The sequence below is a fragment of the Ostrea edulis genome, chromosome 1, assembly GCF_947568905.1.
Source record: "Ostrea edulis chromosome 1, xbOstEdul1.1, whole genome shotgun sequence".
NCBI lineage: Eukaryota > Metazoa > Mollusca > Bivalvia > Ostreida > Ostreidae > Ostrea > Ostrea edulis.
In genome coordinates, this window is record NC_079164.1 from 27,694,850 (window position 1) to 27,839,028 (window position 144,179).

At 36.0% G+C, this 144,179-nt stretch overlaps 4 protein-coding genes and 4 pseudogenes across 5 annotated transcripts in view; 6 read left to right on the forward strand and 2 right to left on the reverse strand.

The window, feature by feature from the left end:
* Positions 1–5,422, forward strand: part of LOC125663873 (uncharacterized) — a 23,712-nt pseudogene extending 18,290 nt beyond the window's left edge.
* A 47,369-nt stretch (positions 5,423–52,791) lies between these two features.
* LOC125663875 (uncharacterized) lies at positions 52,792–60,126 on the forward strand. The gene is made up of 7 exons (XM_048896291.2): positions 52,792–52,900; positions 56,156–56,331; positions 56,613–56,720; positions 56,900–56,939; positions 57,667–57,803; positions 57,940–57,984; positions 58,098–60,126. Exons 2-7 carry the CDS (start codon positions 56,163–56,165, stop codon positions 59,348–59,350), a joined length of 1,752 nt encoding a protein of 583 aa, XP_048752248.2. The 5' UTR covers positions 52,792–52,900; positions 56,156–56,162; the 3' UTR covers positions 59,351–60,126.
* A 1,285-nt stretch (positions 60,127–61,411) lies between these two features.
* Positions 61,412–63,472, forward strand: LOC125663877 (uncharacterized). The gene is made up of 2 exons (XM_048896299.2): positions 61,412–62,371; positions 63,040–63,472. The coding sequence occupies exons 1-2, from the start codon at positions 61,559–61,561 to the stop codon at positions 63,373–63,375; spliced, it is 1,149 nt and encodes a 382-aa protein (XP_048752256.1). The 5' UTR covers positions 61,412–61,558; the 3' UTR covers positions 63,376–63,472.
* A 16,510-nt stretch (positions 63,473–79,982) lies between these two features.
* Positions 79,983–87,878, forward strand: LOC130047514 (ATP-dependent DNA helicase RecQ-like; annotated as a pseudogene).
* LOC130047515 (uncharacterized) lies at positions 87,639–90,885 on the reverse strand (annotated as a pseudogene).
* LOC130047516 (uncharacterized) lies at positions 90,281–94,251 on the reverse strand (annotated as a pseudogene).
* Positions 94,252–96,349: 2,098 nt separating this feature from the next.
* Positions 96,350–118,615, forward strand: LOC130046343 (uncharacterized). The gene is made up of 7 exons (XM_048896293.2): positions 96,350–96,417; positions 112,187–112,362; positions 112,705–112,812; positions 112,999–113,038; positions 114,873–114,979; positions 115,129–115,179; positions 115,285–118,615. The coding sequence occupies exons 1-7, from the start codon at positions 96,350–96,352 to the stop codon at positions 116,457–116,459; spliced, it is 1,725 nt and encodes a 574-aa protein (XP_048752250.2). The 3' UTR covers positions 116,460–118,615.
* A 17,418-nt stretch (positions 118,616–136,033) lies between these two features.
* LOC125663878 (uncharacterized) overlaps positions 136,034–144,179 on the forward strand; it is a 25,362-nt gene continuing 17,216 nt past the window's right edge. Inside the window, exons 1-5 of one of the 2 annotated variants that reach the window (XM_048896300.2) lie at positions 136,034–136,389; positions 136,728–136,805; positions 139,083–139,258; positions 140,816–140,926; positions 141,026–141,065. In XM_048896300.2, the coding sequence (XP_048752257.2) occupies positions 136,729–136,805; positions 139,083–139,258; positions 140,816–140,926; positions 141,026–141,065 (404 nt within the window). In that variant the 5' untranslated portion in view covers positions 136,034–136,389; position 136,728. The remainder of the gene's footprint in view (positions 136,390–136,727; positions 136,806–139,082; positions 139,259–140,815; positions 140,927–141,025; positions 141,066–144,179) is intronic. The other variant, XM_048896301.2, reaches the window with a different exon arrangement.

A 144,179-nucleotide genomic window follows, 5' to 3' on the forward strand; every position in this document is an offset into this window, starting at 1 on the left:
AATAACTATGAAGTTTTAGAGCTAAATATACATGTGTTTTAAATGAAAGTTTGCGTAGTTTTCGAGTTTGAAAGCGATGAAATTCAAACTTTGCGATATGCATATTTTCTTCGATATTTTACGCACAAGGCAGAACTTTGGGTCGCAGTTTCTACTAAATGCTAGTCATAAAAAAAATTTTAAAGATAAAAAGATAATAGAACATCCAATTCTAAATAATAAAATACGATATTTTCCAATTTTGAATTGAATTATAATGCTTTCATTTTGTTTACTGAACACGTATACGTAACAATAGCACGCCGCGCTCTCACTTCCGAAGTAACAACTTGTAGATTAAAAAAATAATGATTAATAAAATTATTGAAGAGAATAATGAAAACGTATTGTGATTTTCACTATAAATTTGATCTTTTTTTTTTCGAAATGCACCCTAATTGTCAATGATGCGTAATCGTATCATAATTTAGGCCTATCTATCTTATGCAAAAATAAATTTAATAATAATTGCACTGTTTATTTTAGAAAAGCATCAACGCTAATTACAGTTGTTTAAATAAATGGCATTATTAAAGTGTTTAGTCAGCGATCCGATGTGAACATTGTTTACTCGCAAATACAGATTTCATACTCACTTTCGTCGCTACATTCGGGTCGCTATTTATATACACTGGTGGCTAAAAGATATAAGACTCGGGGAAATTGGTCAACATCAAAATAAACGTTATCCATGGTAAATAAATTAGGCTCCTAAAACCCGAGTTTTTAAAAACATCTAACACTACTTTTACAACAAGTTGATCGACGAAGGTCGTATATGACGTCACTGTACCACGTGACTACCTATCTAATTAACTAGGCTTTTTGAAATCGGGGCTTAGATTTAAGTCCGTATTGTGGCTAATTATCGCAATACTTCAGCGAACGAACTATTGCAATTAATTTATATAACCATAAGGAAGACAAAATGCATATAATTTTGTATACTTTGAAAACACGAGGTGTTTCCTTTAAGCATGGGTTAAAAACAGAATTTGCTATGTTGCTATTGTTGAGGAAGGGAGCAATGGGGATGTCGAAATTCCGAAAATGGCTGTAACATAAGCATCAAACGGTAAACAGTCAAATCAAAAGTATCAAAACTACTGCAATTTTCAAAAATTGACTCTGAAACGCGTCATTTTTTTCCCAATATTGTCTGATCTCAATCTAATTTGGTACCTGTTGGTAGTTAAGAATGGTGAACTACAAACGCTGAAACTCCGCCGTCATTATCAAAGGGCCGACAAAATTGCTTCACATTTCTTAAAACTTTAATGTATCATAAAACCCCATCCCATTTTTTTTTTCATTCCATGGGTGTTTTGAAAATATATTAAAGATAGTTCCAGATTTTACATACTGTAGAGGAGAAAATAGTGAACTTGAAATTCTGACAATGGCCGTCATTTTGAAAATGACCCCCAAATATGCGTCATATTTGTAACGTTTACTGATTTCAAAGATTTTCTTTTTCAGAGGAGGTTGTTGGCCATAGTGCATTGAATAGTTAACACGAAATTATGAAGTATGGCTAAAATTTTGAATAGGGCGCCATATAAGTGTCAAATTTTCATTTTCCTATGTCATAGAAATATGGTAAACAGAGGTTGTTGAGGATAACAGATAATCAGGTAGGAATTATCAACAATGGCAAAACAGTTTCAGAATGTCCCCTGAAAACGCGTCAGTTTTTCACTGTTGTCTGATCTCCATAACATTTCGTATACACTGGTACATGTAGTTGAGGATGATTAAGATTTGGAAATATATGGACGATATTAGGTACAGTTAGATAATTTAGGCTATGGTTGCATATTATCATCAACTTTTCAATTTCGTATGGCGAACAACGTAGCCCATATTGCCGATATTTTGTAAAAAGATCAGCAAAATTTTCATTAGAAGCTACTCCATTGTCGAAACCTGTTTCAACACAATGACCTACCCGAACTAGTTCGTTCTACACAAAAGACGATGCCACGTGATTTGGTTGTATTATCCGCTATTTAAGGAACTTAAATCGTGCGTTCGATACATACGGTATACATGTATATGTAATTTATTTACTAAATTTTGATAAATTGTATTAAGTTATATACACGTGTAGATATTATCATCAGAAATAAGTTGACGTTTCTGAATCTAATTTTCTGAACCAATAATTATATATTTTCTTTCTTTACATTATTTACAAATAATTATATATTTTCTTTGTTTACATTATATACAGATAATTATATATTTTCTTTCTTTACATTATATACACGTGTCGATATTATCATCAGAAATAAGTTAACGTTTCTGAATGCAAGATGAAGATAACAAACAGTGAATCTATTTTTCTGAACAAATAATTCTATATTTTCTTTCTTTACATTATATACAAAGGGCAATGTACTAGTATGATTTTACATTCTTTATTAAAATTTTACACATTACAGGTAGATCTTTTGGTTTATTACTCTACCTGTAATATAATTAACCGAACCATAAAGACTTACGCGTGTACTACATATACATGTACTTTCACAACACGTGCTTTTTAAATATAAAAATAGATAATCAATGTATTTTCATAAATAACCATACGGGCCGAGATATTTATAATCTATTTTGCTTCAAGGCAAATTCGATCAAGAGCCCTAACCCTAACCCTAACCCTAACCCAGAAAAGGAGAGTAGGTGTCTTTGTTTCTTTATTTACTCGTCTAGTTTTTAGTAATTGTGACATATATTTAGTACATTACAATATAATATAGGGTTTGACCGAAACGTATGTTTACGGTTAACAGTTCTAATATAATTTCCTTATTTACTGTAGAATCATTTGAATTCATGGGTGCCAATTTTCGTGGATTGTTGAATTTTTACGGGTTCGTGGGGACGTAATTTCGTGGATTTATATATTTGTAAGAAAGATAACTCTGGAATGTATAGTTGTCTTTATTCGTTGAGGATGTAAATTCGTGGGTGAGGGGTACCCACGAATTTCACGAAAATTGAGCCACCACGAATTGTAATGATTCCACAGTAGTTGAAGGTATTTGAATTACAATAAGATTTGTACTGATTTCTTATTCCGTTGTATTTACAATAAGATTTGTACTGATTTCTTATTCCGTTGTTTTTTTACAATAAGATTTGTATTGATTTCTTATTCCGTTGTATTTACAATAAGATTTGTACTGATTTCTTATTCCGTTGTATTTACAATAAGATTTGTACTGATTTCTTATTCAGTTGTATTTACAATAAGATTTGTACTGATTTCTTATTCCGTTGTTTTTTACAATAAGATTTGTACTGATTTCTTATTCCGTTGTTTTTTACAATAAGATTTGTACTGATTCTTTATTTCGTTGTTTTTTACAATAAGATTTGTACTGATTTCTTATTTCGTTGGTTTTTTTTTTCAGCGGCGGTATCTATGACCGAATGTGTGCTTTTGATGTGTTTAGGTACACAGTATTACCAATATCATCACCACGAATAAATAGCATGTATTACAAATACCGATCACATATGTAGCATATATGTATTTAGTGAAAATCATGCATAGTTTCTCTTTAAGAGAAAAGAATATCAAAAGATTCTAACACATTTCAATAATGTCACGTGATTTGTAAACGGGGAAAGCACGAAATATATTCATATGCCTTAAGTGAATGTTGTCATTTGTGTTAGGACCCGCCCACTTTGTGTATAATTATTCATGAAGAAGGACTATGACGAACACTGTTTGTTATATAAAAATCAATTGATATTTCGACAATCCTCGTGACAAAAAACATGGGGAACTATTAAAAGCATTTAGAAACCATCGACTGTGGCCTCAATGTATCTAATCTTAACTTTTCTACAGTAGAACTGTTTCTATTAACCACGGAAAAGGGGGTCAACTCTAATTGCTCTTTCGTCTCATCCTTTCTGAAATAAAAGTTTTATGCAAATGAAAATCTCTGCCTATTTTTCCAGTGGTCTAGGAAAAGTAGGCATTCCTTACTGACCGGCCACACATGCCGTGAGCCCTATATCTCGATCATCCATTAATCCATGCTTATAATTTTATTTCAAAGACATACTTCCGGTACCCAATATAGTCTTTTCTAAGCCCTTTTTTAAACACTTGTACCTAACTTATTTCACTAGGAACAATCAAAAGCAGTTCGATTTCTTTTTTAATCCATTTGACAGTGAATTCTTTTATATTTGTTTCTAGTACCTCTCCTCGAAAATTGGTCACTCCTACTGTACACCAGCTGTAGATAAACTACAAATTTAGACTTATGTGTGGTGTTCCGTGCCATTGCAGTGATGTGTTTTTTTTAATTGTCAATGTTCACCCTGTCGAGACACGGAATTTCCGTTTGTAAGGTCATATCCGAAAGACTTTGTCAAAGGAGCAATCACTGCCAATGTTTACGTCTTAAGTTTGAACACTAGCGGAACTCGGACCCACGACCTTCCGGTTAAGAAGCGAATGCTGTACCACTGCCCTACCGCGCTTGATGATGGTGAAGTCGGATTTAAATAAATTGAGATGAAAACTAAAACAAGACATAATCATTACTAATAATTAATTATCTTTTCTCTTTCATTCAGGTGGAAAAATACAAATAAGTTCTACAACTTTTGAAATCATCAGTCAGTACGGTTCTTTCCAATGCACACCGAGGGGAAAAATGGAAATCAAGGTGATAGAATCAGCTAAACTATGAAAGTTTGACTACGATATACCTTCTATATTTCAGCTTAATGTAGGTGTGACAGATACCTGAATATTTCTGATAATAGGGTTAACCTGGTGGGTTAATCCTGCGAATATGCGATATGCTTTTTAAAGTGTTGTTGATATGTTGTTAGACCGTTTACGACGGGTGTGACAGGTTGACAGCGGATGCTTACTCCTCCTTGGCACCTGATCCCTACTCTGGTATGTCCAGGGGTTCGTGTATGCCCAATTCTCCCTTTCGCATTGCTTTTAAGGGTTATGAATTTGATCATTGTCCGTTATTTTCACAAGAGTTATCCAATATTAGATCCTATATCTAAAAACCTTAGTCACAATAGTGACGATTTCACTTTTCAAAATGATTTTAATTTTATTATGTTGCATTTCAGGGTAAAGGAGAAATGATGACTTACTGGTTGGATTCGTCGAATCAGAAGCCGGTTGCTACACTCGTTTGTTGAAAACATCCGTCACATGTGTAAAATATGTGATATACGAGAGCGAAACCCCGAAACCCTCACCAAGGCTTAGCTCTATACTCACTGTCTTACAGCGACCCTCAAACATTACCCACTGTCGACATCGAATCGGTTGAACACTCTTTGGATATCACTCGTTGGTTGATACTTAGGTTTATATCAGATTACACTTTTATTAAATATTTCAGATTCAGCTTTTAATTTTATATTTTGGAAAAGCTCAATCCAAATACGGTACAAGAGCCAAATAAACACTAGGTGCGCAATTGTGGAATAAACTGACATTAGAACCTCGAGAGCTTGAAACGCATGGAGGATTCCCCAAGAACTCAAACACTCTTATTCAAGCGTGAATATGCCCTGTGAGTGTAAAATTCCGTGCAATATCAAGGATTCCACGTGCAATCTCTTGCAAACTGAATTTTGATCCAGTATACGAATAACTGTGTGCCAATTATATCCTGTCTAGTCAAAGTCAACCACTTTGTAATTTTACTACCATGTTTTATTTCAATTCTTTCTATTGTTTTATCATTTTCTTTATAGCTCTTGCGGGTCTTTTATTGGTATATTATCATTGATTATTAGTAAACATTGTACAGCGCATAAAAACTATATGTAATTTTGCGCTTTATAAATGAATCAAATAATAAGAATAAGACGTGTGAACTGAACCTAATTAGACATGTACTCGTGCTGTTGTTGAAGCACGTGTATCTTAGTAACTCCAGCTCTTTAATTTTAGTTCCTACTTGCCTGTGACAGTATAAAGTACTTTGGAAATCCAGAGCAAAATTCGCTCTGATTAAGGGTTTGCATCGAGGAATATCATTTCTAACTTTCCATTGCTTTTAATGATAGAATACGGTAAGATATTGATTGTTTACTTGGATTACGCATTACAATCTTAATATACAATTGTATATTTTGGTGGTTTGATAATTTCACCTTTCAGTATAGCTGGGTTATCGTTAGACAGTATTGGTTTGCACAGGTACTTGACGTTTGTACCTACACTCCCTTTCATGCCCCTTTTAACATGAAAAATGTATTGTTTTTGAAAATTAATATTGGTTGTTTAAGTCTAATGAATAACACACCAATCACGCCAAATCCCCTTCATTTGCTGTTGACCGGAAGGCTCATTTATATAGTGTTTTAACGATTCTACGTAAACATTAACATTATTCTATGTAAGTTTGAAAGCGATGAAATTCAAATATTGCGATATGCATATCTACCAAGGTCAACGTTGAAATGAGCTTTTACACATTTTCAAAGTGTTTGGGCTCTTCTCAAATACAGTAGATGCTTTGTGACTTTATATACAACTTTGAAATTTTGCCAACTCCAGTTAACATCCCTTATAATTAATTTTATAATGTTTTGACTTAAATATCCTTAATTATCCTTGATATTATGAAAGTTACTCAGTTAAGGTTTCTTAATTCTATTTCTAACTCTTTCGACCTTGAATTTAGAGTCAAAAGTCAAGGTCATACATACATTGTCTTATGTTTGCATTTTTATCAGATAGAAATCAATCTAATGGCACTAAACCTAAATATATGTAGTAATAACAGAATTATTGAAGTTTGAAAGCAACAACTTTTAATTTATTGTCCAGATATTATAATGAACAAAATGGTCACTGAGAACGCCCCATCCTTTCTAAATAACATTGACACAGTATAATGTTCATGACGGTGAATACGGATCTAGAAATGCCTATCTTATAAAACTTAATAAACGAGGAAGGATGAAACGCGCACTGAAAACTCTTGATAGTGTTGTATCAAAACATGTTATTGCTTTGTAACTTAATCTAAACAGTGTTCTGTCAAAACGTGTTCGTGCTTTGTAATATAATCTAAATAGTGTTGTATCGAAACGCATGGGTGCTTTGTAATATAACAATACTAGCACTTTTTGTAAATGATAGAGTTATTTAGTAACATGGTCGTAGGATTTTGCTATTGATATTGTCAGAGATTGACAATTTGCTACACATCGTGTACACATATCAAAGGTGAATAAAACGAACAGTAATCAATCTCATAAATCCTATAAAGAATACAAAATGAGGAAAAGTGCAAAGATGGACCCCTGGACACACCAGATGTGGGATCAAGTGTCTAGCTAGGATTAAGCATCCCCTGCCGACCGGTCACATCCGCCATGATACTAATATGTTGATCATGTAAACGGCGTAATCCATCGACAAAATCAGTATGTAAAGAACGGTCTAACGATTGCTACAAAATATGTCAGATAGCATTCGACCCAGTAATTGCTAATTAGATGATTAGCTGAATACATTGCAATATTATAAAATTATTGCTGTTTTTGAGTTCAATACGATGATTTAGACACCTGAGGAGTACAATATTCACCGAGCCCGAAGGGCGAGGTGAATATTGTACTTCGAAGGTGGCTAAATCATCGTATTGACCTCAAAAACAGCAATAATTGTTTTATCATATGATTAAAAAACCTTTCAAGATTGTTCTTTGCTTTAATTGTAAGTTTCAACGACCTATTTTTGGTCCTATGTGGAAAAAATAATTTCTTTTATTATACTTTCTTGTAAAATACTCGAACCTGATTGGTCGAGAAGCATTTGAAAAAACATATTGTTACCCTCTGAGAACAGAAAACACGCGACCCAGGGTGATAGTATCTAGCAACGGGTAACAGTACTTGACAACGGGTGATATTATAAAAAATTATCACATGCGTCAAATTTATGCGCGGACGGTTCACCGTAGATTGCTAGACGACGTCGTTTGAGCGTTTGTAATAAACGCGAGTACCTGCATCGAAATACGAAATATCGCACGACAGTGATTGATCAAATGTCAACAGACGTAAGTTTTTCTGCTTTCCAGTTTACATAACATTCGGTATAATAAAACAAATATTGCATGTATTTGAGGGTAACATTGAAATTCTCCCCCCCCCCCTCGAGAAACCATTGTCAACCTCGGCTACGCCTCGGCTGACAATGGTTTTCTCGGGGTGAAAATTTTCAATGTTACCCTCAAATACATGCAATATTTATATAGTGTTCACCTGGAAGGTCTATATTTTTGGTCCTATGTCGAAAAAATAATTCCTTATGTTCACCTGGAAGGTCACGTGCTGGTAAACATAACGTAGTATGATTTCTACATTGTTGGATCTCAGCCAATTAGAGAGCTAGGAATTATTCAATCATACAATAATATACATTTATTGCATGATAGTGAGGGAGATTTGAAGATTTATTCACCCAAGAAAAATCATATTTCCCGAGGGTAAATAAATCTTCATATCTCCCGAACATTTATGCAATAAATTGTTTATTATACCGAAACAACGCAAGACTCAAACGTGCATTTGAAATTTGAGTCCGCTCATCTATACATTGTATGTAACTGAGATCGTCCCAACGGTAACACTGGTCCGTCAACGTGTTACGGTAGAAGATACAAACAACGAAATACAGTGATATGATAACCAGTTTTTGTATTTCCATTCTCCTTGAATGCTGATTTACTTGCTTGTATTTGTATGAACCAAAACCATGCGATTCAACTGTTTATTATATACCCATCAATGTATCGTTTGTTGATACTGTGGATTTCCGGATCACCACACTGTGGTTTTCTGATTCCGTATCAGTATCCTCTGAAACTGATGCCGTCACAATGTATCAACGCAACGTTATTTGTGGAAAATATTGACCGCGTCACAAACGAAACTGCGTACACAAAACATAATTTCATGGTATGTCTGTGTTTTTGATCATTTGGATTACATTTATTATCTTATAAATGTGGATTTAAAATGCACAAGGGGGTATATAATGAATTTATCATTACTATAGTAACTTGATACGAAGAGTTGGATCACGTCTCGTTGACAGGCGCAGATCATCAGATCAAACTCGACGCTTCGCGTCTCCTGTGATCTGATGATCCGCGCCTGTCAACTCGACGTGATCCAACTCTTCGGATCAAGTTACTGTAGTAATGATATATATGTATCAGAGACCCGCATATTTTGTACCTTACGAACTATGAAAGTAGAATGACTCGGACTTATTGTGACGTCACAATACACTTCGTCTACATGGTCGTTAAAGACCCAATTTTAAGTTAACACCCCAAGGGAAAATGCACGCGGCTGCCCAAGGGGTATATATTTATAGGTTATAGACTTTGTATGGGAAAATATGACGACCGAGTTTTTTGGCGCGTAGACAGACCGAGCTTGCGAGGTCCGTTCGCGACAAAAAACGAGGTCGTCATATTTCCCATACAAAGTCTATAACCTTTTTATTATATGCTTTCAATTTCATTTAGAAACTAACAATAATTTTATTTTTTACAATAACTCTATCGGTTTAACTTAATAAAAGATGAAAAACACGAAAATTTTGAAAATTAACGGCGTAGAAATTTGATTGTGACGTAATGTTTGCGTTCCGGAATGTTTCCGGGCATATATCGTGTGATATATGCCCGCAAACTTTTAAAGAAAAAAGAAGAGATGAAATTGAAAGTATATAATAAGATGGGTAAATATGAAGTTTGAGAGGGAGACATGAACTTTTGTCATCCCTGGTATGTGACCGTCTAGACCCATCAGATTACGCGTTGCATAGAATTCTCATACTGAGGTATAATAATATTTGAAATTTTTATTTTCTCACACAAACTTCTTAAAAGCTTGTTAGATCTACTACAGTATGAAACTTATTAAATTTAATTTAAATGAAGACGTCACCAAGACCGGTGAAGGGCTTCAAATTAAGGCTTTTGCTCGGCGCTTATGGCCATTGAGCAGTGAGGGTTCTTTAGCATGCCACACCTACTGTGACACGGGACATCCGTTTTTTTTAGGTCATCCCCGAGGACCCGTGACATTCACACCTGATGCCGAGCGTTTGGCGATGGAACTATCACTACCTATTTTAACGACTTAGGTCTATCGCGGCCGGGATTCGAACCCCGGCCTTCCGCATGCGGGACGAACGTTTTAACCTCTCCGCCACCGCAGCGGTCCCTCTCCTAATGATATACCAAATTCACATTCATATTAATGAAAGGTGAAGATAACGAACAGTGATCAATCTCATAATTCCTATAAGCAATACAAAATAGAGAGTTGGGCAAACACGGACCCCTGGACACACCAGAGGTGGGATCAGGTGCCTAGGAGGAGTAACATCCTTCGTCGACCGATCACACCCGCCGTGAGCCCTGTATCCTGAACAGGTAAACGGAGTCATCCGCAGCCAAAATCAGTGTGCTAAGAACGGCCTAACAATCGGTATGAAACACGTCAGACAGCATTTGACCCAATGATAGGTTGTATTGACGAACTAGATCGTTATAACGACCATAGAATTTGCGAAATGCTGACTTCAATCGAGACTGTTCAAACCCCTGTACCATCAACTTGTTTGTCAGTAGCTTGCCTCGTTTGAAAAACTGACCATAAGCAGAACAAGCTTAAGCGTATCGAATCAGTTAAGAGATATAATAGTACGAATTCCGAATTAACAAATAGTGCAATACGAAAGAAATAGATAACACGTACATTGGTAGCTAATTGAATCTGCAAATTACATCTATAAATTTGTGAGTAGCAACAAAAATACAAACATTCATATTTGTCTTTGAAGACAATGCAACACCACCACATAACAACATATTTGTATCAATATTGAGCAAGCCAAACATTGACAAAATTAATTCTAGCTTCAGTATAATTTTTACAAGCGAAAAAGAAATTTATGATATTCATCGTGTTTTCCTCATAAAAAGGACTATTTATAATATTAGGCATAAGTAGATCAAAGTTCAGTAAACGGTTGTGTCTCAGCTTCGTGTAAATAATGTTGATATGACGTTTCCCAAAAGAAAAATATGGTGGTGGATTTGTGACTTTCATTTGTGACTTTTGCAGAAAGAAATCAATTCAGATGGCTTAACTAGCCTTTACATTTAATAGATTGAAATATTTTACGGTATCTAGTATGAATGAGTTTGGGTTTTTGGGTTTTTTTGTTTTTGTTTTTGTTTTGTTTGTTTTTTTGGTTGTTTCTTTTTCTTTTTTGAATAATCATAATCTGCATATTGGAACAAAAACCTGATCTTCATTTCGTGTGTTATACCTAGAAATTCAGCATTACACCCCCTTAGTAATTTGGAATGCTTGTTTTTATGGATTTTGATCATAGTAATCATTTGTTTTAAATACCACGTCTATTTTTCAAAATTTACCAACCTGTTTCAGAATAAAGATTATCTCTACATGCACAAATAGGAATATTGATAGCAATTTTAGCTGCAGATTATTGTCTTTTTAAAGTTTAGCATTATCATGAACAGAGCAGCCCGGACAAGTGAAGCATATTGAAGTGTAGGTCTAATAAATGCCGTGTACAATTTTACCAATTCTAAACTGAAGCTTTTTTTTTAAACGACCCCCTTTCAAAAAAAAAAAAAACAAAAAAAAAAAACAAAAAAAAACCAAACCCACCAACAACCAATGTTTACAATGCAATCAATGTATTCAAACCACCTGAGGTTGTGTGAAAATAACAAGCCCAAATGACGATGGACTGAAACACATTCTAACCTTGGAAAAATAATCAAGGTGAAATAGAGTTGTTTTTCTTAGTGAAATAAACAAGGTTTGTCTAATATGGATTGAATATTTGATTAAAATACTCCAGTTCGAGATAATAGCTATTCAGTGTAGAAACTACATTTAGTGGAACTCTGAATGCCTAATTGGGACAGTGGACCTACACTCAGTTACGAAGATGATAAAATGTATTAAAAGGGGTTTCTGTTTAAGGTAAGGTTTGCGACATTTTAACTACCCAAATCTACATCATTACTACATGTACATGTATAAATCGTCAAACATCAGTGTTAATGTGGTTTGGATAAAAATCGGTATAATAAGACATTTTCATCTTTGTAAATACTTGTTATTAGCAAATGTTCTGTACAATAAGAAATTAATATTGATAAAAATTAGTACTTGAGTTTCTAGATCGTTAGAGATCCTATAATCTTTTTGGGGTAATTAGTTGCACCGGTCAAAATGGGTGTGATAAGTGAAAGTGCAGACGGTTTTACAATTTTCAGTCACTTGAAGCTATTCCGGACTTCAGTCTATGGATTGGGGCAAGACGCTTAACTTAGAACTGACATATATAATGCTGTACATTCTATGTAATAGCTTGTTGCAATGCTCAAACATTCTGCTTAGTCGTATAGTTCCAGGGCCAAGCTAAAAGTTGACCAAAAAAGAATAATTTTTCCGAATTCATTTCTGCATATCTTGGGAAATATACTATTATACTATATAAAATGATTACCTACCGTGCTTTGTTTGATTAAAAGGAATTGTTTCAATTTTGCCCCAAAATGATAATATAGTTTTAGTTATTAGTCAAGTATTGTAGTATCACATCTTCTCTTGATTTAATAACAATTTTATAAACAAGTGATATGAAGCAAGCTGACGATCGATGAAGGTTAAATCTGAATTTTTGAAATGATATTAGATAATATTACCTTAGACTCAAAAACACATACGATAAATCAATACCTATGGATGTCTACCTTAAATCAATCAAGATGTGTGGGTTGTTTTAAATCCAATATCAAGGGGACAACAATGCAATATTTACATATGTATATATAATATTCCCGACGGCTGTTTCGTAATAGCACAGAAAATTTCACTTTATTTGGATACCCACTTCCGCCCCTACCCCGGGTTGAACTCACGACCCGTGCAACCAAATCTCCTAGCAGCATGTAGCCAGCGCGCTAGATCGCTCGACCATCTAGGCGTCAAAAAACCTTGCTTTCGATGACGGTGGAATTTTCACCACGCTGTCACACGCTACACAGTTTAAGAAGATCATACAAGATACACATTGCATTTGAAATATTTTATATAAAGCACAGACATAGCAATTAACTCTTAAATAAACATAACTGCCCTAAGTGAAGAAATATTTAATATCAAGCACAGAAAATTCACTTTATTTGGATACCCACTTCCGCCCCTACCTGGGGTTGAACTCACGACCTGCGGAGCCAAATCTCCTAGCGGCATTACATGTAACCAGCGCGTTAATCCATTCTCAATGACTGTGTAGCGTGTGACAGCGTGATGAGAATCCCATCGTCATCGAAAGCAAGTTTTTTTTTTTTTAGACTTGCCTAGATAGTCGAGTGGTCAAGCGCGCTGGTTACATGCTGCTAGGAGATAGTGTTTCGCAGGTCATGAGTTCAACCCCGGGTAGGAACGGAAGTGGGAATGCAAATAAAATGAGGTAAAATTTCCTGTGCTTTATATATAATACACATGTATCTAGTCCATTGAAATTCTGGAAAACTAGGAAAATGTAACACGAATACAGAACACGGAATTTCTTTCGGGATGTGCTGGAACGACTGATTAGACTTGAAGTTTATACACCGCAGTCACGTAATAGTAAGTAATTGTAGGGCAGATAATTTAATCAAAAGGCATTTCCTATAAATGGTTGTAGTGATTCCTTTCTTTGAAAGATCTCATTTTAATACAAGAATTTGATAGCAATTGAAGTATTCCATGCTTGTTTACTTAGTTGTTATTGTAATCCGGAAGTGACATGCCCTACAAAATACGATCAACGCGCGATAAAAGTCAGAGTGGATCCGTATCTCGAAAGTCCCGTTTTTACATGTACATTCCTTTTATTTAAACCATAGACCGGCACTGGAATTCTATATTCAGTTTTTAAATCGAGGTAAGCTACTGACAAACAATTTGATGGTACAGGGATTTCAACAGTCTCGATTGAAGTCAGCATTTCGCAAATTCTATGGTCGTTATAACAATCTAGTTCGTCAATACAACCTCGCATTGGGTCAAATGCTGTCTGACGTGTTTCATTCCGATTGTTAAGCCGTTCTTGGCAGACTGATTTTGACTGCGGATAACTCCGTTTACCTGATCAGGATATGGGGCTCACGGCGGGTGTGACCGGTCAACAGGGGATTCTTACTCCTCCTAGGCACCTGATCCCACCTCTGGTGTGTCCAGGGGTCCGTGTTTGCCCGACTCTCTATTTTGTACTGCTTGTAGGAGTTATGAGATTGATCACTGTTCGTTATCTTCACCTTGCATATTGACATTGAAGATGTTGTGTTTAATAAAGTAATTTATTCATGCTCTGATAATCCTTTTGAACATTTTTTTTTCAGTATCATGAGTGGCAGGATATCTTCCCAGATGGGTGAAACTCATGCAGTAAGTACACCTGCAGTTATCTTATATACATATGTACAAAATGTACTAGTAAAAATTACACTTAACAAATCTCTTTGTTTTTGTTTTTTTTTTTTTTTCAAAATCCATGCCGTTATGCAGTTGTTCCTTGGTTAGACAAAATTAAAAATATTCTAAAATATGCTAGAGAAGACCCCTGTTTTATTCCAACATGATCATACCAGTCGAGTAACATGGATGTCATAATATTTCTACATTTCAAAGGTCATGCAATAAATCACTTCTTCCGTAGAAGATGCCATAGCATTGAAATTTAAAGTAATCAGAGATATAAAGCATAGTCAGGTTTATTTGAAAAATGCTTGGGAATGTCATAAAATTCCTATCTTTGTTATTATTTGACCCGAAATATCGAGACCTTGACAAATTTAAGGATACCAACAAAACTTCTCTGCTAGGTATTAGAGGCAAGCCTCTTAAGATTCTTCGATCATTGTACAATAATATTAAGTCATGTGTTCTATTAAAGGGAAATTTATCAGATTTCTTTGTAAATAATATTGGCGTTTTACAAGGGGAGATAATTTCTCCCCTACCTTTCTCTTTGTACGTAAACGACTGTGAGAAGGAATGTTTGCTTAAGGGCAATGCTCCCATCGAGCTACAAGAATTATATTTATTTCTATTATGTATGCAGATGATATGGTTATATTAGCTGAATCGGCCTTTGACTTGCAACTTATGTTGAATTCATTGGAAATTTACACTGAAAAATGGTCTTTAACGGTTAATGTTGAAAAAAAAAGTATTAGTTTTTAGAAACGGGGGTATTTACGATCAGACGATAAATATATTTGTACGTACATGTATCTTGTAAAAAGACGGAAATAGGACATATCTTGCGACCGGAAGTAAATTTTGAAAAAATGAAAAAAACGTCTCGAGGTACCATCGTTCTCTATAATCTGTGAAAGTTTCAGGAAAATCCATCCAACGGTCTCGGAGACAAAAGGGGGAAAAATAATAATAACGAGCTATAACTGTGTTGGGATGCCAACACAAATGTCTCCGAACACCTCCCCATGTCAGAAATGGTTTTTGATTCCAGATCAGGATTCTCAAAAAACCCTAGAAACTAAATTTGGTTGAAATTCGACGGACTTGATTTTTTGGCCGCCATTTTCTTCAATGGCGACCATTTTCAAAAATCCGAAAATAGATTGGAAGAAAATACTGATGCTAGAAATGAATTATGGACCCTCCATTTACCCCAGAACCCAAATGTTGTACAGATTTTAACACTTTCAAATATTTCAGTATATGGCGGCCATTTTGAAAATAGCGGCTCCAAAAAATGTTTTGATGGTGGAAATGGACTCGGTGTCACTAAAATACTCTAGAAATAGAATTTGGTTGAAATCCGACAACCTTGAGTTTTTGACGTTTTTTGGCCGCCATTTTGAAACGGCGGCCATTTTGAAAATTTGACAAGTTGATTGCACCCTTCCTAATGACCCTCTATCAGCTCACAAAGTTTGAAGTGGATCAGTCGAAGCATGTTCATAAAATCGCGCGGACAAATTTCTCACTAAAGAAGAGGAAAAATAAGAAGAAAATAATAATACATGTAACGAGCTATAACTGTGTTGGGATGCCAACACAAATGTCTCCGAACACCTCCCCATGTCAGAAATGCTTTTTGATCCCAGATATGCACTCAGGATTCTCAAAAAACCCTAAAAACTGAATTAGGTTGAAATCCGACGGACTTGATTTTTGGCCGCCATTTTCTTCAATGGCGGCCATTTTGAAACATTTGAAAATTGATTGGAAGGAAATACTGACGCTAGAAATGAATTGTGGACCCTCCATTTATTCCAGAACCCAAATGTTGTAGAGATTTTAACACTTTCAAAGATTTCGGTATATGGCGGCCATTTTGAAAATAGCGGCTCAAAAAAAATTTTTGATGGTGGAAATGGACTAGGGGTCACTAAATTACCCGAGAAATAGAATTTGGTTGAAATCCGACAACCTTGAGTTTTTGACGTTTTTTGGCCGCCATTTTGAAACGGCGGCCATTTTGAAAAGTTGAATGCACCCCTCCTAGTGACCCCCTATCAGCTCACAAAGTTTGAAGTGGATCTGTCGAAGCACTTTCACAAAATCGGTCGGACAAATTTCTCACTAAAGAAGAGGAATAATAAGAATAATAATAAGAAAATAATAACGAGCTATAACTGTGTTGGGATGCCAACACAAATGTCTCCGAACACCTCCCCATGCCAGAAATGGTTTTTGATGCAAGAAATGGACTCAGAATCCTCCATCAAACCTAGAGAGTAAATTAGGTTGAAATCCGACGGACTTGAATTTTGGCCGCCATTTTCTTCAATGGCGGCCATTTTGAAACATTTGAAAATTGATTGAACGGAATACTGATGCTAGAAATGAACTGTTGACGCTCAATTGACCCCAGAACCCTAATGTTGTAGACATTTTAACACTTTCGAAAATTTCGGTATATGGCGGCTATTTTGAAAATGGCGGCTAAAAAAAAAAATTGATGGTGGAAATGGACTCGGGGTCACAATATTACTTTATAAATAAAATTTGGTTGAAATCCGACAACTTTGAGTTTTTGACGTTTGTTGGCCGCCATCTTGAAACAGCGGCCATTTTGAAAATTTGAAAAGTTGATTGCACCCCTCCTCATGACCCCCTATCAGTTGACTAAGTTTGAAGTGGATCTGTCAAAGCACTTTCATATAATCGAGCGGACAAACTTCTCAGGAAAGAAGAGGAATAATAATAATAATAACTAGACACGATCTCGTTGCGAGCAACGAGTAGGTCTTCCGTCCGATTTGTTGATGCACTCGGAGTTAAAAAAAAAAAAGACAAATGAGTCCCAATTTAGTTTCCGACTTTAAGACACTTTAGATATAATCAATTTTTCATATCATAAGCTTCTGAAGCAAAGTTGCGGTGAAATTCGTTTGAAATTCGACTCTCCAGGCGAGCCATAAGGCCCGCGGGCCTATTTCTTGATGTCATTTGTTAGCCCTCTATAGACTCAACAACTTTAGTTCTATATGTCTTTACAAAATATTTACCTGTAAAAAGTTATTGAGATCGACCGATATCGACAAAAAATCGACTCTACAGGCGAGCCATTAGGACCGTAGGCCTATTTCTTGATATCAATCGATAGATCTCGATAAACTGAACAACTTTTGTTCAATATGTCCTTACAAAATATTTACCAGTTACAAGTTTTTGAAATCGACTGATATCGACAAAAATCGACTCTACAGGCGAGCCATGAGGCCCACAGACCCATTTTTTGATATTGATCGATAGGTTATGACACATTGAACAACTTTTGTTCAATAATGCTTTTCAAAAAATATGTCGTTTTAAAGATATGAGGCGTCAAATATTTACGATTTTGGCCCTTAAAATCTCTAATTACGTAACATATGACCTACTTTTTGATTTGATAAGATCAAGCTGGTTGAGATGAACATTTCCGCTTCTACAACTTATTATAAAATATTAATAGTTTCTGAGATATTCTCAAAAACATTTGGACCCTTCTGAACCCCTAATTTAAAGGGCCAGCCCGTTTTGCTTGATATCGTAAGAAAGGCCTTGTCATTTTAAACATTTTTTGCTCAACAAGTATTTAGAAATTCTTTACCGTTCTCGAGTTATCTCTACAAGAAATATTTAGGGGCCAAACTGTAGCTCCCTAACGGGGCCACATAGGGAAAAAACGAAATGTACATATTGTTTAGATTATCATTCTGAACAACTTTTGTTCAATAATGCTTTTCAAAATATTTGTCGTTTTCAAGATATGAGGCGTCAATTATTTATGATTTTGGCCCTTAAAATCCCTTATTACGTAACATATGACCTACTTTTTGATTTGATAAGAACAAGCTCGTTTAGATAAACATTTCCGCTTCAATGACTTATTACAAAATATTAATAGTTTCTGAGATATTCTCATCAACCTTTGGACCCTTCTGGGCCCCTAATTTAAAGGGTCAGCCCCTTTTGCTTGATATCGTAAGAAAGGTCATGACATTTCAAACATGTTTTGTTCAACAAGTATTTAGAAATTCTTTACCGTTCTCGAGTTATTTCTAGAAGTAATTTTTAGGGGCCAAACTGTAGCTCCCTAACGGGGCCACATAGGGTAAAAACGAAATATGCATATTGTTCAGATCATCATTCTGAACAACTTTTGTTCTTTATTGCTTTTCAAAATATTTGTCGTTTTCGAGATACAAGGGGTAAAAAATTTATGGTTTTGGCCCTTAAAATCCCTTATTACGTAACATATGACCTCAATTTTTATATGAATAGATTTGGATTGTTGAGATGAACATTTTTTGTTCTTTGACTTATACCAAAATATTAACGATTTTTGAGATATTTGATCTAGACTTTGAGCCCTTCTAGATCCCTAATTTAAGGGGCTAGCCCCTAAATCTTGATATTTTCGAAAAGATCTCGTAAATGTGCACAACTTTTGTTCTACATGTCTTAACAAAATATTTGCAAGAAAAAAGATATTGGAGATCAAAGGTCAAAAATCGCCGAAATCGGCGAAACATTTTGGCATCCATTTTTTCAGGTCCAGGCGAGCGTTTAGGCAAATCGCCTCCGGTAAAATCGAATCCCCCACAAATCTTCTAAAATGTTTACTCTATCTTGTGTAGAAATTTCAAGACTCTAGCTTCAAAACTAACGGAGGAGATGCGTGGACAACAAGGCCCTTCAAAAAGTCACTAAAAGAGAGATAACTCCTGACCGGAAGTGACGTCAAGCACGAAATTTTGAAAGCAAAGTCTCGTCACCAAAAGACATCTTTCCTGAAAATTTCGTGAAAATCGATCGAGAAATGGCTGAGAAAAACGCGTGTACTACCAAGGAAAATAATAATAATAATAACTAGACACGATCTCGTTGCGAGCAACGAGTAGGTCTTCCGTCCGATTTGTTGATGCACTCGGAGTTAAAAAAAAAAAAAAAAAAAAAGACAAATGAGTCCCAATTTAGTTTCCGACTTTAAGACACTTTAGATATAATCAATTTTTCATATCATAAGCTTCTGAAGCAAAGTTGCGGTGAAATTCGTTTGAAATTCGACTCTCCAGGCGAGCCATAAGGCCCGCGGGCCTATTTCTTGATGTCATTTGTTAGCCCTCTATAGACTCAACAACTTTAGTTCTATATGTCTTTACAAAATATTTACCTGTAAAAAGTTATTGAGATCGACCGATATCGACAAAAAATCGACTCTACAGGCGAGCCATTAGGACCATAGGCCTATTTCTTGATATCAATCGATAGATCTCGATAAACTGAACAACTTTTGTTCAATATGTCCTTACAAAATATTTACCAGTTACAAGTTTTTGAAATCGACTGATATCGACAAAAATCGACTCTACAGGCGAGCCATGAGGCCCACAGACCCATTTTTTGATATTGATCGATAGGTTATGACACATTGAACAACTTTTGTTCAATAATGCTTTTCAAAAAATATGTCGTTTTAAAGATATGAGGCGTCAAATATTTACGATTTTGGCCCTTAAAATCTCTAATTACGTAACATATGACCTACTTTTTGATTTGATAAGATCAAGCTGGTTGAGATGAACATTTCCGCTTCTACAACTTATTATAAAATATTAATAGTTTCTGAGATATTCTCAAAAACATTTGGACCCTTCTGAACCCCTAATTTAAAGGGCCAGCCCGTTTTGCTTGATATCGTAAGAAAGGCCTTGTCATTTTAAACATTTTTTGCTCAACAAGTATTTAGAAATTCTTTACCGTTCTCGAGTTATCTCTACAAGAAATATTTAGGAGCCAAACTGTAGCTCCCTAACGGGGCCACATAGGGAAAAAACGAAATGTACATATTGTTTAGATTATCATTCTGAACAACTTTTGTTCAATAATGCTTTTCAAAATATTTGTCGTTTTCAAGATATGAGGCTGTCATTTTAAACATTTTTTCCTCAACAAGTATTTAGAAATTCTTTACCGTTCTCGAGTTATCTCTACAAGAAATATTTAGGGACCAAACTGTAGCTCCCTAACGGGGCCACATAGGGAAAAAACGAAATGTACATATTGTTTAGATTATCATTCTGAACAACTTTTGTTCAATAATGCTTTTCAAAATATTTGTCGTTTTCAAGATATGAGGCGTCAATTATTGATGATTTTGGCCCTTAAAATCCCTTATTACGTAACATATGACCTACTTTTTCATTTGATAAGAACAAGCTCGTTTAGATGAACATTTCCGCTTCAATGACTTATTACAAAATATTAATAGTTTCTGAGATATTCTCATAAACCTTTGGACCCTTCTGGGCCCCTAATTTAAAGGGTCAGCCCCTTTTGCTTGATATCGTAAGAAAGGTCATGACATTTCAAACATTTTTTGTTCAACAAGTATTTAGAAATTCTTTACCGTTCTCGAGTTATTTCTAGAAGTAATTTTTAGGGGCCAAACTGTAGCTCCCTAACGGGGCCACATAGGGTAAAAACGAAATATGCATATTGTTCAGATCATCATTCTGAACAACTTTTGTTCTTTATTGCTTTTCAAAATATTTGTCGTTTTCGAGATACAAGGGGTAAAAAATTTATGGTTTTGGCCCTTAAAATCCCTTATTACGTAACATATGACCTCAATTTTTATATGAATAGATTTGGATTGTTGAGATGAACATTTTTTGTTCTTTGACTTATACCAAAATATTAACGATTTTTGAGATATTTGATCTAGACTTTGAGCCCTTCTAGATCCCTAATTTAAGGGGCTAGCCCCTAAATCTTGATATTTTCGAAAAGATCTCGTAAATGTGCACAACTTTTGTTCTACATGTCTTAACAAAATATTTGCAAGAAAAAAGATATTGGAGATCAAAGGTCAAAAATCGCCGAAATCGGCGAAACATTTTGGCATCCATTTTTTCAGGTCCAGGCGAGCGTTTAGGCAAATCGCCTCCGGTAAAATCGAATCCCCCACAAATCTTCTAAAATGTTTACTCTATCTTGTGTAGAAATTTCAAGACTCTAGCTTCAAAACTAACGGAGGAGATGCGTGGACAACAAGGCCCTTCAAAAAGTCACTAAAAGAGAGATAACTCCTGACCGGAAGTGACGTCAAGCACGAAATTTTGAAAGCAAAGTCTCGTCACCAAAAGACATCTTTCCTGAAAATTTCGTGAAAATCGATCGAGAAATGGCTGAGAAAAACGCGTGTACTACCAAGGAAAATAATAATAATAACTAGACACGATCTCGTTGCGAGCAACGAGTAGGTCTTCCGTCCGATTTGTTGATGCACTCGGAGTTAAAAAAACCCAAAAAAAAACCCCAAAAGAGTCCCAATTTAGTTTCCGACTTTAAGACACTTTAGATATAATCAATTTTTCATATCATAAGCTTCTGAAGCAAAGTTGCGGTGAAATTCGTTTGAAATTCGACTCTCCAGGCGAGCCATAAGGCCCGCGGGCCTATTTCTTGATGTCATTTGTTAGCCCTCTATAGACTCAACAACTTTAGTTCTATATGTCTTTACAAAATATTTACCTGTAAAAAGTTTTTGAAATCGACTGATATCGACAAAAATCGACTCTACAGGCGAGCCATGAGGCCCACAGACCCATTTTTTGATATTGATCGATAGGTTATGACACATTGAACAACTTTTGTTCTACATGTCTTAACAAAATATTTACCAATATAGAGTTATACCTTTCGAAAGATATCGAAAAAAAAATCGACTCTACAGGTAAGCCATCAGACCCGCAGTCCTATTTTCGGATATCAGTCGATAGGCCTTGATAAAGTGAACAACTTTTGTTCTATATGTCTTTACAAAATATTTACCAGTCAAAAGTTATTGATATCGACTGATATCGACTCTCCAGGCGCGCCATTAGGCCCGCGGGCCTATTTCTTGATATGAAGGGATTAGTCTTGATAAACTTAACAACTTTTGTTCAATATGTCTTAACAAAATATTTACCAGTAAAAAGTGACGGAGATTGACAAATATCGACAGAAATTCTACTCTACAGGTGAGCTAAAATGTCCGCGGGTCTATTTCTTGATATTGATCGATAGGTCTTGACAAATTAAACAACTTTTGTTCTACATGTCTTAACAAAATATTTACCAATAAAGAGTTATTGCTATCGAAAGATATCGACAAAACATCGACTCTACTGGTGAGCCATGAGGCCCGCAGGCGAAAGGGCCAGCCCGTTTTGCTTGATATCGTAAGAAAGGCCTTGTCATTTTAAACATTTTTTGCTCAACAAGTATTTAGAAATTCTTTACCGTTCTCGAGTTATCTCTACAAGAAATATTTAGGGGCCAAACTGTAGCTCCCTAACGGGGCCACATAGGGAAAAAACGAAATGTACATATTGTTTAGATTATCATTCTGAACAACTTTTGTTCAATAATGCTTTTCAAAATATTTGTCGTTTTCAAGATATGAGGCGTCAATTATTGATGATTTTGGCCCTTAAAATCCCTTATTACGTAACATATGACCTACTTTTTCATTTGATAAGAACAAGCTCGTTTAGATGAACATTTCCGCTTCAATGACTTATTACAAAATATTAATAGTTTCTGAGATATTCTCATAAACCTTTGGACCCTTCTGGGCCCCTAATTTAAAGGGTCAGCCCCTTTTGCTTGATATCGTAAGAAAGGTCATGACATTTCAAACATTTTTTGTTCAACAAGTATTTAGAAATTCTTTACCGTTCTCGAGTTATTTCTAGAAGTAATTTTTAGGGGCCAAACTGTAGCTCCCTAACGGGGCCACATAGGGTAAAAACGAAATATGCATATTGTTCAGATCATCATTCTGAACAACTTTTGTTCTTTATTGCTTTTCAAAATATTTGTCGTTTTCGAGATACAAGGGGTAAAAAATTTATGGTTTTGGCCCTTAAAATCCCTTATTACGTAACATATGACCTCAATTTTTATATGAATAGATTTGGATTGTTGAGATGAACATTTTTTGTTCTTTGACTTATACCAAAATATTAACGATTTTTGAGATATTTGATCTAGACTTTGAGCCCTTCTAGATCCCTAATTTAAGGGGCTAGCCCCTAAATCTTGATATTTTCGAAAAGATCTCGTAAATATGCACAACTTTTGTTCTACATGTCTTAACAAAATATTTGCAAGAAAAAAGATATTGGAGATCAAAGGTCAAAAATCGCCGAAATCGGCGAACAATTTTGGCATCCATTTTTTCAGGTCCAGGCGAGCGTTTAGGCAAATCGCCTCCGGTAAAATCGAATCCCCCACAAATCTTCTAAAATGTTTACTCTATCTTGTGTAGAAATTTCAAGACTCTAGCTTCAAAACTAACGGAGGAGATGCGTGGACAACAAGGCCCTTCAAAAAGTCACTAAAAGAAAGATAACTCCTGACCGGAAGTGACGTCAAGCACGAAATTTTGCAAACAAAGTCTCGTCACCAAAAGACATCTTTCCTGAAAATTTCGTGAAAATCGATCGAGAAATGGCTGAGAAAAACGCGTGTACTACCAAGGAAAATAATAATAATAATAATAATGAAGAAGAAGAACGCGAACAATAATAGTAAGGTCTTCCGCAGGAGACGGAAGACCTTAATAATAATGAAGAAGAAGAACGCGAACAATAATAGTAAGGTCTTCCGCAGGAGACGGAAGACCTTAATAGGAAAAGTGAAAAATCAACAATAGAATAATAGAAGGGTCTTCCGCTGAAGACGGAAGACCCTAATAAGAAACGGAGCAAAAACAATATGTCTCCGACACTTTGTGTTCGGAGACATAATAATAAGAAGAAGAAACGGAGCAAAAACAATATGTCTCCGACACTTTGTGTTCGGAGACATAATAAGAAACGGAGCAAAAACAATATATGTCCGACACTTTGTGTTCGGAGACATAATAAGAAACAGAGTAAAACCAATATGTTCCCAAACTTTGTTTGGGGAACATAATAAGAAACAGAGTAAAACCAATATGTTCCCAAACTTTGTTTGGGGAACATAATAAAATGATAAAAATCATATGGATACTGACAATTTTGAACAATTGAATGCATCAATTTGCTCTAAACTGCGCTTTGAAGATCATCCGGAATTCAAAGGTTTCTTCATGCTGACTCGGACTTTTGAATGGTTATTTACATCACGTGGTTTTGAATGACAGCGAAGGTGTTGTGTAAGAAATTATTTAAATTCCCCTTCAAGGCGGTCCACACTCACCTTTCAAATATAAGATTATTCCCTGCTCATTATAATAAGTAAATAATTATATAAATCATTATTTCAACAGAAACCCTCCCATGTTCCTATTCACCGATGTTTTCTACGACTAGTTAACACGTGTCGTGTTCAGATAAAAATAACACTTACTTTTAAAGCAGTGTCTTCGCGGCTAGTCCCAGTGGCAGATTTAGGAGGACCAGGACCCCTCTTCCTTTTTTCGCCACAAATTGTAAGTGAAACTCCAAATTTTGCACCCAGAATGGCCGATTACTTTGGTTGATGTTGGACTTTCACATCCCCCTTCGGAAATCCTAGATCCGCCTCTGAGTTACAATCGTTTCTCTTAGCTCTTTGTTTTCCAACGGTCATACTGATCCCAAGGTCAATGTAATTTCACGTATGAGTTTTCTCATTTTATTTTTACCTCTTTTCTCACAGAATCTTTCAAAATTCTGGATCTATCCACTACACTTTCTCTCACTGGACGACATGCTGCACTGTTTACTGTCTGTGCGCATGCGTCTGAAGACCGAAGGAGGAGACTCGATATTTTTTTTTTTTTGTATAGGCCATCAAAAAGTATTAATTTTTATGTTAAAACAAGAATTTTAACTTTAGATAAGTGTTATTTTCGCAAAGTTCATACATTCAACAATGCAACAAAAAATAAGAAAGCCCTGAGAAAATTGTCATTTCATGATTTTTGCGCAAAATGAGCTGTAGTGCAGTGTCTCTTTAAACAGGGTCCGCAGGACATTAACACTTTAACGATAGAACATTCTATCTGTCTCAGAATCAGAGGACAAGTATAGGTAAATTTATGGAGGAGATGACTGAGAATGCTTTATCGACTTCAGTTGTGGTCCTGGATTCTCGGTCACTGGTCGGTGGACTCCACCCCAATATGAATTTTAAAACCGAATGAATGCGGAAATCGGCTGTTTTCGATACGCAAAGTCAATATTTTGCATGTTATAGAACTGAAGCAAACTGTTCCATCATTTAACCTCATAACCTTTTACTTACTTTGCGATTTAATAAGCATGTCCAGTTAAACAATTAATGCTTTACCTACTTTGCCATAAAACTCTGCACATAATCCTGCCTATTGAGTCACCCACCGCATGATGAATGGGAATTATTCTACTTTCGTTTTTAAAGGTCATGGGAATATGTTTCAAAATAAAATTATTGAAGAATGAATTGAATAAAAAAATCAAATCAAATACAGGCATAGACCTCTAATAACTCGAATTTATTTTCTTCTTGCAAAAATCGGACCAAACTTCGTTCATTTTCGGCAAAAATGGGTACTGATACGTTATATCTCTAGAGTTAGATAGTTGAGATGTCTGTTACTTTTTTCGCTAAATTTTAAACTATCTTTAATACAAGTATATCAAGTATAATGCATAAAATTTATTGCTAATGATATTGACGTGTTTGTGCGGTTTTTTTTTTTTAAAAAGCAGTTTTCTTACATCAATTTTAACGTATGTAAATGATGCGTGTTGAAATTAAATATTACTACATTAGTAATTAGATATTGAGTCCAAAGGTTCTTAAAACGTTTTAAATTATTAATAAAATAACAGCAAATCATTATTTATGTCTTCAAGAGCGATGTGGTTTCTTTAAAACGTCCAGCACCTGTGATCATTCAATATATCCTTATTCGCATATGAAAATAACAGATCATGATCATAAGGAGGAGGGGGCAAGCGCTCATTCAATTCAATTCATAATTTTCAAGTTTACATATTTCTCATTTAAATCTAATATAAATAAGAGTAAGGGATCACCCAATATATCTGTATTCGCTTATGAAAATAACAGATATTGATCATTGACCAAATAACGTGGGACCGAACCCCCATTACGATTCTACGTGCCTGGAAAAAGCAGTTAAATATACCACATTGTCTATACACGTATTCAAACAACTTCCCAGAGTCCATTTGAAGAATAACTGATACCTGTTCCGGATATATACATACATATTTGATGTGTTTACATCAGTAAAACTAAGCAATGCTAGATTTAGACTAAATGTCGGTGCATGCAATGACATGCCCTCCGACTGATGTAATTTTCATTTATCAAAGATGAACACTATATGGAGAGAGAGAGAGAGAGAGAGAGAGAGAGAGAGAGAGAGAGAGAGAGAATACTCTTTGTTGACGATTTAGGGGAATGTAAAGATATAAACACGGGCAACAGATTGAAGCGTGGAAGCGTAAACAAGAGAGGGTTATTTAAGTTACAGCAAGGATATGGTTAATACTTGTGTTGTGTGGGGTTCACCGTTGTAACAACCGGTCAGTGAGTGGAGATGAAAACAGACGCTTTTATGACATTCCTAAAATTGTAAAACATCAAGGAAAGCAGACGGAAGAGTTATCAGTTGAGAGGAGAACACTTTGGCTGGCGCGGATCAACAGATCAGATTTCAACCCGAGAAACGTCATTTTAAAGTCTGTTCAGACTACTTCGTTTCAGGTAATAGTTTTTATTAGGTTATATATTTTGTTAATTTATAATAAATCAAAAATTGTTCGTCTGATTTTAATATGTTGATGGTGCTAGTACCGTCTGAGCGAGCGCAGCTTCATGCATGCACATATTTTGTAATGGTCATGCTTTGATCAGGCAGGGATCGAAATTAACTTTTTTCACTACTAGCAAATTTTAGCTAGTGGATTATTTTCCAACTAGCAAAATTGAGCTTTTACTAGCATTTTTCAATCGATTGCTGTTTTACAGGAATTTAAGAAAACAAGCATGTATTTATATCAAAATATAGGGAAAATCTTTTAAAATCTTCTGTAAAGTGCAATAATAAAAATAATATTGAGAATTCTTCATTTAAAATTTAATGAATATCAGACAACATACAAGTATCATCGGTGCATGGTGAGGGTCATAGGGTACACTTGTGCAGCGAACTCGCTGTCCAGAGATCTACCACCTATTTACAACTCTACCACCTATTTACAACATCATGTGGTTTGAAATCTTGAAGACTGTTTGCGCCAATTCACACTATATGTTCAAAACTTTTGGAAATTTCATCTAATAAATTCTAGTTGAAAAAAAAACCGCGAACTCGTAAGTGTTTGACTATAGACTACAGAAGGACACCGCGTGAAGCGGTGACACTAACACTTTCATGTGTTGTATCATGTAAACACGGACGAGATCAACATGCTTGCTACTTAAATCAGACGTCTCTGAGACGTTCGAAGTATGCATGAAGTAGGCCATCTTCGACATCACTGACTGAGATGACCTTGACCTTAGCTATTTATTCGATCCACGTTTACTTTTCAATACTTGTATATTCATTCTGTAAAGCGTTTCTACGCACAAGACAAAATTATTGTAAACTTCAAAGTACAGCCAATAAACCGAGGAAATCCGAAAAAAAAGATCCGGGTTTTTTCACTCGCAAAAAGTTGCAATCGCTTGTGATTTTTCACTCGCAATTTCAATTTTTAACTCGCATTTAACAAGTATTTCCCCTTAATTTCGTTGCCTGTCAGGTTCAATTTAAAGGCCGGGAGTAACCTATTATATTCTTAATGAAATATATGTATCATTTAAGTAGATTGATATAGCATTATATTGTAATTCATGTTTCAGGAACAAAGGCTGAACTCTATGACAAGACTATTTAAAACCTGACTGGGCACCCTCTCTTAAGTTAGGACCTGTGGAACAAGATCCATCGATAACTTTATCAACAAAGAAGAAGTACGAGAGAGCCCAAAGCCGTGATGCACGAAAATTGGAAAAGACACTGTCAAAACAGGCACTAGATTTCCAGGATGTTGAAAGACTTGAGGATTGTGATGTGAACTATGAACTGTGAACTGTGCAAGTTTAGTTACATTGGACCACTGGAAGCACTGGCACCTAGAGAGGAAGACAAAAGCAATAAGGAAGACCCAGACCTACTCCACAAGATGCGTTGTGAAGTGCAGAGGCAGTGAAACTGCAAAGAGTGACGAAGCAACCGATCCTCCATGATAATTGCACATTGGTATCGTGATAATGGACAGATATCTTCATTTGAGAACATGAACCTCAAACCCAGGCCTGGTCAAGTTGAAAAAATAGTATTGCATAATATTCTCATTGAAGGAAAATCACATGTCCATTGCCTTGCCAGTGAAATGGTTATGCAAAGTAAACGAAACAGTTTGAAATTATTTTGGTAAACCAGTTGAAGTTTGGAAGGCCAATATGTATGGATGTGAAGGACCTGCTAGTTTTATTCCCATTCAAAGAATAAAATCCAAATTTGTATATGCTTTTGAGAACTTTCAAGGAATTAACACAATCGTTGTTATACCACGTGAAAGATTCTTGTGACTTTGATATGCATGATATGAAGCCGGACACATATGTTGATCTGGATATATACAGACACAATTTGACTACCCAAGTCTGCTCATTACAAAAACTTGTGAAGTCGGGCACATGCAGCTGATGTGTGAAGCCGGACACATAGGTCTACATATACATGCATGTACATCCACTATTTGATTACATCAGTCTGCATATTACAAAAACTTGTGAAGTCGGACACATAGGTCTACACATACATGTATGTACATCTACTATTTGATTACATCAGTCTGCACATTACAAAAACTTGTGAAGTCGGGCACATGCAGCTGATGTGTGAAGCCGGACTCATAGGTCTACATATACATGTATGTACATCAACTATTTGATTACATCAGTCTGCACATTACAAAAACTGGTGAAGTCGGGCACATGCAGCTGATGTGTGAAGCCGGACACATAGGTCTACATATACATGTATGTACATCCACTATTTGATTACATCAGTCTGCACATTACAAAAACTGGTGAAGTCGGGCACATGCAGCTGATGTGTGAAGCCGGACACATAGGTCTACATATATATGTATGTATGTACACCACTATCTGATTGCATAAGTCTGCATATTACTTGTGAAACCGGACACATAGGTCTACATATATACATACATACACTCTATGATCATTTTAGTCTGCACATTACAGAAAAATGTTTGCATAGCAAATACTATTCAGGCAGGGTGATAATATTCTTGCAATGTATACGTTTTCAATCTAATTTGAAGTGTTTATTTTCCTGATCTTATAAGTATTTTTGTAGTTAATTATTTATTGACTGTGAAGTGTTACATTAAGATGGTATTTATTATGTACAGGAAGCAGTTTTTTTTATTTATTTTGTAATTAACAAGTATATTAATTTGAAGAAAAGTGTTGTACATCATGAAATGAATTTGAAAGTGCAAGGAACGAACAATTCATTCATTATATTTCAATTTACAATTGCAAATGGTTTTGCTGTGATAACCACGGAAAACAATCTTTGGATATACCCTAAGTATGGAAATTAGATCTTCCGATTAAAATATGAGGCCAAACCTGAATGGAGACAATATAATCGAAAACTATGTAAATAAGGAATGTGCTCCATAGGTGATATCCAACCTCGGAAGACAATATAATAATTTACACAAGTTCTAGAACAAAACCCTTTAAGCGATGAAAAGATTTGCAAGCTCCTATGTTGTGTTTATCTCGCCTCACTTCAAAATGTGTTTTTGTGGGGCATGGGAGAAAATCTGTTCATTGTTTTCTGATCTGATGTGTTCAAGTTAAATATATACAATATATATCTACATATAACATTTAAGATATCCAATCCATATACATTTTTGTTTGTACAAAAAGTCAATATCTGAAGCACTATGCCTTTTGTTAAAACTAATTTTAATGTGCTAACAATGGCAGATTAAGAGCCCCCCCCCCCCCCCCCCCCCTTTTCGCTACATTTTTTTTAATTTGTTAGAAGTAAAGGAACTTAAAGAATATATTTAATGCAAAGTAAATCGTAAAAGGTCATCTTTAGCCAAATGCTGAAAGTAAAGGAGTTTAAAGGTGATCTTTATAGGTTTAATTTCGCGTAAACTTACTTAAAGATTACCATTGCTTCTTTAATTAAAGTAAAGTTGACGCAAAGGTAACCTTGATTTTTGGTCAACCTTTAGGAGAATTTACTTCCGAAGTAAAGTTTTGTAAAGTTGTTTTTTCATGCAGTGAGATTTGTTTTAAATTGCTCCACCTTTCTAACCTCATACGAATCGAATGATTATGAAATCATGAACAACAAGGTTTATTTTAAAGAAAATGTTTCTGTAATTTTAGATAGTGCTCAATATAAAATTATTGATTCAAAGTTGTATATTTGTCACACGGATACTATTTATTCGAATGATAACGGTAAGCTAGATTTCATCTTGACGGTATTATTCTTTTCATTATCACTAATGTGCATATTACCCTCGATTGTTCTGCAAATTATGGTGAGGGGCATACAAACTTGCCCAGCGAAATGTTTTCTTTCTTATTCAATAACTTGGTTTACAGCTCAGTTTAGCTTTATCCTAGCTATATTCATGCCGTCACAAGTTTGCTCAGCCTTTGCTTTAACATTACACTATTTGTGGCTTTGCATATTTTCTTGGTCAAGTGTTCTAGCTTTCGACTTAGTCAACACATTGAACGCATGTACTAAAACTTTTAAGAGGGACTTTAAAAACAATAGCTTGTTTGTCAAGTATTCTATTGCCGGCTGGGGACTACCACTTCTCGTGGTAAGTAACGTAGTTGATTATGTCAGTCTGACGTCGTTTGATTTGCAATATGGTAATCAGAACATCTGCTGGATTGGTAATGTGGATGCTGTCCTCCTAACTTTCGTTTTACCGACTGGTACTTCGACATTCTTCAATGTGGTATGCTTAGGTGTATCTCTCCATTGTTTGGAAATTGCAAAACGAAATTCCAAATATTTGCAGAAAACCAAAAAGGATAAGCAGAGATGGTTGATGTTTCTACAGATGTTCATAATGTGTGGAGGATCATGGGTACTGGCATATGCTGCAAGTAATGTCCCCTTTGAGCTGCTAAAAGTAACAAATATTGTTTTGAATGGATGTCAGGGCATTTATATATTGATTATTACAACTAAGGACTCGAAAGTAAAACGATGGCTTGCAGTACAAATGAAACGACTCAGAACAAGGTCGACCACCAGTAGTGGTCCCCAGACCAATAGTACCGATAATGTGAACAATATCAAAAATACGAAATTGTGAATTACACATGATACATTTACAGTTGTACATACTTGTATATATTTTTATAGTTACGATTTTAATTGCGTTACTTGGGACGTTCTGTTGAATCTATGGAGAAATAACTTATTTTGTAAGTTACATAAAAAAATCTTTGTTTGACAAATATAAGACGCTTTCCGTTTAATAAATAGCCTGGTCTCTTTTTTAAGACAAGCGTTTAATTGTTGATGCGATTAATTCAGAATTGCTGCTCGACAATAAATATTTTATATGTAACCACTATAGTAGCATATTTTTACGATTGTAGTTCATTGCAATATCAACAATGCTGTTTTAAGAATTGTGTATATCATATACCTAGTAGTGTATCAGCCCTGATACACCTATCTTGGCTAGGGTGAGACAGCTGCAAGTAGGTAGGGCTGTCTCGCCCTAAGGGCCGAGATATCTCTGTCTCGGCCCGTTGTCAAGGGGCTGTCTCGCCCTCAAATTTCAAATGGCTATTTCTTCTTTAATCTTTTGAAATCTAACATAACTACATGAAAAAATGATGTTAGACACAATTTTTTTCAAATATAATACTTTCTTCCACGACAAAATTTAAATTTAAGCAGAAAAATTAAATAAAAACGTTTTCAAAAACAGCGCTAAATTGTAGCGAGTATCTAAGCAAAGGGGGGTAACCCAAGTAACAATTGTTTATTTAGAACAATAACACGTTTAACGTCATTTCAAAACAATCAACGTTCTAGACGACAGATAACAGTAGGAGGATTATGGAGGGTGATACTGAAGCATTTTCAGAAATCCCCGGTCCTAATGGAGATAAAATGTTAATTTACAGCAATTTTGATGTAGAAAACTGTTTTAAAACGATTTCTGAAATCTAAAATCCCGAGGAATTAATTGGCAATAAAACGAGAAAAGCAGAACCAATATCTTCCGACGTTTTTCAACGACTTATAGATGCTAAACAGATGGGAAACGGTAAAAAAAAAAAACTTACTTCAGTATAAGGTAACATTCCCTAAGCATATAAATAGCAGCATCAGATCTGTAAACATTCCCGTTCATACGATGAGGCCACGTAAACAAAGTTCTACAACTCTTACAAATTATATGAAATAATGAAAACGGGCGAGTTTGGTAAATCCGAAAAAAGAAATAAAAATAATTCACTTATTTCCAATTTTAGTATTCATTAGCAAGCCCCTAGGAGCTGCTTAATAGTATATACATGTACATGAACAGCACAGCGATAGATATGACGAGTTTCTCAGCCAAGCAGTTCAGTTAATTGAAACGTCCAGATTCTAGACCACATGAGGGGATGTCCATGATTAATCATCCGATTATTGTGACCAGCAATGGAATAAAGCTACAAAACCCAGACTTTAGCATGTTTCACAATGCCAATAGTACTGGAAACATAACCATTAAAGTAAACTCACTGAAGGAATGAAATAGCCAAATATCGTTGTACAGTATACCTTGTATTTATGTTTGGGTCAATACCCCCCCCCCCCTTCCATTAAAAAAAAATGTTTATCAACCCGTTGTGTTTTAGGTATATGATATAAACAATATCACACTCTAATGTTGATCTCGGACCTGGGATTGCCCCTCGAGTGATCTCGGCCCTCGCCCTACGGGCTCGGGCCGAGATCAACTCTCGGGGCCAATCCCAGGTCCGAGATCAACATTAGAGTGTGATATTCTATATATATACACTGTGCATGTTTTTTATATGCGAGAATGGCAAAAACCGTTTAAGGTTGCTTAAGATTTCACTATATATTGAAAATTATGCAGAGAGAGAGAGAGAGAGAGAGAGAGAGAGAGATAGCTTTCCATGTAAGAATCTTTTGCAAAAATAAAGAAAGAAATGTTTATTTTGACCAATAATACAATGAACTAGTATGTCGACCACGATCACTGGTGTATTACCAAGCATTGGTATATTAATATGAGATTGATAAGACATCAATCACATGTGTGTAAAAATATTATGTGATCGGTTCCATGATGTCAGCACCCATTGTATCAAATGACACAGCTTGTTTTTGACAGAATGGCTATCATATGGGAAAATAAAAAAAAACACCAAACAATGAAAAATAACTTTTGGAAGTTATCTTTCTAAGCTATCTATTTGTTTGGAGTGACCGAAGATATTGCATATTTATCTCATACATGTACGTGTGGTGTATATTGAAAGTGAGATAAAGCATTAGCTTTATCACACGCCTGTTTGATAAAGCACTTCCGGTCCGAACTACTTTTGACACTGTCCCCGCTTGGATGACATATTTCTGTGCTCATGCATATTGACGCATGAAATAAAGCGTATAACTTTTTATTCTGTATTTATTTAGAATTGCTTTTATAGCAAAATTAAAATGATGTTGCCCCCACTGTCATATATTAGAAGTTATCGGCCATAAAAATGCCAATTCGATCAGTAACTACTCAAAATTTTCGATCAGAAAACAAAAATATGTCCACACTATTATCATCGACAAAGAATCAACCGCCTACTGGACAAGCCTAATCGAAAGTACCTCTACATGCTGCGGTACCAAGTATTCAGAAGCACAGTCTCTTTGAATGTAGGCCTAATACATCTTAACAGCTTTACTTACTAGGCCCAAGGTGCCTGAGGATTTCTTCTCGTCCTCAGATCCAAAGAAACCACGTGAATAAAATCCAAATGCACACACTTCTACTTTTCATTGCAAACTGTTGAACATTCTCATAACGTGGCATTAAAATGTTGCGTTCATTGATCGTTGTTACACATGTTTGTTTAAAAAAGACGACGACATCAAACTTTCATCAGAAGGTCGGACCTATACGTCAAGAAAATAAATACTCGACCAATAGTTGTTACTTTGTTGGAATGGCAAAACCATTATTAACATTATAAACTATAACTCCTTCTAAAACAATTTTTATCCATGGTTTCTTTTATTTGAAAAAAAATCCCACTCTTTTGTACTGTATATGAATGGATTATAAGCGCACTATTTATTCCCGCGTAAGGAAGACTGATAAGCAAGACGTCTGAGCCACGGATTCAAAACAAATCCAATCAGCTGTTTCTACCATACTGGGAATCACCTCAAAATTAAGCGAAAAGAAGACGTATGAGATAAATAGAACATCTATAGTTGCTTATTTTGATATTTGGTTTATCCAACTCGTTGATATGGTGTATCTATTCGCTCGGCAAGCCTCGCGAATGAATACACCATATCAACTCGTTGGATAAACCAAATATCCAATCACGCAATATAGATATACTCGATATATCAGTGTCGCCATAATTATAGCCTTCAAAAAATCATTAGATAGTAAAACCCTTTGGGATCGTTCTGGGATTCGCCTGTTCTGCTTAAACTATTTAGGTTAATTAGAAAAAGGTTCCAATCACACATTTCAATCATGTATTAATTACAATTCCCCTGCTTCTGTGGAGCGCACGCGCCTTCCGGGGATTGAAGTGGGTTTGCTTCTTTATTACAACCAAAAAGTATATACATGATTAAATATATACCCCCAAGGTCTCGAAAGTCAAGTTCATGCATATACATGTAAAACTTCTTATAGCACTAGCAGAACCTTACTCGTTTGGCTCCTCGATCCTCTCTGCGTTAGCGTAACACACACCAACTACTTACCCAGTCTGACAGTCTCAGCTTTTATATTCTTCAGATACTGTAAACCAACTTTTATTTGCGTCCCAAAACTTTTTGCGAGGTTCGCGAAAACCTCTCCATCGCGAATATTTCCCGCCACGAACGAGACCTTTCATGTTTTGTGTACGTTTAACATGCAACATGTGACCTGCTGAAAATCGAAAGGACTAATGTACATATTACAAAATACTGATTCAGAATGGAAGATTTTATATTGAGAAAATAACTGAGGAAGTTCTATGTAATCGATCAAAAGAATAAGAAAACCGATTTCGATTCATCTGTCGTGTTTTAATGAAAAAGGGACGACAACAAACAGAGATCAATCTCTTAATCCTACAAACCAAACGAAAGAATCCCCTGTTAATCAGTTACACCAGCCCCGACTCATTTTTCTCGATCAGACGAACGGAGTGAATCCTAGTTAAAATCTTTAAAAGAACGGCCTATCAATCGAACACTTCCGACAATATTCGGCCCAACAACTGGCTTTATTTGCAAACGAGTTCATAATGAATAAGAATTTGCAAAATGTTGACTGTAACCGAGACTGTTGAAACTCATTTCTGATTCACCAATACAACCTGTCGTAAGGTCTGACGTCTTTCATACTAACTGTTCTTTACACACTGATTTTCACTACGCATTACTCCGTTTGCCTGATCAAGATATAAGACTGACGGCGGGTGTGACCGGTCGACAGGGGATAATTGCTCCTCCTAGTCTGGTGTTTGTGATCGTCCTACTCTTAATTCTACATTGAATTTTTTTTTAAAGAACTATGAGATTGAGCACTGTTCGTTATCTTCACGTTTTATGATTGATTGATGTTTTCCGCCACACTCAACAATTTTTCAATTATCTGGTGGCGCCCAGTTTTTATTTGTGGAAGAGAGAACCAAGATAAAATGTACCTGGGAAGAGACCACTGACCTTCCGAAAGAAAACTGGGAAACTTTGTCACTTGCCGGCGCGAGCGGGATTCGAACTCGCGCCGACAGAGGTGAGAAGCCGTGTGATTTTAAGCGCGATACTTTAACCACTCGGCCACGGAGTCCCTCTAGGAGAGAGAGACATTAATATTTAATACCATATGATGGCGATAATCGACTATATTGCTACAAAATATGGGTAGTTGACGATGGAGCGACAGAAGTCATCCCTTTATTATACAAATTGAAATTCTATATTCAGTAAAACTTAAAGATATGAAACAGATGTTGTTAACTTTGTAGCGTCTTTAATGTAGAGGATATATCCAATCGACAAATAAATGAAAGTGCATATTGTTAGCAGATAAAACATTGATGAAAGGTGAAGATAACGAACACGCAACTAAGTTAAACGCTTCCAGAGTAAAATGCACAATAATCATACGGTGAAATTGCACCTCAAATTCACAGGTATCATTACACTTGTTACGGTTAAACACCGAAACGATATTACTCATATGTTGACTGCGACTGAGCTACCGTAATTTCACTTCCCCTCATGATAATGAAAGGTGATGGTAACGAACAGTGATCAATCTCATAGCTCCTATTAGCATTACAAATAGATAGTTAGGCAAACACGGACCCCTGGACACACCAGAGGTGGGACCAAATGTCTAGGGGGAGTAAGCATCCCCATGTCGACCGGTTGCACCCGCCGTGAGCTCTATATCCTGATCAGGTAAACGGAGTTATCCGTAGTCAAAATCAGTGTGCCAAGAACGGCAATTTCACGTGACGTCAGTTGAAAATCACGTAACACTTTAGTTTTGGAAAATAGCAAGAGGCCCTACTTGTGAACAAAAGTTCAGGTTCAAGCGGCTAACCAGCTGAATTAATATTGATACCCTCAGAAAGAAATAAAAATTAACATGAAGTGTTGGGAGAAAATGCATACACAAACTAAACATGCTATAATTTAACAACATATTGACAGTCATCAGCGAATCACCGGGGTTGTCCACATTCCTATACATATCAAACAGTTAATATACAAGACAGAAATTGGTTCCTGCACTTTTCAAACGCATAAATATATCTAAAATATATTTCAGCAAAAAAAAATGGTTTTTTTTTTATAGCAGACGAACCTGAACTTTGCCACTGTTTCTGTAGTATGAGAATGTTTATGTACATAAGGGAATTTTTAAACGAATGTAATTAAGATTAGGGGCGATATCAAGGTCACAATATAATATGAATATCACCTTCGTGCATACTATATATCAAAAATTGAGAATGATTTGATATCATAAAGGAATAATATATATAATCATTTGACAAGAAATGTGTTCACGTATACAGCTTATCACTTGATAACAGTAGTAAATAATGACAAAATATTATGACACTTTCCCCGCGATACAACTATCAGAACATGTACGTTGTAACGTCCTTTTTCATTGTGACTTCATATGGTGCGAAGTGCACAGAGGTACATTTATAACAGCACTTTGATTTTTCTCGGATAGCCTTAAATGAGCTGCGTAATGATCAATCTCATAACTCCTATAAGCAATACAAAATAAAGAGTTTGGCAAACACGGACCCCTGGATATACCAGAAGTGGGATCAGGTGCCTAGGAGGAGTAAAGATCCCTTATCGACCGGTCACACCCGTCATGAGCCCTATATCTTTATCAGGTAAACGGAGTTATCCGTAGTCAAAATCAGTGTGCCAAGAACGGCCTAACAATCGGCATGAAACACGTCAGACAGCATTTGACCAATGATAGGTTGTATTAGCAAACTAGATAGTTCTAACGAACATAGATGTTGCGAAATGCTGATTTTAAATGAGACTGTTGAATCTCCTGCACCATCAACTTGTTTGTCAGTAGCCTGCTTCGATTCAAAAAGTGACCATTGGCAGAACAAGCTCTTGCGTATCGAATCAGTTGAGAGAAATAAATACCATATGCAGGTGATAATGGAATATTGCTACATAAATATGGGAATTTGACGATGGAAAAAATGAAATCCCGTTTGTCATAAAGTTGAGTTGTTAGTTTGCCGTTAATATATATTTTCAATAAAATATCTAAGTATGAAGCAGAAATAGATGACTCTGTGGTGTCTTTTTTATTTCGAGTTCACTTGGATATATTGAATCGACATATGGATGAAAAATATTATTGTTAATAGATACTTTGTTTTTTAATACATCGTCGATATATCTAAATGTCGAACTGAAGGCCATAGCAAGAGATTTTTTCTTCTCACGTAGAGGTTTATGAATAAATTCTGCTTCATAGGAATATAAAAACAGGTCAGCTAACAAAAGAGCACAATTCGTGCCCATGGGGATTCCAACAGACTGTTGGGAGACCTGATCACCAAAGACCACGATGATATTGTCAATGAGGAACTCCAACATGTTTTTTATTTCAACTTAATACTTGTGCGTGGAATCAAAGTCATTTTTGGATGACTGAACACTATATAGGAATATTTGTGTTTTCCATTTTTGTTGAAGAAGTTACTGTCCATGATGTCAAAATGTCTAGTCTTTAATTTGTTGTGAGGAATGGTCGTGTAAAGAGTTGAAAAGTCATACGTTTTGATGTTGTTGATTTGAGAAAAGTTTTGTGATTTCAAGTTTACTAGAAGTTCCTTAGAATTTGTTAGAATCCACATTTAATTTACACCACTTCTGTTATATGTAGTCTCACAGTACGTTTGAAGTTATTCCTTCAGCTATTAATATTTTCGTGAGGAGCAAAGATAGGGACTTGGTAGAACATGTACTGGATCCAGCAAAGTATCTTTGTTTGTAGGGATATTTATGAAGTTTAGGAATCCAGTGTAGGTACGGTAACTGATATTTATCCGACACATTGACTGAGTTATTTAATATGTCTAAAACTGAAGCATGGTTTTGAAGAATTTCGTCTTTTGAAAGGGCAGTTGGAATATAGGTACGAATACCAAAAGTGGAAAAAATGCCAAGATCGTTTAAAATGTAGTTTTAATAATGATCCTTGCAAACAAAGACAATGTTGTTACAAGCTTTGTCAGCTAAAACCAAAACATATTCCTCGTATAACCTATCTAATTCTTTTATCACTTCTGGTACTTTAGTTTTCATACGTGTAATACAGGATTTTGATATTCCTCTTATACTTTTAACCCATTCTGACAATGTATCAAGTTCTTTTTCATATTTAGTCCATCGTCTGGCATAATTCTCGACAGAATTCATAATAGAAATTAAGTTCTGTCGCCAATTGAAAGACCGAGGTTCTCTGTATTTAGGACCTTTTAGAATAAGTGATCTGAGGTCATCATTTTCAACTATATCAACATTAACCGTAGTAACATGTCGAGCTGGACTATAGTTGAAAGAAGATAAAGAACACGTAGGTGGACTAAGTATAGGAGGAACTGTAAAGTTTGTTCATAATTGAAAAGTTTGGATGCAATAGTAGAAGCATATTTGTAGGAAATACTGGGTATCGACTTGAACTTAAAATATGTTGGAATACACGCGACTGAGCTTTTTTTTTTTTTTTTGACCAAGAATGTTGTTTATGTTGACGGTATCTATTCCTTTGTTTGTAAATTTGAGCTTAAGAAACTGGCGGCATTGATGTATCTAAATATCGAGATAAAGGCCACCCAAGATTATGTTTCCTCACATAAAAGTTTTTCAATAAATCCTGCTTCATAAACATACAAAAATAGGTCAGCTAATGAAGTATCACGATTTGTGCCCATGGGGATTCCAAGAGAATCTGAAAAACCTGGCCTCGAAAGACTACATAGATATTGTCAATGAGGAACTCCAGCGTCTTTTTAATATCAGCTTCAAAGTACCGTACTTGACGTGCGGAGAATCAGAATGATTTTTAACCAAGTATTTTTTATGACATCATTATTTCCGCGTTCAGTGTTATTACTGAAGCTGCTATCTATAATGTCAAAAAGCATGCTCGTTAATTTCTCATGAGAAATGCTGTACGAAAATGCTGTGGGAATTTTGAGAATCCACTTGAGATTTAAATCACTTTACGAATATGGTGTTACACAGGGTGTCTGAAGTCTTTCCTTCATGGTAGTTGATACTGTTGAGAAGTAAAGATTATGGCTTGGTAAAAAAAAAAGTTACTGGGTCCAGCATATATCATTGTAAGGATGTGTGTGAAGTTTTGGAATCCAGTATACGTACTCTAATTCAAATTCATGCGAATTCAATCGTCTCATTGACTAAGATATTAAATGTGCTAAAACAGAAACGTTATTTTGAACATTATTTTTTCCTTTAAAAGGGAACTGCGAATGTAAGTTAGATTATCATTAAATGTAGAATCGAAACCAAGTTCTCCTAAAACTATACTCATGAACCTTGAATACAAAGAACATGTAGTTACAACCTTGTTCGGTCAGAACCAGTACATATTCCTCATTTAACCTGTCTAATATTTTCATCACTTCTGGTTTACTAAACAGAGAAGGGTGACTGATACGCATGTGTCTGTTACGAATTTCGATAAACTCGTACCTCTGATACGCTTTGTCCATTCTGACAAGGTGTCAAAGTCATCATCCTTATAATTACTGTATTGCATGACATAATCTTCCATAAAACCCATGATAAATATGAAGTTTTATTGCCATTTAAAAGATCAAGACTCCCTATATTTTAGACTATTTAAAATGAGTGATTTCAGGTCATCGTGTTCAACTATATTTATATCCCCAGTACTGACGTATCTAGCTGGACTATATTTGAAAGAAGAACAGCAATAATATGTCAAAGAGTTTCATTTAAAAAGATATATATTAACGGTTGTCCAATCTGGATAAATTTGGTTATTTCATGCAGGGTTTTATGAAAGTACGTAGGTGTTTTATTTTGGAGTTCATACTTTTACTGCCCTCACCTGTGGAGGACATCTAAAAATTTTTATCGTTTTGTCATTTGTTGAAAACAGACATACAAAACAAAAAAGTTTTTTGTACAAATCTTCTGTCCGAAACAATAAATATGCTTTTGTGTCTCGCACTAAGGAAGTCCAAGTCTGAGAGTCCGTATCACAGGACAGGAGCATCTAACTCAGTGGCCAAATCAAGAGACAAGCGACGGGTAACGTCACGTGCAGCGACTCGTGCAAGGCATATTGATGATGCGAACCTGCTGGGCCAAAATTGGTTCACGGTACGAAAGCCGCATCGCATAATCCAGAATAGTGCACCAGCCGGGATCCAGCAACACCATCAAATGATGCAGACTACGGCACCGATCTTGACTGTATATAGCGGCCCAGTCTTCAGAGGCACCAGCTATTGCGGCTTCCTTGTTCAACAACTAGGTCGGCATGATAGGCGTACAGTGTAGATTCGAATCCAGATTGGGTAAACTATGAATCTTTACATAATTTATCTAACCCTTTCATAAGTGCTACATTACCACTGGTTGCCCATTTAAAACAAAGTACAAAACAAATTAATAAGAAGTTTGTAAACTTTGCAACTTCTTGTTTCATGACCACACTGCAACCCAGCAAAATCAAATTATCTTTGGGGAGGAAGGTTTTCAGGTGAAGCTCATTAAAATATAGGGACCTGATGATTTAAACTTTTCTTCAATGGCTTGATGATTTGACTTTTTTTTTTTTTTTTAAATCGGTTTACTTAGTTAGACATCCATCCCAAGCCTTAGTGTTTCTGATTAAGACGAGGCTGAATTCTTTAAGTTCTTGCATGGATTGCGATATTCAGTTTCGACATTAATAAACTAGGACTTCGTTGTCTTTGGTGTCAATTGATGCAGAATTGTAGATCCTGTACATTCAATCACCTTTATCAAATATTGAATCTAGCGTGCAGTAAGGTCAACACCCCGAAAAGTATGCTTACAATCACTAGGTTGTTTGCAACAAACCTAATTGCAATTATTAAAAGGAATGCTTTACATCGATTACTCAAATGTTTCAAAAACATTCCTAGTTTGATTGCTGCTACACCTGCATCTCAGTCTAGTGTCCATAATCATTCATATCTTAATTCCAGGAAGTAACAGTGGAAAAGCCTGTGGGTGGGTCAAGAAACTATCCGGTTTCATATCATATTGTCCAAGTTTGTAGGAATTCGGTTATTCCCATTTAATTTTGTTAATTTGACTATGCAAGATGCTAATTATTTATCTTTCGGCTTTAAGGTTTGTTTTTCGTTATTGTACATGTACAAGGGTCTCAGGAGGAAAACGGAGTTTTACATGGAAAATTATGACTTTGGCGGATCAATTCAGTTTATCATTAGAATAGATTGACAAGGAAGTTAAGTTAGGCAAAATTTTGGGGCCATTTTTACAACTCCTAATCTCAAAATTTTGGTACAGAGACATAGGTTTAATGCCAAGGATACAGGACTGCTGGTGGATGATTACTAATCTGTCATACCTTCCAGGTCATAATATAAATGATTTTATAGATCCCGAGATTTCTTCGGTCAATTATTCTAACTTTGATGTTACATTAACATCATCGCGTTAAGTGCTTCCATGGGGCAGGGTGCACTATTAGCAGACGCGGATATTTTGAGCGCATTTCGCCTTTTACCAGTTTGCCCTTGGGAGTTTTATTTATTGGGTTTTAAACACTCTGGCGCATATCATATCGACAAGTGTTTACCATTGGGTTGTTCTCCATCAAGTGCATTATTTGAGAAATTTTCTCCATTGGGAATAAACCTGTAGAGCTCATTTAATACATTCTATTATTTACAATTTGAATGATTTTATGTTTATAGGCAGTGGTATTTCATCTGAATGCCGGGATGTGAGGGTCTGTGTTTAAAGTTAAGCATTCTATTGACTTTAGAAAAGCAGGAGGACCTACAACTTGTTTGAAATTTTTAAGGTCTAAGAACTCAAATTTGAGGAGCTTTTATCAAAACTTCAATCAGTACAGTAGTCTAAAAGCCTTGCATCTACATTGAAAGAGATGCCATCATTAGCGGGAGCACTGGCGTTTGTAACCAGAGTATTACCAGCTGGTAGGGTTTATTTTCTATGATTTACGATTCCTTTGCGGGTGTTAAAAATCCATTTCATTATGTAAGGTTAGTTGGTTGTATACAGTGCTCCCTCGATACATTGAACACATCCCCATTTTAACGACACCCCGCTTATTGCCTGAAAATCTCGAAGAACAGATTTTTCCTCATCCTAACACCCCCATTATGCCAACCCCGTATAATGCCATATGCCATTGATTTTCACATTTTATAGGATTTACTCTTGATAATAATGCCAATTACCTAACATCCATCAGTAATCACACATGTACTTTGAGAGCGGTGCGGTGAAGTGTGACAGTCTGGGCAAGGTATTCAGGAGGTCAGGTTAATGATAAATAATTGCTGAATTCAACTCAAGATTATTTACATGTTTATACAAAATGGAGCCCAAATGAATATACAGAATTGAATTTCTTTTGTCTGCTCAATGAATTGTCTGTAGTGGTGATTTCGTTATAGCCACCCCTGCTTTATTGCCCAAATTAGTCTTGAACAAAAATTGGTAATATATCGAGGGAGCATTGTATTGTTTAACATCCCGCTCGAGAATTTTTCACTCATATGGAGACGTCACCATTGTCGTTGAAGGGCTGCAAAAGTTGGCCTATGCTCGGCGCTTTTGGCTTTTGAACTGTCTCTTGTGACACGGCGCTCGGGTTTTGCGGTCTCATCCAAAATACCGCTTTATTTAGTCGCCGCGTACGACAAGCATGGCTGGATGGGGTACCTATTCTAACCCGGATCCCCACGGGAATCATTATATAAGGATCACAATAGAGCTTAGGTTGAACGTGTTAATATGGGTTCAATTTCTCAACACGTTTTATGGTAGTATCCCATTTCCTAGCCTTAATTGGTAAGAAGATACGATTAATTTCTACTCGGACAGTTTGAACAGATTCTCGTGGGTATGGTGTTATTGGTAGGCATCGGTGTTGTCTCCAATGTCCTGTCTGTTGGAAAGACGACATATATTGGGATGTTTCTTTATTTGAACTCATTCCCATACTATTCGGGGTTGTTATTTGGGTATTGTATTTGAGGGATAAAAAAACTCCTTGTTCAAACTGGTGATTTAGCTCTGGTTTACATTATTAATGCAAATCTTTCACAAAACAAGAGAGTCATGGCTCTGGATGGGGTGTTGATTCTGCAGACGCTAAAGTTCAATATTCAAATAAATGCTCTCAACATTTCAAGTAAAATAAATGAAATTGCAGATGAAATTTCTCGGTTTCAGTGGTCCTGAGTTCATCAATTGACTCTTTGGGGGAGATTCATATCTCTAAATACAACCTATACATTTAATTTTTTTTACTAAACTATTCAACAACTATAGATAGTCTTTTCCAATCCAGTGTCTCTCAAACCTTTGCTAGTGCATATCATCAAGGACTCCACTGCTGTCACAAATTCAAACAGGGATAATCTCTTCAGCACGTTTGATGTTTCCATAGATCATGTTATAAATTGTATAACTATTCTTTCGAAAACTGGTCCGGTATTTTTTTTCCCAGTCAAATGCTATTCATCAATAATTGATTGATGGCATATTGTTTAACGTTCAGCTAGAAAATTTTACACTCATATCGAGACGTCACCATTGTTGGCGAAGAGCTGCAAAAGTTTGACCTAGGCTCGCCGCTTACGGCCTTTGAGCAGGGAGGGGTCTTTGCTGTGCCACAGCTGCTGTAACACGGGCCTCGGTTTTTGCAGTCTCATCCGAAGGACCGCCCCATTTCGTTCCTCTTACGACAAGCAAGGGGTACTGAGGATCTATTCTAACCCGGATCCCCACGGGACGTTTTCAATAATTAGTTTTTGTAGTTAATTTACATGATTGACAGAAACAAGTTGATTCGTTTATTGTAAAGATATTAACGGTTGAATGCAAGAATATTTATTGTATCTCAGGATACTGGAAAGCCTATTACACTGTGTTTGTTGTCAAGCATTGTCAATGTGTTACCCTATCTCTGTTGTTTGAGGCAGTTTTATTTCAGTCTGACATTGCTTTAGTATTTTTTGTATTATTTACGGGTGAGCGAAGTGGCGATATTCGATGTTGAACACCGTACTGATTCTAGTGAGACCATTTCTGTTTTTATAAAAACGTTCAAAACTGACCAATCTGGTTTTGGAGGACCGAAATCTAAAGATACGATAGATAGATACTCGTACTGTATTTTTGTTACTTGCATTGTAGATTTATTCTGCGTCAGTGTCGCATATTCAAATGGTGTCATTTTTCTCGCATCTCACTGCTAAGCCCTTAACCCAATATCAGTTTTCATACAAGTTTAACAAAGCATTGTATTTCTCGGATATTCCCCACTCATTTCGGATGGAGGTTATCTACTTCGTTATCAAAAGATCATTCAAAGGAACACATCAAATACGAGTAAATAGGAAGGTAACAATCAACAGTTTACAAATCTTATATAAATCGAAACAGGCTATTGGCAAATAAGTTGATGTTATAAAGGTTTCAACAGTCTCATTTCGAAAATTCTATTGTCGTTATAACAAACCAATTTACAAATACAACTTGCCTTTGCGGCACATACTGTCTGACGTGTTTCCTACGGATTGTAAGGCCGTTCTTTATATTCTAATTTTTACTACGGATTACTCCGTTTATCTGATTAAGAAACAGGGATCACGGCAGATGTGACCGATCGACAGGGGGTGCTTACTTCACCTAGACATTTGATCCCACCTCTGGTGATTCCAGGGGTCCGTGTTTGCCCAACTCTTAATTTTGTATTCTTTATAGGAATTATGAGATTGATCACTGTTTGTTATCTTAACCTTTTTATAAAGCCATTTCCCTATACTAACTAGGTAACGATACATATTGTAGAAAGCTGAACTTCATGTACTGCAGTTTCATGTTTATATTATATTTATATTTCACTTCGATCATAGGTTTCTCCATAATTCATTGTGCTCATATCTATATTCAAAATACAAATGTCCTTTGGAAACATGCACCATTGTGTTGCATGGCGTCCGGGGTACGGGTTGGGAACAGTTATATTCAACAAATCATTTTTGTTATCCAACAAAAAAGATTCAAATGTAATTGTTATTCCCTGTGTATGGAACAATATATGTATTTGGGGATCTCACAATTCAGCCGGAGGCGGCCTCCAATTTGTTTTAAATCTATTCTGGCAGACACTGGAATCTACTTCCCGATATGGCTTTGATTTAGTCTATTAATTTACATAGAATTAGTTGTGTTCTCTTTCAATTAGAGAGGATGAAAACTGCAGCCGTAAATTCAATAGTGCTTATTAAAGTTTTGTAATCAGTAGGTTTCATGAGCAGAGGTCACTTATTAGTTACCCAGACATTAAGCCACAGCAAAGGCCATTACATAACAAGGAAGGGGTTCTTCATCAATACATTGAGCAATAGTTTATATCGTTTTATCAAGTCAAATTTCTCTTCACCAACATGCCCTTAATTCCCAGTGACGTTTGGCAGTATAGCAAGTGAGTGGGGGCTTCATTAAGTACACAATTTCATTTGCTTCATATGTCATTCGTGCTTGTTATGTGCCGATTGTGCAATGCATTTGCTCACTGATATATATTTGCAAAACTAAATATCTTGACAGTGTTTCCAATTGTCATCTGCATTTAAATGTATATTTTCTGGTACTATCTACATTAAACTTCTATTCAATGGTTTAAAACACCATCTGTGCTCCTATATAGTTTTGTTTGAAGTACCACCTGTGGTTACCATGAGTTTAAATATAGTTTAATTTTAAGCACCACCTATGACTGTGTTTCCATAGATTTTGTATTTGAAGCTCCACCTGTGTTTCAACGTGTAATTACATTGCCGCTCCAATTTTACATTGTGACGGATGGATCATAGGACATTGGTCAGTTTTGAGTTGGCAACCAGGATTTCTTCTTGAAATACAGTTTTTTTTCAAAACTTCTTGGGTCATGATGACACTACTATTGCTTAACTTAATACTGCCATATATTTTCGTATCGGCCTATAGAGAGTTCATTGACCGGGACATAGCTAAAACACAACACTTGCTCAATAAACTTCTACTTCAATTTATCAAATGGCTATGAAAGGGGATGATTAAGAACAATGATCAATCGCATAACTCCTATAAGCAATACAAAATAGAGTTGGGCAAACACGGACCCCTGAATATACCAGAGGTGGGATTAGGTGTCTAGGAGGAGTAAGCATCTCCGTCGACCGGCCACACTCGTCGTGATCCCTATGTCTTGTACGGAGCTATCCGTAGTCAAAATCAGTTTGTTAAGAACGACATAACAATCGGTAGGAAAAATGTCAGACAGCATTTGACCCAATGATAGGTTGTATTGGCAAACTAGATCGTTATAACGACCATAGAATTTGCGAAATGCTGACTTTAAACGAGATGTTGAAACCTCTACACCATCAACTTGTTTTTTCAGTAGACTGCCTCGATTTAAAAACTGATCATAAGCAGAAAAACCTCTTTCATATAGAATCAGTTAAGATATATACACACCATATGCAGATGAAAATGGAATATTGCTATATAAATATGGGAAGTTGACGATGGAGAAGTTATATCATAAAGTTGAGTTGTTAGTTTGCCGTTAATATTTATTTCTGTCTGAAGAAGAAGTGGCTAATTTTGTGGTATCTATTAATTTGAGTTCATATATATATATATATATATATATATATATATATGTATGTATGTATGTATGTATGTATGTGTGTGTGTGTGTGTGTGTGTGTGTGTGTGTGTGTGTGTGTGTAAAGGCGACTCCCTCAAACCGTGGTACAATGACTCAATCCATGAAGCCAGACAACGGAGAAGACAGTTGGAGCGTAAAGCCCTGAGCTCAGGCCTGGTTGTGCATAGACAGATGCTTGCGGAGCAGACCCGAGATGTGGTGCATATGATCCACTCCTCCAAGTCAAGCTATTATCAGGAAAAGCTCATCACAGCGGACAGTAAAGAGACCTTCAGAGTTATTAGCAGTCTGGTGAATTATAATACAGGGACTCCCTTACCACCGGCTACCAGTGACCAGACCCTTGCCGACGATTTTGTGCAGTTTTTCTACAGCAAAGTTGAAAAGATCAGACAGGGTCTCGATGACTCAGATCTCCATGACAATACAGCTTCTCCAGACCTGGACAGAACAGTACCTCATCTTGGTTCCTGCAAGATCCAGACGCAGGAAGAAGTGGACACGGTCATCAGGAGCTGTGCTAATAAGACCTGCTCACTGGATGTCATCCCCACTGCGCTCTTGAAAAACAGCGTTGTTCTCTCTTTGGTGCTACCGACCATTACTGAGCTGGTGAATATATCACTTTCAACCGAGGTCTTTCCAAATGAGCTGAAACGTGCACTTATTACACCACGTCTGAAAAAGCCTGGACTTGATATGAGAACTTTTAGTAACTATAGGCCAGTATCAAATATCCCATTCATCAGGAAGGTCATCGAACGTGTTGTTGCACAGAAGATTAATATCATCTCACCAGGAATGGTCTACATGATGATCTGCAGTCAGCTTATAAGACCGGTACCAACACTGAGACAGCCATCCTACGAATAAAAGCAGACGTAGAAGCAGTACTGGATGAAGGTGACTCTATGCTCCTGGTCCTTCTTGACCTAAGTGCGGCATTTGATACCATCGATCATACCCTCTTGCTGGAGAGACTACGCGTGGAGGCTGAATTGACGGACACAGCACTTCGTTGGGTACAGTCTTACTCGAATGGGCGCATCCAAGCGGTGAAGATCAACACCAGTGTGTCCTCAGATATACCACTGTCCACCGGAGTGCCCCAAGGGTCTGTTGTCGGCCCACTTCTCTTCCTGGTGTACCTTCTCCCAGAAGGAGAGTTATTAACCAATATGCCATAAACCGTCATGGGTTCGCAGATGACACTCAACTTTACAGCCGTTTGAGTGTAAAAAACACTACCAAGCGGACCTATCAAGTCAACATTATGGAGGAATGCATTGCAAGTGTCCGAACCTGGATGACCGTGAACAAACTTAAACTAAATGATGGAAAAACTGAGATTATGGTGGTTGCTAGTGCCCACAACCAGTGCCTTGTGCAGGATATCCGTCTGAAGATTGGTGAGGCAATATTGACACCTAAGTCTACTGTTAAAAACTTCGGTGCTGCCCTGGACGCCACCTTATTAATGGAAATACAAGTCAACTCCGTGGTAAGGAAGATGTACTTCAACATCAGGAGAATATCCAAGGTGAAACACCATCTCACCCAGGAAGCGTGTACGAAGGTCATCAATGCAACAGTCATATCCCACCTTGACTATCACAATGCCTTCCTGCTTGGCATGACCGATCGTCCCATGCACCGACTACAAGTGGCTCAGAACAATGTTGCACGTTGTCTCACAAGAACATGCTACAGACAACATATTTCGCAGGTACTTCAACAACTACACTGGCTGCCGGTAAATCAACGTGTTGTGTTTGAAGTGCTAACAACCATACATAAATCACTACACTCTTTCTCAGCACCAGCATACATGAGAGAGCTATGTCCTGTTTACCAGCGACATAGGTCCTTGAGATCATCATCCGACCAATGGAAACTGGTAGTGAATAAGTCATCAAACAAATACGGTACAAGAGCCATAAAAACACTAGGTGCACAATTGTGGAATAAACTGCCACTGGAACTTCGAGAGCTTGAAGCACATGGAACATTCCGCAAGAACCTAAAACACTCTTGTTCAAGCGTGAATATGCCCTGTGAATGTAAAATTCAGTGTAATATCAAGGATTCCATGTGCAAACCCTTGCAAACTGAATTTTGATCCAGCATACCAATACCTGTATGCCAATTGTATCTTGTCAACTCAAAGTCAACCACTTCGTCATTTTACTACCATGTTTTATTTTAATTCTTTCTATTGTTTTATCATTTTTTTAAAGCTCTTGCAGGTCTTTTATTGGTATATTGTCATTAATTATTAGCACAAACATTGTACAGCGCATAGAAACTATAGGTAATTTTGCGCTTTATAAATGAATATAATAATAATATATCGAATCGACATATGAGTGAAAATGATTATTGTTAATAAATAAAACATCGTCAATATATCTAAATGTCGAATTGAAGGCCACATCAAGAGATTGACCCGCTAAACAATATAATTTTATATCACTTTGTATATTACAAACACCTTATTACCTTGTTCAAGTGGTATGTCTGATCATTGTTCTTTGTCGTCGATCAAAAGGCGTCCTGACGTAAATGTAAAGGGCTACATTTGAAGAAAAGTTGTTGAATTTACTATCTTTTCCCAAAATATTGTATAAAGACACACTCACAGGAAAATTTAACGATGTCATCATCCAAGTTAATCTATTGTAATAAATAAAACGAAGAAAAAGTTAAAGTTGTAATATTTAGGAATTATATGTTGTACTTGATTGATACTCTTTACCCCCTCTTTCTAATATCAAAGACAGTAGTTGAGGCTAGATATTTTGACTGACCCCACGGATTTCGGTTTCTGATTTCACTTAGATTGCCCACCCCGCCCCCTTTGTAACTCTTTGATCTTAACAAATGTAATTAAACATTGAATACATCGCCATATTTAATAACTTTCGGCATTACCCTTAGTCACCAGTTGTTAGAGTTGATGCATGATGCACGCATGGAAAAGAACATGTATAGAACATCGTACTGCGTTTACTTACCATTACTTTGTATGCTAGGTTCCTCATGCTGGCCTGAACTGTTCCCGTAATCACCCGATTTTCCTCATCATAAAGAAATCTGAGAACATGGTTACTATTCACAGAGTTCTATGACCGTCGTTGCAGCTTTGCACGCCCTTCTGTATATGAAGCCCAATAGCGCAAGGAGATCGCCATATAAACCTGTTCCCGGAAGTACCCGTTAAGTGAAATCTCAAGACGCACGAGAATGACTTACACGGTCTATTTATATGGTTCAACCCAATCAAAGGCCTAAATGAATCTTGTATAGTGCTAAAATGCCTTAGATTGTGTTGGTGACGTCATACGCAGGAACCAATAGCTGTTCAAGTACGATGTTTCAGCTCGCTCCTGTAGAAAACAGTTTCCTTAATTCATTCGAAAATAATTGCAAAGTTTCATTTTCGGACGCCCGAAAGTTTATTCAATGCGTCCCAAGCGCGAGTTTCGTCTTATGTTGTAATATTTAGTTAGAGCAGTAGTAGCTCATTACTCCCCAACTCTGGTTTTAATTCAGTTAGAATTCGATCCTTGTTATCGACATTATATGTGAAATGATCTAGTGATAATAATGATATGGTGATCGAACACCCCAATACGCCAGTTTTCTTTGGGTTCCTATACCAATAACCTCTCCTGCAATTATCTGTGTACATGTAAAACAGATAAAGATCACAATGGAAATAAACTCTCTAGCTTTCAACAATTAGTGACAAGTATCATCTAAGGCAAACTTATAACTTTCTTAAATACATGAAATGTAAATGAAAGGTGAAAATAACGAACGGTGTTATCCGTAGTCAAAATCAGTGTGTCATGAATGGTCTAACAATTGATATGAAACACGTCAGACAGAATTTGACCCAATGATAGGTTGTATTGACGAACTAGATCGCTATAACGACCATAGAATTTGCGAAATGCTGACTTCAATCGAGAATGTTGAAACCCCTGTACCATCTACTTGTTTGTCAGTAGCTTGCCTCGATTTAAAAACTGACTATACGCAGAACAAGCTCTTGAGTATCGAATCATTTGAGAGATATAAACACCATATGCAGGTGATAATGAAATATTGCTACATAAATATGGGAAGTTGACGATGGACAAGCAGAAATCATCCCATTTGTCATACAGTTGAGTTGTCAGTTTGCCGTTAATGTCTACTTTCAATAAAATATCTAAGTATATCTTATAATAAGGTGTAAAACTTTAAAGTAGTACAGTAGCATTTTTATCTCCACTTGACGCAGGTTTTTAAATGATACCAAAACGGCCCTTCGTAGATCTATATTTATTTAAGGTAATTTGATCCATTGGGTTTTCCTGTCATAATCAATGCACTCTTGAATTCATTAAGTCTACAGGAGAAGATTTGTAAGTATGGTCAAAATTTTAGTTTTATTGTAAGTTATTGTTTTAGTATTTCACATTGAAGGTAATTTTATGATATGTAGTACAAGAATCAAGATGTTTAACGAACTTTCGGTTTCAATTTTTACCTTTAAGAGATTAATATTGATCAACTACGTGTATTATATCTCAAGTATTCTTGCCATGATGTGTTTTGCGGCAAAAAGCACTGAAAATTACAAAAACTAATCAAAGGTAATCAAAGGTAAGGTAATACGGTGAGTCATTGTACATTGCCAATGGTGCATAATGGAATCCAGTGTACCGTACATGATTGTATTTTCTCTCTCGAATATTTCTTCAATTTCATGGTAACTGTGTATGTTTTAACTAGAAAATTTGAGATTTGTCGCTTCCGGTAACAAATCTACCCTGATGATTCACCTCACAAATGAAAGGCTTTGTAAACTCAACACATGTACATTATTCTTCTCTCCATATGGGTGAAATATTCTCGAGAGTATATATTCAATCAATCTATTCTTAAAATCCTAGTGGCATCGTGTACGTCAAAGAAATCACAAATCTAGAAAATTCCAGTTATAAATAGCCTGGGTCCTCTAATTACTGGCACATTGGTCAGAATGGCATGCAATATTTTTTTCAACAATCCATGGATCTGATAAAGAAACCACTTAGTTTGTGATCGATTGATATTAAATTGTCATTTATTCAATCAAAAGAAAGTCTTACTGGTAAGAAAATAATCCATGTTTACTTGCTGTTTCAAGAACTGCTACACAGTTCAGACCCCCCGCCCCCCAAAAAATGAAAAAAAAGATGTACATGTAATAGTTTAAGAAAATACTACTGTCACAAACAAAACCAAAAAAAAAAATATATAGGAAAAATATTGGCATGCACTGACCACAAGCTTATTCTGGCTAAACTCCTTTGTCTTGCAGTAGTAGCTAAAAACTGTGACACAAATGTCACATTGTTTAATTTTTATTGGGGTTTATCTGAACAAATAGAAGTATAAACTGTAACGAGAGATAAGCATATAATGTAAAACTTATACGGTACCAATTTTGATGCACCAGATGCGCATTTCGAGAAATAATGTCTCTTAAATATACAATGCCATGTATAATACGACAGTTTCGGGATAAGAGCTCTTCTGTGTAGCAGGTGCATTTAGTGGAACTTTGAATGCTTAAGTGGGACAGATTGGACATATATGTATAGTCAGTGAAGAAGACGATCGGATATCTAAAATGTATTAAAAGTGTCTTCTCTTAAAATATGTAAATGTAGGAAATACAAAATACAAAAGACATTAAAACATTGTCATATTTACTAGTAATATCTTGAGTATGATACATAGGAGCAACGAAATAGCGTGATATAATAAAAATTCCATGTGCTTAGTTATTCCCTGAATACTTATGATAATAAATAATAATAATACCATATTTATATAGCACCCTTTTCATACACCATGTACGCTCATAGGTGCTTTACGATGCATATATACCTTACTACAGAATGGTATACACACAATACATAGAAAATAAATAAAACATTAAAAAGCAATGTTATAAAAGGCGTTATCACATGTAAACAGTCCCTAGCTGTACCTATCCTGATTGTACATATAAAACATGAAAACACAAGATACCATAAATATGCTAGATAAGAATAAACATCAGTTTCAGGGCGTATTAAAATAATAATAATGATAATGAAATACACACACGCTCACACCGCATATAATGTCTCAGTTATAATACATTAAAACAGAATTTAAAAACAAAAATTCTCGAGAACTAAAACACACAGTTAAAACAGACAAGATAATCTTAATGCACTGAAACAGCAAACATGAATGACTGAAATGATAGAAACTAGTCCTGGGAAACTTGATGGAAAAAAATGCGTTTTCAGTGACTTCTTGAACGCTCAGTGTTCTACAGTCCCTTACATGTTCTGGAAGGGCATTTCACAGTTTTGGAGCTATTGTTCTGAAACACCGATCCCCGTACGTTACGGTTCGACTTTTTGGAACAACTAGAGTGACCGATTGTTTTATAAACCTAAGATTTCGGGCAGGCTTATATACAACCTATCATTGGGTCAAATGCTGTCTGACGTGTTTCATACCGATTGTTAAGCCGTTCTTGGCACACTGATTTTGACTGCGGATAGCTCCGTTTACCTGGTCAGGATATAGGGCTCACGGCGGATGTGACTGGTCAACAGGGGATGCTTGCTCCTCCTAGGCACCTGATCCCACCTCTGGTGTGTCCAGGGGTCCGTGTTTGCCCAACTATCTATTTTGTATTGTTTATAGGAGTTATGAGATTGATCACTGTTCGTTATCTTCACCTTGCATACCTCTAGTAATCGTTTGATATAAATTGGGCACTCATCGTGTAAGGCTTTGTGAGTATAAGTAAATATCTTGTATTGTGTCATATACTGCACAGGTAACTAGTGAAGTTCTCTTAGTATTGGAGTGATATGGTTGTAACGAGAGGTCCTAGATATGAGACGTGCGGCAGTGTTCTGAATATGTTGGAGCTTTCTCAGGACTGTCTTTGAAATACCAACCAGGAGAGAGTTACAGTAATCTAACATTGATGCAACTCGGAAATTCAAAAGAGATTTAGTTGCTTCTGTTGTTAAATATTTCTGATGTGGCCTATTTGCCGCAACTATGCATAACAAGATCAGCTGACAGAGTTCACTTGTTTCTCCATATCCATCTTGGAGTCAAACATGACACCAATATTTCGAACGCAGGTTGAAGGATTAATTTATGAGTCACCTACTGCCACTGAAATGTTTCTAATGAGGTTTGCATTACGACCAGATGCAAACATAATGACCTCGGTCTTATCCGTGTTGAGTTTCAAGATATACTTATCACTTACTTAGATTGTGTTTCAGTCGAATTCGGATGATGAAACTGCGTATGAGAAACTTACTGAACACTTATGCAGTGATGGATATTTGTCCCACTCCCGCATGTAAACAAGTTGTTTCACGCCTTGCTATGTAATATACTTCTCCAAAGGGAAATATCTTGAAAGTATGTCGAAACCGACATACATGTATTTGTACTTACGACGAGAGAGAGAGAGAGAGAGAGAGAGAGAGAGAGAGAGAGAGAGAGAGAGAGAGAGAGAGAGTTACCACAGGTATACATTCCAAATAAAGCAGGTGCTGATATAACAACATAAATACATATAATAAAGTCGTTACTTTTGAATACAGAATTAAAATGGACATGGTAGGAAACGTAGACTTCTGTCCTGTAACCACGGATACCTGGGAGGCACGTGCAATGCTAAAGCAATCAGACTGTGGAGGACAGAGCGTGTACCATTGCCTGTCCGACAACAAGGGACGGAAGTGGGAGAAGTGTGTAGAAAAGACACAGCTGATTGGAGGTTGGCGACTCTTTCTCTTCTACGTCATACATATGTATATGAAGATAAAGAACAGTATTCAATATCCTAGTTCCTCTAGTCAGGTCAAGTTTACGTATAATAAATGATCCTTCGGATTTCAAAAACGGAAAGATTTAGATTAACAATAGCATATCTTGAAATATTTGGAACGATTTTATTTGAAATACATTGTAAATTGGAAAATAGAGCAATGTTTAACTAATAACTCTTGTCAACTGTTTTGCTACTAAAAGGCATGGATATTCTAAAACATTTTTCAGGGCATTGTCCGATATTCACTGATGATGGTTACATTGACTGGAAGCAGTGCAATACCTCTATGTCCACCTGTCCAAATAGCACCTATATCTCGGATGAAGTTTACAAATGTAAGTGGACTGGTACAGTGGTAAAAATATAATATGTTTTTGCACCTGGAAAATATCGGATCGCTTTAAAAACGAAGTGGAACCTGTGGATTCTTCCCAGGTATTTACGTGCTTAGGAAATAGACTTTAATCTGTATTATTGCTGTCACTGATTAGTAATATTTTTCATTGTTATTCAGATCCAGCATGCTTTGGTAACAACACTCCAAGTACACACGTGTAAGTTTTGCATCTTTTACAGTTAATAGGCATACCCAATCATCAATATATTATGTATAAGAAATGCAAATATATGAGCTGATGTTATGGGTGTTTTAACCTTTCAGTCCAGCATACACCGAAGTGCTTACAGTCACTGTATCTTTATGTCCGTTCAATTTCAGCCTTCCAACTTTATTTATGCAGTACATACATGTATACTGCTACTGCACGCATTATATTTACTTATGATCAACTGATATTCACTGTCAATATCAGTCTATATTTAGGACCTGAAACTAGTCTGATCAATATTTGATACGTAACCCATCCTTTAAAAAAAACAAAAACAACAACAATGGATATAGAGAGAGTATTATGTCTTTCGGTTGAACCCGATGTCTTTATTTACTTGTCAAAGTCATTACGACATCAGGAACAGTGACAGTGGTCCTAAGACATGTATGTAGTTAAAGGAGAATGGTTTATCTGCCCCTTGAACTCGTTATACTGATACAACCACTCTGTTCCTGCTATTGGTCGTGTTGGAACCTTGACTTATTTAAATATCCATCATTCCAACCTGTGCTTGAGGGATTCCAATTTAGACAGTATGTAAAGGGGGGATCAGTACGTTTTATTTATCTCTTTTTGAATCAACAGTTCCTTCACCAAACAATTAGGTCTGTAATACTTATAAAGTACTTAACATCTGCATGATTTTAACGTACATATTTACTTTCTTCAGAGTTGGGGATTCCAATGTACCTGGAGCTAGTAGTCCCTCAGTCGCTTTGATCATTGGCATCGCCGTTCTAGTTTTGATCATAGTTTCCATGGCTCTTGCAGCAATGATTATCGTTTATCGCCGAAGGAAAAGTAAATGTTAGTACTAGTTTTAATATCCTTTTATTTCGATGCAACTACAATGCACATAAGTTTGAAGTTTTTAAGTTCACAAGCGCAATGTATTCCATTGAATTTAACAAATCATTATATTTATTATTGCTATTATTATCAGCAAATTGTTCAGAGAACACCGACGAATTGCAGGCACTGATTCAAGGTACTTATAATATATGAAAATTAAAATCATTCCTTTAAAATGTCATCTGTAAACGCATTTAAATCTACAACAAAAGGTCACTGTGACAACTTATTATGCTTTTCTACATGCAGAAGGAATTAACATGCCAGTAGTTAAAATGCGGTATGTCCTGAATGGGATGGCTGCTCTTTCGAGAGAAGGTGAGAAATCCATAGTCGTACTTGGTAGATTCGGAAATGCTGTCTCCAGTACATCTCGTCGTATATTAGAAAGTTTTGCAAAGCAAAAGGAGTGGACCCCCATGGAATTCCGATATACAGACATACCATGCACTGTGGAGGAAAACACAATCATGTTTGTGTACGGCTGGTTTGGGTTTTGGAATGATGACCCATGCTCCATCGAGAAAGTGAGAAAGGCGTGTCGAGAATTAACACAGCTTGTATACGGAAAGCCCAATGTTAAAGTAATAATTGGAATGAGATCGGATCACCATAAGAAATATCATGTACAGATAGATGAAGCAATCAAAGACTTGTTTCATAACGAAATAAATCTTGATTCTGAGGATATGCATAAAGATGCCGAGCATTCGAAATATTTTGATGAAAATATTAAAAAGGCATGTGTGAAAAGTGAATCCGCGTGCAAAGATTTGAAATTCCATACATTAAGAAAAGGTTGTGATAAAGCGATAGGCATTCCTCTAAAACTGAATGTCCTCGCAAAGTATCATGATCTGATCCACGATTATGTTGCCAATCGCGATCTCTTAAAAGCGATGACAGATCACTTCACGGCCCTCGAGAATGACACAGAAAAGAAGCATGTTTATGGATGGATTATGTACATTTGTTTGAAAGGAAAGTATGCAAGGTCTGAGAATGTCGATGACGCACTGATTCAAAATATGAAGTTCGGTATAACAGCGAGATCTTTTGAAGAAAACTATGACGAACTGAATAGATACGTTAGAATGAGGAATTCTGATCGTCTAAGCAACATACCGCCCCAGGATGCACAGTATGTCTTTTGGCACCAATTTATATACATATGCGCTTTCCATTATATGTACAAGAAAGATCCTGATGCCGTCATGTCCTACTGTAATATTGACGCAATTGTTCAACTCGTCCGCCCAGAGGGGGTAAAGAAGACGTATCTGGAGGTCAGCGCCGACAGTCCTAGAGTTGCCAGGTTCAATGAAAGAATGCAACAAAATGGTCTGGTAGATGAGTATAAAAATCATCCATTGATTAAAACAACAGCAGAAGATGCTCATATGGGCTTTAAACAGAAAGATGAGATAAGCATATCAATGGAGGGTTTGCATATGATAGCTAATCTTCAAATACTAAAAATGTCTTCGCCGAATGATAAGTAACTGTGTATTGTATGAATTGACCTGTGTATAAACTTTGCTGCAATCTGATTTTGACTTGCGTATATACTCTACTGCATCTTATGTATAACGAATTTCTAAATCGAACCAGGCTACTGACAAATAAGTTGATGTTACCGGAGTTTCAACAGTCACATTCATTGGTACCATTTCGCTAATTCTATGGTCGTTATAATGATCTTATTTGCAAATACAACCTGTCGTTGGGTTGAATGTTGTCCGACATTTTATGCCGTCCTTTGCATATTGATTTCGACTACGAATTACTCCGTTTACGTGAAGAAGATATAGGGTTCACGGTCAGTGTGACTGGTCAACAAGAAAAGATTACTTTTCCATGTCACCTGATCTCTGGTGTGTCCAGGGGTCTGTGTTTGCCCTACGCTTCATTTTGTATTCTTTGTGGAATATATTAGATTGGTCATTGTTCGTCATCTTCATTTTTTCATTATGAATTGTTGTATCATTTAGATAGATGAATATGTGGCACTTGAACTTTCTGCACGTGACGATAACCTGAATGTAAATGTACATAGTGTTATTCGTGTATGAATGTTGTACATTGTATGAGTCTCTTGCTTAATTATGTCACGTAATTATTAAAATGTACAACAAGTGTATGATATACATTGTACATATAATATATTTTTTCAAAATACACTTTGTAATTAGATGAATTTTATTTTTCTCTTTTCATATTCAAAATTTGTTCATAGTGATTGTAATTAGAATTGGCAGATAAAGGCAACTGAATCTAATTACATTGGCACTTATGATACCAAACGATTGTGATGGCCTACAGGTCACGGGAAGTCCCGGGTTCGCGTCAGACCCGAGACGTTTAAACACAAGTAGTACATGTTCCTTCACCACACACCCAACATTATAAGTAAAAGCCGAGATTGTTTTGGGTGTGACTTTAACAACAAACACTGTAGGCGTTGTATGTTTGATATTGGTAGGATTGGTTAACTATATATTGTTAACCGAATGGTGACTGTATTATCAGCCATAATACTATCCATCTCATTGCGATCCAGCCTCACCCTCAAACACCTCCAAATGCAACCAACATGTGAAGTTGAAATGTGTTGTACACAGGGATGCTTACTCCTCCTAGGCACCTGATCCCACATCTGGTGTGTCCAGGGGTCCGTGTTTGCCCAATTATCTATTTTGTATTGCTTGTAGGAGTTATGAGATTGATCACTGTTCGTTATCTTCACCTTGCATATAGTAACATACATATGCTCCGTATGGGACGAATGGGTTGTCTCATGGTTTAAGGTAGGTAAATATTATTAGAAATTTCTGTCAATCAAACTGTTATTCATTTAAATAACTTTAACAACTCATAAACTAACTAAAACCCATATTAGACATACCTTTGCGGATTTATTTTTACACTATGTGCTACAGAGCACATATACCCCCCAAATGCAAAAGCCAAATTTTAACACAAGGATGCATGATCTCATGTTTTATTAATTTATGTACCAAAGCACATCATATTAGCTACAATATATAAAAATCAATATATATTCATTTACTGAGAGAATTTTCAAAGATATTTAATCGAAAACATACACAATTGCCATTAAATATGCTCACATCCCTCAAAAAAAAAAAAATCACAGAATATCGAAATTTGGAAAAATTCTCAAAATCTAAAATGTTTACATGCCTGTTATATACGGAAGCTCATTGACGCCAGTTCAACAGAAAAATAAATTTCTTTTGCGTTTAAACGCAATAATTATTGCATTTTGATGCAATCTTTAGCGTTTAATTGCAATGGGTTTGCGTTTAAATGCAAAAGATTGCGTTTAAACGCAATAACTATTGCGTTTAAACGCAAAGAGGATTGCGTTTAAACGCAAGGGTTTTGCGTTTAAACACAACAGTTTTGCGTTTAAACGCAATCTTCTTTGCATTTAATCGCAAAAAGTATTGCGTTTAAACGCAATAATTTTTGCGATTAAATGCAATAATTTTGTGTTTAAATGCAATCAATTTGCGTTTAAACGCAAATATTATTGTGTTTAAACGCAATATTTTTTGCGATTAAATGCAAAGAAGATTGCGTTTAAACACAATAAATTTGTAATTTGACGCATTGATGTTTGCAATTCATCGCTATGTTATTTGTTTATTTACATTTTTTATAAGTGACGAGCTCTTGATTTGGTGATGGCAATGGACACGGACACGCTTATCCATTTCTATTTCTTAATTGGATTAACTTATAATGAAATAGTAAGTTGCCTAGCTTTACAGCATCAGGTACTTCTTAGCGAACGTACACTGAAAAGAAGGCTTGCTGCTATGAACTTATACAGGAGAAAGAATAAGCCTTCCTTAATAAGGGTTTCTGCATTCCTTTCCAAATTAATTCTTAAAGATGACATGCAAAGCGGGTATCGATGGATGCACCAGCGATGTTTGCTAGCCGGATACATGTTATCTAGAGAAACAGTAGCAGGTCTCCTTTCTATTCCTGATCCAGAGGGGGTTGAATTGAGAAAACGGAAAAGACTCTTTCGCAGGGAATATTATGCAAAGGGACCTAATTATTTGTGGCATGTCGACTCGTATGACAAATTAAAGAATTATGGGATTTGTATGAACGGTTGCATTGATGGCTACTCCAGGAAAATTATATGGTGTGAAGTTACCCATTCGAGTAGCGATCCTCGCATTGTTGCTGGACATTTAATTTTATCGGTTGAAAAAATTTCAGCATGTCCAAGAAAAGTAAGAGGGGACCGTGGTACAGAAAATAAGGATATTGCAGAAATGCAGAGTATTTTAACAACCAATGGTACATTTATTTATGGCTCGAGTACAGGTAACCAAAGGATAGAAGCATTTTGGCGACTCTTGCGGATGGAATGCTGTCAGTTTTGGATTGAGTTCTTCGGGCACTTGAGAGACCTCGGTGAATTTTCCGGAGACATCATATATAAGAATCTTGTTCAGCTTGTGTTCATGAATTTTGTGCAGGTATGTGTGATGGTTTATGTCTGTCTTTAACGTTTCTTTTGGGACATCCTTTATATTATGGTACTTTAAACCCCCATATCAATGAGTCAAACCTTACTTCAGTTATCAACATTTAAATACATAAATATTATTTAACTTATGAATGTGTCATTTGGGGGTGGGGGTTGGACTATCTTATTTGTGTTGAGAATTAATTCAGACACAGTGAATTTGTGGGTCACAGCTAAATGTAAAACTCATCGGGGTTAGCAGATGATCGTTTTCATTTTGGGAAGTTAAGTGAAATTCATTTCTACTATTTACTTTTATGAAAGTCATATCATTTAAAATTAGGAATATGATTGTGTTTTTCATTGTGCGTAATAATACTTAAGCCCGAGCGTTGATCATTGTGACGTCATATATATGATTTTTTGACTAGTTGAAATCATGCAAAAATGTAGGTTTTTGCTCTCGGAAGGTACAGTTCATATAAGAAAGATAATTCTGAATGATTTTATCGGTTAATCTCTGTTGTTGCGAAATCTCCTCCCCCCCACCACCAATTATCTTGCAATTGCAAGCTAATTTCTCTAAACTGAAGAAAAAAGAGACCCCGAAAATTCAAGATATTTTAGAACTTAAAAATGACTAGATTCAATTTTCATTTTCTTTTATTCACATTTTAGAATGACATAGATGAAGCAGAATCTGTCTGGAATACGCATCGAATTCGCCCTACTAAAAATGGAAACGTCCCAGCAGGCAAACCTTGTATTCTATATTGTATACCCGAATTAGAAGGGACTAAAAATTATTCACTACAAGTGGATCAACATGTTCTTCAGATTTGTAGAAACGAGTGCTTATTTCACAAGAACACCCCAAATGACTCCGACATGCATGAGTTTATCAAACTTCTGATGGAAGAGAACACCCTTACATCGCCCGAGACTGTGGAAGAAGCCTATGATTTATATGTTACCCTACATCATATGGCCAACCGCGAAATACATATTTTCTAGACGTCTCTAAGTATACTAGCTTGTATATAATGTCACTTTTCCATTAGTTTTAATGTTCAATTTAATGGAAATAAACTGAATTTGTTTTCCTCCTTTCGATTGTGCTGTTCATTCTAATTGAATAATAATCATTGACAGAGATGATGTTAATGCAAAGATTAAATTACATTAAATTGTGCCATTTTTTTAATATTTCGTATGTATTTCAAGTACAATATGCCTCCTTGTTATTGAATTTTCCGTTATACGTCACTTGCGTTCGAAGATATCAGTTTCTAAGATATTGAATTTCAGCATATCGCACGCTCTGAAAATATAATTCGCCGCCTTTCCTCTATTAGGGTTGTTACTGAAATTGTACGTAAATATTTCTGGTTGTTTATTTTAATATATAAAAATCAATATATGCACCTAGGGGTGCATGAGCCGAGTTGCATGGTATACATTGTAAAGTCAGGAATGATGTGGCATATTTATAATTGTGAAGAACTAATTTCAGTTTTAAACTTTTCGAGTTACTGTCCAGAAACCATATTTGTCTGAAGTTTTCAATCTATTTTCGGTCACTATGACCTTGACCTTTGACCTTTTTTCTCAAAATCAATTGGGGCCTTGCTTTGCTGGTATCCAACAATATATCCAAGTTTCATTTGATTCAAATAAAAAATTTCGAGTTATCTTCTGGAAACCAAAAATGTTTGGAATTTTAAATTTATTTTCGGTCACTGTAACCTTGACCTTTTTTCTCCAAAATCAATAGGGGTCTTATTTACCTGGTACCCGACAATATATCAAAGTTTCATTTGATTAGATTGTAAACTTTTCGAGTTATCATCCGGAAACCAATTGTTGACGCCCGCCCGCCCGCAACACCAAACCAATAGCCTAGTTCAACTTCGTTGCAACTCGGCTAAAAAGTCAACAGAAGGAGAAAAAAGTCTATAGTTCTATGAACTTATTGACAGTTATCACGTAACGTCTTTTTCCAATGACATTGCGTCAAAATGTATGAATTGTTAGTATGATACGTAGTATAACTTTTTTGTTTTAGTATTATGATAAGGTTTATAACAGAATTCAAAACATGACCGGCTGACGATAATGGACTAATCTATATGCTGTGAAAAAAAATAGAACTAGTACTATATTATTATAGGTACATGTACTTGAATTATGAGGCGTCGTTTTGGTGTTTATATTTTTTTTATTTGAATACATGTAAGTGATATCGCCTATTCGAATAGATGAATCAGATTTTACCAATTCAAACTGAAAGAGTGATATTACCTATTAGAATAAGCAATACCCCCTATTCAAATAGGTGATATCACTAAATTAAAAGCTGAATAGATGATATCACATATTCGAATAGTTGATATCACCTATTCGAATAGATGATATCACTTTGGTGATATCACTTTAATGTAATAAATGCCGAAAGTTCTCTCCTATTAAAAAGAATGTGTCTTGATTTTTATATCATAATGATTATAGAAAATATCAAACAAATAAAAACATCTTGTGATGAATAATTATTGTTGTCAACAAATCGCTCCGTGTCCTTTACTTCGAAATCTATTAAATCTTCCTGTCATTTGCGCCAGCTGATCAAGACGTCGACGTGATCATTTGGCGTCATACTTGGTTATTGGAATTGAACGACTACTGTAAAATGAAATTTATATTACGTCCCTTTCATCGGCTGTAATGACGTGGAAATCGGCATAAGTCGACTCGTGCCGATTTCCACATCATTAGTGCCAATAAATAACGGAAAATGGTCTGATATAACAACGAAGGTCTCAGGAAAAGGACGTACTATAAATTTTGATTCTACACTAGGGGAATTTTGTTTATTGTCATGTTGTAAATTTCGGATATAACGGGTGGCAGTAAATAAAAAAGGTACAACATGACAACTATATATTTTTTAAAAATTTATTGCCACCCGTTAAATTCAAAATTTACAACATGACATTACATTGCACAGGGCGGAAAAGTTTTCGATAAGTATATATCATACAACTATAGTCATTTGATAAGGTCATTACATGTTATATAGACCTGATGAGAGTATATCGACCGAGGACGAAGTCCGATGCTCATATATTCTCACCATGTCTATAGGAATATGTATTGACGGATATCAAAAGTCTATAATTGCTTATCATAATAAAGATATAACTAATACTCTTAAAACTCATAACTGTAAAATATTTGGTTCATGATGTGTAGGCATTGAGGTCGCTATTGTCGCACATGCCAAAACCCATATTTTGTCATGAAAATCTATTTTAGCATACTAAGGTGTGTCCAATTTTAGTATGCTGTAGCAAGACCTTATAATTTTTTTAGCACGATCATATAACAACAATCGACCAATCATATGCTTGGGGGAAATGAGATAAGTATGAAATACAATTAGAAATAGAGGACAAAGCACGACGAGAAAAGTGCAGAACTTCTCACATTACGTAAGATAGATTGACGGACAAAGAAGAAAATTTACACTATTTTTCATAAAACTAAATTTCACAATTCATTTATTCGTGGTAACGAATGCTACATAGATTACACAGATGAACCTGAAAACAATCAAAACAATACCTTTTATTTGTGGCATAAAGCAAGAATGTCGTAACAAAATGAACCGAAAGCAAAATTCCCCATGTACATGAATTTTTAAAAAACAAAACAATTTTTTCTCATCAAGAATTTTCAAAAGCTAGTTGCCTCTAGCTCACTTTGCAAGTACCGTTAGATCCTGATATTTCGTACTATAATCATTGTTAAATCAAAATTGATCAGTATTGCGGTGGTAGCCAGTTCACTGAAATAATCAAAATCGTTTACATTTGTTTTTCGGATATAGTATAGCAAATTTGCACAATATCCATTCTCAATACTTTAGTGTCAAGGACATTCTCCAAGTGCTCCCTCAATAATAGGAAGTTGCCGTAGCTTCTGGACAGCTCCAACACGCAGCCACATGTATGAGCCACTGAACAGTGTGAAAAATCAGACATGGGGGGAGTGATTCGTACAGTGATTTTCTTTCCGATGATGATGTCAGATCCAGTGCAGAAACGCAAAAGCATGACCAATTTCTCAGTCGAACACGTCTTCACATATCGCTTCAGCAGTTGCCTTCTCTGCTTTCGACATGTCTTCTGGGAAAACGAGCAAATTCAGAATTTTCCTGTTGGTGACTTTGCTTTGTTCATATGTGTCTTCGAGTTTACCTATCAGAGGCTTCAAATGACAACTTAATATAGGAAACCAGCAGAGAGTGACAAAAGACGGCTTTTTGGATACGTTCATGGTGTGACAACTCAATCACAAGCTTTCTAAAGTTGTCTTTGGAGGGATACACTCTCAGATTAAAATTCGAAAAAGCGTAGAGAAGTTAATTTTCATCTTCACCATCAAAATTGTCCAGAGCATCTTTAATCAGACCCCTATTCATATCGGGTAAAATCCCAAAAATAACTCAAGAAGCTCTTCATTCGACGGTGCTGTATCAAAAATACACTTTTCGAGAAACATCCTTGAAAGCTGCACTGGAAGGTATTTCTCTTGCTTAAAGCACAAAACTGGGGTTTTTGTCACTGCTTCCCATTCCTCTTGTTTCATAATGTGAACTGTTGTGGGAATCTTTACATCTGCTCCTTCCGTATGTTTTAAATAAAAAGTTCCTCAAAATTCATACATGGCATCCCGGAAAACGCCCCCAGAATCCTCTCCTCTTTCTCTGTTAAGATACGTAGTTCCAATATGTCAGTTCTCAGGTTAAATTCCTCCTTTAGGAAAAATTTCATGACATCGGTGAATACACTACCCCTTCTGATAACAAGATTTTTCACACAGGCACTTGCAGGTAATGTTTCGTCTTGGTTGCCAAGATCTGGGTCATACATATAGTTTTGGATATCGAGTAAAATACTACCGGTAGGTACATCAGAAATAGTGACAAACTCCTCAGAGGTTACGTTTTCAAGTGAGAGAGTTGACACCAGTGTTGCAGCTGCTGAATTATCTTCAGTAGTATGATCCGGCATGCAGTCAAAGGAGATACTTAATGGATCTTCAGAGCTGTCTGTTGCGATTTCAGATGCCACTTCAACATGGACATTTGTAAGCTGTGGATCGGGAAGTTCCTCTCCTCCTGAAGAATTTGGGTCATCTATTGCAGATTCGCCCCCATCTCTCTGTTTCTTTGAGGTCATAAGGTATAATCGAAGGGTAGTCATCTTTGATTCTACGTACAAGTCGTTTATAGACTTATCAGCAATGTCTCTTTGTGAGAAGTCAGCCACTGAGAAGTCAAAATCTTCGAATTGTCTCATTGGCGATTTTCCTTCTGGGAAAAAAGGGGTTTAACTTCTTCCAGAATTTCGTTCTTCTTGTACAATTTTGGTAGATTCAGTTTTCTTGTACCACCACCTCTAGGTGTTCTAATTTGCTTACCCGCATGAATCCAGCCAACTTCCACCTTACGCATATTTTTGTTTGCACTCTTATTTCCAAATCTAGACATATGCGTTCTCTGTTTCTTTGCCTTTGAGGTAGAGGGCCCTTCGTCACTGGAACTGTTACTCTGAATTTCTTTTCCTTGTATACCCATTTTTTGACACAGTGCTCTAAGAAGAGACGATTTTGGTTTTCTTTTTCTGTCCTTTGTTTCTTCTAGATATATTTTCAAACTGACCCGATCTCCAATTCTAGGTAAGAAATCTGCAAGATCCTTATTGTTCATCCTTCCAAGGACGGCCAGCGTTATCTACAAAACAATGTCATTGACGTTTGATTAAAAAAGAATTGATACATTACATGTCTTATTCATTATTTTCAACTGTCCCAAAAATTCATAGATATTTACGTTTAATGTTTGATTACAGCATGCTTTATCTTTTGGTTCGACAATATATGGGTTTGAATTATCGAAAGAGTTTTGCATTAATGACGGAATTACCAAAGCACGGACCACACCTATATCTATCTTAAGAAACTCCCGACTCGAAGAAAACGATGTAAACAACGGTATTCCTTTTGTAATTACGCATAACCCACGCAACCACAATATTTTTGGAACAGCTAGAAGATTTTTTCCAATATTAGAACAATCCCAAAATCTCAAAAACCTGATAAAAGAATCTCAAATAAAAAACAGCAGAAGACAGGCTCCTAATCTGAAGAGAATTCTAACGCGCGCCCGATTTACTACGGAAAATTCCAAATCCGTGCAAAAATGTGGTGATTCACGTTGCGGTACTTGTAATCATCTAGAGGAAGGCAGAGAAAAAATTCTTATGTGGCAAAAAATTAACACCAAATTCTAACATGACATGCAAATCCGAAAACGTAATATATTGTATGACCTGCCCTACCTGTAATGAAAACTATATCGGATAGACCAACAAACTGAACGCCCGTGTGCGCGTCCACAAGCAGCAAATTCGCGATACAAGTATCAGAAATTCGCCATGTTCCGAACATTTTGCCAATTGTGGTCATCATATTTCCATTTTATAAAATGTATAATGACTGCGAAATTTCCAGAGTTACAAAGGAGGAATATTTTATAAAATTGTTTAATCCCAAACTTAATAGAAAATAACTGTGTAAAATTGAAACTACATTGAACTGAACTCTGCAATTGATTTCCAAGTATTGTCTAATATTGTGTGTATTATACCGCTACCAGTGTAATTTATTATGACGTCACAAAGGACAATTACTTACGTCGTGATATATTGACGTTACTTAGCAATATTATTTCATTTTATAACTGTCTGAAGAGGCATTAAAGCCGAAAGCGCTAACAGTGAAATGTTATTCGAATTTTGTGTTTCTTGACTTTTTTTATTGGATGTATTTACTGTATGAAATACCGAATTCTTTTTTATAAACTATTTTTTAATTTGATACACGACCAAGATGTCACAAACTCGTTCAAAATCGGTAGCAGATTCTAACGGAATGGAAAGGATATTGGAAGATATTTCAGGAAAAATTTCGATTCTTTGCAATATGTACGATTTGTTAACTACTGCTTTTCAGGATATGGAAGCTCAAACCAAATGTTACAGGGAAAAGGTTGAACTTTTACTATCCAAAAATAATGATGTTAATATGTGATGTTGGAGGGATCTAACAACCAGGAATACAGAACCAACGCTCAGGAAATTGTTAGAGAATGGAGCGAGATTAACCTCGAAAAGGAAGCATTCAAGAAAAGAAGCCAGATGAAAGGTTTGTGGTTTAAACTTTTAAACGAAAGAAAGAAAGCTTACTGGAACGCTCTTAAGAATGAAAACTTAGCCGACACATATGAAAAATGGAAAAACTGAGAAAATGTCATCTTCCCAAGGAAATTCAGGGTAAAGAATATTGAATCGGAACCAAGTGAGGAGACCAAAATCAGAATTAATTTGGCATTACAAAACTTTGAGACCGAAATCACACTTCTTCGTCTACGAGTACCAAAGTTTAAAAGCATGTGTGAAAAGTGTGATCTACAAATTAGAGAACTGATCAACAGAGACTGGAATGGAAGAATCCGGGAGAAACTTCTTGATCTCTGGAAATAAGATACAACAAGGGAAGAGGAAAAATCGCATAACCTACTTCAATCAAAGATCACTTGGTTATTAAACTATGAGTCTACCTACGGTACAGAACAAACCAAACCCAAGAGAATCGAGAATAACTTAACTAGAAACAATCAAAATCAAAACCAACCATGTAGAAGCAATTCCAGACACAGACCTAAAAGTACGCATAGAAAACCAAGCCTCTCATATGCAGATATGGTGAAGAGAGGAACTCAACATAAGAACTACAACAGACCCACAAGACACCAACTAGAAAGATGCAGATTCCACCACACGAATGCGAGAGGTTTTATACAAAGACGGGAACCAAATGGTAATTCAATGAGGAATACTGAGCTAAATCACAATCATCAACCCAACCACTATCAACAAGACAACAATCGGGATCATTTTTTAGGACAAGGATGGACGCAGAAAAACGCAAAAAGGAAAGATGTCCAACCGGAACTGGAACGCGATGAATCAAAACAACCAGGGCCGAAGATAATCAATTTGTCCAAGAGAGACTTAACCAATAAAGAGATCACTATTCTAGAACGGGGATTAAAATTCACACCAACTCCTAAAGCAGATAATGTTGATCTTAAGAAAGACACGGAAGAATTCTGTCTTAAGTTACGTCTCAGAGAATTTTTTTCAAAATGAAGATGAATCACTAGTGAAAAATAAAAAGGGATTCCGACCTCCTTTAAACAGAGATAAACATTTAGAGGAATACATTGCCTGTCTTAATAATTCAGCAGGTTCCAATTTGACAAGATCTAATGTGAAATCAAACATTTCAAGAGGAGAACAGGAAGCTTTAAAGAACCTGAGTGAGGATCCATCTATCATAATACAAGAAGCAGATAAAGGAGGTGCCATAATCATTATGGATAGAGACCATTATAAGGAAATGGTAATGGTCCAATTACAGGATTATCACTTTTATAAAAAAAAAAAAAAAAAAAAAAAAACTTAGTCAAAAGGAAGACCGAAAAACCATACTTAAAATACAAACACTAACAAAAGAATTTGCTGATAATTTCACAAAAAACGAAGTGGACTATCTCATTAACTTTGAAGTGAAAACCAGTAATTTCTACGGCCTACCAAACATTCATAAATCAAAGGAAATTCAGGAAAATCTACAAGGGAGCCAGAATTCTTACAAAAAAATTCCAAACCCTCGGATTTAAAACTCCGCCCAATAGTAGCAGGACCTTCCTCAAGCACTCAGAGATTAAGCAATCTACTCGACTTAATTCTTAAACCACTATGCAAAAAGGTACCCAGTTTTATCCGTGATGATTTGGATTTTCTCAATTACATTCCAGAAAAAGTACAGGAAGACACACTTTTGGTTAGTTTTCATGTTACCAGTCTGTACACCAACATACCACATGACTTGGGACTAGAAGCTGTGAAATTTTGGATTGAGAAATGTCCAACAGAAATTAACGAAAGATTTTTTAAAAGATTTTATACATAAAGCTCTTCAAGTAGTTTTAGAAATTAACCACTTTCAATTTGATGATCAATTCTATCTTCAAATTAAAGGCACGGCCATGGGGACAAAAATGGCTCCTACATATGCAACCTTAGTAATGGGTTACTTGGAAGAAAAACTACAGAATAAACTTCCTGAGATTTCTTATGCAAATTTTGCACAATATATTCGACAAAATTGAAAAAGATACCTCGATGATATTTTCATCTTTTGAAATAAAACTACAGATGATTTACAAAAATTACGTGCTGAAATCAATTAATTACATCAATCAATTCAATTTACTATGGACGTGAGTGATAAAGAACTGCCATTTTTGGATCTCCGAATCTTTGAGGATGATACCAATATAATCACGGATCTTTATTGCAAAGAAACAGATTCACATCAATATTTGGATTTCCATTCATGCCACCCTTCACATACTAAACGTAACATTCCATGCAACATGGCTAGACGGATATGTACAATAATTACGGATACTTCATTACGGTCAAAAAGACTGGGGGAATTGAAAGCATACCTTAGGCGAAAACATTATCCGGAAAACCTCATTAATGACGGAATTGCCAAAGCACGGACCACACCTATATCTATCTTAAGAAACTCCCGACACGAAGAAAATGATGTAAACAACGATATTCCTTTTGTAATTACGCATAACCCACGCAACCACAATATTTTTGGAACAGCTAGAAGATTTTTTCCAATATTAGAACAATCCCAAAATCTCAAAAACCTGATAAAAGAATCTCAAATAAAAAACAGCAGAAGACAGGCTCTTAATCTGAAGAAAATTCTAACGCGCACCCGATTTACTACGATTTACTACGGAAAATCCAAATCCGTGCAAAAATGTGGTGATTCACGTTGCGGTACATGTAATCATTTAGAGGAAGGCAGAGAAAAAATTCTTAAATGCGGCAAAAAATTAACACCAAATTCTAACATGACATGCAAATCCGAAAACGTAATATATTGTATGACCTGCCCTACCTGTAATGAAAACTATATCGGACAAACCAACAAACTGAACGCCCGTGTGCGCGTCCACAAGCAGCAAATTCGCGATCCAAGTATCAGAAATTCGCCATGTTCCGAACATTTTGCCAATTGTGGTCATGGAGAATTCAACATATTTCCATTTTATAAAATGTATAATGACTGCATGAAATACCGAATTCTTTTTTTACAAACTATATATATATATATATATATATATATATATATATATACACACACACACACACACATATATATATATATATATATATATATATATATATATGTGTGTGTGTGTGTGTGTGTGTGTGTGTAAAACATACTGAACATTTATCTTATCAGACAATTAGAACACAAGGAGTGGGGACACCCCCACCACCCCTTCCTTTTTTCTCACAATTGTGTGTGTGTGTTATTCCTTTTCTTTTGGCTATCAAATCATATCATACATAAAAAAATACATACATGGTATCTCATACTTATAGAAAAAATAAATATAATGTAACATACAATTCATGTAGAGCTCATGTACAAATAGTTTTGTTTCTTGGAAGTACTTATGAAGAAGAGTTCAAATATTCAACAACTTTGCTGATGATTTTCTGAGGCTTTGTAATTCTGGGTTTCTTTGAACCAAACACAAACTTACTAAAAAACAGTTTGAATTCCACTGTGAGGGTCACGCCTATGTATGGTTTTTAACTTATTCAGGCTTAGATTGCAAGCTATATATTGAGCCTTTTAGAGATCAGTGGAACTTTCTAGTCTGTGTTTAAAATTTAAAACCGGATACGTAAAAGCACGAACTTTCCTTAAAAATAAATAAATAAAAATAAATAAGGACCATCGTGTACCAACACGTCTGATGACTGTGGTACAGTCTTTTGATGGTCGGACACATACATGTGGTCATATTTCATAAATCATAATAAAATAAAGAAGTAACTTATACTTATTTAAGCTAATTAAAAAGTAAAATATTACTAATATAAATTATTTTTTATTTATCTAATAATTTTAATAGTAATTTTTATTTAATGTATTGAATAAGTAAATTAGAATTTAAAAAAAATATATTAATAAGTAAATTAAAATTAAATATTTTTTTTTTTTTTTTTATTGATTTGGAGTTTAATAGAAGGTAATAATTAGTAATATTAGTAACAGGTAATAGTAATAGGGATGTAGGTATATACATGTATATACATGTGAAATAACTGAAATATATACAGAAAAGAATTAGGGTAGGGTCGCCAAAGAAAATTTTGATATTAGAGTGCCACTAGTTATTAATTATGAACTATAAATTGTGCCAGACAAGAATGTTTAGGTTTTCGTCAGGTGCTACACCTCAGACCCTGTACCATGTTTCTGTAGCTAGATCCAGCTCGTAGTACGATATGGCTCCATAATTCTTATTCGATAGTATGTATTATTTGTATAAAACTGAAGATGCATAGTGTAATAAGTGGTTAGTACTTATGTTAAAATTGTATGACAGCTAATATATCAACCATCAGAAGTGATATACTTAATTACATAGTATATAGATTTAATTAAATGAAGATATAGAATAGATGCAAAATCACAAATCGCATACATCCATATAGGGCTCACGGCGGGTGTGACCGGTCAACAGGGGATGCTTACTCCTCCTAGGCACCTGATCCCACCTCTGGTGTGTCCAGGGGTCCGTGTTTGCCCAGCTATCTATTTTGTATTGCTTGTAGGAGTTATGAGATTGATCACTGTTCGTTATCTTCACCTTGCATCCAACAAGCTTACATAAATTAAATATAATAGTATGCAGCAGGCCTGCATCCATACAAACTGCGACATTGCATCTAAATGGTTGTCATAAAAAGAGAAGTTTACTGAAGAGACATTATTTGTCGAAATGCGCATCTGGTGCATCAAAATTGGTACCGTATAAGTTTTACATTACAAAATACACACGTATAATAACATACCTGAATTTTATGTATATTTGCATATACATGTACTTATAATATACCTGGATTTGATGTATAGCTACATCTATACTTTAACTACATGTTTATATAAACTAATAAGATAAAAACGCAAATCTTGTATTTATAATATTGATATGCTACTAGACTATCCTTCTATGTAAATGTTTACATGCTGATAAACATTAAGTTATACACGATAGAAAACCCGAATTATATGCTTAGTTGTTTATATAAGTATAACACATGTAGTTTTTTCTATATTAATAAACATAAAATTTAATATTAGAATAATGATGTTTAGTGGTTTCCATACCTATAAACACACGATTATTGTTTACATATTGTAAACATGCACGACAAAACCTTAGTTATACATATAAGTAAAACTTTTTACCCACCAACTGGAAGGAAACTTACGAATGCTATTGAAATCTACAAATCATGCAAACTAAAGATGGCGAATGAATAGATTAGTTATGTGGCAGCAGATGTGAAGACGCTCATACAACGTAATTTGTGACGTAATTTGTGATATTGTGACGTTTCATCCACTGAAACCACGATACGATGGCCTATTACAACAATAATAAGCAAAACAGAAGGTTAAGTTAATGAATGCATTGAATACTGAATAAGCATAAATGATTAATGGAATTATAAGGACATGTAAATGAACAAAATTTAAATAGTAAAATAATTTAACATAATGATATTTAGATTGTGAAATAAAAAAGCTTTATTTAATTTAATAATAATTTTAAGATGAAAATTATATATATATATATTACAGTACATGTAACTAAACTCGTTTAAAAGTACTGTCAAGAGTGTAGAGTAACTGTTGCTATTCTATGGATCACCTCAGAAGTAATGATTTGTTTGTTTGATATTGGTAGGATTGGTTAACTATATATTCTTAACCGAATGGTGATTGTATTATCAGCCATAATACTATTCATCTCATTGCGATCCAGCCTCACCCTCCAACATAGTGAAGTTGAAGTGTGTTGTAGTAATATACATATGCTCCGTATGAGACGTATGGGTTGTCCCATGGTTTAAAAATAAATAAATAAGGACCATTGTGTACCAACACGTCTGATGACTGTGGTACTGTCTTTTGATGGCCGGATGGAGTTTATGTTCAGGGAACAATTCAGGGGATAAAAGTAGAGTTCACAACAGACACAGGGGCTGCAAGAACTATAGTATCCGATAAAATGTTTTGGTGACTCCCCAGGAACAAAAGGCCGGAGTTAAATGAGTCTTTGGGTCTTGTAGCCGTGAATGGAGATCCACTTTAAGTCTTAGGAAAAGCAGTATTTGAAGTACAGATGCTAAATTAGTATTGCAAAGGGAGATAATTTTTGCGGTAATAGAGGACGAATGTCTCCTAGTATTGGATATTTTATTAGACAGTCAGTTTGGGGCTGCAGTTATCAATTTAAATGACAATGTAATTTCTATGAATGACATTGATATACCATGTACAAAAATGAGCCAAACGACTCATACCCGGAAAGTGTTGTTAATGGATCACTACCATATACCCGCAATGAGTGAAAGGATAGTTCAAGTCATGATTATTAGACCAGAAGATGAATTTGATCTTCAACAACAGATGTACCTCATAGAACCAAATTCCACTTTTGAAAACAAAAATAGCGTGGCTGTTGCAGCGACATTAGTGGATAATGAGAATAAAGTGGCAGTACCATTGAGAGTGTTAAATCCGTCCAGTAATGATATCTATCTTCAGCAAGATGAAGAAATAGGACCAACAGAGCTGTGTGGGGAAACTGCATTAGAAGACCCCATTCTTGAAGAAACCGGAGAGGGTCAAAACTTTGTCAGTATTAGGAAAATTAAGTCAGGGTTTGACCATGAAAACCTCGTGAAATTGGTAGATGTTAAAAAAAGCCTAAGGAGAACAATTTAATCAGAACATTACCGACAGTTCCTGCTCACTTACAAGACTTGTATAGTAAAGCAGTGGAAGGCAAAGAACATGATGTAAAGGTTGCAGTAGCAGAAACACTAGTACGTCACTCAGACGTTTTCTCGAAAGATGATGAAGACTTGAGAAAGACAAATGTGGTAGAACACACCATAAATACGGGAGGCAGTCGACCACTAAGGCAACCTCCTCGTAAATTTCCTTTCACATTCGAGAGTGAAGAAAAGAAAATCGTTGAAACAATGCAAAACCAAGGAGTCATACAAAAATCTACATCACCTTGGGCCAGCCCAATAGTGCTTGTCAAGAAGAAAAATGGCAAACTGAGACCCTGCATAGACTATCGGAGATTAAACGCTGTGACTACAGCAGATGCATTCCCATTACCCAGAGTCAAAGACTGCCTCAATGGTTCAGTATACTTTGCAACGTTTGACATCACGTCTGGATACCAGGTTTGATTCAGAAAAGAAGGAATGCATAAAACTGCGTTTATAACCAAATATGGGCTGTATGAATTCCGGACTATGCCAATGGGACTTAGTACCGCTAGCATCCTTTCCAACGTTTAATGGAGTTGGTCTTACAAGGACTCAAGTGGAGAACATGCATCATTTACTTGGATGACATCGTGTTGTATGGTAATAATTTAGACCAGCATCTCCACAGAGTTAATGAAGTCCTTGGAACAATAAAGAAATCGGGATTAAAGTTTAAGTCTGGAAAGTGTAATTTACTACAAGAAAGTGTTAACTTTTTGGGCCATGTGGTATCAAGAGATGGAGTTCTAGTAAGTGCAGATGTTGCCAAGATTCTTTAATGGCCTTGTTCTGAAAATGTAACTGGAGTCAGACAGTTCCTTGTAATGACGATTTACTTTAGGTGATTCATCAAAGATTTATCTTCAATAGCAAGTCCGTTAGTGAAACTCACAAAGAAGGATAGGAATTTTGTCTGGGACACAGAATGTGAAAACTCCTGAAAAACCTAAAACGGATTTTAGCTGGTCCAATGGCTTACCCCAGAGACAATGAAGAATTTATATTAGACGCAGATGCCAGTGGAGAAGCCATAGGAGCTGTTCTCAGTAAAATCCAAGATGGGAGGGAAAGGGTGGGGGGCATCAGCTATGACAGTCGTACCCTCACAAAATCTAAAAGAAATTACTGCATTATGGATAAAGAGTTGCTGGCAGTTCGCCTCTTTGTAGAATACTATAAACGATGTCTATTAGGCCGTAAGTTTCTAGTGCGAACAGACCACCGGGCACTCGTTTGGCTGTTAAAATTGAAAGGACCTAAGGACCGACAGCAAAATGGCTAGGGATATTATCAGTCTATAACTTCGAAATCCAACACCGATCTGGTCAGAAGCATGGGAATGCCGATGCTCTGAGCAGATGCACAAACCCCTCAGATTACCAGTGTGAATACATAGACAACATGAAAATTTGAAGTGCGGACCATGTAAAAAATGTCTTAGCAGAATGAGAGGGATGGGTCAGGAAACAGGGAGCCAACTGCCCACTAGATCAGTGCGAACACGTGTTGTAGACAATAAGGAAGAAACTCAAACACATGGATATTCAGAATGGAAACCATGTTTTACACATGAAGATATCAGGAAGGAACAATTAAATGATCCCGATTTGAAAATAGTTTATGAATGGGTGCAAAATGAACGGAGACGAGATATCAAGGAAATATGTTTAATGACCCAAGCCGCGATACATTGCTGGTATATCTACCATCAAATACAAATATCGAATGGAATTCTCTCAAGAAAGGGAAATAAATGTGACTCAGTCCAAATGTTCCAACAGATACTGGCACCTAAAATACTGCGAAAGGAGGTTATGCACCAATCACATGATGCACCTATGGGGGACACGTTGGCAGAAAGAAAACACAGGACAAAATAATGCTGAACTTTTATTGGCACGAGATGAAAGGCATAAGTGCATATGTTGCTAGCTGCCGGATTTGTCAAAAGAATAAAAAGCTTACAAAAATCCTAGGAGTAAACTTGGCTCAATGTGAGTGGGAGCATCCAAGGACAGGATTTCAGTAGACATACTTGGGCCCCTCCCAGAGACCAGATACATACTCATCATTACAGATCATTTTACCAACTGGGCAGAAGCTGTACCCATCCCAAACCAAACGGCCAATACAGTAGCCAAGGCGATATTTAAAGAAGTTATCAGCAGATTTGGATGTCCTGCAACACTACACTCAGACCAAGACACTAACTTCGAAAGTCAAGTATTACATGAAATGTGTCAACTTCTTCACACCAAAAAGACTTGGTCAAGCCCACGTCATCCACAAGGAAATGGGAAAACAGAACGTTTCAATAGAACACTTATATCAATGATAAAATGGTATATAAAAGACAACAAAACAAATTGGGACCAAAATTTGAATTGCATAACAGTTGCATATAGAACCAGCACTCATGAAACAACAGGGATGGCACCAAACTTACTAATGTTAGGACGAGAGGTTCGAACATCTTTAGATATCATGGTTAGAAGGAAGAACACATCTTCTCTGAATGTTGGCGAACATGTGGTATCATTGCGAGAGAATCTCCAGAAGGCATATAGGATTGTATGAACTAAATTGACAAATGCAGTACAGGAAGACTATAATTAACACTGCAGACCTATGAATTTCAAACCAGGGGACAAGGTCTGGTACTTGCATGAGCGCAACGATGGGAAATTTGCTGAGCTACATCAAGAACATTGTGTCGTGTCAAAGAAACTTTCCGATCTAACCTTCCAGATAAATTTAAATTCAGAAGATAGGAAAAGAAAGTACAAAGTAGTTCATCATGACAAGCTTAAACCATATCCTACAAGATCATAATTAGAATGAAATATTTTGTACAAATGTGAAGCTCAACCTCTGACATCCCCCTTATATTCCCACGTTAGGTTGTATCGTTCAAACTGACAGTATATTACAACACTTAAAATTAACGTGTACTCTCATCTATTGCAGATCAGTGTATCATATTGACAGAATATGGAACAACAAAGAGACAAGCTGGATAAACGAGGCTTTGCGTACGAGTGTCTGGGGTGCCCCAACTACAGAGGAGAAAGAAGATATGTAGATGCCCATTACTACAAGTACCATATAGCGTTGGATGTTGTCCCCTTCTACTGTAGCATGTGCCACTTTATGGGGACAACGGAGCGGGATGTGGTTAAACATGCAAAGGGGTATCGCCCGCACAAGTTGGTAGAGGAGAACTTGGGGCCCAGGGAAAAGATATAGAGCCCATTACAACTTATATACACAAGAATGCAAATCCATTGCAGCTTGGAGAAAGTCACATGAGGAAGCTGAGTGGAGAGGAAAGTAAGAAGGTGTGGATAGGAAGGCAGAAAGAAGGAAAAACATGGAGAAGGATGAGGGGCAGAAGAAGGAAGAGGAAACGGTGGTCCCAGAGGTGGATTTCTTGAAAGAGATACCCGAGGCTCTCAGAGAAGAGGAAGCTTCCTTACCAAGCCTGCCCTCCCTGAGTTAGTGTTACCCCCACCCCAGTAGAGTGGTATGGAGATGGATATTCTCAATGAGTTGCTGGGAAATGAGAGTGACCCATTTCCCCTCGAAGCTAACGAAGAAGAGAAAATGACTGTGATGAAGGAAATTCTATCTACATTCAAGGAGTTATTGGAAGTATCCAAACAAAACAACCGGCTGCTGACGATGCTAAATTCAGGATTACGAAAGAACACCTTAGTGCTTCAGGATATGGTGGAACAGACCAGGAGACAGATTAGACAACGGAATTTTGGGATTGATTCTAGGCCAGCTGTGAGAAGACCAAAATCAGTGGTGAAAAGGATGGACAATAAAAAGTAGGGTAATTAACTTTAGAATAGAAATATAATTCAGTAGGTATTGATAGGGGGTCACCAATAATGTAACAGTGTAGGTATTTTAAAGTGAAAATTCATGGTAAATTAATTCCAAAAGTATATGTGTGAAAATCAGATTTCAAGAATAAGTTTGTTAAGCTTTACTTTTGTACATCATAAGTGATAATTTAAGCAGATTTCATATGTCAATGTAGATCAGACATAGACGTGAATCGTTGTATATATTTTTTAATGTCAACAATTGGTGAGGACACCAATTTTTTTACGTGGGGGAAAATGTGGCAAATTATCGGAGCTGTATCCGGTGTTAATGCTAAATGTTTACTGTTACACTTTTGCATTTGATTGTTAAATATTTACTGTTACATTTTTTTTTATTGTAAACATGAGTAAAGGGATAAGTGATGTCAAAATAATGTCAGGATATTTATCGTATTTTGGATACCTATTTTTGAATTGCGACGATCGTATTTGTAAGTGCACGAGTGAAAATCGAGTGCTTTTGACACTTACCCTACTTTTAACATGTGTAACTATATGAAGTTTGTGTGTTGTTTTCTCATACGAGATTAATTTTGACCTATGAACAATAATGTTTTTAAGTCAGCGTTGCTTTTATCAAGCGTTTGTTTTATCAGAATGTTGTTTTACATGTATAAGTGAAATAACTATCTTTCTACCCTTGTTAGCGCGTGGTTTTGTCGTCGGCGCCATCGCTGTATTGACCTACATTACTGTTGTATTACGAGCCCGATTCTCATTTTAACATGTTAATTTATTACGATATGTAAATCTAGAATTTGCCGTGGGAGCCGGTGTCCAACGGGGGGGGGGGGTGTCTAGTCGCGACACCGGCAGCCCTGCCGTTGATTTCCCACAAGACACGAACGTTGCCCGGGGGATGGTCAGAAGGGATATAAGGAAACGCAGCGGCTCTGCCGGGGACTCTCGATTTCTCTTTTACATGCAGGACGCATAATTGCGATAGGGATTAATTTCATTGGAATTTTCTTTATTAGAATTTTTTGGTACATTTATAGAATTTGGGTTATTCCCAAACTCTATAAATACTATAACTGAAAGTAATTATAAGTACGGTAGGCCTGGTAAGATCGGGTAATTCTTGATCTTACTTGGACTTTATGTTAAGAAATTACAATTGATTGAGGGTCATTCTCTTGGTCTTTTTGTAATATGAATAAGGTTTATTCAATAATTTATGATAATTGAAGGAAATTTCCTAGAATTTTATAGTAGCTGATCAGTAAATAATTGGGGGGGGGGGGGGGGGGGGGGTCTGCTAATTTCTTTATTTCGTTTATCAGAATAGTTTAGTTTTAAACTTTCTTGTAAGTTAGCAATACATTCTGGTGATTCTAGAGTGTTAACACTAGACGGATTATTTCTATCTAGTGTTAGTCAAGTGCCCCCCTTATTTAATACTGTCAAAGGTTAAGCTTTATGTATGAGTCTGGGTGATTCCCGTCTCATGTAGTTATTTATATTAATTAATTACGAGCTATCTGTTTGTAGTTGTGTAAATACACAGGAAACTTCTTTGTTTCCAAGTTAATAAAAACGTTAACTTTAACAAGTCTTATCATTTCAATCGAGAGAGAGTCGAACACAGGTAATTCTCGTGTGCATTTTGGAAACACTGTCAAATACATTCTGACAGCGCTACCGTTGGATCTTTTATTGTACAAAAGTGCAATTGCTACCTAGGCCCGTTACATTATGGAGTTATTATTGGTAGGCAACGGTGTTGTCTCCAATGTCCTGTGTGTTGGAAAGACGACATGTATTGAGATGTTTCTTTGTTTGAACTCATTTCCATACTATTCGGGATTGTTATTTGGGTAGTGTGTTTGAGGGATAAAAAACTCGTTCTTCAAATTGATGATTTAGCTCTGGTTTACATTACTAATGCAAATCTTTCACAAAACAAGAGAGTCATGGCTCTGGTTGTAGTGTTCATTCTGCAGACGCTGAAGTTCAATATTCAAATAAATGCTCTCAACATTCCAAGTAAAATAAATGAAATTGCAGATGATATTTCTCGGTTTCAGTGGTCCTGAATTCATCAATTGACTCTTTGGGGATTCACATCCCTAAATACTATCTATACATTTATTTTTTTACTAAACTATTCAACAACTATAGATATTCTTTTTCAATGCAGTGTCTCTCAAACCTTTGCTAGTGCATATCATCAAGGACTCCACTGCTGTCACAAATTCAAACAGGGATCATCACTTCAGCAAGTTTGATGCTTCCATAGATCATGTTATAAATTTTATAGCTATTCTTTCGAAAACTGGTCCGGTATTTTCTACAGTCAAATGCTATTTATCTATAATTGATTGCATATTGTTTAACGTTCCGCTCGAGAATTTTTCATTCATATCGAGACGTCACCATTGTCGACGAAGAACAGCAAAAGTTTGGTTAAGGCTCGGCACTTACGGCCTTTGAGCAGGGAGGGGTCTTTGCTGTGCCACAGCTGCTGTGACATGGGGACTCGGTTTTTGCGGCTTCATCCGAAGGACCTCCCCATTTTGTTGCCTCTTACGACAAGCAAGGGGTACTGAGAATCTATTCTAACCCGGATCCCCACGGAACTTTTTCAAGAATTATTTTTGTAGTTAAATTACATCATTGGCGGAAACAAGTTGATTCGTTTTTTGTAAAGATATTAATGGTTGAATGCAAGAACATTTATTGTATCTCGGGATATTGGAAAGCCTATTACACTGTGTTTGTTGTCAAGCATTGTCAATGTGTTACCCTATCTCTGTTGTTTGAGGCAGTTTTATTTCAGTCTGAGATTGCTTTAGTATTTTTTGTATTATTTACGGGTGAGCGAAGTGGCGATATTCGATGTTGAACACCGTACTGATTCTAGTGAGACCATTTCCGTTTTTATAAAAACGTTCAAAACTGACCAATCTAGCTGGTTTTGCAGGACCGAAATCTAAAGATACGATAGATAGATACTCGTACTGTATTTTTGTTACTTGCATTGCAGAGTTATTCTGCGTCGGTGTCGCATATTCAAATGGTGTCATTTTTCTCGCATCTCACTGCTAAGCCCTTAACCCAATATCAGTTTTCATACAAGTTTAACAAAGCATTGTATTTCTTGGAAATTCCCCACTCATTTCGGATGGAGGCTATCTACTTCGTTATCAAAAGATTATTCAAAGGAACACATCAAATACGAGTAAATAGGAAGGTGACAATCAACAGTTTACAAATCTTATATAAATCGAAACAGGCTATTGGCAAATAAGGTGATGTTATGAAGGTTTCAACAGTCTCGTTTAAACTAAGCATTTCGCAAATTCTATGGTCGTTATAACGATCCAATTCACAAATACAACCTGCCATTGAGGCATATAGATTCTACTGTCTGACGTGTTTTTCCTTTGGTCTAATAATTCACCTAGAATTAGTTGGGTTCTCTTGCAACCAGAAAGGATGAAAATGAAGACGTAAATTCAATAGTGCTAATGAAAGTTTTGTAATCAGTAGGTTTCATGAGCAGAGGGCATCAATTAGTTACCCACACATTAGGCCACAGCGAAGGACATTACCTAAGAAGGAAGGGGTTCTTCATCAATATATTGAACAATAGTTTACTTCGTTTCATCAAGTCAAATTTCTCTTCACCAACATGACGTTTTGGCAGTAGAGAAAGTGAGTGGGGGCTTAATTAAGTACACAATTTCATTTGCTTCATATGTCATTCGTGCTTGTTATGTGCCAATTGTGCAATGCATTTGCTCACTGATATATTTGCAAAACTAAATAACTTTACGGTGTTTTCAATTGTCATATGCATTTCCATGTATATTTTCTGGTTTAAACTGGTTTTAAACTTCTATCTGCAATTTGAATTACCACCCGTGTCTCTCTATAAAATGGGTGTTGGAAGCTTCAGCTATAGTTTTGATTGAAACACCACCTGTGCTTTCAGTGTATTTGAAGCACCACCTGTACTTCCACATATTTCATATTGAAGTAACACCTGATATTTCCTTGAGCTTGAAACATCAACCGTGTTTCCAATGTGTTTAAAACAAACTCCATCTATGTTTCCACATGTAACTACATTGTCGCTCCAATATTACATTGTGACGGATGGATCATAGGACATTGGTCAGGGGCCCATTTCCCTAGATCCATAATTTTGCGTACATTGATTTCTTCTTGGAGTACTGTTTTTTCCAAGCTCCTTCGGTCAAGACTACTATTGCTTAACTTTATACTGCCATATATTTAACTTTATATTTTCACATCGGTCAATACATCTGCTCAATAAAATTTACTTAAGTCTATCAAATGGCTATGAAAGTTAAAGATAACGAACAGTGATGAATCTCATAACTCCTATAAGCAATACAAAATAAAAAGTTTGCCAAACACGGACCCCTGGATATACCAGAGGTGGGAGAAGGTGTCCAGGAGGAGTAAGCATCCCCGTCGACCAGCCACACCCGTCATGAACCCTGTCTTGTACGGAGTTATGAGTAGTCAAAATCAGTTTGTTAAGAATGACTTAACAATCGGTATGGAACGCGTCATACAGCATTTGACCTAATGATTGTATTGGCAAACTAGATTGTTATAACAACCATAGAATTTGCGAAATGATTTTAAACGAGATTTTGAAACCTCTGTAGCATTAACGTGATTGTCAGTAGCCTGCCTCGATTTAAAACCTGATCATATGTAGAACAAGTTCTTGCTTCTCGAATCAGTTAAGATATATACTCACCAAATGCAGGTGATAATGGAATATTGGTACATAAATATGGGAATTTGACGATGGAGAAGCTGATGTCATAAAGTTGAGTTGTTAGTTTGCCGTTAATATCTATTTTTTATCGAAAGCAGAAGTGGATGACTTTGTGGTGTTTATCATTTCGAGTTCACAGGGATATATCGAATCGACATATGAATGAAAATGATTATTGTTAATAAATAAAACGTCGTCAATATATTTAAATGTCGAATTGAACGCCACAGTAAGAGATTGATCCGCCAAACAACATTATTTAATATCCATTTCTCTATTACAAACACCTTTTTACCTTGTCCAAGGGACATGTCTGATCATCGTTCTTTGTCGTCGTTCAAGAGGCGTCCTGAAATAACTCGCTACAGTTGAAGAAAAGTTTTTGAATTTACTATTACAGAGTTATCTTTCTTTTCCCAAAATATTGTATGCAGACACGTTCACAGGAAGAAGATTTAACGATATCATCATCAAATTCAATCTAATGTAATAAATAAAAAGAAGAAAATGTTAAAGTTGTAATATTTAGGAGTTATCTGTTGTACTTTATAAACATTCTTTATCCCCTCTTTTCTAATCTCAAAGACAGTAGTTGAGGCTAGATATTTTCACTGACCCCTCGGATTTCGGTTTCTGATTTTACTTAGATTGCTCAACCCACCCCATTTGTAACTATTTGATCTTAACAAATGTATTTAAATATTGAATACATCGCCATATTTCATAAATTTCGGCATTACCATTAGTCACCAGTTGTCAGGGTTAATGCATGATGCACACATGGACAAAACATGTATAGAACATCGTACTGCGTTTACTTACCATTACGTTGTATGCTAGGTTCCTCATGCTGGCCTGAACTATTCCCGTAATCACCCGATTTTCCTCATCATAGAGAAATCTGAGAACATGGTTACTATTCACATAGTTATCTGACCGTCGTTGCAGCTTTGCACGCCCTTCTGTATATGAAGCCCAATAGCGCAAGGAGATCGCCATATATACTTGTTCCCAGAAGTACCCGTTTAGTTGAAATCTCAAGACGCACGAAATTTACTTACACGGACTATTAATGTGGTTCAACCTAATCAAAAGCCTAAATGAATCTTATATAGTGCTAAGATGCCTTAGATTGTGTTTGTGACGTCATACGCGGGAACCAATAGCATTTCTAGTGCGGTGTTTCAGCTCGCTCCTGTAGAAAACAATTTATTTGTAAAGTTTCATTTTCGGACGCCCGAAAGTTTATTCAATGAGTCCCAAGCGCGAGTTTTAGTCTTATGCTGTAATGTCTAGTTATCTAGTTAGCGCAGTAGTAGCTCACTCGTCTCCCAACTCAAGTTAGAATTCGAACCTTGTTATCGACATTGTACGTGAAAGGATCTAGTGATCGAATGCTATGGTGATCGAACACCCCAATACGCCAGTTGTCTTTTGGCTTCCTATTTCAATAACCCTCTCCTACAAGTAAACACATAAAGATCACATTGGAGATAAACTCCCTAGCTTTCAACAATCAGTGACAAGTATCATCTCAGCCACACTAATAACTTTCTTGAATATATGAAATGTAAATGCCTTATAATAACGTGCAAAACTTTAAAGTAGTACGGTAACATTATTATCTTCACTTGACGTAGAAGGTTTTTAAATGATACCAAAACGGCCCTTCGTAGATCTATATTTAAAATAATTTGATCCATTTGGGCAATCTCTCACCAGAGGGCGTTACTTTTTTGAAAGTTTTTCAATTTCCAAACATTGTTGTACATATACCCCACCTTTCATCCACATCAAAATTCTCTGGTGTAGGTAGCATTCCTCCTGAAATGTTTTTCATCCATTTTTATAACATCAATCCTTTTGTCTTATTAGGGGTGAAGAATTCAGAACTGCTTTTAAAAAACTTGGAAACCTGAAAGTTTTTTCCCTGATATTCCTTTTGTTGCCTTGAGTGGAACTCTTACCAAAGACCAAAAACAATCTATTCCAAAGCAGCTGTGCCTACAAAATTTTATCACCATTGAAGCAACACCTGATAAACCAAACATTTTTCTCGAAAAAGAAGGCAAATATGGATGTTCTAAGTGAATATGAACATATAATTTACCAAGTGTGTGATGAACTTAACCAACAGAGAGAATTGTACCCTGTCACATTATTATTTATACCCATATTTTACATGAGTGAGGCACTGAGATATCTAAACAGCATTTTTGGAGTGCATAATATCTACAATTCAATCTACAGTGCCTTATGCACTGGACAGGACTGTGAAGTCATCAATGAAACCATTGCAGATTTAAAAAAGGACAATCCTAGAATTCGTTTAGTATTGACCACTTCAATTTCTGGCATGGGTTTTGACCCAAGCAATGTGACTCAAGTGATTCACACTTGTCCACCAAGAGACCTTTCCAATATTTTCAGGAGGTCGGAAGAGCTGGTCGCAGAGGACAACTTGCACGTGCTATTCTTTATTATAATAATCGTGACATTGCACGCAATTTGCCAGGCATAACAAATGATATAATTGAGTACTGTAAAAATGATTCCAATTGTTTAAGAAATCAGTTTTTAGCTGTTTTGGGGTTCACAAAAGAAAACAATATTACTGGTTGCAAATGCTGTTCTTTTTGCAAAACACAATGCAAATGTACAATGTGTTGTACACATGATGACAAATGTCCAAATGAAACTGAAGTAAAATTCATGCAATTTTTGTATATAAATGTCATTATAATATATTATAATTTTAACAGAAAACTGTGATGACTTTCAGTTTTTACAATACTATATAATCTTAATTTGTTTTAATAATATGTTGATTAAGCAAAAGTGGAGTACTCGTACATGAATAATCAATTACTCTGGACAATGAAAGATACATGTTACAAGTATATTTTAACAGTGATATACATAAAGTATAAAAAGTTGCTGTGAAATTTATCATTACAGTAGTCAATTACTTAAGACTGCATAAAAATTATGTAAACATTATCTTAGAATGATGTTCAATGGGCTTTTGCCAATTATTGTAATTGTGTTTGTGCCAATAAATATTTGTATTGTATTTAAACAGTACCAGGGTTTGATTAAAAAAATATCAATTACATTCGCCAACAAATATATGTTCGCTATTGCTACAAGCAAGTATCACTACAAATGTTTCTCCTAATAATAAATAACAATTGAGAGGTAATCATCTTCTTCTTCAAAATTATGCTCACACTCATCATTCTCTTCCACTGCAACAGTCTGACCACGTGTTAACCTCCTGATGATATGGTTAATCCAGTTCTTCATCATAGGAATATCCTCAGTGCTAACTGGGGTTGAATGGAGAGAAGAGAAGCCTTGGCACTTGCGTCCGGGAGAATATCTGAATGGTCGTATTTTCCTCAGTTCTCTGCTGATGATGGTCTGATCATTCACAGGGATGGTCTGAGAATGACGGCCACTTTTGGGTTTTATTTGCAAGGTACTGTCTACTTGGGAACATATTTCCGCAATGGCATCAGCTGATGTGGTAGCTCTAGATATAGATTTTTCAGTTTTATTGGCACCTAGGCTTTTGATCAGGCTTTTCTGGTTGCACACGGAGTGTTCCTGAACTAAATCACTCTCGACACATTTTCCTTTTCCTCCATGAGTGTTCACAAACGATCCCTCCAAAACGCGCAAACATTGTAGGGGAGACAACAGGTACTCTGTTTGAAGTACATAATTGATGTTTTCCACCAAGTACTTACTCAATTTGGAATGGGAATAAAAGAAGGGAAGAGCATATTTGCAGTTCAGTACTGCCCTGTGTACGTCCCCCTCTTTGGCTGTATCATGCATTTCTAGTGCGTGTAGATACCAGTGACAGAGAAGAATGCAGTAGTTGTACACCTCATCCTCTTCTCCGCAGCATGCTTTGTCTTCAAAGAATTGAATGTTCAACTCCTGTCCATTAACATTAATGGTGGTGTTTCTCTCTACTCTTTCTTGAAATATATTTACTCTAGGTATCAGATGTGGCATTTCCACCATTCCATAGCCATAAGTCTTCATGAATAACTGTATTACATTCAGCACATGAGATTTCTGTTCATCTTGGGGTAGTTGATTCAAATTGACAGGTCTTCCATGTTGAAAAACTCCAAGAACTGCTCTGTTATCATTCCCTCTCCTCCTGACATTAAAAGGTCGAAATGGGGTTGAAACTTTTCCTTCACTTTGCCTGTGACGTTTGAGCGATTTAAAAGGGTCTTGAAGTAAGACAATGTTGGAGCGGTGTTACCGGCTTTGTACAATGTCTTAAAGCATTTCTGAAAGGTCAATATGAAAAGAGTTACACTTACATGCATCTTATTGATCAGATATCCATAGACATTAACACAGAAAAGTTTATATTTACATTAAAGCTTCATGACATAGCGCAGATTCAATTTGTAAAAAAGCTTTACATGCGAATATCTAGGAAATATCTTTAAATATGAGCCAAGGTGAATCAGGTGATCGATGTGGCCCATGGGTCTCTTGTTATTATAGTGAGCATTATGAACTTTAAATTTATCCATGCTTAATTTACCTCCAGAAAATCTTGTTTGTTGTGCCACATTTCACATACAATGGGAGACAAATCATCCAGTCTTCTCTCTGGTGTTACAGACAGGCATCTGAGGTTTTTGGCCTCCTGTAATCTGACTCGTGTAAGCTGGTCACCACCAACTGGCACACCAAATTTCCTCAGGACATCTGTGTTTCCTAGTAGTCCAATTAATAAAGCATACATATTGATATTTCTACAGAAACAATCCTTAATATTCCAAAGGTAATTATTTAAATAATAATGTGGAATGCATTTTTATAATGATGTATTTACCAAAAGCATCTGTGTACATCTTTATCAACTGATCTTTGTAAACATCCATGATGGAGGCAATCTTCATGCTTTGATTCATTTTTGAATTGTATGGGAAGTGGAAACACCAAAGACTTCATCTCCATTTTCTTGGCATATTCATGGGGAATGTGCTCAGGTATAAGTTTCCTATACCCCTGAAAGGCAGGAATATTGCAAAGGATTCTTGCAAGTAAAATCCTATATGCATCTGAGAGTCTCTGTTGTTGAAAACCTTCTGAAGTCAACATGACATTATCTGCAGTTAGTTTGGTTTCATCAACATTTGGCCTTTCACATTGGACATGTCCACTGTGGCTATCCGACTAAATATGATGTTTGATGTAAACAAACGCAGATCTTGGTTTCTCTTCTCTGATGTAAGGAGTGATGTTTTCACATAAATGTCAAGGTTGTCCCCTACAACAGCAACACATATTTTAATAGCTTATTTTTAGATATTGAATATCAAGCAGGGTTGGCATAAAAGTGGTCAATATGAGTATTGACCGGCCGGTGGTCAATACTGGTTAAAACCGGTCAATACTAGTTAACTGGTCGATTGAAAATGATTTGGTCATTATAGTCTGTGTTATTTATTTCAAATGTTTAGGTGACCATTATGGTAAATTCTGTAATTCATAACATGCACTATCAGTTTATAATATACTTAAAAGTCATAATATTACATAGATAATGTACAAATAACTGTTGAATTGGGGAATATGTAAAAGTTTCTGTTCATATTCCTTAGTTTAACAAGAACTACCTATAAGTATTGTTTCATCAATCTTCATTTTAACTGTTGTATAAACATTTGAGGGGGTGGGTCGGTGATGTTTTCATAACAATAACAAGCATGATAGTTTTTTGAAATGGTACAAAATCCATTACCAGTTATTTTGATCAATGGATTGGATTTCAGGTTGTCTATTATCAGCTTTAAGGAACATTCATGCACACTCTCTTGGAACCTAATTCTGCTTGGAGTGGATAAAGTCAGTCCAAGATGATTAAGTCGTGTCATGGCCTAAAAGTAAAGGAAAACAATCATCACTATGTAACATTTGGACAATTCTTCTTTAATATTATTTTCACACATTTTACCAATGTTGTAGAAGGACTTATGATGAAATAAACTTTCTCGAATAATAATTCTCTTGAGAAAAAATTCAAATCTGATATAAAATTTTTACTTTGCTGTAACAGAAGTTTTAAAATTCAATTTTTGTTATACTTACATTGTTGACTGAACAAAGCAGAAGAACTCATGCTCTTTGTAAACTGTTTTCAAAAACAAAGCAACAGGGAACTGTAACAAGGTCAATAACAATACATGTTATCTTTATAAAATGCAAATATAAGGAAACTAAAATACCATATAAAAATCTCACTCTGGCATACATTTATATCTACATGTAGCTCAGAGAAAAAATTTTTGTGTGTATATCCCTCAATGTGGAAATTTAAATGCAAAACTGACATATATATTCCAAGAATACAACAACAATTTTTTTTTTTTTTTTTTACATAATTCTATGTTAACGATAATACTGTATATTTACTATTTTAATAACTGCATTGAAATTTTTAGATTTCCAGGTGGAGAGATGAACACTTGTGAACTTGTGAACACTAATTTCTAAATGCATTATCAATCATGGCATTTAACAATATATTAGTATCCAATACCAAAACATAACAATGCATATATAATTATCATGTAAAATAAATACCACTGTAAAATATTGGTATATATATCATATATATATATATTTTAACAATATACTAACCAATACCCATACAAATACATGCAGAAAGAAACAAAATTTAATATCTACTTCAGAGTAAAAATCTCACTAGCATGTATCTCTAGCTCAGAGAAATTTTTTTGTGTATATTTCTCAGTATAGAAATTAACTGTAAAGTTGTTGGATCCTAGACATTTTTACCAACTTGAATCTGCAGTAGGTCAGAAAGCTTTCAAGTAAATGTCAACTTATTTGGCCCAATGGTTCTTGAGAAGAAGATTTATAAAGATTTTCCCTATATATTTCTATGTAAAACTTGGATCCCCTATTGTGGCCCCAACCTACCTCCGGAGGCTATGATTTGAACAAACTTGAATCTGCACTATGTCAGGAAACTTTCATGTAAATGTCAGCTCCTCTGGCCCAGTGATTCCTAAGATTTTTAAATGACCCTACCCTAATTTTGCATTTTAGTGATTATCTCCCCTTTGAAGGGGGCATGGCCCTTCATTTGAACAAACTTGAAAGCTATTCACCCAAGGATGCTTTTTTGCCAAGTTTGGTTGAAATTGACCCTGTGGTTCTGGAGAATAAGATGAAAATGTGACAATTTTAAAACGACGACAGACAAATTTTGATCAGAAAAATTCACCTGAGCCAAACCTCAAGTGAGCTTTTCTGAAAATAGTTAGTTCTTTTATAAAAACTACTGTTGAATCATTTCAATTCGTGGGGTCAACGTTTGTGGAAAATTTCACTGGTTCATGGGACGTAATTTTGTGTTTAAATAGTTTGTTGCATTACACATGTAAGAAGATTCAGAACTGTAAAAATATGTTCGTGAGATTTAAATTCATGGTTTAGGGTGAATACACGAACATTGATCCCCAATGAACAATGATTCCACTGTAACTACATGTATAAGATTTTTTTTTCTTTCTTGTACATAACAAACTTTGCATATAGCAACATTAATACCCAGCATTAATACCCTATCATCCAATCCTCCTTTCATTCCAATAGCTGTGGTAAGTCTCTGATATGCTGATAGGTTATGAAATCTGTTTCATTATGATTCCATAGCAGGATGCTAAGATTGGAATCAAGGAAGGAGTAATTTTACCATTGGCTGGAATGGCAGCACAGCAGAGCACCTCAAGCAGTAATGGGACTCTAAAACAAACATTATGATAGTATGACAGTTTACTTCACTAATAATCTATTTACTAGTACTAAATATGAACTAAAGAAGTATAGCACACTTGCTATATGCAATTTCGCCTACATAAATACTTCTTGAATATCATTTTTTTTTTACAAATATTCTGCTATTATGTCAGTTTATATTTGTGTTAACCCAAATTACTCAATAAAGATATCTATATGTTGGTGTTATAAATGTGATACATATATTTTAACAAATATTAGTCATTTTCATCATAACTTCCAATATTTGCAAGTTACAACTTAAAGAGAAAAGGAATTTATGTAGTTTCTGTTTGTTTACACTAACCTGTCCCTGTGTGCACAGGATTTTCAAACCGAAATGTGGCTGACGAAAAGCTAAACAAAACTACAAGAAAAGGGGCACAAATGCACAGCATGTAATAAGTAAAAATAGGTCAAGGGAGGAAAAGAACTGTTATACAGTCGGAGTTTCGTCAGCAAAAGCGCTATACCTCTTCCTTTCCAATCCAAACAGATTATGAAAAATATAAATACACCATTTGAAAAGTTTGTTCTTGATTCCAATAAATGAAAACATAAAAGTAAAGTTAATTAGAGTAAATCAAAATTAATTAATTACATATGTAGCATGCAGTGTACCTTTTTCTCATCTCTAAAATGATGTCTTGTAGCAAGTGTTCAGCATTGTCAATAAGGTTTGATACTCCTCTATACTTCAGCAACACAGATGAAAACATGGTTGTTCTTGAAGTCAAACTCTGACACTCACTCCTTAAATTGGTCATGGCTTCATTACTGTTCTCTTTCATGTTATTGTATACATCCCTGAGGATCATCAAAACAGGGTCAGTTATATATCTGTGTTGATTTGTGGGTCATGTATACTCTTCGACACATAGCCATGTTCTATAATATGGGGTAAAACTGTTCCAGTAGCAACGGTGGGTAATGTTTCTGATAAAGCTGTTTCACTTTCAGTAGCAACGGTGGTTTCAACCCCCAGTTTCAACATTTTTCTTGATCTGCACACCGGGAGCGTTGGTAGGGCATTGCTAGAGGCCGAACGGGGCGTCAAAGGCGATAAAGCTTCCCGTTTATGAATAGAGCATTGAAGGAATGACTGCGCGGAATAGTGGCATTTTTGTATAAATTCGCTTACCCACAGTCGGTGCCTGGAATATGTGCAATACCCCCAAAAAAGTGCTATACCCAGAAAAAAGTACACTATACCCAATACTGCGAGAATATACTCAGGGAATCCTCTTAGATGGGTTGAGAAATGGGTATCTGGAAAAAATGGTACACTGAATCGGTACCGTTACCGTTATACAGCCAATTCATAGAAAAATCCAATACATCCGGCGCCATTGCTTGTGACGGGTGGGCGGTAAATCTAGTACTGCCGACTCCCGACTCCCGATGGTCCCGGATTGCGATGTTTTAAAGATAATATTAAAACCGGCCAACAGAATTACTTCATACTTCTCGGGAACAATTTTTATGTCCAAATTGATTCTCACAATTAAAAAAACCCCAATAATAATAAGTATAAATTCTTAAACTTGAAATGTCACCTACTCAAAAGCGGTAAATCTAGTACTGTGTTATAAATACAAAAACCGAAAACGGACACCGATACAGGTACGGTTAACAAACATAGCTCATAACACAATTAATATGATCCAAAGAAAATTACCATTATAACGGAAACAAATGACTTTTCAAAACACAGGTAACTTTAAACATATAGATAACCGTCAATCATACACTGTGATTTTACTTGGGTTCCCTTTGAACAAAATGATCTGAGAATTTTCCATATAATTTTGAAAAAGACAATATTCACTGTGCTGAAGATGTGTATCTTAGTGAGAAACTTTGCTTACGTTAAAAGAATTCTCGGTCCCCCTACGCCACAAGATTTTCACCCCCTTACGCCACACAGGGTTTTCAGTCAAATACTCGGCATATCATGATTTTGTGTTGGTTTTTTCAGTCGAATATTGAGTCCCATTCAAAGGTAATGTTTCTGGTCAAAAAAACTTGGGAGTTTAAGCAGTAGGAATGAAGATTTCTCATTAAATACACCGAAAAATATACCCGGCGCCTACCCTACTTGTATATTGTCGAAGTGTTTGGGTATTTCCAAAAAGTTCTAAACTCCCCAATTGCTAGTGTTAGCTTATCAATAACCATTGTCTTCCGTGCAATACTTTTGGCTATCTAGATTTATTTTGATTAAACACAATCAGTCTTTGAATACTTATTGACCTACTTTCTTCGCTTCGAATTCACATCCCCGTGCTACACCGATCACGGTCCCCGCATGTGGCATTGTACACGGTGAATATATGTATAATTTTTTTTATTTTTTAATGTAAGTTAATGCCCCATCACCTGTCATTTTGTCACCAAAATGAATTCAATGGATTTTTAATTTTTTTTTTAATCACTTAAATTACATACTCATGCCTGCTTTTGAGATTAAAAAGTGTTTGAAATAATTAAATACTGGTGTTAAATTCATGATATTTAATAAAAAAAAGAAAAGAAATTAAGACCGTCGAAAATATCAGATGAATATCGCATCTAAAAAAAAATGATGAAGAAATGCGGTCAGAAAAATTGTTTAAAAGTATATGGTTTTGTATTAAATATATAGTGAACATTTTCTTTGGGAACTTACTTATGACCTAGTACTGTATACTATGTTTACATATCAATGGATAAATATATGTTAATTTCCAGTTATGGCAACCATTTCTTTTAAAAATTCTCATTGAATTTCTAAATGGAATAGGTATGTACTAATAAAACAATTAAAAAAGAGAAAACAAATACTACGTTAAAGGAAAATGCATGTGCATATTTTTTTATACTTGCATACTGTACTTACTAAACTATAATTATACTGAAGTGTTAACTTTGCCAGTATCAGTACCTCTGAATGATTGTTATTTATTTTCATTGTTATAATTAATTGCTTGTTTAACCTGTGTTAATTGTTAGTTTTTAAATGAAATTGAAAGTATATAATAAAAAGGTTATAGACTCGCAAGCTCGGTCCGTGTACGCGCCAAAAAACTCGGTCGTCATATTTTCCCATACAAAGTCTATAACCTATAAATACGTCACAAGCAATGGCGCCGGATGTATTGGATTTTTCTATGAATTGGCTGTATAACGGTAACGGTACCAATTCAGTGTACCATTTTTTCCAGATACCCATTTCTCAACCCATCTAAGAGGATTCCCTGGGTATATTCTCGCAGTATTGGGTATAGTGTACTTTTTTCTGGGTATAGCACTTTTTGGGGGGTATTGCACATATTCCAGTAACCCGGTTAGCCGAACTATTTATCAGACGATAACAGAGGTGAAAGTGAAGCTTGCGTAGCGTGCCCTCTGGTGAGAGAATGCCATTTGGGTTTTCCTGTCATAATCAATGCAGTCTTGAATTCATAAAATCTACAGGAGAAGATTTGTAAGTATGGTCAAAATTTTAGTTTTATTGTAAGTTATTGTTTTAGTATTTCACATTTAAGGTAAGTTTATGATATGTAGTACAAGAATCACGATAATTAACGAACTTTCGGTTTGACATTTTACCTTTAAGAGAATAATATCGATCAACTACTTGTATTATATCTCAAGTATTCTTGCCATGATGTGTTTTGCAACAAAAAGCACTGAAAATTACGAGCACTAATAAAAAATACGACCATACTGTGAATCACTTCCTTGTACATTGCTGATGGTGTAGAATGGAATCGAGTGTACCGTACATGATTGTATTTTCTCTTTCGAATAAATCTTCAATTTCATGGTAACTGTGCATGTTTTAACTAGAAAATTTGAGATTTGTCGCTTCCGGTAAGAATCTACCCTGATGATTCACCTCATAAATGAAAGGCTTTGTAAACTCTGCACATGTACATTGTTCTTCTATTCTTAAAATCCTATTGAATACAATGTCATCGTGTACGTTAAAGAAATCATAGATCTAGAAAATTCCAGGGATAAGTAGCCTGGTCTCTGGGAATTACTGACACATTGGTCAGAATGGCATGTGATTATTTTTTCAACATTCCATGTAGCTAATAATGAAACCATTTAATTTGGGATCGATTGAGATTAATAGAATCCTTCATTAGTACGAGTGTGGGATAGGGAAATTCCACCGAGGGGACAAGATTCGCAGTATAGGACGAGGCTTTGCCGAGTCCTTGACAGCGATTCTTGTTCCAGAGTTGGAATTTCCCTATCCCACACGAGTAAATAATGAAGGATTATTTTCTCACATTTTAGTGTATAAATTTAGGAGCTTTGAGAAAATTCTAAATTATCAAAATCCTCATTTGAACTTCGATGCAAAAACTAATTAGATAGGCAGAAAGAGCATACCCGAAAATGGTTTACACTTTAACTGTAAACTAAAAACCCAAGGTTGTCCACCAGAAAGCTATATAAATTAAAATTCAAAGATAGCAATGCAAAATATTTTTACTTCACCATGTTACGTAAATCTTCACCGTGTAACGTTAATCATAGAAAATATATGACGTCACAATTAAATGACGTCGCAGCAATGTGAAACGTATAGGTTATAGGCCTTTCCGAAAACGTAAGTTATCTCTCTTTGTATTCTTACATTTAGGGTGAATATGACAACTTCCGGGTAGTAACACAGTCAGACTGCGCATATATTATATATATAGGCTAGTTATATTAGTATGGGCGCTGTTAAAAATCGAGAACAGTTGCAATCATTTGTACGAGAGAGTAAGAAAATGTTAATGGGAAAAAAAAGAAGAAGAATTTCTTGATCGAGTCGGGAGTGATTTTCGGGGGGAGGGGGGATTTTAAAAATGAAATTGGAAATCACCCAGACATTCATTTGTTTACATATGTCTCCAATAACGACTGACATAATTATTTTGTAGGCAATTTTTTTTAATTATAGATATTTAAAACGTCGAGTGCCTGTGGTGAGAAGATCTTGCATACATGTAAAATGCCCCCCTCCCCTCTTTTCAAAATAAAAAAAATCAATTAAATTAGGAAATCAACGCTTTCATTGTTTTATCAGGGCTAAATTTATTCCACCACCACCAATCGACTCTTTCAAAAATAAACCAGATTGCAATCATTGGGTAACTTTCTCCAAAGTACCTGGACGTGCAAATCATTTTGTACACTGCAGCATGAAGCTAGGATTGTTAATATCAACTGATATGTTTAAAATGCAGTAAAATAGGTAACTAAATAATATTTTTTATTAATTTTGTTGAATATTGCTAGACTGATATAAATTATTTTTCATAGACCTGTGTGATCCCGGGGGGGGGGGGGGGGGGGGGGCATATTCTCAAATGTACTCTCTGGGGGATAGGTAAGTTTACCCCCCCCCCCCCCCAATACAATGCTTTTGACGTCTCTGTATCTTCCCTCTTTTATTCGTTTTAGCCCCCTTGAAATCTACTTGATTATGTATAGGCACGTATCGTGTCATAAAAGAAATTGCAATGACAGATTTAGACACCCCCTTTCGCCACAAATTTACAAAATAATTTGAGTAAAACTCCAAATATTTTACTCAAAATGGCTGTATTTACAGGTACATACTCTTGCCGACTATAAATTCAGGGTGTTCAATTATACGTTATTTTATTTTCAAAGCATTGCATGTCTAAATGTCAGTTTAAAGATGGTTTGTGACGACGAATTTCTTTATGGTTATACTTGTATTTGAAACTGTATAAAATCTGTGGGAAGACAGCTGGAAATCTGTCAGTGGCCTCTGTTTCATTTACAAGTAGGCCTACAGGCTGGGTTAAATTTTACTCACCAATCGAAGGAGATGAACATTTTCAGAATCCAAATGTGTCAGTCCGACATACCTAGACGTACATCATGGCAGAACTTTCATCGCTGAATGTACATGTACTACCGGGTACATTGATATTGAACAAGTAACTTCTGATATTTTATTATAAATCTGACTGTATTAAAACACGGGCTAAAGATCCTGGGGAAATGTATGCAATATATGATATATACTAATTTCAGTTATAAAACACGTGAAATCCTGGAAAATGGGGGGGGGGGTGTTAGTTAGAATAATCTTACATCAGTTTAACGATAGAACATCCTATCGGAGAGGGGGGGGGGGGGGGCGAGAGGGGGCGGGGGTGTCCTCCTCTACTTACAACATTAATTTTCTATTATTTTTACAGGCAAAGTTGGTTATTTTCACGTGTATGAAGTAAACCTATGCATTGAGATCTTTTATTAAAGTTAACAGATTTGTTGGCGTGATTGCTGTAAAATTATACAGCAATACATATGCGGCCTTCTGCACTGTTGATAACGACGCTTCTCGAATATACTACCCGGAAGTCTTAACCTACTGTTACGCAAGCGTACTACGTTCCGGATCAAGGAAAGATAACTCATGTTTTCGGATTGGCCTTAGACTTTTTATGGGAAAATATGACGACCGAGTTTTTTGGCGCGTACACGGACCAAGCTTGCGAGGTCCGTTCGCGACAAAAAACGAGGTCGTCATATTTCCCATACAAAGTGTATAACCTTTTTATTATATACTTTCAATTTCATTTAGAAACTAACAATAATTTTATTTTTAACAATATTAACTTTATCGGTTTAACTGAGTAAAAGATGAAAAACACGAAAAATTTGAAAATTAACGGCGTAGAAATTTGATTGTGACGTAATGTTTGCGGGCCGGAATGTTTCCGGGCATATATCGTGTGATATATGCCCGCAAACTTTTAAAGAAAAAAGAAGAGATGAAATTGAAAGTATATAATAAATATAGAATATCACACTCTAATGTTGATCTCGGACCTGGGATTGGCCCCGAGAGTTGATTTCGGCCCGAGATCACTCGAAGGGCAATCCCAGGTCCGAGATCAACATTAGAGTGTGATATTGTTTATACCTAAAACACAACAAGTTGATAAACATTTTTTTTTAAATTGGGGGGGGGGGGGGGATTGACCCAAGCATAAATACATGATATACCGTACATCGATATTTGACTATTTCATTCCTTCGGTGAGTTTGCTTTAATGGTTACGTTTCCCGTACTATTGGTATTGTGAAACATACTAAAGTCTGGGTTTTGTAGCTTTATCCCATTGCTGGTCACGATAATTGGATGATTAATTATGGGTCCACATCCCCTCATGTGGTCTAGAAACTCGTCATATCTATCGTTGTGTTGTTCATGTACATGTATATTCTATTAAGCAGCTCCTAGGGGCTTGCTAATTGATACTAAAATTGGAAATAAGGGAATTATTTTTATTTATTTTTTCGGATTTACCAAACTCGCCCGTTTTCAATATTTCATATAATTTGTAAGAGTTGTAGAACTTTGTTTACGTGGCGTCATCGTATGAACGGGAATGTTTACAGATCTGATGCTGCTATTTCTTTGCTTAAGGAATACTACCTTTATACTGAAGTAAGTTTTTTTTTTTTACCGTTTCCCATCTGTTTAGCATCTATAAGTCGTTGAAATACGTCGGAAGATAATGGTTCTACTTTTCTCGTTTTATTGCCAATTAACGTAGTTTCACACTCCTGTGACGTCATAGGATTTAGCAAAGTCAATGATTTAATGACAGGAACATAAATTTTGTTGGAATCTTTTTCAATAGTTATTGTAAAATATCTTGTTAGCCATAAAGTATTTTTAAAGTCTTAGTTATATTTGAATAGTCGATATGTTTCAAAATATTGAATCCAAGGACAATAACTCTGTTTTCATTAGATTATTTATCAAGTCCATAATGCGATAGATTTTCTTTTATTTTTGACAAACATTTTACCAAGGTGATAAGGAATCATTATCTGTGTCTTTTCATGAAATTACATAAAATTTTATTCTCGAGTGATTTTAAATAGCTCAGCTGTATGGTGCCAGACTTCAGATTTTTATGGGGGTATACATAATATGGAAGCTATAGATTTGAAATTATTAAGGAAAGGTATGGATTTTTTCCCATAAATAACTATAACAGATGTAACTCTACTAATATAAACAGAAAAAGTGATATGTAAACCATGCTATAAGGAAAATGCGTCCACATTTGTTTGTTTTTTAACATTTTGGAGAATAACGCTAATTCAATAATTTTGCACATATTATTCTAAAACTTGATGAACATATTGAAAATGACATGTGTTTTAGTTATTGACATGTTTCCCGATAAATAAATGCAATTCAAAAAATATTTTGTTGTTTTTATATTAAAATTACAACAAATAACTGTTTCCAATGAATTTCATAAAAATCTACATCGGGGTACATGACTTTAGTGGTGTATGTAATGAAAATTAGTATGGAAATCCTTAAATGTTTTGCCTTTTTTCATTACTCTGAATGTTAATTTATTGGTTCCAAACAAAAAATTGCTACCTAAACCCCAAAACTCCAGGACTAAGGACCCACCTTAAGTCCTCGTTTTCAAATTCTACATCAAAATTGCTGTAAATTAACATTTTATCTGAAAATGCTTCAGTATCACCCTCCATAATCCTCCTACTGTTTTCTGTCGCCTAGAACGTTGATTGTTTTGAAATGAAGTTAAACGTGTTATTGTTCTAAATAAACAATTGTTACTAGGGTTACCCCCCTTTGCTTAGATACTCGCTACAATTTAGCGCTGTCTTTGAAGAATTCAACTTTCGGCAGCTCCCTGCTTTAGAGTTGCGCATGCGCATTGTAACTTTTTCTTTCGCTTTGATTCCTGAACGGTAAACAAATTCAGTCATGATTGCGCTAGCTATTTTCTTTGTGGTATGTTCCTTTTTAATGTGATGTTAAAATGTTGTGGAAGTTAGATTTTATCCTTATTTTTTTAATACACCGTGCCTTTGATCCCTCCTTTGGAAAACAAATAAAAATTCCTTTAGTACCAGGGTATTTTAAGTTGTTTACCATTGACACAGTCACACTAAATCTTTTTCTCTAATTTTGTCACTCAGCTTTTCCAGTTCAGCCATATACAATTCTAGAGACAACATCTTAAAGTGTTATTATTTTAACTGTACACTCTATTCAAGTTAAAACTTTAAAAAATATGAAATAGACACAACACACAGGAGACCACCACTTAAATGAATGTACACACATGGTTACTCAGGCCAGCAACATATTATCCAAGTCAATAAAAAAATTTATATCCTCCAAATTAAGTTTGGGGATATATTGAACTCACTTTGTCCATCTGTCTCTCTGTCAATCTGTAGATTTTTTTGGTCTGGAGATGATCTTTGAAACTATTAATCATATTTTTTTTTAGAGCTTAGTAAATTTTATGTACATACCATTTTAATTTTTGAACCTCGTATTTCCATTTTGATAATTTGCCAAAATTTAACACAATTAACACATAACTTCTTTGACAAGATTTGATGAGTAAAATTCTTGTCATGGCTTAGGCTAAACATAATTATGGTACCAAGAAACTTCTTGGAAAGCAGGTCTTTCAAAATCTGTCAGTACCTGGTACTTTTACCTGGGTGAAATCATGATTGTACCAGCCAAAATATTTGTGGGAGAAAAAATTTATAATATATATATATCTTTATTTAAGAAATAAGGTATCATTTTAAAAATAGCCCATATGGCTTTATGGTAGATTTTATCACATACCGACCCATATTTACATCCCTATATATATGTTTGATAATGATACCTTATTTCTTATAATTGTGACTGATTTATAACAAATCTTTGCGAACTATAGTTTTAAAATCATGAAGGGAATTATTTTTTTAAAAACTCAACAGTATGAATTGAATATGTTGAACAGGTCGATATCTTATGACGTCAGTGTGAAATTACGTTGATCATTTATGACTAAACAATGAATTTATTGTCACGTGACGAACCCTTTTATACACAGAATTAAACACACAATTGTTCAAATAGTGTTATGTAAGAGAAAACATTTGTAAATGTCAATAATATAAATTAAATCGCTTCCACAAGGAACCTCCTATCAGAAATATGCCTTGAGCCAGTAAGAAGGTCATTTTTGACAAGGTCACAGGGTACTAAGTAACATATTAAAATATGGTTTTAGCCATATACTTTGAAATGAAAGAAATTGAAAGCTTATACTTGAGATAAAGAGTACTTTAGACTTAAAGGTATGCCCTGACCCTAACCCAGAGTAATTCAGATAAGGTCAAGATCACCAGTTTTATAAGTATAAAATTCATGCTATATCCATAACTTTGTTGTGGAAAAAAAAATTCAGAAGATTATACAAGACATGAATGATACTTGTGATTTTGAGAGGTGTAACAACCCTGCACTATGATTGTTTTAACAAGTTCAGAAACAAATGTCATTAATACAAAGGTCAAGGTCTCAGAGTTCAGAGATACATCTTAGAAATTTAAAATTTGAAAGGACAAAACCTTGAATTGGAAGAGGAACATAAAGTCACGGTCATAGAACTGAGAATTTAAATGTTTTTGGTCCATGACAATTTGATGCTTGGACTGTTGATGGATTTCATACACACTGCAATTATTGCTCTCAACAAGAAGTGTAACAGCATTCATTCCTTATAACATTTCTATAAGACTTAGGGCCTGGGAATTTGGACAAGATAGCTGAGTTGTTTAAGCTATTTTAAAGTGAACCTTTTCCGTTTACCTTGCAGGGTAATCAGTCCATAATCCTTGAGACAGCTCTATAGTTAGTCTTATTTTGGCATTTTATGATTGCAGCAATTTAATTGCAAGATATTGAACTATTGTTACATTTTTGTGACAGATGATGAACAAGCTAATTAAAATCCGACCCAAAGATACGCTCACAATCGCTTACGAAGAGTATACGGTGTGGATTTAAAAAAGTCTGATTTTGACTAGATTGATGATTGAAATACCGATTTTAGGTGAAGATGTTTTAATTTATTTCAGGCTTATGAGGAAGGGGACATGGGTTTAATTCTCAGAATAGCAATTTATATATACATTAACATGCCTTAGATAAATATAATTTAGTTTGCTTTGCATATATTCTTATTTTTTATGCACATTTTCCTTTATATTTCTCATGATATATTTAAAATATTATATATTGATGGTGATGGCTGGGGATGAGTTATATAAAATTTAGTATGAAAACAACCTAATTTTTCACAATTTCTTTATAACACAATTGAAGCTCTTTCTCTCTGCTTGCTGAAATCTTTACTACTTTCTAACACTTTTTAACACTTCTACTGCACCAATCTAACACCATTATAGGTAGTGTACGGACAGTCTAAGACATGGGTTCAATTCCCATCACTACCAGAGTTGAATAAATTTTTGTATGACTTAAATACCGGTAGCTTAATTACAGTAATAAATTATAGCACACTGCATGGCTTAATTTTTGCACAAAGAGAAAGAATGTGTTTAACCTCACTGTTACATTGTTGTTTTTCTCTATTAAAAGAATTTATTTTATAGTTTTAGTAATGAAGTAATGATGACTTATTTTATAGTACCGTTGTAACCGTATTTACTTTCTTGAATTTAATGAAAACAAAAAGAATATAAGAATATTTCTATTTTAAGCATAATCATTGCAGTATTTTTATAATATAGATTTTGTATATTGTTTGAAAAGATCTTTTTCGTGCTGCATTCAATTCTTCATATAAAGGACCAGTTCCTTTCCAAGGGGGGATAATCAAGAAAAGGCAAAAAATAAAGTGGGGTCATTTAAAATTTTCTTTTAAAGAACCATCGTGGCAGAAAAGGTGAAACTTTTGTGAAGCTTCCTGATATAATGTTGATTCTAAATGATCGAAAGCATCACCCCAGGAGTAGGGTAGGGCTACAATAGGGAATCAAAGTTTTACATTGGAATATATTGCAACAAATCTTAAACAATCTCCTTCCCAAAAGCAACTGGACCAAAAAAAGGTAAATCTTATGTGAAAGCTTCTTGACATAATGCATACTCTGAATTGTTCAAATAATGACCCCCTGGTAGGGTTGGGACACAATAGGGGATCATGCAATGTCTTGACCTTGGAGTTTGACCTACTTTTTGAAAACTTTAACCTTGCTAATAACTTTTGAACAGTAAGAGATAGAGCTTTGATATTTCACATGATTATTCCTTGTTACAAGGTCTTTCCGTTGGTATTGAACCTTTTGACCTTGACATTTGACCTACTTTTAATTTTTTTTTTACATTGGTCATAACTTCTAAATGGTAAATATTAGAGCTTTCATATTGTACATGAGCATTTCTTTTGACAAGATCTTTCTACTGGTACCAAGATATTTGCCCTTGTGACCTTGGCCATTTTCGGAATTGGCCATTATCGGGGGCATTTGTGTTTCACAAACACATCTTGTTAGAATTTCTTTTATTTTTATTTTCTTGTTGTTAACTTTTTGTTTGAAGTTATTTATTGTTCTTATTATTTGTTATATTTATTGTTCCTTAACCAAAAACTCAAGTTAGCTTTCTGATTATAAATTATTTGTCATAATAAATGTGTATTTATGCAAGCCTGTAGAGTAAAGGGGTATGGGGCCCGGCCCCCTTCTTTTTGCAAATTTTCATATGGAAGCTGCTCCCCCCCCCCCCCCCCCCCCATTTTTTGTTGATGTATGGTGTAACACTGGGAAAATTCCAGCATTTAAAAAAAATTGTGTGAGAAAGGTCCACCTTAACATTTCCTTAGGATGGTGTTAAACCACATAATTAAGTGCTTAAGATATTGTACAAAGAAAACCAGTACGTGTTTGAGACTTTTATTCAGTGGTAAGGTTGAGTTTAAATACCAAAAAAAACACATTCTAATGCAACTGTTTTGTAAAATGCATTTCGATTGGCTAATGCACTGTAGTTTGTGGCAGTAAAACGATCATTTACGAGACGGAATGTATTTGATTGATTATTTATTTAATAGAATCTACAAAATAGGATCTACAAAAACAACCTCAATAGTCAACCAAAGTTTGGTGCTACACGAAGAATTATCTACCCTTGAAAGAGGTCTTGATAGATACATTCCATAGAGGGTTGAGAAGAGAAAACTAATACTAAATAGCTATAATAAATATTGTGTTTTAATTTCTTGCCTCAAAAAATTTAATGTGTCAATTTACTGCTTAAATTTTCCTGGAGACCCTCTTGGAAAATTCACATTTCTGGTATATACCCATGTTAAATCAGGCCATGTGTTGAACAAAACATTTGGATTACTTAATAATAAACTGCTTGACCAGTACCTGTTAGGAGTTAATGTATCAATATGATACACAGTTACTTACATGTACTTGAACATGTTCAATATTGATCGATAAATTTTGATGTCATAAGTTGATTCAGCCTAAATGCTAACACAGGATCCACATGATAATATTAAAAGATTTAAGTTACATTTTTATTTCAATTAATTTATAGGCATTAGGTTTATTAACACATACCATAGTTTGGTCAAATTGATATGCAAATAATTCTTAATTTTGTTATTTATTGCATGCTTTCTTACCTGAAACCTTTGATTAGCCCTTTTCTTTTTTCTTTGACAGGTTTTTTTTTCAAAGGTTTCAGTATAATAATTTTTTTTTAAATGTTAACACTACTTATTAATGTGTTGGGATTTTTACATGAAAACTTCTCTTGTTTGATGTATTGAATGTATTGTACTTTTAACTTGATATTGTGTATATTTTACTTGATAATCTTCCAAACCATAGACTTTTTCTGATGATAAAATTATGAAAACACTGTTCCCATTTTTATTTATGAGGGCTGAAACCTTCTTGGTGCCTTGCCTTTAAACTTCATTTTATAGACTTGCTTTATTTTAAAAAAATGCTTTTTTAAAGAAAAGTTAACCATATATTTTAAATTATTTTTGCACCAGGAAGGTCTCGGGAATAAATATCTGTTCTCTTACCTGACTGATGAGGCCCAAAGAGAGCATTTAAATATCATTATTTTCAAAAGTATATTTTCTATTTCAAAACAAGCATTAAGAAGCCAAAGAGTTATGTATGGAGTGCCAAATTAACATAAACTCAAATAATTGAAGATATCTTCAATTATTTTAAGATGTCATCAATTCATTTGATGCCCGCATTAATTGAATTGATGATAGCATTAATTCTTCAGCTAAATTGATGCGCGCTTTAATCGAATTAATGATCTCTTTATTAAATGAATTAATGATATCAACAATTGAATTGATGCGCGCTACAATTCAATTGAAGAGAGCAATAATTGATATAATGCACACATTAAATCAATTGAGGAGAGCAATAATGGAATTGATGTGCACATTAATTCATTTGATGAGATCAATAGTTGATTTAATGCGCTCATTAATTCAATTATTGCTCTCTTCAATTGAATTAATGATATCTTTAATTCATTTTAAGAGAGCAATAATTCTTTTATAGAGAGCAACTATATAATTAAAGATATCTTCAATTCAACATATCCACAATTGAATTAATGATATGTTTAATTGAATTGTTGCTCTCTTTAAAAGAATTGATGCGCGCATTATTTCCTTAAACAAAAGCATTGTAAATGATTTAAAGATATTTTCAATTGAATTAAAGAGATCATCAAAGGGTTTTGACATATAGTCATACCATAAGACATGGATGTATCACCATGAGACTATGTGTCATTTACATTCATGACCTCTTTATGACCTTGACCTTTGATCTCAAGGTCAAAATTATATGTTTATACCATGAATTTGTGTTCGGACTATATCTTCCTCCATTTTCTTCTACAAAGGCATACCATATTTTTACACTCAGGAAAGGGATAATTTATACCTATTAACAACACCCTTTGGGAGATTGGGGTAAGGGGGGGGGGGGGGGGGGTATTCTTAGGGAGCATTGCTCACAGTACCTCTTGTTATGCATTGATAGATGTGATGGCTAACTCTCTGTTCATCATGCAGTGCAATTGTCTTTGTTTTCCTTTGTCATGTGCTTCTGTGATTTTGGACTTTGTCAATGTACATCATTATGCTCCTTTGGGAGCACAAATTGGTTGAATAAATATTCTAATTCTATGTGGTCATTATTGTGTTTTTACATGTATGTCTTAATTTACCAAAATATCACAGGCACTTGACATATTTTTCTTATCTAAATTTCGGTGTACTCTGCAACGTAAAGCTGGCCTTGGGGGGGGGGGGGGGGTGTTAAATCCCACAGGGGGGGGGGGGGGGGGGGGGTGTTAAATCCCACAGTGCTCGATCGGTCTATGTATCTTTAACCACTTATACTTTGGGTTAGCATTCCAAGCAAGTTAATATCTTTGTTACCTTGAGTAACACATTAAATATCATAACATTTAATTAAAAAGCAAAAGAGACTACTGAGACGGGGATTTGACCGTTTTCTTGCTAGAATTTAGGCCTACTTTCACTTTGTGTGTGACGTCACAATTATGGTCACATGGTGTGCAGGGAGCTGCCTTTAGACTCGTTCGTTTTTGAAAACTTTTTAATTTAATTTTTCTACTTAAATTAAATTTTGTCGTGGAAGAAAGTATTATATTTGAAAAAAATTGTGTCTAACATTATTTTTTTCATGTAGTTATGATAGATTTCAAAAAATTAAAGAAGAAATAGCCATTTGAAATTTGAGGGCGAGACAGCCCCTTGATAACGGGCCGAGACAGAGATATCTCGGCCCTCAGGGCGAGACAGCCCTACCTACTTGCAGCTGTCTCACCCTAGCCAAGATAGGTGTATCAGAGCTGATACACTACTAGGTATATGATCAATCTGATTAAAATAAGATCTTTGATCCGCTCCGTTATTGTTATGTCGAGCGGATCAAAGATCTTATTTTAATCAGATTGGGTATATGATATAAAAAAAATCTCACATAACTGTCTCACATGGGTATAAAGTCGATCTCACACTGGTGATAATGTAAGAATAAATTGTCATTTATTCAAAATCCATGTTTACTTTCTGTTTCAAGAACTGCTACACAGTTCAGACAAAAAAATGAAAAAAAAATATGTACATGGAAAAGTTTAACAAAATACTACTGTCACAAAAAAAGATACAGAAAACATATTGGCATGCACTGACCACAAGCTTATTCTGGCTAAACTCTTTTGTCTTGCAGTAGTAATTAAAAACTATGACGCAAATATTTGAATTTGGTCATTTGAAATTATTTCACTTTTATTGAACTTTTTTGTAAACATTGCATGCAATGGCATCTTCATCAAAAATAAAATACTTAAATACTTTACCGGGATATTTGATATATGGAAAAAAAGTAATGAACACTATTTAATGGATATTTGATATATGGGAAAAAAGTAATGAAAACTATTAAATATGCACTAAGAGTTCACACCCAAATATTAGGCGGCAATGTCTTACGTTAATCTAGGAGTTTTGTGCTATTGTGGAGATTTTGTATTGTCACATTGTTTGATTTTTGCTGGAGTTTATCTGAACAAACAGAAGTATAAACTGTAATGAGAGATAAGTATATAATATACAATGTCATGTACAATACGCCAGTTTCGGGATAAGAGCTCTTTTATCTAGGAGGTGCATTTAGTGGAACCTTGACTGATAAAATGAGACAGAGTGGACATATAGTCAGCGAGGAAGACGATGAAATGTATTAAAAGTGTCTGTAAATGTAGTAAATACAAAGGCATTAACCTGTTATTCGCTCCGCGGAGCTAATAATATTTGACGTTGTTGACGTTACGCCAAAACCGTCAATGGAGGAAAAATAGCAACTGAAACAAAAAGCAAACCTTGAGTACCATCCATTTTGAGAAGAAGGTCAAGTGTTAAATATAGGTGAAGGTGCTACTAAATAGCGATAATATACCTTCGTAATAAACATGAAAATCTGAAGTTTTCTTTTTATTTGTATCGTTTGTATTCGTATTGTATTTTAAAGATAAGATTTATTCAGAAATATATGAATGATATTTTGAAAGATCGTCCTTATATATATACTCCTGTTATTCGCACCGGTGCGAATAACAGGAGAATATATATACAGACGAAGTTTCCATTTCAAGCTAAAACGCTCTAAAAAGGGAAGAATTCCCGGGGAAAGGGTTTCTTTGGGGGAGAGTATATAAAAAATGGGGCTTGGAATTTTTGGGGGTGAATTTCAATGAATACGACATTTAATGAGTGAATATATAGTGCTAAAATTATTCGCACCGGTGCGAATAACAGGAGTATATACAGACGAAGTTTCCATTTCAAGCTAAAACGCTCTAAAAAGGGAAGAATTTCGGGTGAATTTCAATGAATATGACATTTAATGAATGAATATAGTGCCGTAATTATTCGCACCGGTGCGAATAACAGGAGTATATATATACAGACGAAGTTTCCATTTCAAGCTAAAACGCTCTAAAAAGGGAAGAATTCCCGGGAAAAGGGTTTCTTTGGGGGAGAGTATATAAAAAATGGGGCTTGGAATTTTTAGGGGTGAATTTCAATGAATACGACATTTAATGAGTGAATATATAGTGCTAAAATTATTCGCACCGGTGCGAATAACAGGAGTATATACAGACGAAGTTTCCATTTCAAGCTAAAAAGGGAAGAATTTCAGGTGAATTTCAATGAATATGACATTTAATGAATGAATATAGTGCCATAATTATTCGCACCGGTGCGAATAACAGAAGTATATATATACAGACGAAGTTTCCATTTCAAGCTAAAACGCTCTAAAAAGGGAAGAATTCCCGGGAAAAGGGTTTCTTTGGGGGAGAGTATATAAAAAATGGGGCTTGGAATTTTTGGGGGTGAATTCAATGAATACAACATTTAATGAATAAATATAGTGCTAAAGTTATTCGAACCGGTGCGAATAACAGCAGTATATACAGACGAAGTTTCCAATTTCAAGCTATAACGCTCTAAAAAGGTAAAAAGGGAAGAATTTCAGGTGAATTTCAATGAATACGACATTTAATGAGTGAATATAGTGCTAAAATTATTCGCACCGGTGCGAATAACAGGAGTATATACAGACGAAGTTTCCAATTTCAAGCTATAACGCTCTAAAAAGGGAAGAATTTCGGGTGAATTTCAATGAATATGACATTTAAGGCATAATACTGTTATCTGCATCGCATATCCCCTACCACCACCCAACACGACTATTTTAATTTATACTTCTTTCACCTGTGCCATATGCACCGCGATAAAGTGTAAGAGTTATCTGCTCTTTAAATTTGGTTTATTCCGTTAAATTACTATAGGATTATGCAAATTTTCAAAAATTTGCATATGGCACAGGTGAAAGAAGTATAAATTAAAATAATCGTGTTGGCGGTGGGGGATGGGAATAATTTGTATATATACTCCTGGCACTATATTCATTCATAATTCATTCATCAATATATATATATATATATATATATATATGGCACTATATTCATTCATATTCATTGAATGTCGTATTCATTGAAATTAACATTGTCCAATCAATATATATATATATTTATATATTGCGCATTTGTATATTTTTATAAAGACTGACATAAAAACCCAAAATAAGGTTAGAAAAAATACTTTAATACGTTCATTACTGTTTTTATTATTTAAGAGTTATTGGGATTTAGAAAGAAAAAAAAAAACAATACTGAAGATCTTTTATTATGTTAAAATTATAAAAATGCACCAATTTAGTACGAAAACAAATTAATAAATAACGTCAACAACGTCAAATATTATTCGCTCCGCGGAGCGAATAACAGGATAATGCCAATACAAATTACTACCGAAAGAAACATAAAAACATTGTCATATTTGCTAGTAATATCCTGAGTGTGATACATGTACGTACGATCAACGAAATAACGTGATATAATAACAATGCCATGTATTTAAAATTACTCCCTGAATACTTATCATTTACTTAGTTTGTGTATCAGTCGATTTCGAGTGATGAATCTGCGTATGAGAAACTTACTGAACACTTATGCAGTGATGGATATTTGCCCCACTCCCGTATGTAAACAAATTACTTCGTGTCTTGCTATGTAATATACTTCTCCAAAGGGAAATAACTTGAAAGTATGTCGAAACCGACATATTTTTACGAGAGAGAGAGAGAGATTGTGTGTGTGTGCATATACATTCCCAATAAAGCAGGTGCTGATATACATGTAACATAAATACATATAATAAAGTACTTTCGTTTGAATACAGAATTAAAATGGACTTGGTAGGAAATGTAGACTCCTGCCCTGTAACCACGGATACCTGGGAGGCACGTGCAATGATAAAGCAATCAGACTGTGGGGGACAGAGCGTGTACCATTGCCTGTCCGACAACAAGGGACGGAAGTGGGAGAAGTGTGTAGAAAAGACACAGCTGATTGGAGGTTGGCGACTCTTTCTCTTCTACGTCATACATACATGTGTATGTATATGAAAAAGTGAAGATAACGAACAGTAATCAATCTTCTAATTCCTCTACAGTCAGGTTAAGTTTACGTATGAATAATGATCCCTCGGATATAAGAAACACATGTATGAAAAGGAAAGACTTAAAACGTTAGCATATCTTGAAATATTTGGAACGATTTTATATGAAATAAAAGTGAGATCAAGAAATTATTATGAATTTTACGTTGTGAATTGGAAAATATAGCAATGTTAGACTAATAACTCTTATCAACTGTTTTTACTACTAAAAGGCATGGATATTCTAAAACATTTTTCAGGGCAGTGTCCGATATTCACTGATGACGGTTACATTGACTGGAAGCAGTGCAATACCTCTATGCCCACCTGTCCAAACAGCACCTATATCTCGGATGAAGTTTACAAATGTAAGTGGACTGGCATAGTGCTAAAATGAATTTTTTTTTTTTTTTTTGCATCTGGAAAATATTGGATCGCTTTAAAATTGAAGTGGAACCCATGGATTCTTCCCTGGTATTTACATGCTTAGGGAATATACATTTAGTCTGTATTATTGCTGTCACTGATTAGTGATATTTTTCATTGTTATTCAGATCCGGCATGCTTTGGTAACAACACTGCAAGTAAACACGTGTAAGTTTATCTTTCACATCTAATAAGCACAACCAATCATCAATACATAACGAATGCAGATATATGAGCTGAATTTTATGGGGTTTTTTAATCTTTCGGGCAGCATACACTGAGGTACTCAAAGTCACTCTCTCTATGTGTCCGTTCAAGGTCAGCCATTCAACTTTACTTATAATGCAATATACATATAGAGGATATCTATATTGCGTGTTTTGATATTTGGTTTATCCAACTCGTTGATGTGGTGTATTTATTCGCGAGGCTTGCCTCGCGGATAAATACACCATATCAACGAGTTGGATAAACCAAATATCAAAACACACAATTATAGATGTTCTATTTATATCGTACGTCTTCTTTTCGCTTAATTTTGAGATGAGCCCCAGTATGGTAGAAACAGCTGATTGAATTTGTTTTGAATTCTTGGTTCAGAGGTCGTGATTATATATCAGTTTTCCTTACGCGGGAAAAAATAGTGCGCTTATAATCCATTCATATACAGTACAAAGGGCATCTTTATAAAAGAAACCATGGATAAAAATTGTTTTAGAGGGGATTATAGTTTATAATTGATAATGGTTTTGCCATTCCAACAAAATAACAACTATTGACCGAGTATTTATTTTTTGACGTAGGCCTGACCTTCTGATAAAGTTTGATGTCGGCGTCTTTTTGAAATAAACATGTGTAACAACGATCAATGAAAGTAATATTTCAATGCAGCGTTATTAGAATGTTCAACAGTTTACAATGAAAAGTAGAAGTGTTTGTGCATTTGGATTTTTATTCCCGTGGTTTCTTTGGATCTGAGGGCGAGAGGAAATCCTGAGGCACTTTAGGCCTAGTAAGTAAAGCTGTTGAGATTTATCACATTCAATATGGCTCTACAGAAAAGAGACTGTGCTTGTGAATACTTGGTACCGCAGCAGGTCGAGGTACTTTCGATTAGGCCTGTCCAGTAGGCGGTTGATTCCTTGTCGATGATAATAATGTGGACATCTTTTTGCTTTCTGGTCGTAAATTTTGAGTAGTTATTGATCGAGTTGACATTCTTATGGCCGGTAACTTGCATTATATGTCAGTGGGGGCAACCTCATTTTAATTTTGCTATAAAATATATTCTAAATAAATACAGAATAACAAGTTATACGCGTTATTTCATGTGTCGATATGCATAAGCACAGAAAATATGTCACCCAAGCGGGGACAGTATCAAAAGTAGTTCGGACCGAAAGTGCTTTATCAAACGGGCGTGTGATAAAGCTAATGCTTTATCTCACTTTCAATATACACCACACGTATGGGATAAATACCGGTTACTGTACGCACTGTATTAAAGGAGAATTGTTTATCTGCCCCTTTAACTCATTATATATCTCTGTTCCTGCTATTGGCCAAGGCTGTGTGGGAACTTTGGCTTTAAGGTCAAGGTCATTTTGATCGGTGGCTTATACATGTCTCTTTATAAATTGATGTTGATCATGCTTAAAAACTTTAGCTAATGATGCAGGAATTGATAGGCTGAATTCAATTTTATATCTCAAGAGTTTGGTGGACTCCTAATATTTTCTATGAATCATGCAGCGATATCCAAAAGTCTGATATCATAATATTTATAGTTTTCGAGATGAGAGGCCTTGATCAATAGTAATGAGTTGAACACTTACTTAAATATCCATCATTCCAACCTGCGCTTGGGGGATTCCAATTTAGACAATATGCAAGGGGGGGGGGGGTCCGTAAGGTTTGCTTATCTTTTTTTTTTGAATCAGCACAAATAGATTTAGATTTGTAATACTTGCATGATTTTAACGTACATATTTACTTTCTTCAGAGCTCCATCAGTCGCTTTGATCATTGGCATAGTCAGTCCAGTTTTGATCATAGTTTCCTTGGCTCTTGTAGCAATGGTTATCGTTTATCGCCGAAGGAAAAGTAAATGTTAGTATTTGATGAATGCTCAAAGTTAATTTTATTTAGATTCGCATGTATGTACAATGAACATAATTAAGTTTTGAAAGTTTTTAGATTACAAGCGCAATGTATTCCATTGAATCTATCGCAATTATTGTATTCATTATTTTTATTAGTAGTAGTAAAATGTCCAGAGAACGCCGACGAATTACAGACACTGATACCAGGTACTTCTAAATTTTGAAAATTAGAATTACTCTTTTTGATGTTTCACTTGTAATCGCATTTGAATTCACATTTTTTTTTTTTTTTTTTTTTTTTTTTACATGCAGAAGGACTACAGGAAGAAGTCAAAAAGCATTATGTCTTAAATGGAATGACTGCTCTTTCGAGAGAAGATGGGAAATCCATTGTTGTACTTGGTAAATTCGGAAATTCTGTTTCTAGTACATCTCGTTGTATATTGGAGGGATTTGCAAAGCAAAAGCAGTGGACCACCATGGAATTCCGATATACAGACATACCATGCACTGTGGAGGAAAACACTATCATGTTTGTGTATGGTTGGTTTGGGCTTTGGAATGATGACCCATGCTCCATCGAGAAAGTGAGAAATGCGTGTCAAGAATTAACGCATCTTTTAGGCAGAATCCCCAATGTTAAAATAATAATTGGAATGAGATCGGATCACCTTAAGAAATATCATTTAGAGATAGATGAGGCAACCAAAGACTTGTTTCATATCGAAATAAATCTTGATTCTGAGGATGTGCATAAAGATGCCGAGCATTTGAAATATTTTAATGAAAAAATTAAAAAGACATGTGTGAAAAGTGAATGCGCGTGCAATGATTTGAAATTCGATATGTTCAGAAATGGTTGTGATAAAGCAATTATAGGTATTCCTCTAAAAGTGAATGTCCTTGCAAAGTATCATGACCTGATCCACGGTTATGTTGACAATCGCGATCTTTTGAAAACGATGACAGATCACTTCACGGCCCTCGAGAATGAAACAGAAAAGAAGCATGTTTACGGATGGATTATGTACATTTGTTTGAAAGGAAAGTATGCAAGGTCTGAGAATGTCGATGAGGCACTGATTCAAAATATGAAGTTCGGCATAACAGCGAGATCTTTTGACGAAAACTCTGACGAACTGAATAGATACGTTAGGATGAGGAATTCTGATAAGCGAAACAACATATCACCCCAGGATGCACAGTATGTCTTTTGGCACCCATTCATATACATATGCGCTTTCCATTATCTGTACAAGAAAGATCCTGATGCCGTCATATCCTACTGCAATATTGACGCAATTGTTCAACTCGTCCGGCCAGAAGGGGTATCGAAGACGTATCTGGAGGTCAGCGCCGACAGTCCTAGAGTTGCCAGGTTCAATGAAAGAATGCAACAAAAAGGCCTGGTAGATGAGTACAAAAATCATCCATTGATTAAAACAACAGCAAAAGATTCTCATATGGGCTCTTGTATACTTGTATAGTATTTTATTTCTTCCTCGTAGTTTTATGCTTTCGTATCTGTATATTCTTGTGTATTCTTGCATGAAAGTTTTCTTTTATTTTGTATTCTTTTGTTAATCTGTGATATGTCTGTGTATATGTGTACATGCATGCTATGTGTCTTTGTCCTTCATATACTTGAATGTGATAGTCGGTTAAAAAGCTCTACAGAGCTTGTGTTTGACATGTTGAATGTATATAGTGCCGACTTTAAATAAAATTTACTTTACTTTTACTTTATATGGGCTTCAAACAGAAAGATGAAACAAACATACCAATGGAGGATTTCAATATGACAGCTAATTTTCATATAGTAACCCATGTCATTTGCGAATGATAAGTAACTGTGTATTGTATGGAATGACCTATGTATAAGCTCTGCTGCAATCTGATTTTGACTTGCGTATATACTATAATGCATGTTATGTATAATGAATTTCTAAATCGAAGCAGGCTACTGACAAATAAGTTGATGTCACCGGAGTTTCAACAGTCACATTCAATGTTAGCATTTCGCTAAGTCTATGGTCGTTATAATTATCTTATTTGCAAATACAACCTGTCGTTAGATTGAATGTTGTCCGATATTTTATACCGTCCTTTGCATATTGATTTCGACTACGAATTACTCCGTTTATGTGAAGAAGATTGAGGGTTCACGGCGAGTGTGACTGGTCAACAAGAGATGATTATTTTTCCTTGTCACCTGATCCCACCTTTGGTGTGTCCAGGGGTCCGTGTTTGTCCTACGCTTCATTTTGTATTCTTTGTGGAATATATTAGATTGGTCATTGTTCGTCATCTTCACTTATCATTATGCTGTAGTATTTAGATACATGAATATGTGGCACTTGAACTTTATCCACGTGACGATAACTTGAATGTAAATGTACGGTATCAGGACAACTCGCCCCCAAGACAACTTGCCCCCTCATTCGGACAACTCGCCCCCTCTTCGGGACAACTCGCCCCCTCTCTTGAGATATCTTGCTCCTTCATATCATACATGTTTACAATCATTATTTTTGGTCTAAATCCAAGAGAAAAATTAATGAATTTCTTATAGATAGTATATACATCACAGACAATAAGACGTGTTCACATAAACACCGAACTTCGTGTCTTTTTATGCAAGACGAAAGATTTTAGTGGAAATCCAGTGTTTGGGTTCAGTAAATTCATCATCACTTTTATGTACATGTAAAATATATAATTTCAGCGGAAACAAGTTAGCGTTTGGTATAGGGAGAGTACTAGCTTGGTCTACAGCTGACGTAGTATACTTATCAATAATCTGCATCATGTTGTTAAATCTAATTGTTTAATTTCCCCCAAGTTGTTATAAATTTACTTCAAACGTTATGAGGTACTCATCATCAGAGTTCTTTACACTTTGAAATCGCCGCGTAAAAAGCATCATCCCGCGTAAAAAGAATCAGTAAAGCAAAGCCGTTATAAAATTTCTAAAATGAGAATTTTATTATTTTTCAACGGGAATTAGTTGAGAAACGCATTAAAAGATAATTACATGTATCAGAATATCCAAGCTTCACCTTTACACTTATGTATACTATATCGATTAAAAAAACCCACCACCACCCCACCCCCCCCACCCCCCCCAAAAAAACCAAAATTTTTCTCAGTATTGGAGACATTTAATCAATTACCTGAAGATCAGTAATATAATTTTCCTTGCCAATTGATTTATGAAAAATATCACTTTTTCTGAAATGCAATAATTAAATCTGTGTATAATTCTATTAGAATTTACCATTCGTGCTAAAGTGTGAAATAAATCTTTATAGGGTTAAAAGTGTAAATAACACACACAAAATAAAAAGTGATAATATTTTTATCTATAATATTGGGGGCCAGTTGTCTCAAGAGATGGGGGCGACTTGTCCTGACAGAGGGCAAGTTGTCCTAAGAGGGGGCGAGTTGTCTTGGGGGCGAGTTGTCCAGCATTCAAATGTACATAGTGCTATTCTTATGTGGATCTTGTACATTGTATAAGTTTCTTACTTAATTATGTCAAGTAATGATTAAGATGCTGTACAACAATCGTATGATATACATTGTACATATAATGTACATGTTAAGCTTAATTTTCCTTTTTAAAATACACTTTGTATTTAGATTAATTTTATTTTTCTCTTTTCATATTCAATATTTGTTCATTGAGATTGTAATTAGAATTGGTAGATAAAGGCAACTGAATCTAATTACATTGTCATTTCCGATAGCAAACGATCGTGGTGGCCTACAGGTCACGGGAAGTCCCGGGTTCGATTCTCGGCACCGCGTCAGACCTGAGACGTTTAAACAAATTTAGTGCATGTTCCTTCACCACACACCCGATATTATAAGTAAAAGTCAAGATTATTTTGGACAAACAGACACGGTAGGCGTTGGTACAACAAAGAACCCTCACTGCTACAGCCTAGAGTGCCATAAATTGGTCAAACAAATTGTGGTATTTCACCTAAAGCAACTTGTGACGTCTCTATATAAGTGACAAATTCTCTAGTGGGATTGATTGAATATTGTTTAACATCTCTCTCGAAAATCTTTCACTAGATGTCACCATTGCCGGTGAAGGGCTCAAAATCTATGCCTGTGCTCGGCGCTTACGGCCTTTGAGCAGGGAGGGACCTTTATCGTGACACAGGACCTCGGTGTTTGCGGTCTCATCCGAAGGAGCGCCCCATTTAGTCGCCTCTTACGACAAACAAGGGGTTCTAACCCGGATCCCCACGGGACCTCTAATGGGACTTAGAACAACAAACGTATGCTATTGATATACCATAGTGATCAAATGCTAAGAAATGGTTTCAATTATTATACATTTGTGGTACTTTAAAATTTCAATCTCAAATCATCTGTGAATTGCTGATTTATTCTGTTTGACGGTATTGGTTTGTCTATAAGTGCGTTCTAGACCTGTTTGATGGTCCAATGTTCACGATCCGAAGGAGTACAGAGGCTTATAGTGCTTGTAAGACCAAATCATTCTCAGAAGAAGATAAGTTGTACTCGCAGTTTTGTAAGATTATTGTCGAAATAGGTTAATTTTTTCCTCAAGATGTGAATCCCGAAATTTGGGCCGTGAATCCGCTACGAAAATGAGCTGAATGGGCTTTCGTAAGGAGCAGTTTTGGGTTCGACGCGATGTCGGTATCGAGAATTGAACCCGGGCCACCTGTTTGCGAAGCGAGCGCCCTAAACTTTTCTCAGAAATGATGTAAATGAAAACGGAATTTATGTTTTATAAGTAAAATGAATGCAAATTAACGTATGGAATGCAAATCATTCCCATGATTTCTGAGTCCAAAACAGTGAGGAAAATTTGTATAGAGTTGCACGTATATAAGGAGGAGTAGATCTAGTATATTTCAACTTTTGAACAATATAAAAAATTTACAAGTCCGTTATTTCTTAGAATTATTATATTCGTACCAATTACTACCAAACTAAGCCAATATATATGCATCAACTCATGCATCCATTTTTTGTATCCAGGACATCCATTTTATTTGTATGTGTATCAAGTGTCCTTAAGCCTGACCGGTCGCGGTAGCTCAGTGATAGAGCGTTCGCTTCATAAATTTAAGCACAACTCGAGCCATGACCGCATAAGTAGTGATTGCTTGTTCTCCAAACGCTCGGCATCATGAGAATAACATATCTTTTCAGATATGACCTTTAAATTGGAGGTCCCGTGTGATGTCAGGCGTTGGCACACTAAAGAACCCTCACTGGCATCTTTGCTAGTCAAGGATATTTGATCTACTCCGCTTCTCTACAATCCTTGGCTGCGTTAGCACGATTTTAGTAGCTTTGAGTGGCGTCCTCTAGCGGATGGAGTAAAACAAACTCTGTTGTCCTTGCTCTTCTTTGGTCCTCCTCTGTACGCATTGCTTCCGCTTAATCTACACTGCGCGTCTCCGTTAGTGATGCTTTTGACAACTGCTGGGAGTGCGTCATACTCCCACCTTGTCTTCCAGTTCATGTGTTTCCGACAATATCTCATAAATAAAGCATGGTCTCGACTTGGTCAGCTGTTGTTGTTGGCCACTTTCTTTCTGTTGGTATCTGAATTCCACCACTTGCAACTCTGTCGCCTGTTCCTCAAGGCATTACTAGGCGGAACTTAACGTCCTTGAATTCCTCCACCACAGTCGACAGAAGCACGCGCAATTGGAATGACTTGTTGTAAAATCCAATCCACATATTCAATGGTGGAACTCCAACCCAACTTCTCAGGTAACCATTTCCTGCTCGTTTTCTTCAACTGTCGTGGTCACGACCTCACATATATGAGTAGCAACTACATTTGTCTAGGTAGGATCCCGTGACCTGTACTAGAAGATCAAAATTTTGTGCTCCCTGGGTAATCCACTACCATCAAATTTTTAAAACAACAATTGTACTTCTATCCTGGGGTTCTCGATCTTGACTAGACTGTTGATACGCCCCTTTCTTAGCACGAGACATCTGAACTTTCATGGCTCGAACTTCATGCAATCCCAGGAAACACTGTCCTCCAATGCAGGTAAGACCCACCTAGACTGTTGTCACTGTACTGTCATCCTTTGAAGCCTTTCTCTCCACTTTCTGCCAGGGTGTGATGTAATTATCCATGGTCAATCGAGTATTACCTCTAGGAAGTCACTCTTAATAATCTGTTGGACCCTCTCTGATATACGGTTTAACTTCATCGCATCTCAAACACCTTTTGTAGGATAGATCCATAAGCATTGCCTACGTCCAATTATACCACAGCATGGTTTTATATGCCTCTTTACAATAACACATAGAAGAAATCTAATGGAAAGTGGAAGATATGTACAATAATATTTCGGAATTTAAAACTTTCAAATATAGCTTCATTAGCTAAATTAGATGCATCTTCGCAAGCCAAGTGTCCGATTCGCTTACTCTCATCTACCCCTTGGCAGATTTAGTCGCGACTGAACTGCCATCTAATGGATCGAGCGAGTTATCGTTCTTGAGGGAACCAAATACTAACCAATCAGATAACGCGTTATAAATTCTGGTACATGTGTACGTTTACAAAATGGAGTTGACGGATGAAAAGAGATTGAAGACAGGTTTAGCATAGAGTGTTTGAGGGGAAATCAAGTAAATGGGATCAAAGCGGTTTGTAATGGAAAGGATGTATTCGTAGGATTGAAGACGGGTAGCGGGAAATCTATGATTTACGAAAGCATTCCCGTCATTTGTCATGACGCTTGTGTCATAGTTGTGACAGCCCTTGTTTCCATAATGAAAGAACAAACGGAAAGACTCTGCAAGCTAGGATTCACTTGTACATATATTGGAAAGGACCCAGACGACGATGATGTGTTACAGGAAGGGGGATTTCAGTTTATTTTTGGCAGTCCGGAGGCACTGGTTGGCGAGAAGAAGTGGAGGGATATGGTATCCAAATTAAGAGAGAAAATTAAAGTCGTCGTGGACGAGGCCCACACAGTTGTTCAGTGGTAATCAAGCCTGTTTATGACACCCCTCCCCACCAACATGATTGTAAATGTTTTGTTAAAACACAGGTGTAACTATATTTACAAAATTTCACCCTTAAATGAGTCATTGTTTACTATTCCAATCTACCTGCATATATATACCAGGCCTCAAGTCAAGACCATAAACGGAGAATATATTCTTAAGTCTAAATTTCAAACCCAGCTACCTTTTGAAATAATTTTCATAAACAAATAATATTTTCAGTATATGTTTGCATTTGATCCCCCTATAAACCTGCAGTTTTACAAACTTTGTGCAAGATAAATCTTGAAATATAATGAAAATTTTGATTCAAGTTTATGGTCTTGGGGCTTGATAATCTGAGAGAGTTAAGTGAGACATAGCAAGGACACATTTTGAATATACTTAATTGTATTTTTTTTTTAAATTTAAGGCATCTTCGCAAGCCAAGTGTCCGATTCGCTTATGAGAGTAAGCGAATCGGACACTTGGCTTGCGAAGATGAATTAGATGCAGTTTTAGCAGAATTTATATATATATATATATTTCTGTGTTTTCTTTTCATATTTTTTAAATATATATATATATATATATATATATATATATATATTGGCGCAACCTGCGTCTTTATCAATACACTTGTATTGCACAAACAAACATCATATACCACACACTACGAACAAATCGATTCTCAAGAACAGAAATGGCCGGGTTGCTTTAAAATATGTTATCTATCATAAAGCCAGCCGTACAAAACATACTGGAAAAATGACATATTAAACATAGATATTTTAAAAAAAACAACCCAGAAGCACTTTTAAAATTCCACATGTATATCTTAAATGTTTATAACATCTATAAAGTACAAGGTCTGAAAAATGTCAAGGGAGGGAAGTTGGTTACACGCTAGGTAGGTACCATGCTTAAAATTACAAAGTTGAACTACATAATGTTCATGTACATTTTTCGAAGAATGTATGATGTATAATCACTTTCTGAAGGAAGTCAAATAAATGCTGTAAGAGCAGTTGATTACAAAAATAGATACCGTCTATTCAAGACATGCTTAAAAATGACAACTGCATGTTCAAATACACGTAAACTTTTCGAAAAATGTCTTATCACTTTCAAAAAGATGCATGCACATCTTCAATGTCCCCATAACAACTGTACAAAGTTTGAGGAATGACAAATTATGGGTGTAAGAGGAGTTGATTACACAAAATAGGTACCGTATATTCAAGACATGCTTAAAAATGACAACTGCATGTAAATATTTTCGAAAAATGTCTGATTACATGCACATTTTCAATGTGTCCATAACAACTGCACAAAGTTTGAGGAACATTAAGTTAGAGGCGTGAGTAGTTGATTACACAAAGTAGATAACCTATTACAGGGACGCCCGTCCGCCCGTCACCATTCTATAAGCCGTTTGCATGTTTTGCAACCCGGCCAAACAGACAAATATTGATAATCTACATTGTTAGCAAGAATGATTGCTGACAAAAAATCGGTCGACGAGTGTATGTGAATTGTATTAGAGTTATTCCTCTTTGAATAAGTACACAATAAATCAATAACTAGATGCCGTACGACAGTAATACCCGCACACAAGTGTTTGCCTTTAAATATACTCTTCGTCATATTGGTGTTACTGGCAAAGAAGTCACAATCGTTATTTTATAATTAATTAATGCATAAATTGTAAGAGGACTTCTGGGAACCAAGGTTTTTTGTACAAAAAGCATCATTTTCGACCCCCATTTGGCCCCCAGGGCAAAAATAAAAATTCCAAAACCTTATTGTGCATCTACAGGACACCAGCAACCAATTTCCTAAAGATTATTAGGATACTGCTTAAAAGTTAAAAAGAGTTCTGGGGACCTGAGTGTTCTTTTGTGCAAAAATGTCATTTTTCAACCCTCATTTGACCCCAGGGGTGAAAATAAAAATTCCAAAACCTTATTACACATCTACAGGACACCAGCAATCATCATCCAAAAGATTATTAGGATACTGCTTAAAATGTAAGAGGAGTTCTGGGAACAAGGTTGTTTTTTTGTGGTACAAAATCGTCATTTTTCGACCCCCACTTGGCCCCCAGGGCAAAAATATAAATTCCGAAACCCTATTGTGCATCTACAGGACACCAGCAACCATCTCCCTAAAGATTATTAGGATACTGCTTAAAATGTAAGAGGAGTTCTGGGAACCAGGGTTCTTTTGTGTCGTTTTTCGACCCTCGTCTGACTCCAGGGGTGAAAATGAAGATTCCAAAACCTTATTGCACATCTACAGGACACCAGCAATCATCTTCCAAAAGATTATTAGGCTACTGTGTAAAATGTAAGAGGAGTTCTGGGAACCAGGGTTTCTTTGTACAAAATCGTCATTTTTCGACCCCTATTTGATCCCTAGGGTGAAAATGAAAATTCCAAAACCTTATTGCACATCTACAGGACACCAGCAATCATTTTCCAAAAGATTATTAGGCTACTGTGTAAATTGTAATAGGAGTTCTGGGAACCAGGGTTGTGTTAAAAAGCATCATTTTCGACCCCCAGGGTAAAATTGAATATTCTAAAACCTTATCATATATCTACAGTACACCACCTATCATATTCCAAAAGATCAATTGGTTACCACTTGAAATAAAAGAGCAGTTTGAGGAAGAAGAAAGTGTGACAGACGGACGGACGGACGGACAACAACAATATACCCGTACTTTCTTTAGAAAGTGCGGGTATAATCAGGGTGATGCGTGACGTCACTCGGCAGTCCATGAGCGCGAAACATTTTGACAGACCTAATCAGAATTTGAATCCACAACTGCACGCTTTCTTCTTAAGGAGCATTGATATTGATATTAATTAAGCAATTATTTAATGTCGAGTGTGTGAAGAGATTCCAAGTAGTTTTTGTTGGTGGATATGGGCATGGATAGACTTTCGTTTTCCACATGTGCAAGGACTCGAGTCTGATGGACATCGGAGGCACTTGTTTCACCTGAGACACATATAGGGACAGTAGACGTTGGCATAGAGAATGTGGAGGTAGGCCTAGAACTAGTAGACCGTTTGGGCTGAGTTTCTGTGAACTGGCATAATGAACCGGATGACATACATGTAGATGTACTCGACAGCATTTTCGATATGAGGAATTTGTGACTGTTGTTGAGTGTGCGGTAGTTGTTCAAAGAATGTGTATTTTTGTATCCGATCACATACACCTGGAGATTATCAGGGACATTACAATCTGTCATTTTTTGTACAAGAGCTTTGCGGACGCTAGTGTTCGTCAATCGAGTACCGGTACGTTGCAGGCTAATACGGAATATCGGAACCATTATTTCGTCTCCGATTCCGTCGTGGTTTTAATATTTAGTATGCCCAACGAGATCACGTTTTCTGCGTTAACTTGGGCAACTTTCAATAGACAAGCACCTAGTTATTGATAATTATTATCAGATATAGTGAGTTCAGGGACAGTTAAGCGTCGATTTTGAAAGTTGAATGGTGGGGAGCAAATGGAGAAAAAAGGTGCCATTATTTATGTAGAAAATTGTTTAGCAAGAAAAGCAATTCTGCCCAAACCCCAAAATCGTAAACTCAAGGGGGTGGGGGTATTCTTCAGTACATGTACGAGTTCAATACTTGCATTTCTACTACCTCCCATCGCCATTATAACAAGTGACCAGCTAATAAATCGATCTTTGCATGTACTAAACAACAAACATTGTATATGATAATAACACGATCAGTACGTCACATGTTACGGAAACGGGGGGAGGGGGGAGTGTGTTAGAAGTGAGGGAGAGAGGGGCTACATGTTGAGCACTGTATGTACGTATCTGGGGATCGATGCATAAATTGGGATTATATATTTATATCATTTTATTGCGGTTGGTTGTTTTAATGATTCGAGAAAATAATTCTCATTAAGTAAATATCCACATGTACGTACATACAGGAAATAATTTTTTTATCTTCGCTTTTAAACATCAGAAATTTAATCCAATAACTCATGTTTTTGGTACTAGGACATTCACTTACAACATTTTGCAAAATAACTTACAAACCAGGTAGATATTTTTGCATCAGAAATGAGTCGTCTTTAGCCCTTCAAGAGTTGTCCAAGTGATGCTTAATTTTCGTAACTTCATTTTCTGAAGAGTTCCAAAATTTTCTAGTTCCGATATCCGGTATTGTGTATTGATTATTACGTCATGGGATATGAAAGATAAACGTCGCGTGATATGAAAGATAGAAATATCTTTCATACGTTTCTTCCATAGAATATCTGTATCTTACATATGTAGATATGAGAGAAAATGATTTCGGATATCGTAAACAGCGGACAACGAAAAATATGATTACTGCAAGAACACGATTAAAATACATATTCAACAGTCTCGTTTAAAATCAACATTTAGCCAATTCTATGGTCGTTAAAACGATATAGTTTGCCAATACAACCTATCATTAAGTCAAATGCTGTCTGACTTGTTTCACCGATTGTTAGGCCGTTCGTGGCACACTGAATTTTACTACGGATAACTCCATTTACCTGTAGTAATTAAGATGTAGGGCTCACGGCGGTTGTGACCGGTCGACAAGGGATGCTTGCTCCTCCCTGGCACATGATCCCATCTCTGGTATATCCAGGGGTCCGTGTTTGCCCAACTCTCCATTTCGTATTGCTCATAGGAGCTATGAGATTGATCACTGTTCATTATCTTCACCTTTCTTTCAACCAATTAATAAACAAATGAATCTCACACTAAAAGTGGGAGTGGGAGAAAAGTCGAATGAAAAGATACTGTATTAGTTTTCAAGCTCAATATATTTTTTTCTTTTTTCAAGGTTAAACAAATTAAAGCCGCAGTCCTGAAATTCTAATATCAAAACACAGAGAGCTAAATGAATCCGTACTTATGGATATCTAAAGAAATGTTTTATCATAGTTTAGAAGTCTAGATGATATACTGATAGTATACTAGTTCTTAAGGTTTTTATTTTTACCCCTTTAAACGAATTAAAACCGCAATCTTGAGACCAGAATGTGAAATTGATAGTTATATAAATCCTTACTTAAAATTATTTCTGATAATGTTTTAACATAATTTGGAAGTTTTGAAGGTCAAACAATAGTCGGAATTTTGGAAATACTCATTATGGTTAAAATAAAGAATTCAAGGTCAGAGCCTTCCAACGAGGGAAACAAAGTGCATTGCCATTAATCATACAACAGAGAATATCTCATCGGGTGAGTATTGACGATTAGGCTGTGGAAACTTATAAAGCTAACTAAAGGATTCATCCTAGATTAATGCGCGTGAAATCATTCAACTTGTCCATTCCACCTGGACGGGATGATTCCAAACGATGCATCCAGGATTTTTCTGTGCTCTATCTCTCTGCATCGATCCATGTCGTATTATGATCAATAACAACCACTAACATGTCTTGCCAAACGTGACCTTCTTTGTTGAAGTGTTCTACTACGGGTTCGGTCACGCGTTTGGTTTTGACAGTTGATCGGTGGTTGTTGGTTCTAAGTCTAATATTTGTAGTTTCCCCAACATTTTGTTGGCCATATTGTCTACAGTTGATAAGGCATATGCAATTGTTGGTTTTATATGAGAGTTGATCCATTATTTTATACGTTCTCCTGTAGTTAAGCTTTGGAACGTTTCTGAATCATGGCTAAATTTGCAAAGCAAACAAGCAAGTTAGAAAGCCTCCATTGGGTAGAGGGTTGTCCAATATGGCCCTTATAACCAAGTCCTCGATATTCCTGGGTCGTCTAAAGGACATCATTGGTGGTTCACTAAATTCTCTTACCATTCTAGGATTATCCAAGAGTTTAGAAAAGTTATCCTTTAGAATTTTGTCTAGGTCCTTCAAGGTAGGGTAGTTTGCGGTGACCAGAGGTACTCTACGGCCTAATGTTTTCTCCCTGTACTGCAAAGTGAAGACCTGTCAATTGTTTTAACCTCATTAATGGCATTTGTAATAGATAGCAACTTATAACCTCGTTTGCATAAATGAAACTTAAATTGTTGACTTTGTTGTTCAAAAGATTCCTTACTGGAACAAATTCGTTTGGCATGAATTGCTAGGTCTTTCAGTAAACCTTTGAAAATGTGATACGAGTGGCTGCTGGATGGTATTGAATATAAATGGGCCCCAGTCGCTTTGATATGGAGATCAAATTCAATTTCACAATTTCTAAGAGTGGATGTTGTATCAAGAAATATATTGGTGGTATCTGCAATATCCACTGTGAACTTGATACTATGGTGAAATGAATTGACAAAGGACACACAATTGTCCAAACTTTTCCTTCCTTTGACCCATTTGATTTCTGTGTCATCGATAAACCTAAGCCAGCTTTGGGGTTTAATGGGTTCTTTGTTGTAAAAGTTGTTTTTCTAATCTACCCATAAATTTGTTTGCATAAGAGGATACCATTTTAGTTCCCATGGCGGTGCCACTTACTTGGAGGTAATGTTTCCCATTGAACATGAAGTTATTGCATTTAAGCACGTTTTAAAAGCTCAACCAAAGAGTCAGTGGACGTTTTTTTAAGGTTTCTACTATCCAGACTTCCTTACATGCCTTCATGTATACAATCATTAGTACTCTCTCACTCTATTATTCATACATTTAAGCTAAATTAAAATAATGATTTTCAAATTATCTAGAATTTAATATAATAGATTAATATTTACCAATGGAGTAAATTTAAACTTTTACCGTATGCTCAGAAAATTGCAACTGCGGTGAAACTAAGTTTTTTGAATTTGATTTTATAGGGAAATATTTCATCACTTGGTCCGGGTATATTCTGCATTTGGTGCGAATATTAATTATATAACACCAAAACCAGTAAAACAACAAACAAGATAACTCATAACCACCATCCAATTGCACCACTAGAAACTCGCGCACTCCTACACAGACCGTAATGACCTTTCACACTCCTCTCTTCGCCATTCATCGTTTATCCCGATGAATATGATTGAGATGAAACGGCTTGCGATGCTATTTGTGTTATATAATGCATGGTGAATAACATTATGAAATTGTACTAATACATTACACATAAGATAATTAATCCTGTGGTATACAGATCAGCAGAAGACATATAAACAGACTGAGGTACCGAGTTAGGCAATTAGACTTAAAAGGAAGATACAAGTATAGCTGATATTTATATTTTCATATTTTGAAAGATGATGAGTATTACCCGTAATGCTTCTGCAAAGCTGTCGCCGTCACTGCGGTATACGTCATGGACAACCCCGTGGATAAAACAAATAAATAGTTTGGAAAGTACCACAAACGTTATTAAATTCCAGACAAGCTCTCTCATACCTTCGTAGGTTTTGTTGGTTTGAAAGAAAGAAAAAACATAACAGTTAATATGACGTCACAACGCACCGTTTACATCGACCGCGTTATGTTTCCCGCGTTAAATGAATATAAGCAAGATATGGGGCTTAGCTCGTCTCAACGGTCACACCGTAAAACATTACTTGTAGTATTTATATCCATAACAGGATAACAAAAAAATCAATATCCATAACAGAATAAAAAAAATCAAAGTCATACAGATGTGAACGGACAGCTGTCAAAGCACCCTAACATCTCGTTACGCGACTTTAGACATAAGATCCCCCTATTCATTGAACGCAGGAAATATAACGCAATTGATGGTGCATTGTGACGTCATTTAGCGTCGATGTTTAGCACATTTCCATACATAGGAACATGGTACAATCGAGGAGTGATTATGATGGGAAAAAAATGTTTTACATGTTTTCAAGGATTTTATGTAACATCTCAGAACGACGTGAACATCGACAATCGTCACAACCCGGATATTTCCGTAACTGCAAAAAAAAAAATTTAATAAATAAAAACATGCAGCCATCACCACCAACTTATCATCAGAATCTCTGAGTTTCCGAGTTGTAGAGTTCCGGTGACCAAGGGGTACTGCACCACCACCACCACTACGTTATGTACCTGTAACTGTGCAGAATTTTAGACATTAACAATAAGATTTTATTGATGTAGAGTAAATCGTGGCTATCTATCTAAACTCACCACTTTGGTCAGTGTAGACAGCAAGGAGAACATGAGTCGATATATCCCAAGGACAGCAGTGTATTGGGAACTTGGTCTCTGGAAAGACGTCTGGTCTGATAGGGAAATCACAATCAACTGAGTTGCTTACAGTTCACACTGTACTTTCGGTTGGTATAGACAGCTTAACCAAAGTTGAGTCGCCTAGAATTACTACACTCCTCCCTCTCCCACTGTGAAGGTAGAACCTCATTAAATGAAATAAAAATTATCAATCTGGATGAGAGGACCAATAGGAACATAGAACACTGTCTACTTGAAGGTACCACTATATAGTATCTCAAACCATATGATAAAATACCAGTTAAGACGCCATGCCAACGTTTATATAAAATACACATCTCGGCTCAATGAAATGGGACGAGGATAACAGAACTCTTTGTACAATACTTTGCCATTGTTCAGAGTGATCAGCTGTGGCAGATCTAGCTGTCTCAAAATATACAATATAAAAATCAAAATAGTAATCACTCAAACACTCCATCGAAATATAACTACTTAATGATGTGCACCTGTGTGAGGTACAGTAATTCTTAATCAAAAACAAATATAACCTAGTTTCCAAATCATGCAATTTCATAAATGAAAAGGTGGAGATAACAAACAGTGATCAATATCATAATTCCTATAAAGGAATACAAATATACGTCCGTGCTTGATAATTATATTGTTTATCTAATGTTGCATTCTAAAAATGGATTTCAGATAGCCTGTTAAATCACAACATCTATGATAAGCAGTTGATCCAGTTCTATTACATTGCAAGAATCTAGGAAACATTTTTTAAAAGCTGGACTAAATTGTTGAAGCTTTTAACAATACCAACATCACTGACACTCATAGACAAAATAATTGGTAACAATAAAAATCTGATTATCTTTGATATTTTACAATTTCTACATGTACAATTCAATCACACGGTGTTTGCCTGAATACACCACAAGATTATAATGGTTCAAATAAGCCTTTCCATTTCATCATATCGGTACCGTATAAGTTTTACATCAATCCCCCCTCACCACTCACATTCAGAGCTGACCTGTCTAACACGCTTTACTCACTCAAAATCACACAACATGTACATCATATGCACCTGATCCCACCTCTGGTGTGTCCAGGGGTCCGTGTTGTAGACTGGCCACGTCCTGATCCCCTCCCCAACGACAACCAAGATGTACCCTACTTCTTGGTGGGGGATGATGCCTTCTCCCTGAGGACCTACCTGATGAAGCCATACAGTGCCAGGCACCTGACCAGGCAGGGGATGATCTTCAACTACAGGCTCTTCAGCGCCAGGAGAATGGTTGAGAATGTGTTTGGCATCCTTGCTAGGCGCTTTCAAGTTCTTCTCACCACCATGTGCCATCATGCTGACACTGTGAGGCTCAATGTCAAGGCCTGTATCCTCCTCCACAATGTCATACGCTCACGTTACCCCGTCCTCCAGAACAGGTTGGTAGACAATCAAGGTCAAGACGGACGTATGCAGCCTGGAGCATGGCGAGCTGGACAGAACTTCAAGGACACTGTAGACGTTAGAGCCCCCAACAGAGCCTCCAAGGAGGGAGAGAAGCTCAGAAACCTCATCATCACTGGGTGAACTCCCCTGCAGGTGCCGTAATATGGCACGACAGGCTAAGTATTGACTGTGATGTTGCTCTTCCCTGCCATGAAAGGATGCTTGATCAGACTGTGCATATGGGGGTTTTATGTAACCTATGTGATAATTGTGTTATCTTTATGTAATAAAAGTAATAAATGTGTAATGACAAGAAATGTAAAAGATAAAGATTTAGATGTTATGATAAAGATGTAATAAAGATTCTATTAATCTTTGTAATAAAGATGTCGTGAAGATGTTGTAATGATGAGTGTAATATGAAAGGTGAAGATAACGAACAGTGATCAATCGCATAACAATTATATGAATAGATAAAGAAATTAAAGTAAATAAATCTTTAATGAAAAAACGTGGAACTAGTATTGCAATAAAGTTAATGTGTATAAGTATTATGACATAAATGTTGCATTATATGAGTTGATGTAACATCTTTACATAAGAATGTTGTTTTTGTTTCATGATAATGTCTTATGTTTAAGGTGTATTGTGATGGAGCTATGTTTTTCAAATAAAAGTCCTTTGTAGTATTTTTTGTTGCTTAACATGTATCTTAATTGTTATATGAATATTGAATTGTCATATGAAATTGTGTTTGTGTTGGTATGATATTGTTTTGGTAAATGTTTTGTATATGTAAAACTTATACGGTACCAATTTTGATGCACCAGATGCGCATTTCGACAAATAATGTCTCTTCAGTGATGCTCAACCGAAATGTTTGAAATCCGAAATAACTATGAAGTTTTAGAGCTAAATATAGCCAAAAACAGCGTGCCAAAAAGTGGAGCCAAATTCGTCCAAGGATAAAAGCTATGCATGAGGGAGATAATCCTTAATTTTGAAATGAATTCCTAAATTTTATAACAGCAATTAAATATACATCCGTATATAAAATGTTTTTGTTTTGTATATGTTGCTGTATTTGTTGTGTATGTTATTGTGTTTGTCTTTTGTATATGTTAGTGTTTTACATTTATTTACTATTTAAAACAACCAACTATTCAAAGTTTCAATGACCAACTTTATTGGACATGCGATATTAATATCATACACATGTTTACAGTCACATACAGTCATGCAAAGTGGTCAGTGCTAACTAACAAATAAACTAAAACGGGTAATAAACTAGCTAATATCCTTCACTGGCACTGTTCATCACTATCACTGTTCATCACTATCTTCATCATCGTTCTTCCTTCCTCCTCGAGCAGGCTGCAGCATCATGGAGGTCCTGTCGTCCTCCTCAGTGCTGACAGGAGGGGTGCTCGTGGAGCTGGAGGAGTGTTGATGGACTATGAAGAATTTCTACCCTGGCTTGGAGGACCTACATGTATCTGGCTGTCCATGCTGATGGCTGAGAAGTTCATGGGCATGCGCATGTCCAGCACATCATTGGCAGAAGATAGCAGCTAGGAGAATGACGACTTACTTGATCTGGATGGTCCAGCGGTCTGCTGCTGTGGAGGAGGATGCTGGCTGAAGGGAGGTTGCTGTGGAGGAGCTTGGCTGAAGAACTGTTGTTGTTGTGGTGATGGAGGCTGGAACTGGCCAGCAGACTGAGGAGGTGCAGACTGCGATTGTGGTGGTCTATCAGCAGTAGTCGGAGTGAGGCTGAGGAGGAGGGACGTTATCTTGGCCCCCCCCCCAACTGGTACTGGTCGTCAGGGAGAGTCCTCAGGGAGTCCTGGACAAAGGTGATGAAGGACTTTCGACCTGAGACTGGTGGCTTCTGCTGCACCAGTTGTGCCATCATGGCAGTGTTAGCCTTGATGTTGTTCATCAACTCCTGCATCCATTCATCCTCAGCTGTTTCCTGTCTCCTTCTCTTCATGTCCCTGGACCTCTGTGACTGAGTAGCTGAGTGCCTGCTTCACGGGCCTGGCGGGCAGCGCTGGATTCGAGACCCTCACGTGATTGGTCTTCATCTGCAGCTGGCTGCTGTGAAGGCTGCAGCTGCTCAGACTCTGAGTCAGAGTCGAGCGGTGGCAGAAGACGCGGTTCAGAACGCGGCTCAGGTTGTGGTTGTGTCTGTGGCTCCTGACGCTGAAGGAGGGACATGGGCTGGCTCTCTCCCTCGTTGGACCTCGGTTGCTGGGTGTAGAAAGAGATGTGGTCCAGAATCCAGAGCTCACGGTCTGTCAACTTTTTCTTGGCCTCGCCAGACTTCTTCTTAATCAGCCTCACGAACCAGTCTTTCGCTGCTCCTGTGTGAGGCTGTTGTCCTGCTGTGCTGTTTCTTCACCAGCTGCTGCCTTGGTCAGCTTGGCCTTGTCCTTGCCACGGGTTGGTTGGGGGAGGGGGCTCGGCAGGATCAGCACCAGCTTCACCATCATCACCTCCAGGAGCTTGGGGCACAGCATCGCCATCAGCTTCAACATCAAGGCCGGGGGATCTTGGTTCAGGCTCAGGAGTAGGCTGCTTCTCCGGCTCAGGAGTGGTAGCTTGGGCCTTGTTTCTCCCCAGCTTCCTAGGGCTCGACCGTGTAGGCTGTGCTTTCTTTTTCTGCGGCATGAGCCAGTCAGAGTTGAGAATTTGAAAGATTTTGTAGATGTTTACACTCGTCGTAATGATCAAATACTGCGGCCGCGGTCTTTATATTATGCGCGGTGCGGGTGCGATTCTGACGCCTAGTTACTGCCGAGCATGCACAGATCGTGCGTACTTGTGCGCATATCATTCGTGATACATGCACGATCCATTCGTGATTTATACGTGATTCATTCGTTTTTTACGTGGATCTTGCGCAATTCATTCGTGGTTTTTAGTGTTTCATCCGTGGGAATTTCAGCCGATTTGGGGCCAGATTTGGCTTTTACGTAGATAACATGTTCTTTGCGTGATTTATTCGTACTTCTTCCATGGTTTTAACGTGGTTCATTCGTGACACATCTGTCAAAATTTCACGTAAATTCCCCAACTTTTCTCAATTTTCCCACGTATATCCACGTATGACCAAATTTCATCTGTGGAATATGCACAAATTGTACGTGGTGGCATGTGTGACATAGCCTTAACGTGTGTATGCAGGACAGGTACAGTCGTGGATGATGTTAATCAGACACAGGTACATGTACAGTTATGGATGTAGAATATTTCGTATATACAAGACAGGTACAGACATGGATGTTGTTAATCAGACACAGGTACATTCATGGGTGTAGAATAACTTGTGTATACAGGACAGGTACAGTTGTGGATGTTGTTAATCAGACACGGGTACAGTGATGGATGTAGAATAACGTGTGTATATAGGACAGGTACGGTCGTGGATGTTGTTAATCAGGCACAGGTACAGTCATGGATGTATAATATGGGTTGTGTATACAGGACAGGTACAGTCGTGGATGTTGTTAATCAGGCACAGGTTCAGTCATGGACGTAGAATATGGTTTGTGTATACAGGACAGGTACAGTTGTGGATGTTGTTAATCAGACACAGGTACAGTGATGGATGTAGAATAACGTGTGTATATAGGACAGGTACAGTCGTGGATGTTGTTAATCAGACACAGGTACAGTGGTGGAGAATGCATAATACGTTTTGAATACAGGACAGGTTAAGTCTCAGCTAGGTTTTGTAAATGAGGCACACTGGCAATGTACACTCATAGATGTAGAATACCTTGTGTTATCAGGACAGGTAGAGGTACAGACATGGATGATGAAAGGTGAATATAACGAACAGTGATCAATCTCAGAACTCCTATAAGCAATACAAAATAGATAGTTGGGCAAACAGAGACCCCTGGATACACCAGAGGTGGGATCAGGTGCCTAGGAGGAGTAAGCATTCCCTGTCGACCGGTCTCACCCGCCGTAAGTCCTATATCCTGCAAGTAAACGAAGTTATCCGCAGTCAAAATCAGTGCGCCCAGAACGACCTAACAATCGGTATGAAACATGGCAGACAGCATTTGACCCAATGATAGGTTGTATTGACGAACTAGATCGTTATAACGACCATAGAATTTGCGAAATACTGACCTCAATCGAGACTTGAAATCCCTGTACCATCAACTTGTTTGTTTCCGTTGATGTTAGGTTTCTGATTTATTCTTTATGTCTAGAGTCGACTAGAATACATTTTCCTCAATATTTTCACTACACCAGTAAATGGTACCTTTTGACGGCCACAGCGTTCCATACAATACATTTATAAGAAATTAGCTTTCTTTTCTTGATATAGATTTACAGATGGGTTATTTTTCATTAAAAAATCATCCGTACTTATCGATTTATTTACTATAGGTTGTATATTTCGGTAAATCTTGCTGACATAATTAATTAGTCATGGATGTCCGTAGCATTGACGAGACAGGGTACAGTCTTGGATGACTCTGGAGTCACATGTATATGTAATGAGATTGATCACTGTTCGTTATATTCACCTTTCGTTAGCTAGGTTCAGAAGAGGCATGGTATCGTTGTATAGGCCCTGTAGCATTGGTTTTAGCCAATAAAATTCTATGGCGGGATAAATAATAATGTCGCGAATACGACGTCGTACATATTTTGTTCCAGTCATCTATAGCTAAAAATAGACCGTTCAGAAATTCCGTTGTGTGGAAATGTTAAAGTACTATTTATATCTTTAAATTTCGTTTAACGTCCCTACAGACTACAAAACAGGTTAGTATCTACTCCCATATTTCTTGTTGATTTAGCCTTTTATTTTATGCTGGCCGGTTTGTATGATAAAAGCCAATGATGTATCATCGACCATCTTCTTTCGACTAGACGTTATTATAATTTTTAATCTGCATGTTGACAGTGGTTAAACTAAAACAATGAATTAACTTTCAAGATTATTTGCATGCACATGCTGAAGTGAATAGTCGAAATGGGCGATGGATCAAGCTGAAATGTGTCTAGATGTGTAAAGTTGAAACAGTGGGCACTTGCATGTGGGAACAAAAGGCAGAGGGTGAGGTCGTATGGAGTGCACTTTTCGTATTTTTGTTTTGCAGAATGGCTACGGTTCCCGACAGGGTCTCGGGAGAACTCTTTGGAATTTTACTAACAATCGTAACCTGCCTATTCAAATGGTAAGTAAAAATAAAACACTATAAAATATCGTTTTTATATCGCGCTAGCAAATCTAAAATAATAATAAAACTTTTTAAAAAATTCTTTTAAAAGTAACATATACTGTATTATATTCAGCACCATCTTCTCAATGCCTAATCTCAGCGAGATTCGTCGAGGCTGGACATTTGGACTGATGCCTCCTCCGGAAGAGGTGTCAGTCCAAATATCCAGCCTCGACAAATCAAGCTGAGATTACTCAATACATTGCTTGAAAATTTCTGCATTTTGAAACCATAGATGACAAAGACTTAAAAAATAATCATGGTTTTGAAGACAAAAAATGTTTTTCAGTGATGACAGACTATTTCATGGCACATACGAGGGCGAGTTCATATTAAGTAATCAGCCTATCCCAAAATTTCCGATTGACTGAGACGGTCATGATTTTCTTGTCTTGTTTCAATACATGTTTTATACCGGCCTGGATACAAAATAGCACATGTATCAAGTCATTCTTTAATAAGATATTGAATATGTCAAACATGATTTGATGCAAAGACATGCTTTTCATCTAATGTTGAGACCCGTGCTATAATTCGATACTTGCATGTATTTAAAAGGTAAAACAGGCAAGGAAATACACGGTGAGTTAGCCAATGTTTATCGGTCTTCTCCACCATCTTATGCTCAGGTTAAATTTTGGGTCGGGGAATTCAAACGCGGTAGAACGTCTTTAGAAGATAAAGCCAGGTCTGGATGCCACTGACGAAGAAATGTGTAAGAAAGTTTGGGATCTGGTATACTCTGATAGGCGAATTCAGGTGGAAGAAATAGCGAAGGCATTTCACATGGTACATGTGTAACGTTTCAACAATCTTACATGATCGTTTAGGTATGCGCAAGCTAACAGCCTGTTGGGTCCCCAAATGCCTTAGCGATGAGCAAATGGCAACCAGAGCATCAGTATGCAGTGCCTTGTTGAAGTGATTTAGGTAGTCTAGGGCTGTCACGGTTCCAAAAATTTTCGGGTCGGTTCTAAATTTTTTACTTCGGGTTCGTGTATTTCGGGTCTATATAACTAATTTTAAAAATATAATTAGTAACAGTTAAAATCAAAAACCTTTAATGTATTTTGTCACAATAATTACTTGGGGACGTGGACTGAGGTTTAGACTCGACATCCATGGTACTAGAAACAGCATTGTCACTTTTACTCGTTTCCATCCATGCTTTTAATATTTTCTCATTGACGATGTTGATCCTGTGGTGTATTTTCAATGCGTCTGTCATATCTTACATATATATGTCATTATTTACTGTTTTGTCCACAATGCCATCATTTTACAATTGATCAATATACCGCCACCTTTGAGGATTTTGACGACATTTTGTTTAAACGGATGTCTAATAATGATTCTATTTTAAAAACCAAACCCGAACCGAAATACAGAAAAATGGAACCGAACTCGACCCTAACAACACGACCCACGGTTTTTGGTTATTTCAGATACCCGTTGCAGTCCTATTTAGGTCAAAAGATAATTTTCTTTTGCATCTTGTGACTGTAGATGAGACTTGGGTTCATACTATGAGCCAGAGAATAAAGCTCAGAGTCGTCAGTGGGTAGGACCTGGGTCCCCGAGGTCAAAGAAATACAAGACGCAACCATCTGCTGGCAAGATGATGGCCACAGTATTTTGGGACACAAAAGGCGTTATTATGTTGGACTTCTTACCCAAGAGAAGTAAAATAACTGGAGTGTACTATGCAAACTTTGCTAGACTAGCTGAGAACTGCCATCTGTGAAAAACGCTGAGGTATACTCTAAAGGTGTTATGCTGCAACAGGAACGCAAGAGTCCACACTCGCAAAGTTGCAATGGATGATGTAAAGCGAAACAGATATGAATTAATACCACATCCTGTCTATTCACCTGACCTAGCTCCTAGCTACTTCTTCCTATTTTTAAACTTGAAAAAGGATATCTGTGAACATCATTTCCGGTCTGACGAAGAAGTCGTGACGGCAGTTGAGGAGTGGGTCAATGGAAAGGACCCTGACTTTTTCAGTTCTGGACTGATGGCACTTGAACACCGTTGGTCAAAGTGCATCACACTAGAGGGCAATTACATAAAAAAAGAAGAGGTGGATCTCAACCGGAAATAAATTAGCTGGTTACCTATTGAATCGCCCTTGTACTATACTTTTATCACCTGAAAATGTGAAAAATTAATTACATTATCATAATTATTATCAACAGACATTAAGTAGGCTAGCTCTTGATTAATCCTTAGGGGAACCTCCTTGAAAACAGGGTATGTTGATACCTGCCCTGACACTAAAGAGAAATGGGAGGTCCGCTCCCTCAGCCAGTCGACCACTTGTGGGGGTCAGAGCGAGTATCACTGTCTACAGGACGAGGCCGGAGAGAAGAAAGAATTGTGTGTGGAGAAATCACTACTTATAAAAGGTCAGCAGAGATCTTGCATGTAAAGGTGGCTTAACCAAACAATACATACATAGCCTACACATTCAAAATTGTTTGTATCTCTAAAGAGTATTTTAGTAGTGCCTCTCATGATATTTTGACTAATATTAACCATTAGAGAGAGTGCAGATATGCTCATATTACATAAAACCAGTGCAGATTATATACAATCATGGACTTCAGTGCAGAGAAATATAAGAACCCATGTCAAATAATATCTGCCAAAGATACTAACTTCAGAGGTAGAATTGTCTGTGCTTGTGAGGTTGATAATATTTTTATTTTGTTTCTGCGTCTGATGTCAGTATTACTTGACATGGGTTCTATAATCACACATTGACTCTGCATTAAAGTTAAAATAATTTAAGCCCAGAATTACAACATTTTTGGGGAGGCATATACAGTGTATGGTCACTGTCATGTCTGTCCATCCTTCCATCCATCTATCTGAGCATATCTGCTAAACCTTTCATCAGAAATTGATATGTTCCTTGATACAAGGAATCAAGGTCTCTCAAGGGCTCAAGTGAGCTTTTCTGATCAAAATTTGTCTGTTGTCGGCTTCGTAAACTTTTCTTATTTTCGACTTCTTCTCAAGAACCTCTGGGCCAATTTCAATCAAACTTGCTACAAAGCATCCTTGGGTTAAGGGCTTTCAAGTTTGTTCAAATGAAGGGCCATGTCCCTTTCAAAGGGGAGATAATCACAAAATGCAAAAATAGGGTGGGGTCATTTAAAAATCTTCTTCTCAAGAACCATTGGGCCAGAAAAGCTGAAATTTACATGAAAGTTTCCTGACATAGTACAGATTCAGGTTTGTTCAAATCATGGCCCCAGGGGTTTGGATGGGTCCATAATAGGGGATCAAAGTTTTACATACTAATATTTGGGATAAATCTTTAAAAATCTTCTTCTCAAGAATCACTGAGCCTGGCTCAGCCAGAAAAGCTGAGATTTACATGAAAGCTTCCTGACATAATGCAGATTCAAGTTTGTTCAAATCATGTCTCCCGGGGGTAGGATGGGGCCACAATAAGTTTACATGCAAATATATGGAAAAAATCTTCTTCTCAAGAACCACTGAGCCAAAAAAGCTAATATTTACATGAAAGCTTTCTGACATATTTCAGTTTGTTAAAATCATGGCCCCCAGGGGTAGGATGGGGTCACAAGGGGGGATCAAAGTTTTGCATACAAATATATAGGGAAATTTTTTTTATATGAGCCAAGGTGACTCAGGTGAGTGATGTGGCCCTTGGGCCTCTTGTTGAACTGGTATTGACCATATATATCACACAAATACATGTAAGTAACAGGCTTGCAGCTGGAAATAGATTTCAGACAAAGGTCACTCAAGGTCATTTTGTAAAGGTCAAGGTTACTCAGAACATACACCTTATAAAAGGAAAGAATTCTTATTTCAACAGTTTTTAACAGTTATTGATCATTGTGTCATTCTGTATATGAAGTAGTTCATTGGTTAGGTGCAGTTTGGTGAGCATCCATCAGTTTTACTGATATTCTTGTTTGTTCTTTCAGGATATTGTCCCATTGTCACACAGAGTGGGTATGTGGACTGGCTTGCTTGCAATATGACCACACAAAGGGGATGTCCGAATATATCCTATGTATCAAATGAGGTCTACAAATGTAAGATCATGGCTTGAACCTGCTTGTTTGACAAAATTTAAGAATAACTAAAGCCCAGTCATGTGATTGAGGTATTATCCATTTTGTTATCTTTTTCAGTCCCTTTCTGCTTTGGAGATAACACCCCGTCTTCTATAAAGTGAGTAGCTTAAATTAAGTATCTGATAATGTGTATAATGATTTAGTCTAAGCTGAAATTATATCTACACAAAATTATACAGCACTATTGTTAATTATTCACTATGGTGTAAATTACAAGAATCTAATTCAGTGAAAACTGTCAACAAGGAGTAATGGACTGTTCCCATGGCAACAGGAAATGTATTTATAATCAATTCAGCATGTTCAGTTGTTATCTAAAAAATAAATTTCATTTTTGAAAGTACATGTGGCTATGAAGTTCAAAGCTTCACACTGGCATACTTCATGAGCATGTTATATTTACATTCTGCATTCATTTTTGTCAAAATTTCTAGCTGTTAAAGAGGTTCGTGCATTGAGATTTGGAGTAATGCCAATTTTTTGGGAAGTGTATTTTTGATTTCTACATTAAAGGAGAATTAGGAAATTAAAAAGAAAACCTGGGGTTGCAATGCTTATTATTGAGCTATAGTGTTCTAAACATGACCTTTTTGCATTTAGAATTTATTTGAAATTAAACTTGATTTTTCTGTTGGTGTCAACACAACATACGCAACACAAATCAATCATTACATAAAAAAGATACATAATCATGTCTTCTAACACTACAGATAAAAAAAAAATTAATACAAGTAATGGAAGTAAATAATTACCATTTTGCACTTGATATACGAAAAACTTCATGATATCAAAATTGATAGCTAGGAGTAATGTTAATTTCTAAAATTTTGCACATTTTTCAAGATCTGGTCTTACAATTTAAAATGCAACTTAAAAAAGTGGGGGTTGGAGATCAAATTTTTTAACTATTGGCGAGAAAATACTGAATTCTTATACAAAATTTCGAGTAAATTATATCAACCAAGTTGATAAATTACAACATTTGAACTAGTTCCAAGTCTCAACTACCTGTATCATAAATCATAAAACTGAAATACATGTATAGGAGTATAAAAATAGATGATACATTGGATGAAACAGAAACTGTGATATATCATGCAGAATTAGAACTTTTTGATTAATGAATCATTCTGCCACAAAATATAGTCCCTGCCAAACCCTTTCAAAATTTGAATTGACACAAAAATTTTCAACTGGATAGGGTTCAGCAATAAATGTGTAATATGTTTGCACCAATGGGATCAATATTGAACCAGTAAATACTTGGTTGACATAGCATCCTGCACAGTTGTACTCAAAAGCTCAGGAGCTAACTTCCTTAAAAGGGACATACTACTCTTTATTGTTCACAACTGCAGTGTGTTTGGGGAATGGTTAATATCATTACAATTTGTAGAGATATCAAAAACACTGAAAATGTAAATACTTAAACATGAGGCCTATAACCAAGCTTTTAAGTATGAGATGAGAGGGATGGTGTCTCTCTTACACCCCCTCCCCCTTCCACTTTTCATCTGAATTGTACCAAGCACTACATATTTCAAAGATAATGATATACTGGAAAAGATTGTTTGAATATTTATTTTCCTTATCTTTGTCACAATAATCAAACCCCACAACAATCCAGAGATTCACCCCCTCTCTTCTGAGGAATCCTAGGTATACCAGCTACAAATGTCAGGGCTTGAAGCTAACTTTTTATCAATCTCTCACCAGAGGGCGTATTATGCTGCGCTACAACACCTCTGTCAACGTCTAAATGTCAAGATTTTTGGCAAAACTTATTTCTACCTATTGCATTATAAAGTATGATTTTACAAATTCTAGTGTTAAGCTTAAAATTTTACAGTAAGTTCACAAAAACAACGAATTCCATGATTATTCTAGTATTATTGGAGGAATGAATATTTATATAAAACCTTTTAATTTGCTCAGGTGTCTCATATTTACCAGCTTCTGTGTTTATAAAATTCAGACAAGCGTTTGATTTGCTTAGATATGATCATTACAGATTGATATGCTAAGTTAGTTTTAGTACGTTTTGATATGAATTTTAGACGTTGACAGAGGTATTAGTTGAGAGTAGCGGGAAAGATAACTCTGGGTAGAGATTGACTTTTTATGTCACCAGTCCAGTCGGACTGATGGGTTATAATTTCAACCAGTCCGCAGAAAATTTTACCAGTCCAACAGAGTTTTCCAGAAATAATTAAACATATTTCATTAATGTTATTAAAATGAAATTAAACTCAATATGTCTCAGATAATATTGTAACACTTAAATGTGGGATTTATATTTATGAATCAGATTCGTCTGATATCTACAGATCGAAGCATGCCAAATGTGTGTATAAAATTTCATAAGTATATTTTCCAAAATGATGCTTTAGAAAATTAACCAGTCCCATCGGACTGGCTAGAACAAATGTCAGTCAGTCCGCCAGACTTTTAACCAGTCACAGACTGACGGGCATATGTTAATTTTGAGCCCTGAATGTACATACATTCATACACCCCTCTAAGGAGCCCTACCCTAGGTACCAGCTACATACATTCACACACCCCTCTAAGGAGCCCTACCCTAGGTACATGTACCAGCTACATACATTCACACACCCCCTCTAAGGAGCTCTACCCTAGGTACCAGCTACATACATTCACACACCCCTCTAAGGAGCCCTACCCTAGGTACCAGCTACATACATTTATACCCCCCTCTAAGGAGCCCTACCCTAGGTACCAGCTACATACATTCACACACCCCTCTAAGGAGCCCTACCCTAGGTACCAGCTACATACATTCACACCCCCTTCTAAGGAGCCTTACCCTAGGTACCAGCTACATACATTCATACTAGGGGTGTGTATTGCTCAAGATTTTCCGATACGATACGATACAATATTTTCTGATGCGATATCCGATATATTGGATATACAATGTAGTTAAGCATTTTCTGAAGTAAAATATCAAAATTTAAAAAAATGAAGTGGTTTTTAATATATTTTATTTCATAACAAAACAAACAATGACAATTAAAGTCTGAGGAAACTCCAATGTCACAATGTAAATGCAGGGATTAAAGTCTGAGAAATATCCGATGTGTCACAATGTTAAAGCGGGTATTAAAGTCTGAGGAATCTCTGATGTGTCACAATGTTAAAGCGGGTATTAAAGTCTGAGGAATCCTGGTCCTGTTAGAAGCCATTTTTA

Coding starts and splice junctions, on each gene's coding strand:
- LOC125663875 (XM_048896291.2), top strand. CDS start 56,163: ATGGACATGGTAGGAAACGTAGACTTCTGTCCTGTAACCACGGATACC. Junction 56,332..56,612: donor AAAGACACAGCTGATTGGAG/GTTGGCGACTCT, acceptor AACATTTTTCAG/GGCATTGTCCGATATTCACT. Junction 56,721..56,899: donor CTCGGATGAAGTTTACAAAT/GTAAGTGGACTG, acceptor ATTGTTATTCAG/ATCCAGCATGCTTTGGTAAC.
- LOC125663877 (XM_048896299.2), top strand. CDS start 61,559: ATGGCAATGGACACGGACACGCTTATCCATTTCTATTTCTTAATTGGA. Junction 62,372..63,039: donor TGTTCATGAATTTTGTGCAG/GTATGTGTGATG, acceptor TTCACATTTTAG/AATGACATAGATGAAGCAGA.
- LOC130046343 (XM_048896293.2), top strand. CDS start 96,350: ATGCCATTTGGGTTTTCCTGTCATAATCAATGCAGTCTTGAATTCATA. Junction 112,363..112,704: donor AAAGACACAGCTGATTGGAG/GTTGGCGACTCT, acceptor AACATTTTTCAG/GGCAGTGTCCGATATTCACT. Junction 115,180..115,284: donor ATTACAGACACTGATACCAG/GTACTTCTAAAT, acceptor TTTTACATGCAG/AAGGACTACAGGAAGAAGTC.